The following is a 144,179-nucleotide window of genomic DNA, read 5'->3' as shown; positions in this document are numbered from 1 at the left end:
CCAGACAGAACCCTAGGAACCTCCGTCTTGCAGTTATGCCCGCTGAACGCTGCAAGCTTATATGAGTTCATCAATTTAACAAAGAAATTGATATGCACCAAGCTTGTTATCCCAAGGGGAGTCTCTGACACCCTTCAAATCAAATGAACGGCTTCAGGTAGAATAAACAAACAGATTTATTAACTATGAAAGATAGATTTTAAGTGATTATAAGTCAAAGCACAAGAAGTCAGATTTGGTCAAATGAAATAAAAGCAAAACACATTCTTAGCTGATCTTAACACTTTAAATGCCCTTACAAATTTAGATGCTTCTCACCACAGTCTGGCTGGTTGCTCTTCAGCCAGGCTCTCCCGTTTGATCAGCACTTCAGTCACTTTGAGTGGTGTCTGTAGATGTAAGGTGGAAGAGAGAGAGAGCATGGCAAATGTCTCTCCTTTTATCATGTCCTTTCTTCCTTCTTGGCTTTGCCCCCACCCCTTCAGAGTCAGGTGAGCATTACCTCATCACAGTTCCAAACTGACCAAAGGAAGGGTGGTGACTCCCTCGAGAGTCTAACAGATTCTTTTGTTGCTTCCTAGGCCAGCATCCTTTGTTCCTGTGAGGCTGGGCTGGGTTTGTCCCATACCTGCCTTGATGAGGTAAGAACTGCCTCCCTGTTCTTGGAGAATTTTTGCCTCAGCTTGCTTTAAGCCATGAGGATACATTTTCAGCCTCATAACTATATACATGAAATTATAACCTATAACGTTACTGTAATATTATTGTAAGCGTTACTATAACATCACTATAACAACCATGCTCAGTGCATCATGAGCCTTCCAAAGACACCCAACATGACAAACTTTGCATTGGATACCACACAATCATTTTACAAGGATGAACATGGGGGTTCTGGGGGTTCTCCCGAGGTACAGAGCATCACAAAATGGTTCAGACTTTTCTCAGGACAAAATTAGGGGAAAGTATGCTGTCCTGCCCATGTTTAAAACATCCATATAACTGTTTCATTGAGAAATTCTAGTACCCCCATGCTTTGAAGCAAGTGCTTGAAATTTGACACAAGGAGTGCCCTGGTGTAAGGGATGTACCTTTTGCCATCCCTCTAAAACTCTGCCCAAATTGGTTCAAGTTCTGAGCCTCTCAAAATCTCAGTTTGCACATGTTCAGTTATGACTTTTTACCGTTTGGCAGATAAATTATCTGAAGATTCCATCCATAACTCAGCAAGCCCCACAGGAGTGGAGGGGTTCAGCAATACTTTCCCCTCCACATCAGCCATGGGCTGTTGTCATGCTGGGCACTGGAAATAGGAGCAAGGAGACTGTCTCTCCTGTGCTGTCAATGCTCCTGCTGCTAGTGCCCAGGCAGCATGGAGGAGAATGAAAAAGCAGCCTGGGAGCCCAGTTGGAATGCACAGGGCTAGTGAGAATCTGGGCCTCTGGGATTGATGGGGGAGGGGAATATTGAGACAAGGTGATGTACCTAACTAAAGGGGGTGAGGGGCCTGGGACAAGTGGAGGGGGAACATGGAGTCGAGGAGGGGAGACTGAGAAGAGGAGGAGTAGTGGGGATGGGGGAGTGGATATGAGGAGAAGGCCGGGGAGGACTGGGATGAGGACAAACTGGAAGGTATCAGGCTTGAGGTGCCCTGAGAAGGATCTGTGAACACTAGAGATTGCTCCCCTCGTAACACAGGGTGGAAAATGTTTTCTGTGCCCCCTGAAAGGCCGAGAAAAAAACTCTGATTTGGTGACACACACACAGATATTGATTTGGCACCCAGGACGATTGCCCTGATCACCCACCCTTAAGAGTGGCCCCACCCACTCAGAACCTGGAATAGAAGCCAGAATTCCTCTCACTATTCCTCTGCTGCCAGCCAATAGCCATGAAACTCATTAGCAAAATGTGTGCCTCAGCTCTCTCTAGTGGCTGGCCTGAAACCTGCAAGTGCTATCAGTTATTCTGTTAGCTCAAGTGTCAGAGGTCAGTGCAGGGGATCTAAAAGTTGGAACCCTGCTAATGAACCATGTGGAAGTCAGTATGGCTCCACATGATGGAATTTGTTTTATAAAGTATTGTTTTTTCAAAACCAAAACACAACCTAGGAAGTTACAGAGAAAACTACATTAAAAGAACATTAATAAGGCTACAAAGTCAAGCACTCAGATGTTAAGTATTGCCAAAATTAAGTTTGCCCAGGCAACCTTAATTTGGTCCCTTTGTGCATATGCATTATGATGCAGGATTTAAATATGTGACCAGTGACTGGTTTTCCCCTGTCTCACCCCTGCCTTATTAAGTTTGCTCTTTCCAAACTAATTTTTTAAAAATAAAAATTATTTACTTACAATATTGCCTACATGTGTTGTTCTCATTTCAGTTTGGTCATCATTACCACTTTAGAGCTACATCCATTATGTGACTAAGCCCAGAAAATCGCTGGGGTTGATTACCTGCACTAGACATCTGGAAGTTTGTCCATCATAAATTTCCATATACTCTGCTTAACATGTATTCATGACACTGATTGACCAGACTCTGTTCATCATCCCTCAGAGCACTGTGACTACCCCATCACCCCCACCCAAAAAATTTTAAATGCAGTTCTGAAATCCTAACCAGAGACTACACCATGACTAAGAATTAGATGTACTAACCTAGAATTTTTTTGTAAGAAGGAAAAAGGAAGAAGAAAAATAGTTGTATCTGTGCTGACAGCTTGTACACCGAGTTCCAGCCCAAGGTAATTTAAAATTTTTGAATTATAGCATCCCTAAAAAGCAGGTTGTGCAATACAAACACCATAGACATACAGTACCTCTAACTATATCAGTGCTACTGGGAACTGTGGTAATAACAGCAACAATAATGAAACAAGACCTGTTGTACAGCTGAGTAGCTGCACTAGAATTTTCAGTGTTCAGATGTAATTAGAAAACAGCTGTGAAGGAAAATCAATTGTAACTGGTAGTCAATGGCTGATTTTCCACAATCAGAATAAAGAATGCAATATGACATGTTTGAAATGAGCTAGTAATTGTTTCTCTTTTGTTTATTGTTTAACATTTTTCCATTTTATTTGTGCAAGCTGTCATTTATTTGCTTCAGGACTACTTCTCTCAGTTCTCAGCCTCTTCCAGTGATTTTTAAACCCTGATTTGCGGTAGAAACTAGCTCAGTGTTGCTGTGAAGTTTTTAAAGGTGGTGATTTGTGATTCATGAAGGAAGTGTTGGACAAGCACTTATAAATTACACTGTGCTGCTTTCATAACTGACTTTCTAAACGAAAAAAAGTGGAATCCCATCAGTAAACCTGCACACCTATTAATATTAATAAGGGTTAAACCCATCAGAGGAATAGTCTCCAAACTCATTGTCCTGATCTTCAAAGTGTCTTTGAAGCAATCTGTATTCCAGTACATTCATTTTCCTTTTTTTGACATTCGCATGTAGAGGGTGGGAAGTAGGTGGAGGGGATGGGAGGTGCATGTCTGTCATATTGTATGAGTAACAGATAGTAGGAGGAACCTCTGCAATCCAAATCTAGAAACCAAAATTGCGATGCATTCAAATTCTAGAATAAGTTTTAAGTTGTTATTTGTATTACAGTAGCATTGTTAACACTGGTTTAATCTCATATAGAAGCAGAAATTGAAATATCAGGAATTATAACAATGCTGTGCTGTTTGAGCATTTAAAATGTTTCTATTATATTGTTCCATAAAATCACCCCACCCACATATTTATTTTAATCTGCTCTGTACATTTAATTTTCATCATAATATTTGAATACTACTTTACATGAGATTATATATGGGTGAGCAAAATATACAAGTTGACTTCAATGATATATGTGACCCTTTTAGTCTCTTTACGCAAATAACTAATTTTTGTTTGCAGAATATTCACATAGAGAGATGTATACTCCTGTGACTATGTGTTAGAATGAGTTTTTGTACTGTCATGTTGTTATGTGTTTGTTTTGTGTCTAACAATGAGGCAATGCTCCAGGACTGGGACTACCACAGTAGAAATAGTTTATTAATTAATATTATATGAGTTCAGGTGGCCATTTTAGCAGCTCTTTGGGAAATATTTTTTAAAAAGTCAATACCATGTTCTCCAGCCACTTAGAGTTCTCTACTGGGGTGGCATTGGCTGGTTTCCTCAAAGTAGTGGACTATGGGGTTAACATCCCGTTGAGCTGTGTGGGATACTTCACACATCTTAGGCTACATCTACACTTGGAGTGAGGGATGTGATTCCCAGCATGTGCAGACATAAACACAGTAGCTTTTGTCAAGGAAGCATGCGAAACATACTAGTGTAGAGGTGGTACAATGGGCAGTGGCAGACAGCCTAATGGGCTAGCTGCCCTGAGTGCAAATCTGCGTGGACCCCATAGGTTCCTACTCGGGGCAGCTAGCCCATACTGCTGCTCACCACTTCTCATGCTACCACGGCTACATAACTATTTTTAGTGTGCTAGTTCGATGACAGCTAGTGTGAGTATGTCTACACTAGCTGGGAGTCATACTCCTAGCTCCACCTGGAGATGTAACCTTAGAGCTATTGTTTCAGGCTGCAGCCTCAGGCAGTCATCCTTGCATCATTAATGCAGTGGGGGAGGTCTAGGTTGGATATTAGGAAACACTATTTCACTAGGAGGGTGGTGAAGCACTGGAATGCGTTACCTAGGGAGGTGGTGGAGTCTCCTTCCTTGGAGGTTTTTAAGGCCCGGCTTGACAAAGCCCTGGTTGGGATGATTTAGTTGGGAATTGGTCCTGCTTTGAGCAGGGGATTGGACTAGATGACCTCCTGAGGTCCCTTCCAACCCTGATATTCTATGATTCTATGATTCTATTAACTCTTTGAGTCACATTTTCCAACTTTACTTCATATGGACTAGAAACACTTTGTTTTTTTAAATGAAAGTTAGTCACAGGCCTATAGTTCCTGAGTCTTTATCCAACCCCGCTTTGATTAGTTTGCTTAGCTGTATACAGAGGTGAAAGTAAGCCGGTACGGCATGCCAGCAAGAGCCGGTGTGCCGTACCGGGCGGCCCGGCTTCCCCAGGCGGCAATTTAAAGGGCCAGTGGAGCCCCAGGCCCTTTAAATTGCCACTGGAGCCCTGGGGTAGCGGCAGCGGGGCTCCGGGGGTTATTTGAAGGGCCAGGGCTCCCGCTGCCTCTACGGCCCTGGGCCCTTTAAATAGCCGCTGGAGCCCCGCCGCCGCTACCCCAGGGCTCCGGTGGCTATTTAAAGGGCCGGGGCCGTAGAGGCAGCGGGAGCCCCGGGCCCTTTAAATAGCCCCCGGAGCCCCGCTGCCAGAGCCCTGGGGTAGCAGCGGCAGCCGGAAGCTCTGGCAGTGGTTTAAAGAGCCCGGGGCGGTAGTGGCAGCCGAGCCCCGGGCCCTTTAAACTGCTGCCGGAGCCCCTGGCTGCCACTGCTACCCCGGCAGGGGAGGGAGAGGGGGAGGGCACTTATCAGTACAGGGTGGGCCGGGGCCGGCTCTGACCCCACCATCCCCGCCCCTTCCGGGGGCCAGAGCTGGCCCCAACCCAGCCCCGTACTGGTAAGTCCCTATTTCTACTTTCACCCCTGGCTGTATATGAGATTATGGAAAAACAGAAACCTTCTAACATTTAATAGTAAATACATAAGAGCAAAAAGACCTGTCACAATCATACTAAGGAGAAAAACGAACCTGAAGATCCAACATTCCTATAGGGGAGAAGCAAAGTACAGTCACAGCCATCCAGTGGTCAGCCAGAAACCTTTTGATTCAGAGTTCAATTATTTCCTTTTGGGGAGAGAAAGCAACTGATACAGACAAAAGAAGTCTTTATCATAGTACCAATTATTTAGAGCAGGTATATTCCTCAAAAGTTATTAGGTAGCAAAAGCTATGTGTACATTAGATTCCAAATAAAAAACAAAATGTTTTCAGTATATTACTGGGGATAGATAAACTATCATACATGTGTTTCTCCCTAAAAATGTTAGGAAGCTATGACTTCTTGGCAAGGAAATACAGAATGGCACAAACATAAATAAATCTATGACAAGAGATGTTCATTAATTCCGGATGTTAGAAATAACTCAGGGAGCATATCAAACATTGACAATGGAATTACTTTTAGAGAAAAACTCTAGGAACCTGATACCCCTACTTAAAACAGTTTTGCATCAGTGGGAATTCATTGACTTCATTGAAGTTATTTGAAGTTACTCCTTATTTACACCAGTGTACATGAGATAAGAATTAGGTCCTATGGGATCAAATGGCTTCAGGACGGAGTGCCATTAATTTCTCAGGTTTCAGAGCAGCAGCCGTGTTAATCTGTATCCGCAAAAAGAACAGGAGTACTTGTGGCACCTTACAGACTAACAAATTTATTTGAGCATAAGCTTTCGTGGGCTACAGCCCACTTCATCGGATGCATGCAGTGGAAAATACAGTAGGAATATATATATATATACACAGAGAACATGAAACAAAGGGTATTACCATACACACTATAAGGAGAGTGATCAGTTAAGGTGAGCTATTATCAGCAGGAGAGAAAAAGAACTGTTTGTAGTGGTAATGAAAATGGCACATTTCCAGCCATTGACAAGGAGATGTGAGGAACTGTGTGTGGGGGGCGGAAATAAGCATGGGGAAATAGTTTTACTTTGTGTAATGGCCCATCCACTGCCAGTCTTTATTCAAGACTAATTTAATGGTGTTCAATTTGCAAATTAATTCCAATTCAGCAGTCTCTTGTTGGAGTCTGTTTTTGAAGTTTTTTTGTTGTAATATTGCGACTTTTAGGTCTGTAATCGAGTGGCCAGGGAGGTTGAAGTGTTCTCCAACTGGTTTTTGAATGTTATAATTCTTGACGTCTGATTTGTGTCCATTTATTCTTTTACGTAGAGACTGTCCGGTTTGGCCAATGTACATGGCATAGGGGCATTGCTGGCACATGATGGCATATATCACATTGGTAGATGTGCAGGTGAACAAGCCTCTGATAGTGTGGCTGATGTGATTAGGTATGCAGTATGCCAACATTTTTATGGCTGACTTAGAACAACGCTTCCTCAGCTCTCGTCCCCTAAGGCCCCTACTCTACTTGCGCTACATTGATGACATCTTCATCATCTGGACTCATGGGAAAGAAGCCCTTGAGAAATTCCATCATGATTTCAACAATTTCCACCACACCATCAACCTCAGCCTGGACCAGTCCACACAAGAGATCCACTTCCTGGACACTACAGTACTAATAAATGATGGCCACATAAACACCATTCTATAACGGAAACCTACTGACCGCTATATTTTGTTAGTCTCTAAGGTGCCACAAGTACTCCTGTTCTTTTTATTAATTTCTCAGTGGGTTTCAGATTCAAATTAGGCTGGTGGAGACCAAAAGTCACATCATCCAGTAGTTCAGTGGTCTTTGTTAAATGAATCTTGTGATCTTAGTCCTGTTCCCAGTGGACAAGTGTCCTCAAAAAACACAACCACACACCACCACAACCACAATTGACACTGTTGGTGACAGTCGCTGCAAAAAAATCAGGCAGAGTGGGTAAGGGTTGAACAGGCATGGAGACCAAGCTATTTTTTGTACCTTGTAAATAGTCTCTGAATGTCAGGATCGTTAATAAGGCAGCAGTTGGGGCAGAATACACTGGGGCTGCCAGATTACACCAGTTCTGTACATAGAAAACATCAGACTCTAGGTCTGTCAGCTGGCACCTTTCATGAACAGTGAATCCATACAAACATTTTAAAAAAAAACCTGAAAAGTAGACAGGTGTGATTTTTATAAGCTAACAGGAAGAGGTATATGATATGTGGCTCATGTGTGAGTGCATTGTCAATCATACTGCAGTGGGCTGGGTGACCATGGACTAATATGTAGGAAAAAAAGACAGAATTAGGTGGACAGTAATGGTGGCATTGGAGAATGAATGGATAGTGTAGATGAGCAATGGTGCTTGCTTGCAGAAGATGAGAGACATGTCATTAGGAGAAAATTGGTAATTCAGTTTATGAATTCTGATGAGATTATGATCTCTAGGTATCTTTACCAAGCTGCAAACTCCATTCTGAATGTGCAGCATTTGCCTTCTCTGCGGTCGATTTGCATCCATGTTGGCCTCAGATTTCAAAGGCTGGTGACAAAAGTATAACAAAACAGAGTCATTGCCTTAAAATCCTTGACCATTGAAATGTAATGCTCCAGACAATAGACTGGTTTCCTACCTGGAGAACCAGGGATTTATCACAGGACAGATCATTTTGGCAAACAAGTCACCTGGCAGGGTTTTCTGCTCATGTGGGAACGCTGGCAAGGATGTTACCTGACACTGTCAGGCTGACAAAGCGGGGAGGAGCAAGCTGATCTTTCTCAGGGCTTTGGAAATTTTGTGGCTAACTGAAAAGGAGAGAGCAGGGCCAGAGAAGCCATTGAATAAGTTGCAGCCTGCATGAGGCAAGGGACATCATGCCTGCCTGTCTTCCTGGCAACAGATGGCGCCCATGGACTCCCAAAGGAAGGGTGAGCTAGTGAAGAAAATGAGGGAGGGTAAGGTTTATTGTTCTGTGTGTTCTATATTCTTTAGTGCTTTACATGATTAAGTAAAGAACAATTGTATGAGACTCTAGCAAAACATCACTGTATGTTGAATGCTTTACCACTACAACATTGCCCAGTGAGTGGATTAAACTGTAAGCCAGAAGCTTCACATCATTGGGGTGAAGTTCTGGGAGTTGATGTATCTAAGTACAGGGGAGTCTGAAAGGTCACCATTGTGCCCAGATGGGGATGGCAGTGGACAGCAGGTTTTATCTCTCAGAAGGGAGTGTTAGATTGCAGATGAATATGCACCCCCACAAGACTGGGGCAGTGGCTGGGCTCTGTTCAGGCTCTGGAGGCTTAAAACACCTGGAGATCCAGGGACAGAGAGACTTGGGTTCCTCTCACAGCAGTTTTGTCGGTGGCCAACAAGCGGGTGCCCAAATGGATCTGTGACAGAGGACTACAAGAAATTGAAAATGCACACCGAATAGAAGGTGCAACAGAGAGGAGAAGGAGAAGTTTTCCTTAGGGTTTGCAGCAGGTGGCAGAGTGGGTAGCAGCTGAGAAGATGAGCCAGGCAGATGTGAAAAGGGATGAAGAAGGTCTAAGAGGGACAAAAGGAGGAGGGGCCTTGGAGGCACATGGTAAAGAATTTTGGGGAATAGAGAAAGGGCTCCGGAGACAAAGGGTACGTCTACACTTACCTCCGGGTCCGACGGCAGGCAATCGATGTTCTGGGATCGATTTATCGCGACTTGTCTAGACGCGATAAATCGATCCCAGATCGACCCCGGAAGTGCTCGCCGTCGACGCCGGTACTCCAGCTCAGCGAGAGGAGTACGCGGCATCGACGGGGGAGCCTGCCTGCCGCGTCTGGACCCGCGGTAAGTTCGGACTAAGGTACTTCGAATTCAGCTACGTTATTAACGTAGCTGAATTTGCGTACCTTAGTCCGAAGTGGGGGGGTAGTGTGGACCAGGCCTTAGAAATACAGGAGGAGTGAGTCTAAGCTCTCTGGGTGGGTCTCCAGTGGAGAAAAAAAATGGTAAAGAATATTGCTAAGGGATCTAACCGTAAGATTTTTCTTTATGTTTATTTTCCATACAACAGATTTGTACTTACTGATTTAGGTAGACAGATGTACTATTGCTTGTAGTCTAATTACCCTTTGTGGGGGAAAAAGCAGTGGTTTTCAAGAAGTTCTAAACATCTTCATATTTGATTAAACAAACTAGGACAGAAACAGATCCCCAAATGTATCTGAGCTCATCCATTCCTAGCTTGCACCTCCGTTTGTTATGGATTTTTGACCTCTGTCCCTTTTGCAGGTGATGCTATTAAGATTCCAGAATGCACAGGAGGGCATTGTGATTCTCTGCAGGCACTGAATCTCTGTCCATTGATCTATGTGTCATTTCACAATGCACTCAAGCACAGCGATGTTACACACCAGCAGCAGATCATGGAGACCTAAAAATATTCAAATTTAATTAAAAAAGGGAAATGCTATCAACCCTTTATTAAGGGTCAGCGATGTCTCTGTTGCCTAAATAAGTGTTTACTGTATTCAGAATTTTGATTTAAAAACTAGCTTATTCTGTCAGAGGCTGAGCAGACGGTCATCAGTTTATATAAAGAATTAAAGGGTGATGGTGGCGGGGGGGGGAGGGGGAGAAGAAAACATGGCATCTGACTAAACACTGAAAAATGGTATAGATAGAAGAAAGGGGGGGAAAGGCAGACACTTGAGAAATTTTTCAAGCATGATTCTTTGTCTTCTTGAACTCTGATTTAAAGGTTGCCTAGCAACAGTGGCAGTAACAGCTGGGACACCCTTGATCTTGTTGTGTAAACTATTAAAAATAGGTGATGGAAAGTGGCACCATGGAAACAATGACAATTCTGAAGCAGGTGTCTGTAATGCTTCTTTTCAGCTTAATGTCAGAGGTGTAAATTACAAAATGCCTTTCTCACTCTAATCTGGAATTTTAGGAAGGAGAGATCTTTATTTCTCTCAGATTAAATGAAGTTGAAAATAACATGATCCCATTTTGTTGCATTGACTTCTGATTTACTGTTTTATATTGAAGATCTTCATTTAAAGACTCTTAGATCATTTTGAACTGGTGCATTATTACAGCATTGCTGTAGCAAAGGGTCTAATTGATATTTTCATTATTAAACTCATTCGTTATGGGCTCAAACTTTGATTTCAGGTGGATATACCAGCCTAAACCTCCCCAAAATTATCACTAGAATGGTAACATGAAGGTGCTTCCCTTTGTAATAACTATATCTTGGGGTGAGTAAACACAGAAACTGAAGGCTGAGGTACACACACCAAAAAACCTCAGAGAAGGGCCAAAATTTTCTAAAGTGACTAGTGATTTTGGGTGCCACAGATTTGGGGATGAGAATAGGGACAATGAAATGGCTAAGTATTTCCCTTGGAAATCAGGCCCCTTTAAAGTATCTCAAATTGGCTACCTAAAAATGGAGGCATCTAAAATTATTAGTCTCTTGAAAATATTGGTCAAGGAGTTTTACTTGACTAGGATATTATGACTACTGAGTTTAAATGGAAGCACCCTTAAGTTATTATTAGGTTCACATTTTTATTAAGCTTTTAACATTATAAATAAAAAGAAGGAAATGTTACAAAAATGTGGCCCGTGAAACTGCTGAATGCTGTAGAGAAAGTTTTGAATATTGCATCAACTTACTGAAAAATAACCATTATAGAGTCAAATTTTCAAAAGGGCCTCAATCCAACTGAAAGTAAATGGCACGTAGGCTCCTAAGCCATTTAGGCATTTTTGAAGATTCTACTCATTGTTATTACAAGGGATATCTGCATTCTGATTGACTAATAATATCTATCAGCCATTTAGAGTATTGGGATTTGCACACAATAGCATTAAAAATAATATGCAAGACAGATATCTGGGACAAGAGTGTAAGGAATTGCATAACTGGTAAAACAAAATTGAGGCTATATTACTTACCAGTATTCCCGCATTCTGGTTACTGAGACAATTCCATTTCAGTATTATAATAAATCTCAGGAATATAGCTCAACTGTTTAGTATTACAGATCAAGTTAAAATCTACATCCTCCTTTGAGTACTTATTTCTATTACAGCCAGTAGGATGCCACTAAGGCAGCAGCCCAGATCAATCCATCTTTGCACAAATCTTGAAAGGTAGTATCGGAACTTGTAGCCCTTATATGATTGTCAGATAGTACAGTGCACTATGTTCCCATTCCCACAGTATTCAACTTAAATTCTTGGTTCAGTCTTATAGCAATATAGTTCCAGGACCAGTGTAGTGAATGAAGGTAACTTTGGCAAATATTTTATGAGGAAAATACATTTGATCACTCTTGTCCAGCCCTATATAGAAACAGGCAGCTCTAGATATATTGTTTCAATGAAACTAGAATCATGACAGGTGAAATGGCTTTTCAGTATTCCATGCATAAATTATTCAGTGCCTGCCTAGCAACAACTTAGTAACTAATTCACATAGGAGACTACTAAAACAGAAATTTCATTAGGATACTCAGGCAATGGGCTTTATTTCAAGCAATGGTAGAGCTAAGGGTGGGACTGACTAGAGATCAGGCCAACAGGGCCTGATCTCTTGGGGCCTATTGGGTTCTTCATCCAGAGTCAGATTGTGAACCCCTAACTCAATGAATAGCAGCTTAGGTCAAAAATAGTCTCATTGAAGTCAATGGGGCTCCTCATTGAGGTGCCATTCAAAGCAATAGCTCTTATGTCTTGACAAAGTCCTAGAGTTGGGCAGGAAATGGTTTTCCCCATCCCTCAAATACTTTTGAGATTTTGGAAATGTTTCCTGTTCCACTTTGGGACAAAACCAAGACTTTTTGAAGCTTTTGACAAAAAATTACAATGAGAAGGAGAGTGAGTGTCACCACGGATGTGGGAAATCTGGATTCAAAGCCCCTGCTGGACTCGGTTAGGATCAGGGACTTGATCCCAATGTCCCACCTCTGAGGTGAGTGCCTTACCTAACCTCCATGATATTGGATATACTGGGGCTCTTTCTCTGGATTTGACCTGAAGTTCCATTCATACTGGGTCAGACCAAAGGTCCATCTAGACCAGTATCCTGTCTTTTGACAGTGGCCAATGCCAGGTGCTCCAGAGGGAATGAACAGACCAGGTAATTATCAAGTGACCCATTCCCTGTAGTCAATTCACAGCTTCTGGCAAAAAGAGGTTATGGATACCATTCCTGCCCATCCTGGCTAATAGCCATTGATGGACCTGTCCTCCATGAATTTATCTAGTTCTTTTTTGAACCCTGTTATAGTCTTGGCCTTCACAACATCCTCTGGCAAAGAGTTCCACAGATTGACTGTGTGTTGTGTAAAGAAATACTTCCTTTTGTTTGTTTTAAACCTACTACCTATTAATTTCATTTGTTGACCCCTAGTTCTTGTGTTATGAGAAGGAGTAAATAACACTTTCTTATTTACTTTCTCCACACAAGTCATGATTTTATAGACTGCAGACATGTACCCCCTTAGTCGTGTCTTTTCCAAGCTGAAAAGTACCAGTCTTATTAATCTCTACTCATTTGGAAGCCATTCCATACCCCTAATCATTTTTGTTGCTCTTTTCTGAACCTTTTCCAATTCCAATATATCTTTTTTGAGATGGGGCAACCACATCTGCACACAGTATTCAAGATATGGGCGTACCATGGATTTATATAGAGGCAATACAATATTTTCTGTCTTATTATCTATCCCTTTCTTAATGATTCCCAACATTTTGCTTTTTGACTGCCGCTGCACATTGAATGGATGTTTTCAGAGAACTATCCACAATAACTTCAAGATGTCTTTCTTGAGTGGTAACAGCTAATTTAGACCCCATCATTTTTTATGTATAGTTGGGATTTTGTTTTCCAAAGTGCATTACTTTGCATTTATCAATATTGAATTTCATCTGCCATTTTGTTGCCCAGTCACCTAGTTTTAAGAGATCCTTTAGTAGCTCTTCACAGTCTGCCTGGGACGTAACTATCCTGAGTAGTTTTGTATCATCTGCAAATTTTGCCACCCCACTGTTTACCCCTTTTTCCAGATCATTTATGAATATGTTATATAGGACTGGGCCCAGTACAGACCCCTGGGGGACACCACTATTTACCTCTCTCCATTCTGAAAACTGACCATTTATTCCCTTTGTTTCCTATCTTTTAACCAGTTACCAATCCGTGAGAGGACCTTCCCTCTTATCCCATGACAGCTTATTTTGCTTAAGAGCCTTTGGTGAGAGAACTTGTCAAAGGCTTTCTGAAAATCTAAGTACACTATATCCACTGGATCCCCCCTGTCCACATGCTTGTTGACCCCCTCAAAGAATTCTAGTAGATTGGTGAGGCATGGTTTCCCTTTTCAAAAATCATATTGACTCTTCCCCAACAAATTATGTTCATCTATGTGTCTGACAATTTTGTTCTTTACTATAGTTTAAACCATTTTGGCTGGTATTGAAGTCAGGCTTACCGGCCTGTAATTGCCGGGATCATCTCTGGAGCCCTTTTTAAAAATTGGCATCACATTAGCTATCCTCCAGTCATTTGGTACAGAAGCTGATTTAAATGATAGGTTACAGCAGTGGTGGGCAACCTGCGGCCCGCAGGCTGAATATGGCCCGTCAGGGTAATCCGCTGGCGGGCCACCAGACAGTAGTTTACATTTGCACGGCCACCCTCAGCTCCCAGTGGCTGCGGTTCACCATTCTCGGCCAATGGAAGCTGCGGGAAGCAGCGGCCAGCACATCCCTGCAGCCCGCGCCACTTCCCACAGGTCCCATTGGCTGGGAACAGTGAACCGTGGCCACTGGGAGCTGCGAGTGGCCATGCAAATGTAAACAAACTGTCTGATGGCCTGCCAGCAGATTACCCTGATGGGCTGCATGTGGCCCGCAGGCCACAGGTTGCCCACCACTGAGTTACAGACTACACTTAATAGTTCTGCAATTTCACATTTGAGTTCCTTCAGAACTCTTGGGTGAATACCATCCAGTCCTGGTGTCTTATTACTGTTTAGTTTATCAATTTGTTCCAAAACCTCCTCTAATAACACCTCAATCTGGGACAGTTCCTCAGATTTGTCACCTAAAAAGAATGGATCAGGTTTGGGAATCTCCCTCACATCCTCAGCCATGAAGACCGATGCAAAGAATTCATTTAGTTTCTCCACAATGGCCTTATCGTCCATGAGTGCTCCTTTAGCATCTCAATCATCCAGTGGCCCCACTGGTTGTTTAGCAGGCTTCCTGCTTCTGACGTATATACAATTTTTTTTGCTATTACTTTTTGAGTCTTTGGCTAGCTGTTCTTCAAATTCATTTTTTGGCTTTCCTAATTATATTTTTACACTTCATTTGCCAGAGTTTATGTTCCTTTCTATTTTCCTCACTAGGATTTAACTTCCACTTTTTAAAGGATGCCTTTTTGCCTCCCACTGCTTCTTTTACTTTGTTGTTTAGCCATGATGACACTTTTTTGGTTCTCTTACTGTGTTTTTTTCAATTTGGGGTATACATTTAAGTTGAGCCTCTATTATAGTGCCTTTAAAAAGTTTCCATACAGCTTGCAGGGATTTCACTTTTGGCGCTTTACCTTTTTATTTCTGTTTAACTAACCTCCTCATTTTTGTGTAGTTCCCTTTTCTGAAATTAAATGCTACAGTGTACATTCCTACATATATGTATGTGTGTGTACATATATAAAGCCCTACCAAACCAAGACACTCCACTGCACCTGCTTCTCCTCCCGGGGTGGCGATGGGAGAACAACATATGACAGATGTTAGTCACATTGCTTAATGCACTCCTGGGAGGCATGTAGATATGATAAGCATGATATAAGAACCTTTTCACTGGATACCCTAACTGCTAGGGAGCCTCCTGGTGGTTGAATCTGGGAATTAACTCCACTCTGGTCCTATGCCCCTTTTCATACCCAGTGGTGTCTCTTTCGCTTTCTCTGGGACTCAGGGTACTCCTTCTTTGTGACTCAGCCCTCTGGCCAAGTCACTGTACAGTCCTTCCCTTCTGTGGTACCAAATTCCCATTGGACAACTGTCCTAGGAAGTCTTTGGCTCCATTGCCCAGTATATGCTACTTCCCCAGCAGCTGGCAGGGGAATCCAGGCCTGCCCACTATTCCGGGTTCCAGTCCAGGGACCCTACATCCAACAACTATGGTCTGCTTGCACCCAGACCCTGTTTCTGTTTCCCTAGACTCCTTCCTACTTCTCTGCTCTTATCTTCTGGCCTCTCCCATTTCTGGGCTTATCAGCCCAAATGCCAGGGAACAACTGAAGACTACTTCCCCTGCAGCCCTTTTCTGCTTCCTGGATTTATACCAGCCCTGCCTATTCTTCTTAGCTAAACTCTATCTTCCATCAGCCTTTCAATCCCTGGCTCTCCCTCAGTTGCCGCATATCAGATTAATTAACCTGCACTGCCTTGTGTGGGTGGACATCCCATCACCAACATATATAGAATTGAAGGGAGGAGCGGGAAGTCAGAGTGGAGATGTCCCCCAATCCTGGGCTGGCCAGCAGGTTGAAAAAGATGCCAGCTGCTCTAACTTGCACTGGAAAGAATAGGCCCCTGGAGACTTTTGTTCCATCTACAGAGATTGTAAACTCTTCAAGGCAGGGGCTTTTTGTTGTCTGTTAATATATTGCCTGGCACAATGGTGCCATGATCTACGACTGAGGACTCAAAGGAAAAAAATCAATGTATTAGCAGGGAACACTATGCTCTGGCCCTTGCAGTGTCTTTCTTCTTCTCTTGGAACATAGCCCATCCTGCCTCCAGCCACTCTTACCCTTTTCCTGCATTGATTGGTTGGGGGAAGAGGTATAGGACAGGTGATGGTGATTCCTTCACGTCAGGTGAATCTTCATCAGCCCCTTTAGAGATTGTTTCAGGTCTATTTGCACTTGGTACCTCAAAGGGACCTTACAAAAGACCTAGTATCCAGTCCCTTGTCTTTTCCCATACACTTATTTCGCTCCATTACCACAAAAAAGTTCCCTTTCTGCATTTCAGAGTCTCTTCTTATCACCCCCCACTCTCTCCTTCCCAGCTTCACTGCATTTGCTTTAGTCAGCATTTTTAGGATATGTGTCTGATGCTTTTTCTGTATATGCTAGCAAATAAACATATGGAGTAACCCAACAAGCCCATGCTCTTGCTGATTTCACTGCCTGCTGGGCAATATAATGAATCACTGAATAAACAATTTGCCTGCAATATTTGAGCTTTATGCTTAAAAAATGTGGTAATATAAATTTTGAAAACTGGACTAGTTGTATTTCCCAATTATTATAAGGGATGTACATAAAAATATTCCAAATGATAACATTCATAAGTTTTGCAATTTCTTGACAGCTATCTTCCCACCAGGGCTGGGATTTGTGATCTAGAAATCAATTGAATGTGCAAGATGATTTTTTTTGAAAAATGTTCCTTCTGAAGGAGGGTGTTTTGATTGTACGTGTTGGTTTTTTTGTTTGTTTGTTTTTGGAGGGGCCTTTTTTGTGACTCTTGCCTGAATTGGCAGAGGTGTTGTCAGTGTTTTGAGAGTTGTTTTCTCCTTCCCCCACATGAGAAGCCTAACTCTAGCTTTATATTAATTTTCAACCTGTTTTCAGAATCACAGTTCTAGCTCAGCAATTATATGACAATTTATCTAAAAAAAAATTCATATAATCTGATATTTTGGGCTAGTTCTAGTGTTTACTACAGAGAAAAAAATGAAAAGAACAGTTTATGTTGATAAGAGGAAAAATTGCCACTCACTTGTTTCGATGCACATAGTTTTGTTCCCCTCCCGAGGGTCATTAGACATTCATTTAGGTAATAATAGAATCATAGGACTGGAAGGGACCTCGAGAGGTCATCTAGTCCAGTCCCCTGAACTCATGGCAGGACTAATTATTATCTAGACCATTCCTGACAGGTGTTTGTCTAACCTGCTCTTAAAAATCTTCAATGATGGAGATTGCACCACCTCCCTAGGCAATTTATTCCAGTGCTTAACCACCCTGACAGTTTGGAAGTTTTTCCTAATGTCCAACCTAAACCTCCCTTGCTGCAATTTAAGCCCATTGCTTCTTGTCCTATCCTAGCAGGTTAAGAAGAACAATTCTTCTCCCTGATCCTGGTAAAAACCTTTTATGTACCTGAAAATGGTTATCATGTCCCCTCTCAGTCTTCTCTTCTCCAGACTAAACAAACCCACTTATTTCAATCTTCCTCATAGGTCATGTTTTCTAGACCTTTAATAATTTTTGTTGATCTTCTCTGGACTTTCTCCAATTTGCCCTCATATTTCCTGAAATATGGCACCAAGAACTGGACACAATACTCCAGTTGAGGCCTAACCAGCGCGCAGTAGAGTGGAAGAATTACTTCTTTTGTCTTGCTTACAACACTCCTGCTAATACATCGCAGAACGATGTTTGCTTTTTTTGCAACAGTGTTACACTGTTGACTCATATTTAGCTTGTGATCCATTATGGCCCCCAGATCCCTTTCTGCGGTACTCCTTTCTTGGTAGTCATTTCCCATTTTGTATGTGTGTAAACTGATTACTCCCTTAGCCCTGGTCTACACTGGGGGAGGGGGGATCGATCTAAGTTACGCAACTTCAGCTACGTGAATAACGTAGCTGAAGTCGACGTACTTAGATCGACTTACTGTGGTGTCTTCACCACGGTGAGTCGACTGCTGCCGCTTCCCCCATTGACTCTGCTTGCGCCTCTTGCAGCGCTGGAGTACAGGAGTCGATGGGAGAGTGCTCGGGGGTCAATTTATCGCGTCATGACTAGACGCGATAAATCGATCCCCGTTGGATCGATCACTGCCCGCCAATCCAGCGGGTAGTGTAGACATACCCTTAGGAAGGAACATTTTGCATTTGTCCTTATTGAATTTCATCCTATTTACTTCAGACCATTTCTCCAGTTTATCCAGATCATTTTGAATTGTAATCCTATTCTCCAAAACACTTGCAACCCCTCCCAGCTTGGTATCATCTGAAAACTTTATAAGTGTACTCTCTATGCCATTATCTAAATCATTTATGAAGATATTGAACAGAACCAAACTGATCCCTGCAGGACCCCACTCATTATGTCCTTCCAGCATGACTGTGATCCACTGATAACACCTCTCTGGGAACGGTTTTCCAACCAGTTTTGCACCCACCTTATGTAGCTCCACCTAGGTTGCATTTCCTTAGTTTGTTTATGAGAAGGTAATGCAAGACAGTATCAAAAGCTTTACTAAAGTCAAGTTATACCACGTCTACCACTTCCCCCCATCCACAAGTCTTGTTACACTGTCAAAGAAAGCTATCAGTTGGTTTGACATGATATGTTCTTCTAATGATTCATTATGGGTAACTGGGGCAGGTTGCCTCTGCAAATATTACATCTTCTGGTTTGTGATTGTTCTGTGGAGGGTGTCTGCCCAGTGAAATTGAATTTATTGTTCTTTTGTTTTGTGTTAATGTTCACAACAGTTAGCCAGACCACAGTTTATGAGGGATTACTCAAGGCTTGAAGGACCTGGAGAAAAGATTTGATGAAGGGGTTGGGAGGGGCTTTTACAACTGGTTTCTGCCAACTGTGATTGTGAGCAGGGACAACTTTCTGATCAAGACTATAACCCACTTGTGTCCCCACTGCAAAGGAACACTGTGTTGTGTTTGTGCAGCCCCCAGAGCAGATCCCTCACCCAACCCCTTTTCTCCCAGCTTGTATGGCATGGTTCCAAGTGGGCAGACACCCGAGCATGGGAATGCTTGAAAAATTTGTACTGTTACAGAGGACTATAGTGACTTTCTTTGGAAAAGCAAAGGTTTCCCCATCTTTTTTTCCTGTACATAACTGGCCCAGATATTAAACCTACTCCCCACCTTCTGCACAGCTCCTGTTTGTAAGAGGTGGGGATTACTGCAGTGAAAGTTGTGACTTTGAAAGAAGCAGAAAAATAGTTGTAACTTTGAAGAACCATTAATCTTTTACAAATGTCCTTTACCTAAAATGGGCCTTTCCACCCCGGCTCTAGCTGTCAGCCAGTGGCCTGACAAAAGCACAGACCGAAGTGCAATATGATAGTTTTCTGATAATCTGTACTAGAGCTTCTACCAGAAGTTTTATAGTGGTTTGTGGAAATTCAATAAAATGTTGAATTTATAGTTGTGTCTTGGTTGGGGGAGGAGTGGCCTTTCAGTCCTACATGCAGCCCCAGAGAAAAAGAGAGGAGATGTTGGTGGGGAGGGGAGGGTGTTAACTTACCACCCTCAGGTTCCAGTTTCTGCTCAGTCTTGGGATCCTCTGGCTCATCAGGAGGGGCTTGCTGAACCAGCTCCTCCAGGTAGAGGTGAAGGATAACTTGCTCTTCTTCCTCCTCGGCTTCCGGGGCAGCCTCTTCCACAGTACCCATTGCCTCCACACCCTGGCCTTCATTGGCATCCTGTCAGATGATGAGGCCGGTGGGGTTAAGGAGGGGGTTATGAATTACCTCAGGCTCAGTAAATGGAGCACTGGAGAGCACTTGGTCCAACTCCTTAAAGAACAGGCATATTTGGAGGACTCCTCCCAGAGCATTTACTGGAATCTTTTTTGCTTTCCAGTACCGGAGCCTCAGGTGCTTTATCTGTTCCTGGCACTGGGACAGAGTATGGTGAATGCCTGCCTGTGCCAGCCTCTCCAAAACTTCTCGGTACAGGTGTAAATTCCTGGTGGTGAAGGAGAAGTTACGGAGAACAATGAACTACAACCACATATTGATGAACACTTTGTAGCGGGGTGGTCACCCCGCTCTGGCCTGGAAGAGGTTAAAGCAGCCCTGGAGAGGGCTGTGGTGGAGAAATGCTAGGCTGATTGGGGGAAGCAGCCACAGGTGGGGCCACGCCCCAATCAGGCCACAGCTGGCTCTATAAGAGGGCTGAGGGCCAGAGACTGAAAAAGACGGACACTGTCTCCAGCTTCCTTGAGAGAGAAGGACCTGGCTGCCTGGGAAGCTGAGAAGGGTATCTAGGGTGGAGCAGTGCTGGGGAAGGGCAGAGGGAGCTGGGGAGCTCCAGCCTAGCAAAGCCCCAGGCTGCAGGCCGAGTTAAGGGCCCACAAAAGGGTACTGGGGCTGCAGAGGGGCAGCCCAGATATAGGCACAAGCAGCTGGTCCAACCCCCCCTTGCCGATGATGAGTGGTTTATAGACTTCAGTCTGCCCCAGGGAGCAGGGGCTAGATGATGACTGGCAGTAGCCACTGAGGCAAGGTGGGGATAGGGGGGGTTACTGGGGGGGGGGGGAGGACCCTGACATAGAGGGGCACTGGGGTCCGGGAGGGACATGGGGCCAGCGGCAGGTGGGACACTGGCCTGCAGAGGGCGCTCTGGGCTGGGAAAAGCTAATTCCCTAGACGACCAGCAGGAGGCACCGTGCTGGTGAGTTGTCACTTAGCTACACACCTGAATGTGGTTGGTGGACCAGGTGACTGCTCTCGGAGCATGTTGCATGTTCATGAATACTGGTAAAAAGAGGGCAGTGGAGAACTGTTCTGAAATGGTCCACACAGCTTACTACTACCAGTGAGAATGGCGGGACAAGGACCTTTATAGATTTGGGTAAGGATCAGTCAGGAAAGGGTCAGTGCATTGTGGGAATGGAGCTGGAGGACTATTGAACTCAGGACATGGTACATGCCCCTTACCCTCATCCACACTACAAACTGGCACAGACAGAGGGCCATGCCACAGCCCAAGGCATGTTCATACCCACACTCATCTGGTGAGCTAGCGATTTTGCCCCGTACATGCCTTGAAACCTATGCTTCCAGGGTTTAGAGGTGGACAGTAGGGGGTTTGGGCACAACCAGGCACATGGACCCATGTCCAGTTGCTAGTGCAGACGTAAGCTTTACATAATTTCTGGCCACTTCAATTTATTGAATAACTTGTTTTTAATTTTTGCTTGGTTTTGGGGGGTTTGGTTTTGTTTTAAAGAAAAGCTTGCTCCTTTCAAGGCTCACTGTCCCTTCCAGCACTGAAGTCCTATAATGCTGAATTTGTGTGACACCACATTAATTTCCAAAGCAAGGGATTATGATGTTACAGAGATGGGATTAGGACTTCGCTAAAGGATCAAAGCAAAAAAAGAAGCTGGGATTTGAAAAATGACCTTTCTCTAAGCAAACAAATATCTAAAGTAATAGCCAAAGGAAAATAGAAAGTGATTGGCCAAGTGAGCGCTTATGACTTAACCTGAACTCATGATCCTTAGGGATATTGGATGTTACCTGCTACATTTCTTGCCAGTAGACAAGTTTTGAATTTGTTTTCTTTTGCTTTCTACTGCAGCAGTGCTAGTCATACAGACTGCAATACAGTACAAAATCTGAAACAATATCCTGGGGCTAGTGTCATACAATTTTGCATCTTGTATTCATCTGCACTAGACAGCAGCTATGCTTCTCATTCACGTTGCTAAGTTATTACACTACATTTTCTAGTTGATTTTTCCATTGATATTAGAGCAGTGTGAATAATTAGCTGCGAATAATTTATTCCATGAACTCAGCCTCATTTTCTGTTTGTAGAATGTCCACAACTATACAGCAAATTTTAAGATTTTATTCTTCGTTCTCATTTTCTAAAAAAGATGTATCTACATTCTTTTTTTAAGCACTTGGTATTTGTGAGTAGTTTGGTTCAATTATTCAGAAACTGATTTTGGAAACCGAAGGTGTGTTTAACAGCTATGAGTCTTCACATAATTAGTCCCGCATTTTGTCCTTAAATTAGATGAGCATTACTGTTTTAAGGCTTAGGTCCATTGCACATAAGCAATTACTTGTGTGACTAATGACAGAAAACTGCATCCAGACTATTAATTTTAGAGGAGTCTCAGGGTATGTCTACACTATGGGATTAATCCGAATTTATATCATTCGAATTTTGGAAACAGATTGTATAAAGTCGAATGTATGCGGCCACACTAAGCACATTAATTCGGTGGTGTGCGTCCATGTACCGGGGCTAGCGTCGATTTCTGGAGCATTGCACTCTGGGTAGCTATCCCATAGCTATCCCATAGTTCCCGCAGTCTCCTCCGCCCATTGGAATTCTGGGTTGAGATCCCAATGCCTGATGGGGCCAAAAACATTGTCGCGGGTGGTTCTGGGTATATCCTCCCCCCTCTCCAGGGAAGCAACGGCAGACAACCGTTTCGCGCCTTTTTCCTGGGTGAACAGTGCAGACGCCATACCACGGCAAGCATGGAGCCCGCTCAGCTCAAGACTGCAGTCATGAACATTGTAAACACCTCGCGCGTTATCGTGCAGTTTATGCTGAACCAGAACCTGCAAAACCAGGCGGCGAGGAGTAGGCTACGGAAGCGCGGCGGCAAGAGTGATGAGGATATGGACATGGAATTCTATCAAACCGCGGGACCCGGTGCTTTGGAGATCATGCTGTTAATGGGGCAGGTTATAGCCGTGGAACACCGATTCTGGGCACGGGAAACAAGCACAAACTGGTAGGACCGCATAGTGTTGCAGGTGTGGGACGATTCCCAGTGGCTGCGAAACTTTTGCATGCGTAAGGGCACTTTCTTGGAACTTTGTGACTTGCTTTCCCCTGCCCTGAAGCGCCAGAATACCAAGATGAGAGCAGCCCTCACAGTTGAGAAGTGAGTGGCGATAGCCCTGTGGAAGCTTGCAACGCCAGACAGCTACCGGTCAGTCGCGAATCAATTTGGAGTGGGCAAATCTACTGTTGGGGCTGCTGTGATGCAAGTAGCCAAAGCAATCACTGAGCTGCTGCTACGAAAGGTAGTGACTCTGGGAAATGTGCAGGTCATAGTGGATGGCTTTGCTGCAATGGGATTCCCTAACTGTGGTGGGGCGATAGATGGAACCCATATCCCTATCTTGGCACCGGAGCACCAGGGTACCCAGTACATAAACCGCAAGGGGTACTTTTCAATGGTGCTGCAAGCACTTGTGGATCACAAGGGACGTTTCACCAACATCAACCTGGGCTGGCCGGGAAGGGTTCATGATGCTCGCGTCTTCAGGAACACTACTCTGTTTAAACGGCTGCAGCAAGGGACTTACTTCCCGGACCAGAAAATAACCGTTGGGGATGTTGAAATGCCAATAGTTATTCTTGGGGACCCAGCCTACCCCTTAATGCCATGGCTCATGAAGCCATACACAGGCAGCCTGGACAGGAGTCAGGAGCTGTTCAACTACAGTCTGAGCAAGTGCAGAATGGTGGTAGAATGTGAATTTGGCCGTTTAAAAGGTCGCTGGCGATCGTTACTGACTCGCTCAGACCTCAGCCAAACCAATATCCCCATTGTTATTTCTGCTTGCTGTGAGCTCCACAATCTCTGTGAAAGTAAGGGGGAGACCTTTATGGCGGGGTGGGAGGCTGAGGTAAATCGCCTGGCTGCTGATTACGCGCAGCCAGACACCAGGGCGATTAGAAGAGCACACCAGGAAGTGCTGTGCATCAGAGAAGCTTTGAAAACCAGTTTCATGACTGGCCAGGCTACAGTGTGAAATTTCTGTTTGTTTCTCCTTCATGAAAACCCGCCCCCTTTATTGACTCATTCTCTGTAAGGAACCCACCCTCCCCCTTCCCCCAGCTTGCTTTCAAAGGAAATAAAGTCACTATCATTTAAAAATCATGTATTCTTTATTAATTGATTATAAACATAGGGAGAGAACCGACAAGGTAATCTGGGTGAGGTTTGGGAAGAGGATAGGAGGGAAGTAAAAGGCCACTGAAAAAATTCAATATAATGACAGCCTTTTGGTTGGGCTGTCCACTGGGGTGGAGTGGGAGGGTGCACGGAGCCTCCCCCCCCCCCTGCGTTCTTACACGTCTGGGTGAGGAGGATATGGAACATGGTGAGGGGGGAGGGAGGTTATACAGCGGCTGCAGCGGCAGTCTGTTATCCTGCTGCCATTCCTGAAGCTCCACCAGACGCCGGCGCATGTCCGTTTGATCACGCAGCAGCCCCAGCGTTGCAGCCTGCCACCTCGAGCATCCCTCATGACCTCACGTTCACTGGCATCTTTCCTAAATTTAGATACCGTGTCCTTCCACTCATTCAAATGAGCTCTTTCATTGCGGGTGCATTCCATTATTTCCGTGTACATCTCGTCTCGCGTCCTCTTTCTCCTCTGCCTTATCTGAGATAGCCTTCGGGACGGAGGAGGGAGGCTTGAAAAATTTGCAGCTGCTGGAGGGAGGGCTGAAAAAAAGGAGAGAAGTTTTTAAAATGATACATTTTACAGAACAATGCTTATACTCTTTCATGATGAACAACACTATTCATATTACATAGCACATGTGATTTCAGTACAAGGTCGCATTTTCCATCTTAATATTGAGTGCCTGTGGCTTTGGTGTTAGAGATCACAGACGCAGGTCCGGGCAACAGAATTCAGCTTGGATACGGCCATGGTAAGCCATTGTCTTTTGGCTTCTGCGCCCTCCTTTCCCACATACCCAGCAAAGCCCGTTGACTGCTGCGGTTTTCCTGTTAACCTTCAGCAGCAGAAAACAAACTAAACCCCCACATCCAATTCTCTGGGATGATCGCTTTATCCCTCCCCCCACCGCGTGGCTGGTATCAGGGAAGATCACTGCAGAAACCAAACTAACCCCCCTGCCCTCCTCCCTGCCATGAATTATCTGGGATGATCGCTGTATCCCTCCCCCCACCGCGTGGCTGGTAACAGGGAAGATCCCTGCTAGCCAAACGCGAAAATCTCAGGGCCAATTCCACCCCCCCCCCCTGCGCTTGGCTAACTGCAGGGAAGGATTTCTTTTCAGCCACAGGCAAACAGCCCAGTAGGAATGGCCACCTCTGTCCCCTTAATTAAATTCCAGTATTTCAACCAGGTTACCATGAGCGATATCACTCTCCTGAGGATTACACAGCGAGATAAAGAACGGATGTTGCTTGAATGCCAGCAAACACCGGGACCATACGCTGCCAGACTTTGTCATGCAATGATACCAGATTACTTGCTGCAAGCAGGACGTGGTCAAGTGTCCTACCATGGAGGACGGAATAAGGCTGCACTGCCCAGAAACCTTGTGGCAAGGCTTTTGGAGTACCTCCAGGAGAGCTTCATGGAGATGTCCCTGGAGGATTTCCGCTCCATCCCCAGACACGTTAACAGACTTTTCCAGTAGCTGTACTGGCCGCGAATGCATCCCAAGTCCTCAGGGCAAAGTAATCATTAAAAAATGCTTGCTTTTAAACCATGTTTTATATTTTAAAAGGTAAACTCACCTGAGGTCCCTTCCATGGGGTCATGGTCTTGGGTACTGGCTTGGGAGGGTACTTCAGTCAGGCTGAGAAAAAGATCCTGGCTGTTGGGGAGAACGGAGTGCTGGGTGCTCTCCGCAAGCTTGTCCTCCTCCTCCTCCTCTTCCCCGTCCACAGAATCCTCAGGTGTAGCTGATGAGATTATCCCCACCTCGGAATCCACGGTCAGAGGTGGGGTAGTGGTGGTGGCCCCCCCTAGAACTGCATGCAGCTCGGCGTAGAAGCGGCATGTCCGCGGCTCTGACTCGGAGCGACTGTTTGCCTCCTTTGTTTTTTGATAGGCTTGTCTGAGCTCCTTGACTTTCACGCGGCACAGATCTGCGTCCCTATTGTGGCCTCCCTCCATCATGCCCTTGGAGATTTTTTCAAAAGTTTTGGCATTTCGTCTTTTCGAACGAAGTTCTGCTAGCACTGAATCCTCTCCCCATATAGCGATCAGATCCAGTACCTCCCGTACGGTCCATGCTGGTGCTCTTTTTCGATTATCGGCCTGCATGGTTACCTGTGCTGATGAGCTGAGCTAACTGTGGTCTCCTGTGCTCTCCACGCTGGGCAAACAGGAAATGAAATTCAAATGTTCGCGGGGCTTTTCCTGTCTACCTGGCCAGTGCATCCGAGTTCAGATTGCTGTCCAGAACGGTCACAATGGTGCACTGTGGGACAGCTCCCGGAGGCCAATACCATCGAATTGCGGCCACACTAACCCTAATTCAAAATGACAATATCGATTTTGGCGCTACTCCGCTCGTCGGGGAGGAGTACAGAAATCGATTTTAAGAGCCCTTTATTTCGAAATAAATGGCTTCGTTGTGTGGACGGGTGCAGGGTTAATTCGATTTAACGCTGCTAAATCCGAATTAAAGTCATAGTGTAGACCAGGCCTCAGACAAAACGTTGTGTGGTCCAGCAAGGGTAAGGTTTAAAATTTGCCAAAATTCTATAATTTTGTTTATCTGTTACTTCTCAGTGAAGCTACTCCAGTTTCCCCAAGAAATTAGGAGGGCTAAAGAAGCCATTGGGTATCAGTTCTTTCAGAGAGGTAACAGATAAAAAGGGATAGGGAATTTCTGGTTCAAGAGATCCCCTCATTGTCAGCGCTGTGGCAAGAGCTGTAAAAGTTAGTCCTTTTCCTGTACAAAGCAGTGTCCCACTTCACAGAAAATATACCACATCCAATCTGAATGTGTGGATGTTTACATTTAAAATGTATTTTCCATGAGTACTTGCATAGGTAAAATTCAGTTTCTCACATATTCATAGAAAACATAGTTAGAAATTAATTCACTTCAGCTTGCTTGCACTTCTTAATATTTATGGAAACATTTTTGCACTGTGTCCCTGGCTCTCGTTATTACTCTGAACAGTCACTCTTCCCTTCCCCAAGTACTATGAAAGCACTCAGATATTACTGTTATGGCAGCCATGGAATAAATTATCAGAGCTGGGTAGATTTAAGGTCTGATCCAAAACTCATGGAAGTCTTCATTGACTTCAATGGATTTGGGATGAGACCCTTAAAATTTCCATGGTATGTATAGGAAATATCTTCCAAAATGGTAAAAACTTGCATTTTAGGCATTTCAAGTGTAACCGTTTGGTACGTAGGTCGGTAGTACACTAGATAAAGACAAATAGAATTAGCTGGAGCCTCCACTTGCCAAGGTTCAACTGTGGCAAAGAAAACCCTTTAAAAACTCCCCAAATAAAGCTTCAAATTGAAGTTTGCCAATCAGACTCAGAAACCATGAGTAAGTTAAAAGTAAATAGGTTTTGTCAATGCATGAATCACAAAACTACCAGGATATGTATTATGGGATATGCAGCTTGAATATTGTGCTGGGGGATGGGGAAATGGAGATTTCTTCATTGAAATTAATTAAACTCACTTTAGGCTCTATAGCCTGGAGAATTTAAAAGTAAAAAAAAAAAAAGACAGTTTGCTTGCCAGGCATATTTATCCAAGATCACAGCTCAAAATTAATCCATAAGGACAGGGAGCCAGCAGATTAAGGAGCTAAACACAGTTTTCATTTCTTACTGTATTTTGTTTTTACACTGTGAAGTTGTTCGAAGGAATATGTTCAAACAACACAGCCTGTTAAGCAAAAGCATTGTTCACACAATAAATATCCCCTGCACATGAACATGAACATGCACACAATCACACAACAGAAGCCAGCCTCTCACAGAAGCTGCTGATAGATTTATCATGTTTTGCAATATCAGCAACACGGGCAGTAAGACCATATTTGCATGAAGGTGTGGTAGCCTGGCAATTCATAATAATAATGTGACCAAAGTAAATTCCTCATCCAAATTCAAGAAAATTCATCTACACTTATGGGCCTGATTCACAGCTGGTGTAAATTGGCACAAAGCTTCATTATCCAAGGATCTTACAGCTGAGGATCTGATCCACAATAAAATCCTTCTACAAAACAAGTATTCTGTCTCTAAAGATTCCTATAATATGCCCTTCACAATGTTAAAGGCAGATATTGTAAAAGAAACCCTCATAAATATTTATTAATATTTTTAAATAAATTAAATCCCTTTCCTGTGGTCTTACCCCTTTGTGTTGCCTTTCTCTAATTATTCTCATGAAACACAAGCCCAGTACTCTTAAAGTAAATATTGCAGAATGTTAATGGAAAGAAAATGTCAAATTCATAATCATGAATATTTGCCCTGAAAACCTAAAATCTAAGAGTTAAGTTCATCCAATCTGGCAACAGAAATGTACTATATGTCCTACATATCTAGTTAAAACCACATAGTTTGTCTATAGAAAATTCAATGGTCTACTCACAAACAAGCTACAGATCAATTATTTGGTGAATAAATTCTGAATAATGCATAAAGTTAGGCTAATGTGTTTACAGATAATTTGTGGACACAGAAAAAGTCAAAATGTGTCAAATTATTTGTTACGAGCTATTTGCCCAGTTCTAACAAGTATACAAGTTGTAGTGATGGGACTGTGCAGAAGTTCATTATTTCAGTTATTTTTCTGCCATTGTGATCATGCTACCTGTTGCATATCTAAAGGTATTTGGTGTGTCTGAAGCTGTCTTAACTGGAACCAATTGAAAAAAAATATATTGTGTTGATGGCATCTCATGTGCCGTGGCAATAAAGAGGTAAAAACAGACCTTGTATGGACACACTTAAGAAAACTCATGGAAGAGAAGAGTTATCTGACTAATGCGGTCATATGGTCACCAGAGAAGAAAAGATTTCTAGAAAATGATGAAATTGATAAGGCAGAAAAGTGAAACAAACATTGGATCCAGCTGTGGATGAAGAACAAGATAGAGAAGAGCAAGAGAAAAATGGAGAATTTACTGACCTAAGGACTTTAGATTAGGGTAAAGACTACAGACTAGTTATACTGGTGCAAACCTCCAGTGCAGACACTTCAAAATGGAGCTTGCACCTATGTGAATAAGTCTGTGCCCCATTGTTCAAAGCTAGCTACTCTAGTCCTAGGCCTCATGAAGCTGTTTGTATTTAATTAATATTTAATATTTAATATTTAATAATTGATCTGATATATATATATATATATATATTCCTGGAAATTCCTGGATTTTTTTCTGAAAAATACCCACAAGTTTGCTTAATGGTATTCAATACCATTTTAAAATTTGTTTCCCTCCCCCTGCCCCCCAAAGAACCTTAATATAGGTGACATTTATTCACAAGAACTCCATGGATACAAAAAATGTTAACAAATACACAGATAAGGTGACTGCCCATAGTGTGAAGCAGTGGAAAACTAGGCCCCAGAGGCCAGATTCACAAAGGTGCACTGTTCCCTGAAGAGGCAGTTAGTGCTTAAGCCCAACATTTAGATGGCAAATCTACTGTTCAACCAACTGCTGCCTAACCCTGTAGACACCTTAAGTCCCATGGTGAAGTTTCTACCATCAGGCATGCACAAAGCTGCCTAAGTTCTGATGCTGCCCCACAGCTAGTGAGTCCTCACTTCTGCCATCTCCAGCTGGATTTTCAAAGCAGGCATTCCCCTGCCAATTTTGCCTGTGGGCCTGATCTACTATCCGTGCTCTGAATGCACCTAACACACACAAGACAGTTTGGGGAGAGCAGGTCAGAAATTGTGGGGCCTGGTCCAAAAATGTATGTGTGTGTGTCCCAGAACACCCAAGTGACTGGGACATGGGAGGCCCAAGTTCAAATGCCTGATTTGGAGCAGGGAGGTGAACCCAGGTATCCCACACCTAAGTGAGTGTCCTAATAACCAGGCTGTAGGGCAGTCACTTGGAAGACCTAGAGACTGCCCTAGGTACCTTCAAGTACCTTCTCCAAATCCAGCAAAACAGGGATTTGATGGTCCTCCACATTACAAAATTGTAATGCTGCAAGGGATGTTGAGATGTCATCTAGTCTAGCCCCTTGCACTGAGGCAGGATCAAATATACCTAAACTATCCTTGATAGATGTTTGGTTTGTCTAACCTGTTCTTAAAAGCCTTCAATGATGGGGATTCCACAACCTCCCTTGGTAACCTATTTCAGTACTTAACAATCCGCTATAGTTAGAAAGATTTCCCTAGGGTTTGTCTACATGATGCAGTAATGCACACTAGTGGGGAAGGAATTTTAATGTGCATACTCATCACACAGTGGCCCGCTATCGTGCACTAACACTTCCCTAGGGTATATTAGGTTAATGCCAGCAAGGTCTACATGGACTAGTCAGCATGCAACACACTGGTGCACATTAAAATTCACACCTCACTGATGTGCATTACCACACTGCACAGACAAGCACCTAATATCTAACCTAAGTCTCCCTTACTGCAGATTAAGCCCATTGCTTCTTGTCCTACTTTCAGTGGACATGGAGAACACTTGCTCATAATCTGTAATAGCCCCTAACATATTTGAAGGTTGCTTTTATCTTTATTGAATTTTGTCTTTTGAAATCAGACCAATTCTCCAATTGGTGAAGGTAGTTTTGAATTCCAATCCTGTTCTCCAAAGTGCTTGCAACCCCTACCTACTTGGATTCATTTACAAATGTTATAAGCATGCTCTCAACTCCATTGTCCAAATCATTAATAGAAATATTGAATAGTACCAGACCCAGGACAGACCCCTGTGGGACCTAACAAGATAAATCAGCCTGGTTTGACAGCAAACCATTGAAAAGGACTGACTTTCAACCAGTTTGCATCCACTTTATAATCTCATCTAGACCACATTTCTTTAGTTTACTTATGATAATGTCATGGGATTTCAAAACCTTACTAAAAATCAAGATACATCATGTCTACTGAGCCAGTAAGCCTGTCAAAGAGGAAAGTAGGTTGGTCTGGCAAGATCTGTTCTTGACAAATCCATGTTTTCTATTACTTATCCCCCTGTTATCCTCTAGGTGCTTACACACTGTTTGTTTAATAATTTGTTCCAGTATCTTTCTGTGTAGTGAAGTTAGGCTGATTTTTGTTCTCTTTTTTGAAGAGAGGTATTATACTTTCTCTTCTCCAGACCTCATCTGTCCTTCAAAAGTTCGTAAAGATAGTTGCTCAGGGTTATGAGATTGTTTCATCTAGTTCCTTAAGTAATAAATGAATTTCATCATGTCCTGCTGACTTGAATACATCCAACTTAACTAAATATTCTTTAACCTGTTCTTTCCTTATTCTGGTTTGTGTTTCTTCTTCCTTGTTGTTAATATTAAATGTGTGAAGCATTTGGTCACCATTAAACTTTAAGGACAACTGAAGCAAAATAGGCATTAAACCCCTCAGCCTACTCGATGTCGTCAGTTATTAGCTTTCCTTCACTGCTAAGTACTGGATCTACACTTTTCTTCATCTTTCTCTTGCTCCTAATGTATTTATAGAACCAATTCTCATTGGTTTTCATATCCCTTGCTAGGTGCTCCTACATGCTTGTGCTATTCTTTCCTATTTATCCTTAGCAATTTGTCTCTGTTTCCACTATTTGTAGAATTTCTTTTTGATAAATCTGGTCACTAACAAACTTCTGATGCAGCTATGTTGGCCTCTTACTATTCTTCCTCTCTTTCCTTTGGATCAGGATAGGTTGCTGTTGTGCTTTTAACATTATCTGTTTGAGAAACTGCTGACGATCCTGAACTGCTTTTTCCCTTAGATTTTCTTCTCATTTGACCCTACTTACTAGTTTTGTGAATTCAGGCACTCTGTGATGGGGCACCTGTCCTACACTGGGCTCCAAGGGATTAATAGATTCCTAGTGAGGCTGCACAGGAAGCAGCCAATCAGAGAAGGGCTAAAGGGAGCAGCCAATCAGGGCCAAACAGCCCATATAAAAAGGGAACTGCAGGGCAGAGGGAGTCCAGGGAGGAAGGACTGTGTCTCTGGAGGGCTGAGAGAACTGCTAGCACCCTGGACAGAGCAGTGCTGCTAGTAGGCACCAGAGGAGTGAGAGACAGCTCCTGGCTGGCTGCTGGGGTTTGCAGGCTGAGGCAAGAGCAAAAACGATTCTGTGGCTACAAGGAAGTGGCCAGACAATTCGCTGCAGTAGCCACTAAGGGAAGTGGCTGAACAGTGGACTGCAGGTCCTTTGGAAGAGGGGAGCACAGTGTATGGCAGGGCCAGAGGGCTGTGTCGCAGAAGAGGATGCTGCAGTCCTTGGAGAAATGTGGGTCCTAGAGCAGGAGTGACGGTGGCGAAGCACCACCAAAACAGGGCACACTAACATGCAGAGCTAATCCCCAAGATGGCGAGCAGGAGGTATCAGAGTGGTGAGCGAACTCACATCTCAGGTGAGTGCTCTAATCACTTGACTATAATGGAGTGGTTCTCTCTCATTTGTTTGGGGGGGGGGGAAGGTGACAAGAAAGGACTGACCTGGCTTAGGTGCCTAACTCCAGGAGAGGGTTCACAGCTGAGAATCTTGGGTGAAGAGAGGTGCCTCCCTCCAGGCTGTCAGTCAGGCACCTAAGGTCCAGATCAATGGAAATTAGGCTCCTAAGCACCTTTGTGAATATAGGCTGTAAGCCCCTCCCCTTTCCTCTGCATTTCACTCCTGACTAGCTTTGGTGGGTCTGCATTCAGCTTGCTGGCTTCTGAGATCCTTTCTTAACTCTCCCTGTGCAGTGTATGGGGAGCCTGGGCACCTAACTTGGGGCTGTGAATTCCACTGGGTAGCAGAGTGCTTAGGCCTTGACGGGCTTAATTCCTAAGTCTTTCTGTGAATCTAGCCCTATGGCATGTAAGTGACCAAACAGGCCAAATAATTAACAGCAAATAGTCAGAGACAGAGTCAACACAAGTAGCTAGAGAAAGGTAATGGTATAAAAACTATTTAAAACAATGTTGGATAAATGCAACCATCTGCTTTTTCTCCATGTGCAACCTCCATCACCAAGTGTGATCAGACTTTTATTTCCAGTGGTCACGTGTCAAGCAACAAGGCAAAACCTTTGGGGGGGAAAATATTGCCTCTATATAAGTTGGAATGAAACCAGCAGCAAACATCTGAAATTATTTCTTTTCCTAGTCCTGCAAGTCTTCATATCCAATTTGCTGGAGATATCCGCCAAATGACATAGAGATGTGCTTAGATTCATTGGTTTCAGTCTTGACAACAGTGACAGTTCTTCTCAGCAGGGCCGGCTCCAGGCACCAGCTTAACAAGCAGGTGCTTGGGACGGCCGAGGGAGGGGGCGGCATGTGCGGCAATTCGGGGGCGGCAGGTCCCTCGCTCCCTCTAGGAGCAAAGGACCTGCCGCCGAACTGCCGCCGCTGATCGCGGCTTTTTTTTTTTTTTTCTTTTTTCCCCAATTGCCGCCGCCGGTCGCGATTGCGATCGCAGCTTTTTTTTTTTTTTTTTGCTTGGGGCGGCAGAAATGCTGTAGCTGGCCCTGCTTCTCAGTCATTGGAAGTACATTGTCAGAGAATACATCCTAAATATGGCTGATGAATGCAAGGCAAGCAGTCAAACAGTCCATCTAGACCCTTATGAGCATTTTAGTATCTAAAGTAAAAATAGGAGCATACAATTGTTTCATAGGTTCATGTGAACTAAGTATCTCACTAAATTACCAGCACTTTAATGTCACCAATATCTCGTCTTCAAACCATGTATACATATAAAGGGCCCTCACAAACACAAAAGATGGGTATTTTTGGATTCTGAATGTCTCTAGCAGTACAGCTGACTTTTGTAGCACCGCTCATTTCATCTTCTTTACAACTTCTGGATCTCATGCAATGTTTCTTAATAACTGTAATAAAGTGGCTCCACACAGGAAAGTGACAAATTGCATTCTGCTAGCAAACAAAAGGCAACTTTTGCCTGTTACCTTGAATGTACTCTGTGTAGTGAAGAACTGATCATTTTCCTCACCATGTGCTTTATAGTCTGCTGACAAATCTGGCTTTTCATGTCAGACCACAGCGAAGTGTCCATTATTATGGCATATAGCCAGTGCTCAAAATACTATAGTAAGAAAATGGATGAGGGACAAAGGAGAAAGAAAATTGATCAAGTGCTGCAGTGTAGGTAGAGGCTGGCTGAGTGAGTTAAAATAAGATAGAAAATTGGTTTTGTGGTGATAAAACCTGTCTGAACTAACATGTGTAGTTCTCATCTGCTCAACATCTAAAATATTAGGTATTTTTCTCTTTTAATATGTATGCCCACAGCTATTCCTTCGATCTTTACCTTACTTTTCCTAATCCTGTGGTACAGGGTTTTTTTGTTTTTAAATTAAAGATGTATGCTGGAATTTAGTTCTAGGGTTGTGCAGGTTTTCTATGTAACTGGTGAACCATAAATAATGTGCCTGGTTTGCTTACAGAAGGCCTGAACATATTAAGGAGATTGGAAGGATGAGGAAGAGGTCTCACTCTCATGGGTCCTACTATGTTTTCTAGAAGCAACCAGATAGGTGATAAACATGCTTCAAAAGGTTACCATAGCTTTGGTTTAGTTAAGATATGAATGCTGCTCTGCATCCTTTCATGCCTCCCTTTGTCAAACTTGCATTACCCTTACTGTTTACTCCTCTGAGCCCCAGAAAGCCCCTGAAACTAAACATCTAATGCAAGTAGAGTAGTCTGCATTTTGCTTGAAGAAATTTTTTTTTAAAGAAAGTAATATTTAGCTCAGTTCTGTCCTTGGTCATGCATACCTAACTCCCATTGACTTCAGCAGTGAACTGCTGAAAGCAAAACTGGAAAAATCCAGCAACTTCAATGTGACTTGCTTAAAGTCACACAATTGTGTAAGTGCTTTGCTGGGGTTGGAACCATATAGTGTGTTGAAAGAGCATGCAAGCAAGAGAGAAGAATACTGGAAATCTTTACAAAGGAATCTTCAAGCTGAAAAAAGCGCTATCAACCAAAGCATTTCCACAGAGCTAATCAGCATCTGAGAAAAATGTTTAAATATTTAAATAGCAATATTGAAAAGATGACGTGTATGAGGGCATATAGATGCCATCAGTATGTTAGAGCCGTTCACTGTCTTCTTTACAACACTTTCAATTTGCTTTCTACATTATTCTTAGTAGGCTCAGATAATTCTTAGTCTTCCCATGCCAAACCTGTCAACCCACAGTACTTTCTTTTCAGAAGAGACTATCAAGTTTGCTCAGCCCTTCAATAATTAGTTTGTGACATAACAATTTAGTCACAGGAAAGGAAAATATCTTGATTAAAATATTTTAGCAAGATCCTAGATTTTCCTGTGTAAGGCCACTGTGTCATAAGTGATTAGCTATTATTACTACTAAAGAATTTTGCCATTGACTGATTACCTAAGGATTTAGCAAGATATACTTTAGTCAGTAAGTCCCACATCTTCCTTTAGAGAGAGCTCAAAGCATGAAAGTAACAGGACCACCTGTTACCTTTGGAGTTTGGGGTAGCAGCCCCTTTAAGTTGGGTCCCAAAAAGGAGGGGAAAACTTCCAGGTTCCACCAGAGGAAAATAATCAGTCACAGGACAGCTCTTTTGGCTACAGGTTCAAGTAAAAGTGGACAGAAGGATCCTCACATCAGTGCTGAGGAAATATGGAGTGTCTGAGGATTTAATAACTACAGTGAATGCCCTATATAGAGCACCTAAAACTGTGATCTGAACGTGTTTGGGGATGGTGAGTCCCTTTGAAGTGGAAGTCAGACTGCATCAGGGGTCGACCCTCAGTCCGCTGCTGGTTTATCATATTGATGGACTATGTCAGCAGGAAGATCCCAATGGGAAAAGGGTGAGGCACTGTGATATGCAGAAGACATATCAATAAAGGTGTTATCAAAAAATACCTAGGGGGAAATGGTAACCAGTGGTATGATCAGCTAAGCAGACGTGAGATAAAAATGAACCTGACTAAAACTGAGATCTAGTGGGTCAGTAGAGGTGCCACAGGGAATTTGACATAGAGATTAATCGAGTATGACTAAACCAGACAGACCAGTTCAAGTGCCTTGGCAGCTGGATTACAGAAGATAGTGAGTTTGAATATGAGATACAGTTCAGACAGGGAGTGCTGGAAAAGTGTGGAACAACTTGGGTGTTGTGTGTGCAAGCATGTGCCACTCAGACTGAGAGCCCAGCTGTACGGAACAATGGTGCAGCCTCCAATGCTGTCTGCTCTACAGCAGAAGCCTGGGTGGAAAAGAGACAGATTCAATGCCTACAGGAGTTCAAGATGAGAGGTCTTTGTGCTACAAAAAGAGTTACACAAAGAGCTTTCAAAGTGAAAGCATTGGGATGCAAGTAAAAGTCTGATGTAGCTGGCAAAATCTAGGAAGCATTTGTTCAGATATGTACAGAGGACGAATGAAGAGGACCTTGTGAAGATTGAATGGCAGAAGAGGTTGGTAGGAAAGAGATCCCAAAGAAAGGAAGCGATAGATGGATTGCATCAGAGATGGTGGTAAGCAGGTGATCTTAACATGCCTTGCACAGATGCAGATGCTTGTATGACGACCTAACCCCAGATGATGGGATAAAGGAAAGAAGAAGTAGTAATAGTTCAAGTAAAACAAAGCAAATGTAGGGCAGCTAGTTTCCATCCAGTTAAAGTGACCACAAATAGCACAAGGCTGCTTCATTCAACCAAGGATCCACTCGGGGGGGGGGGATAATAATGAAAGCAATTCTTATAGTCTCTTAGCATCAGTATAGTCCTGCTCACTATAGACTAGGCAAATAATTGCCCCATCTCTCCTTTCCTCTAGCCAGGGTGTGGTTCAGAAATCTCCCAGGTTAAGAAACAGACAAAACCAGCATCAACACCAGCACCTCCTTTCTGGAAACATGCTTCCTTTTTATAGTTTCCCTCACTTTGGAGGCACAGCTCTCAGTTCCACCTCCAAGGAACCTAACAATCCATAGCCACCAGCTTTCTCTCCAGGTTTACCTGCTCAGATGGGCTCTAAGAACTTGTTTCCACCTTTCTGCCTATTGAAAGGGGTTTAAAATCTTCCAGCCTCAGCCAAGAGTTAAAAGAAATATCCTGAGGGTCAGTGATATGTATTACTTTTTCTATCCAGCACCCCAGAAAAGCCATGGTTTAGTTATTGTCAGAAGCCGGGTTTGGTGAGCAGTGAGAAACTGTACTCACAACTAGAGCTAGTTGGGAAATTTTCAACTAAATGTTTTTTAAACAACAAAAATATTTTAAAAAGAGAAAAGGTCAAAATCAGAATGAAACGTGATACTAGCAAGACAAAATGTTTTAGATGACTGGTTTCAGGAGGCAGATTTTTTTAAAAAAGGAAATATTTCTTCACACAACACACAGTCAACCTGTGGAACTTGTTGCCATGGGATGTTGTCAAGGCCAAAAGTATAACTGGGTTAAAAAAAGACTTAAGTTCATGGAGGGTAAGTCCATCAATGGCGATTAGCCAAGATGATCATGCTCTGGGGGTCCTAAGCCTCTAGCTGCCAGACACTGGAGTGGACAAGAAGGATGATTCATGCAATAGTTGCCTGGTTCTGTTAATTCCCTCTGAAGCACCTGGGATTGGCCACTTTCAGAAGACAGGATATTGGGCTAGATGGCCCATTGGTCTGACACAGTATGGCAGTTCTTAAGTTCTTGATGGATTTGGGCAGGGAAGGTTGTCTCTTCATGAAAATTTGAACATTTCATATGTTGATCCTGATTTGGGACAGAAAAAGTTTTCAAAAATCTTAAACCATTTCCCACAAAGCCCTATTAACAAATGTTCAATATATCTGATTTTTTCCAGTTTGAGCTCTAACAAGCAAAAAGATGATAAAATTGAAAATGTCACATTTTTCTGCCTTTTCTCCCCCCTCCATAAAAATTCAAAAATCTGAAAACTTTCTACTTACAACTCAGTCTAACCAAGTTCAAACCTTATTACATTTACTTCTCACAGTCAGTGTAGACCTTTTTCTTCACACGTGGCTTTGGGAAGAATCTTTCATTTGTGTGAATAGACCTAGCTTTTAGCATTTTCATCAGCAGCTGTGAGACAATTTTTCACTGCCCCAATGAATACAAGCTCATTCATGCCGACCATGATCTTTGCACAAGGTTAGCCTACAGGTTTGGAGGAGGCGATTTTTTTGGGATACACTCAAATATAACTTACTCATTCAATATGTGTGGCGGTAGTAGCAGGGAGAATCTTTAGGGTCCCATAGCTTCTTGGAGGAGAAGAGGATCCCACTTGTTCCTTTCAAACTTAGTGATTAGTTTACATATTCTTCCTCTAAAAAGGGATAGAGACTTGGGTCCAGATTCTCTTATGCAGCTGAGCTATGTTTGGCACAACTCCAGAGCTGGTGGCATAGATGTCTTTAAGCCACTTTTGATGGCCACAGATCCACTATCTACCAGAACAAGTGAGGCATCTTGAAGGCTGTTCTTATACTGGCTGTGCAAAGAGGGTGGTGCATTGGCCAGGTTTTGTCCCATATTCTGGGACAGGATAAGAGTGGGCCAGAAATGGAAGGGCAGACAAAATAGAGTAACAAATGGAATGTAACAAGCACAACACCAGTTAGGAGTTTTAGGAAAGTGAAATAAGCTTGGATATGTATTCCACTTAGGAATATGGTTCTTGCAGAAGATACAGCACAGAATTGGGAAGTAGTGTATGTGAAATTCTTTCATTGGGGAAACATTTGAAAGCGAGACAGCAGTCATAAAAAATGAACAATATTTTCCCATGGTAGTTGCTTGTAAATGTGACAACATTATACAGATTGCAAAACACTGCTGCAGACTCTCTCAAAGCTCAATGTATTTTCATTGAAGCTAAACTTCAGAAGTGCAAACCGTTTCAAGCAACAGTATCAAACAGTTATCTTATTCTCATTTTAAAGAAGTGTGATTAGTGTCCAATAATCATATAAATCTTTATATTATAACAAGAATATCACATACCCTTTAAATATAGGAAAGATATGTTTTTCTAGGGACTTTATAGCTTCCATAAGGCTACTATCAAGGAAATTTTGTGAGAGCCCTCTGTGCACAAATGCTCTAAAAGTAAAGAGATATGAGTGTTCTTGAGGGAAAAGAAAAGTAATTTAAAGAAGATCAGAACAAGATCTTAGAAAACACACATTTCAAAGTAAATTTCAAATAATTCTGGCATTGCAGTAACCTCAGAACTGTTTTTAAATGCATTCTTTCAATAAGGCTACTATTTTTGTGAAATAAAACACTTTCAGTTAAGTAATGATTGGCAGGAATAATAACCCAACATCAAAGGAAGTTTTTGAAGAACTACTAAATACCCTCCCCCCCACAAAAAGATATATGACAAACACAAAGTTCCAACACCAGCATGCTTGCTACACAATTAAATCAAACACCCAATATGTCTTCCACTTTCTTACAGAGAAGATAGGAATAATGCTTTAGAGTAACATATAAATGAGAATGAGTAATTCTTTATCTTACTGGGCCTACTGAGAAACAGCTGATTAATTTCAGGCTTATTACAATATATAGGCAAGTTAACTAAAAATAGGTGCCACTTAGTTCATAGAATCATAGGACTGGAAGAGACCTTGAAATGTCATCTAGTCCAGTCTCCTGTACTCATATCAGGACTAAAGACCATCCCTGACAGGTATTTGTCTAACCTGCTCTTAAAAATCTCCAATGATGGAGATTCCACAACCTCCCTAGCCAATTTATTCCAGTGCTTAACTACCCTGACAGGATGTTTTTCCTAATGTCCAACCTACACCTTCCTTGCTGCAATTTAAGCCCATTGCTTCTCATCCTATCCTCAGAGGTTAAGGAGAATATTTTTTCTCTATCCTCCATGTAACAACCTTTTATGTACTTGAAAACTGTTATCATGTTCCCTCTCAGTCTTCTTCTCCAGACTAAAGAAACCAAATGTTTTCAATCTTTCCTCATAGGTCATGTTTTCTAGACCTTTAGTCATTTTTGTGGCTCTTCTCTGGACTTTCCCCAATTTGTCCATATGGGGGACCAATTTCCACTGGCCTTACTCCTCCTGAACTCCCTATGCAGATGGCATGCCTGCTAAGATAAGCAGGAATATTGCTTGTATATGGACAGCTTGATAGGTCCTTCATCTTTATTCAGTACGGAGTCAATCCTTCAAGGTGCTGTGGGTCTGAGAAGCCTTAATCCCCACTGACCTCATTCAAAGTGAAAGGTGCTCAGCTGCTTGCAGGATCAAGTCCTAAATGTCTGCCTAAAGAGTGTAATGTTTGGTTTAGGGTAATTAACATTTGTGTTCATAACCAGAGTACAATGTACACAAGTATGTTGTATGTGCTTGCTTAACTCTAGGGGAGGGCCACAGTTAACCAGCTTAATTTCCTTTATTTAATAGTAGATACTAAAAAAGAATCTAAACCACAGTATGTTGCAATATCAACTTGCACCCATCTGAATAGCGGATGCATATTTATTAATTCCCCATGCTGTGTATGGCAACTTTTTTGCGTTTTCAATATAAATTCCAGTGCCTATAATAAAATATATTAAATGTGACAGTTAAGGGAACTTGTTTTTTAAATTGTGCAAACAAAAGTGAAGAAAAGTATCTGAGTCAATTACAAGCATCTTATCTACAAACTATAAGAGAACAATCCTAAATAATCAGCTCCTTATACAGTAGACATTTGAACATTTTTAACCATAATACCATTGTATGAAATGGGACTGACTGTACTTTGCCATCCACCCACAGTGCCAGCACAGTATAGTAATTTCAAAAGAAATAATGTATTTAAGTACCTTGCTGTTACATAAACTATTTAGACATTCCTCATCCTACCCTAATATTGTAGAGCAGGGATCGGCAACCTTTCAGAAGTGGTGTGCTGAGTCTTCATTTATTCACTCTAATTTAAGGTTTCATGTGCCAGTAATACATTTTAATGTTTTTAGAAGGTCTCTTTCTATAAGTCTATAATATATAACTAAACTATTATTGTATATAAAGTAAATAAGGTTTTTAAATTGTTTAAGAAGCTTCATTTAAAATTAAATTAAAATACAGAGTCCCCTGGACCAGTGGCCAGGACCCGGGCAGTGTGAATGCCACTGAAAATCAGCTCGTGTGCTGCCTTTGGCACGCATGCCATAGGTTGCCTACCCCTGTTGTAGAGAAATAAATATGCAAACCATTGACACTAGAACCTTTTATAAAGTTTGAACTAAAACTCATAAAATACTCACACAATGGATCGAAGCTAGAAATGTGACAAATACTGATTGATCTGTATAGAACTCTATTTAATTGCATGTGGAATTACTAGGATAAAAGATATATGGATCTCTGAGATTCACCCATCACCTAGTCCTATTGATTTCTGTGTGTGTTGATTGGTCAGTCAACCTTAAAAGGGCAAGGCTGGCTGATTTTGAAGTGTAAGGCCTCCATTTTGAAACACTGTAGAGAAAGAGAAAGGCCTTGTCAGGGAGTGATAGGAACCTGGTGAAAGCTGAGTGTATGCTCTGTAAAGCAGAAATCTCTTCAAGGAATGCTGTTTCTGGCTACTGAAAGTAGCCATTGGAAAGCTTGTAAGTATGTTGAAACCAAGTATCCACCCCTTACAGAAGTACATTGAAAGAGGAAGGGGGACCAAGTAGCCAGTCTTTGATCTATCTGCAAACACCAAGAGCCATACAGAACACTCAGGAATTTCAAGAGGCCATAGACAGACTAGTGATTGGTAAAATCAACATTGCCCCAGGGGAAATTACTACAATTGATATACAGCCAATTTCTGTTAGAGTTGAGCCTGAATTGAAACCCTATATTCGAACTACTGTGAAATTTAGACATGGGGAGGGAGATCCAGAAATCAAATTGCACAGCCCTCCATCACTATACTGCTCTAAGCCAAATCCATGAGTCCAGTGCCTATAATGAGTCCAAACATTCACAGACTTTGAGGTATAAGAGTTCTTGTTCTAAATTTTGTGGCTGATGCCTTTAATTTATGTTGTGGAACAAATTTTGCAGGTGCAAATTAAGGCCACAAACAAAGACCAGGCCTCAGACCATTTCAAAACATTATCCATTAAAGTTGGATCCTGCACCCAGTGAAGGCAGTGGCAAAGCTCTCACTGAATTCAGTGGTGCAGGCTCAGGTCCTATGCACTGAGAAAGCTGGTGAATAATTCATTCTGGCTTTTCTCCAGTCTTCACTTTAGGTAAATTTGTATATTGCTGTAACGGGTATCAAAAATACATTTAAAAGCCCTCATTTTAAAAACATCTGCAGAACAAATGGCCTCTGACACTCTTCTGTTCAGAGGCAAAAGTTTAGGTAGGAGGTTAGTGTAACGCCGAAAGACCCCAGTCGTCGGCGGGCAGGATCAAACCAGGGACCTCTTCAGTTTAGTGCACGAGCCTCTTCTGCATGAGCTAAAAGCCAACTGGCTGTTAGCTAAGGCTGTAGAGCAGACTCATTTTATCTCTCTCTTTAAGTGGTTTCGGTGCTACTAGATGGGACAGAACACCACACCCAGAAGGTGTGTGGGTTACACTAGCACAGTGGAGTCTAGCAGGCTCAATTTTTGAAAGATTCTGAGGCACTGAGCTACTACAGTAAGAGGAGGGGCAAAGGAGAGAGTGGGGCCTGGTGGATAGGCCCCTGGGAGGGACTCAGAATACCTGGTTTCTGTTCGTGGCTCTGCCACTGGCCTATGGGTAACCTTGAACCAGTCACTTAACTTCTCTGTGCCTCAATTTCCTGATTTATAAAAATGGGGCTAATTATATTGACCTTCTTTGTGAAGCGCTTTGAGATCTACTGATGAAAAGCACTATATAAGAGCTGAGTATTATTGCATACCTTGGATAAATAGTATTTCTTCCATAGAGAGAGCTCACCCAAACTTCGATGTACCAAATCAAGAAAACTGAGCCATATAAATAGAAAATTTCAACTGCTATTCACTATATGATTGTTTCAGCAGGATTGGATTACAGTATGTCCCATAATTTGAAGATGTGAAATGGTTCTTTTTGAATTGAGTTTAAATTAAAAAATTGGATGGAAGTTCAGGGGGAAAGAATGGTTATGTTATCGAACATGATTTACGAACCCCTAACGTGGGGGTTGCAATATATAGATTTTCCTTCTTTGGGCCAGTGCTTTAGTCACACTCTCTCACCTCCAAATTAGATTTAATTACATTAAATGGGATGAGGTGTTACTGACAGCATTTCCTGATTTAATTTTATAATGTTGGACAGCACCACAGCAAGGCACAATGCATCTCACTTGGACTACTGCACATTGGGAGATATGACAGTTTCCAACTGGATATTGTGGTATCATAGACAGGTGCCAGACACAATAGAGTGAAATTAATTATTAACAGTACTGCTATCTTTCTAACTTGACTTTGCTCTCAGTGAAGATTCTCATTTCTCTGCTGTTCTGGATAAAACAAATTGCTTGTGCTTCTCAATCTTCAGCCTTCTGTCTAAAACAAATTTATAACCACATATCCGTCCATTCCTTGAATAGGCGGGTCCTGTGGTTTGTGATTTAAACTGTAAACATCTCTGATGTGGTTGTGATGTACACAGAATCAGGCTAGGATTCTTACAGTTTGATCTGGCAGATATACTTGAAACTGATCACATTAAAGGAGATTGGCTGTCGAGGGGCTATAAATTCATATATCCCAAGTTAATCAACATACATTCTGTTCTGTAATTAAAGATGAGAAATACAAATGTTTTTATTGCTGTTTTCCAGGTGACAGCTGTTATCCCTTCAAGACCCAGGTAATGACTTTCAAAATCTCCAAATATCTTTAGAAATATAATGAAACTCAAGGACATACCTAATCAATCAAAGATTTTGACATCTTAAATTTCCAATATCTTCATAATTCTGGTGCTGCATTTTTTTCTTCATGATCAGCATTGTGTCTGTTTTGTAGCTCATATAGTCACATAAAAAATCCATTTAGAATAAAAAATATTCCTGGCACGTTGTATACTACACAGTTGCTCTCAAATCCTGTCTATTTTAGCTATAACAGGCTGAGGCAACTAAAAAGTTACGTGAGAAAATAAAGTATGAGGAAAGAGATTGCAAGAGGACCATAAAATGAATACACATGTATTTGCTGACATGACCAAGGTAAGACAGTGATAAAGTTATTTGGTTTGTTATTATTTATATACTGCCAAAGCTGAGAATGGCACTTTACAGGCATATAAAAAGATAAGGGTTTAAAAATATAAAATAAAGTGATCAAGTTACTGAGGAACCTAAGTCCCATTGACTTTCCAGTCCTGAGGTGTTTACAATCTAAGAATCTGTTCATCCAAACACTCATGTACATGTAGAATTGGGTGGGAAATGTTTTTCCCATACTGGAAAAGTATTTGAGATTTCAAAAAAAAAACCAACTCCCAGCCCAAATCAGGATGAAAATTCAGTATCTCAGAAAGTTTGCAAATCAATAAACAGATTTTATTTTTTGTTTGGGTCAATCAAAATGTTTTATTTTAATAATATGGAAATGTTTCATTTAAATTTGACCAATTTAAAACAAAATACTATAATTAGCTCAAATTTTGAAATAAAATCACATTTAAAATGGAAAGAACTTTTTTGTTTAAAGTGTCAAAATGGGGCATTTTGACATTCTTGAAACTTTTTTGAATTCTTTTTTTCAAGTCAAGAAATTAATTGAAACTGATCCTTTCCTGCCAACAGGTTCAGTTTTGATTAATCAGAAATTTTGGTGGGAAAATGGCTCACTGAAAATTCCTGAGCAGCTCAAAGCATGTACCTAATGTTATTCATTTGAGTGGTATTGTTACTCGTTTAAGTAGTATTGTGAATGGGAATACTGATAATTTAAAGTTTTGGATGGGGAAAATACCCTTTGTGGCACAATTTCTTGCAGAACACATGAAGTGAAAATCCAATATGGAAACAACTTTTAACTATTACTGATTGCCTACAGTTAGGATTCTAAATCCATAATGAGGATCCTAAATAAGTGGCTTGGTTTTCAAAACTGCTGAGTAGCATCCTTTGAAGTCAGTGAGAGCTAGTGAGTGCTTCAGCAAAATAAGTGAGTTTATCCATTTTTGCCAAAAACCTGACATTTCAACATTCACTGAAATTTCAAAATTTTTCAGCCACTTCTTTTGCTCAGCAATCTTAATCTATTGGACCTTTTTATATTACTAGTAGTACCTAACTTTAAGCACTTACAAACACCTTGGTTATTTTATATATATACAAATGGATGATTATTAATTGTACACTTTACAAAGGAAATGAGCTTTAAGGAGGGAATTGGAATGTACTGTATTGTCTTAAGAATTGGTGACAGTGCATTATAGGGCCTCATATAGTTAGAAGTTGCTGTGGCATAAGGTTTTTGTTCTTTTCAAAGTTTGACAGGAAATAAGAAAAGAAAAGAATATAATAATAAAAACACTAATAATAAAGGTATTGCTTTCTTGTCAAATTATTGCACTTTCACTCAAACTAAAATTTGACATCTTGAAATACTGCCTTTTGCGTAAGTCTATATTTCATAAAATCAGAGGGAGAAGAGAGAAAAATATAATTTTAACACTTTAATAACTCTTCAAAACTTCCTAAGACTGAATTTATTTTAAATGTTATGTAGTCAAGAACACAATTTATGCTTAGTCAAATAATGCAAACAAGCATTTAAGCTAAAAATACATGTAGCTGGGACAGACTTGCTGCATATATTCAGAAAAGCAGTCTGTTGGGGGGATTTCTATAAGTAATATTTGAAATCTCTTAGACTAGAGAGAGGATGCAGATTCCTTCTATTTTTCTGAAAAGTCAGCTCCTAGGTTGTCAGAATCCTAGACTTAGCAACAAGCAACTAGGCTGGCCCTAAACAGAAGTGGAAGGAGGAGGTACCTAGAAGGATGATCCTTTCTGGCTTTGATGCAGAAATATAAGCAGTTCCTATTTCATGAATAGTTTCACAAAAAACTAATTAAACTCCAGAACATTTAACTTGGAGGAAAGCTTTAGAAGCAGATTCCAAATGTGCAAGTGCTTATAAGTGCTGATGCAACTGATGGCATTTAGACACCTCTATATTTGATTGTATCCTTAGCTTGCGACCTTGCTTTATTCCTTGGCTTTGCTGAATATTTCCTGTGGGGTCTTGGGCAAGTCACATGGCCACATGCTGCTCTTCCTGAAGAGGACAGCAACCCTCCTCGAGACTTGAGGGGGTAAGAGAATAGAGATAGTGAGCCAGTCCTGTGGCATGCTCATCCTTTCTCTCATCTCAGTCCAGTCCTTGGCTGTGACATAGGATCAGGTTCTGTGGATGGTGAATGAAAGCTGCTTTCCATGACCTCCTCCTTCCCTGAAGGGATTTCTAGGCTAACTTAATGCAGTTCGGTGGTTTGTGGAACAGATACTTCATAGGAGTATGGCTCATTGAGGAGGTGGAGCTAGGAGGCTGTAGAGTGGCACAATGTCCTGATCTACATAGCTCTTAGGAGATCTATGGTTTCAGGGGTTAGACTTGCTATCACTTCCACAAGGAGGCACAAGCTCAATGCCTCCCCACCAACAGAAATTCTGCCAGACAGCCCTTATGAATTTTTCAGTCCCTTATCTGGGAAAAATAAATACAGGGGGGATAAATTGACCCAAAAACTTTCTGTCCCTCAGTTTGCCCATCTGCAAAATAGAATAATAGAATCATAGAATATCAGGGTTGGAAGGGACCTCAGGAGGTCATCTAGTCCAACCCCCTACTCAAAGCAGGACCAATTCCCAACTAAATCATCCCAGCCAGGGCTTTGTCAAGCCGGGCCTTAAAAACCTCCAAGGAAGGAGATTCCACCACCTCCCTCGGTAACGCATTCCAGTGCTTCACCACCCTCCTAATGAAATAGTGTTTCCTAATATCCAACCTAGACCTCCCCCACTGCAACTTGAGACCATTGCTCCTTGTTCTGTCATCTGTCACCACTGACAACAGCCGAGCTCCATCCTCTTTGGAACCCCCCTTCAGGTAGTTGAAAGCAGCTATCAAATCCCCCCTCATTCTTCTCTTCTGAAGACTAAACAATCCCTCATAAGTCATGTGCTCCAGACCCCTAATCATTTTTGTTGCCCTCCGCTGGACTCTTTCCAATTTTCCCACATCCTTCTTGTAGTGTGGGGCCCAAAACTGGACACAGTACTCCAGATGAGGCCTCACCAATGTCGAATAAAGGGGAACGATCACGTTTCTCGATCTGCTGGCAATGCCCCTACTTATACAGCCCAAAATGCCGTTAGCCTTCTTGGCAACAAGAGCACACTGTTGACTCATATCCAGCTTCTCGTTCACTGTGACCCCTAGGTCCTTTTCTGCAGCGCTGCTACCTAGCCATTCGGTCCCTAGTCTGTAGCAGTGCATAGGATTCTTCCTTCCTAAGTGCAGGACTCTGCACTTGTCCTTGTTGAACCTCATCAGGTTTTTTTTGGCCCAATCCTCTAATTTGTCTAGGTCCCTCTGTATCCGATCCCTACCCTCCAGTGTATCTACCATGCCTCCCCGTTTAGTCATCTGCAAACTTGCTGAGAGTGCAGTCCACACCATCCTCCAGATCATTAATAAAGATATTAAACAAAACCGGCCCCAGGACCGACCCTTGGGGCACTCCGCTTGAAACCAGCTGCCAACTAGACATGGAGCCATTGATCACTACCCGTTGAGCCCGACGATCTAGCCAGCTTTCTATCCACCTTACAGTCCATTCATCCAGCCCATACTTCTTTAACTTGGCGGCAAGAATACTGTGGGAGACCGTATCAAAAGCTTTGCTAAAGTCAAGGAATAACACATCCACTGCTTTTCCCTCATCCACAGAGCCAGTTATCTCCTCATAGAAGGCAATTAGGTTAGTCAGGCACGACTTCCCCTTGGTGAATCCATGCTGACTGTTCCTGATCACTTTCCTCTCCTCTAAGTGTTTCATAATTGATTCCTTGAGGACCTGCTCCATGATTTTTCCAGGGACTGAGGTGAGGCTGACTGGCCTGTAGTTCCCCAGATCCTCCTCCTTCCCTTTTTTTTTTAAAGATGGGCACTACATTAGCCTTTTTCCAGTCATCCGGGAACTCCACCGATCGCCATGAGTTTTCAAAGATGATGGCCAATGGCTCCGCAATCACATCCGCCAACTCCTTTAGCACCCTCGGATGCAGCGCATCCGGCCCCATGGATTTGTGCTCATCCAGTTTTTCTAAATAGTCCCGAACCACTTCTTTCTCCACGGAGGGCTGGTCACCTCCTCCCCATACTGTGCTGCCCAGTCCAGCAGTCTGGGAGCTGACCTTGTTCGTGAAGACAGAGTCGAAAAAAGCATTGAGTACATTAGCTTTTTCCACATCCTCTGTCACTAGGTTGCCTCCCTCATTCAGTAAGGGGTCCACACTTTCCTTGACTTTCTTCTTGTTGCTAACATACCTGAAGAAACCCTTCTTGTTACTCTTAACATCTCTTGCTAGCTGCAACTCCAAGTGCGATTTGGCCTTCCTGATTTCACTCTTGCATGCCTGAGCAATATTTTTATACTCCTCCCTGGTCATTTGTCCAATCTTCCACTTCTTGTAAGCTTCTTTTTTCTGTTTAAGGTCAGCAAGGATTTCACTGTTAAGCCAAGCTGGTCGCCTGCCATATTTACTATTCTTTCTACACATCGGGATGGTTTGTTCCTGCAACCGCAATAAGGATTCTTTAAAATACAGACAGCTCTCCTGGACCCCTTTGCCCTTCATGTTATTCTCCCAGGGGATCCTGCCCATCTGTTCCCTGAGGGAGTCAAAGTCTGCTTTTCTGAAGTCCAGGGTCCCTATTCTGCTGCTCTCCTTTCTTCCTTGTGTCAGGATCCTGAACTCGACCATCTCATGGTCACTGCCTCCCAGGTTCCCATCCACTTTTGCTTCCCCTACTAATTCTTCCCTGTTTGTGAAGAACAGGGAAGAATAGGCATAGCACTTATCTATGGTACCTCACAGGAGTGTTGTGAGGTTAAGCTGGAAGTTTTTAAAAGCACATTGAAATCCTTGGATGGAAGATGCTATACAAAGGATTGATCAAATGCTCACTGAAACCAACATGTATCTTTCCATTGACTTCAATGGATGTTGGACAGGCCTTACGTACAAAGAAGTGTTGCACATTTTTGCATTTCAGTTACTTGTGTGTTTACTTCTTTTCACAGAAGATTCTCCATTAAGCAAGAGAATATGGCAATACAGAAGAAGGCAAAATATATGAGCAATGCTAACATCGGTATGAGAAATGGATATTTTAATTATTCACTGTGTTAAATAACATCCCTTTAATGTCTAACATTTATTTTGAATGGTTGAATCTAATTACTATATAACAAAAGAGCCTAGCAATGCTATATCTTGCAGCACAGGGAATTTATTAAGACAGTTTCCATCCATTATTAGCACATTTCCGATTTGTTTTGTATGAAAGCATAATTAGGGAGAAATATAGCAGAATGGAAAACAGCTTCCTTTTGTCAGAACTGTGTACAAACACTGCATGATACAGAGAGGACAATGCAGACAAGGTATCAGAAAAGGAAGAAGTAAAGCGTTTAGCCAACCAAATAACCTGTTGTACAAGAGAATTCAATTGAAAAAGGAGAGAGAGGATTGAGTAACTTGGTTATATATGACCCTGTTAAAGATGATCATAGTGAACCCCTGAAATAAATGTCAATATGATCCAAAATACTCCCAAGGGATACCAGAGCTAAGACAAGTGACAATCTAGTATATGTCTTTGTCTGACAGAACTGATGTTTCTCTAGCAATAGCGAGAGATAATATCACGCAGGACACAGAAGACATTTTCAGAGAAACCTGTAAAAGTGCATTTAGATAGACAGGCTAGTATAATCACTTCTTTTAAAGCTTTAAAAATGGAAAATAATAAAAAAGAGACAAAGCTATTCTCTACTTATAAGAAAGAGAGAAGGGCAAACTGATAAAGAAGATTATGAGAGATAGTGACTACAGAAGATTATACCCTACTCTGTAACAAACTGCAGAAAGAAGACAAGAGCTGCAAACAGCACAGATCCAAGTATAGAGAAACCTGGATAAATGAAATAAAATCATTATAACTTTTATAATCATAGTTTTGGTCAAGACACTTAAGGCATTAAGAGACCTATCTTTTCTGCTGTATCTACATGCCAAGTGATAAAACAATTGAGACATTAGAACTGGACATTATTGGCTCAGTGACAGTTTATTGGGATGAACACTATTTTAAAAACATTCAAAAAATACCATATTTATGATATGGGGGGGGGGTGACCAAACTTACTGGCCCTCTGAGCCACATATGACAATCTTCAGAAGTTTGAGAGCCGGGGCACACCGGCTGGGGGCTGGGGCTCAGGGCTTCAGCCCCTCAGGAGGTGCCTGACGGGATTTGGGGCTTCAGCCCTGCTCCTGTTGAAGCCCCCAGCCCCAGCAGGTGCACCCCATGGGCGGAAGGCCCTCCCTGCTGGGCAGAAGCCACTACCTCACCACCCCACTGCAAAGCAGAGGTCCCAAGCTTCCCCTCCCCCCAGTCTGGTAGGTGGAGAATGGGGCAGGGGGGACTTTAACAGTAAAAGAGCTGCATGTGGCTCGTGAGCCACAGTTTGGCCACCCCTGATAGAAGGTGTCGTGGTAGGCCTTGAAGACACATAAGGGGAAAAAGTCTTAATTTTACTGTTTATAAAGCCCAGATTCCCTGTCATATTTGATGCTTATCATGGCAATATCTAGCATTAGAATTTTACTTTTTGTGCTTTTTTTACTCAGTTTAAAATCATTTACAGAATATTTGATTCTGACATGTAAATGGTCCTATGGCTACCTTAATCAGATGTCCATATCCTACTTTTGATCTAGCAAAAAGGCATGTGGGACAAGAGCCTAAAAGAATATTTGGATATCTAAACACCCTGCACCCAAGTTAGAAACTTTGTCCCCTGGAATATTTTACTTCTCTAGTAAAAGTGTGAGATGATATGTCCTATATTTTGCCCCTATATTTCCCCATAAATAGTATACATTTTGAATTTTTAAAAAACATATATGTTACTAGAGTGACTGATACAGTGTGTCTGTAAAAAGAGTAAGGCGTGTAAAGTCTATATGCATAAAGTATATATGGCTTACATTTTCTAACATAACTAGTGATTTTGGATGTCTCAGTACTTGATGAAATGTCAAGCCTGTTCTAGGATGTACAAACTCCACAATGGAAAGGATGAGGTTAAAGACCTGCTCTGGGCCTAGGTGGCCCTCCTGCCTCACCAACATGCATGGGCTGGAGGAGGAGCTTAAAAGGGGAGCAGAGTAGAGCAGCTCAGTAGAAAACAGACAGTGGAAGAGAAGGGATCTGTGTTCCTGGAGTTCTTGCTACCTGAGGCCTGGTTATAGTGAGTTGGTCAAGCCCATGAATCATAGAATATCAGGGTTAGAAGGGACCTCAGGAGGTCATTTAGTCCAACCCCCTGCTCAAAGCAGGACCAATCCCCAGACAGATTTTTGCCCCAGATCCCTAAATGGCTCCCTCAAGGATTGAACTCACAACCCTGGGTTTAGCAAGCCAATGCTCAAACCACTGAGCTATCCCTCCCCCAAGGAGGATGAAGGACAGACTTGACACTCTCTGAAGGTTTGTGACTGAGTTCAGTTATGTGATAACTTCACTTTATCTGTTGGGAAGAGAGGGGGCTGGTAGGAAGTGATCCAGGGAAGCAGCAGTATGACACTTTGGGATGCAGGACTTAGCTGCTTACCACTGGGCCCTAGATTGCAACTTGGTGGAGAGGGGGGACTGGGATTCCCCTACCAATCCCTTGGGGGTGCCAAAAATCTCCCCTTGGTGTGGGGAATCCAATTGAGAGGAGTCCCTGAAGACAGAAGGGTCTGGACCATGAGACCCTGATCCAAGGAGAAGCCCAGAGCCCCTTGTGTAACCCAGAGGACTACCCTCTGGACTCTTTATATACCCCTAAATGGAAAGAGACAAATGAGCAACCTGGCTGGAGGGCTGAGTTGTGGAAGGAGCAGGCCACTGCGGGATTGGAGTGGCTGTCAGCAGGGGTTGCCCAGAAAGGAGATGCCCCTGTCTGATTACTAGGTGGCTCCAGCAGTGAGTGAACTCCTTCACAAAGCCCCTCTAACATGTCTCAAGTTGGTCACCCAGAAATCAGTATTATCTTAGATATATCCAGAACCTTCATCGCTGCGTATATAAGTGCTATGTGTAGGCTTTTGAACTACAAAACTATCTTAAAGCAAGATATTATTCAGTTAACTGAAATCAATTGTTCGTACTTGATGCCATCCAAGTAAGTTCAGCTGGATGGAACCTAGAGAATTTCTATTGTGGATGAGCATAGAATGAGATGATCCGTATGCCCTTGTGTGTGTGATTGAGTTTTTCCTTAGACAATTCCTCTCTGCTGATGTTTTCTGATATCAGTGTAGTTAAAAACAAACTACAATACTTAATGGCCAGCCAAGAATGGTGCTCCATTGTGCCAGGCATTGTACACCACCTGATATGGAAGTTTCTCCTATTTTAAATCTTATGCCAATATTTAGATTTAAGGGTTGGGGGATGTGGGGAAAATATTTCAACATCTTGATAAGTTAAAGGGTTTGGGGTTTGGTTTTGGTTTTGGTTTTGCCTTGAATCAGGGTGATGGCCAGGATAAGCTTCACTGTTACTAGTAGGGCTGGGCAGAGTGGTTTTGGATAAAACAAGAACCAAACCAAACCCCTCTTGGGATTTAAAAATATTTGGATTACTTTTTAACTCACTGTTTCATGTGGCTCTGAATTTCCTTGTTCTGAACAGGATGGAAAGCGAATGGAAGGCTGAAATAATGCAGACTATAAAGATAAATGTTTAAGATGGAACATTGTGTTAAAAATGCTCTGATGGATCATGGTTAAATGGCAACAATATATTGCTACTGTGCTAGTAAACCAGATGTATTATAAATCAGAAGGCTCCCAAAACTTCACCTATCCTTTGAGCTAAATCACATCTAAATTTTTAGTGAGATTTGAGAGCTTGACTAATGAACCCCATATGAATGATTCTTCCATGTTTTCCTTTCTTAGCTTTATAGTTACCCTTAAGTAACTTAATGAGTAATAATACTTGAGTGGTGCTTTTCAGTGGTCATCTGTGTATTTAAGTATGCTATCCCTGTGAAGTGTTGTCTGTACTAACGTGGTTCATATGGAAACTCAGCAGGCCACAGAAATGGCATAACTGTCCCTGACACTGCACTGATTTTTGGAAAACATTACATGCTGATGAGTTTCAGTTCTGCCACTTAACCTTAGTTTATCTTGATCTAGGCTAATCCCTCTCTGACTAAATAAAGAGCCATTAGACACTATTGTAATAACTAAACACAAGTTCTCAAAATATAAATCCAAGACTAGTAACTAAATGATTCTACATTATAGCTTGTCATTCTCTCTTCTCTGTCTGACTTCAGTACCTGGTTCTCCTGTTTCATCTCATCTAAAATATTCATTTTCATCCTGGGGGACTACAACATCCCCTTTGGGATTTAGAATTAAGATTGCTATATGTTCATGACCTTACAAGAACTATTTTAAAGTTTTATATACTACCTACTATTATTTTGATAATCTACTGTCTTGATACTGGCAGACTATTGCTAGATACCTTTTTCCAATTCTCAACTTAAGTGTTCAGTGAATGAAGTATGGGTCTATTGACCCCTACAATATTCAGTGCAAGCTTCATAAACTGTGCATTCCACCCTCCACACTTTGGACAATGGACTCTGGTATCTTTGGCCTAATGCATGTTTACAAGAGATGTATGAAAAATAAGACAATGCTTGTGCAGATCCCTGCACATGTGCAGACTGATTTTTTGAAGGCTCACAACTCAGCCAAGTGAAAAAGCAGTATTCATGGGAATGCTCAATAGCAATTCACCTCAGTAAGGCCTTCCCCCATCTTTCCTTGCAAAATTTCAGCTTTTAGTCGGCCATTTTAAGAGATAGCACTATTTAAAAGATAAGTCATAAGAATATTCTTAATAAAGAACAGGTATTTCTTACACTTGAAACTCAGAACTGTTTTCCCCTCAAACTTTTCAAAACAATTTACCTGTTGACACAGATGAGGCCTGGACATTTTAGTCCAGTGAGGGAAGCTTTACTCTGTGAGGAACTTAGAAAGGAAATGATTGGGCAATTTTAATAGCATTCAGGCTATAATTATTTTTATTAGTACTCCATACACAGCTTATATGCAGTCATTGTATATAAATACTTGGAGGCAGCTAACATGAATGAGAGGAATATGATCAGTTTGCTATACACCATTTGATATTTAGAGTCACTACTTTGGGAAGTCAAGATAATATCTGTGTAAAGCCAACAGAATCTGTAATTCACTTTAGAGCACATACTGCTATTGATGGTTTGCCACAGGTGCTACGTAATAAAACATAGAGATATTAAGTAGCTTGGCAAAGAGTGGGTATTTCTGAAATAGCAGACTCACACTGCTTCATAAAGACTCAATTTATTTCCAGATGTCTTATTTAAAGAAAAAATGCCTTAAATGCAACGTGATTGAAGTAACTGAACTTTTAGCATCATAGCAAGGGCATGTTAGACTGGGAAACTCAGTTTTCAGAAATCCATGCATACCAAAAGGCTTTAGAAAGAGTTTCTGTTTTGTCTGTTTTCTTTTTGCATAGATAAAAATTTGCCAGTCAACAGAATTTTAAACATCGATTTCAAGGGTAAAGATTTCTTGAATACTTGGTGTTGCCTACATTGCAATGGGTAGAAGTAAGATGTCTCGAGTCTAGAAAAATCATTATAGTTCAGCTTCCTGAAGTATCAGGATGACACAGAATGATGAGAATTGTATTTGATTCAATAAGTATTTACCCTAAGGGAAACTACTTCTGAAAAGAGGGAATCTCAGACTGGGAGACAGTGCTAATCTTAATCTTTCTTTAGCGAAAAAGAGAATACTATATTATACTTAAACCTGTGGGGGAAATAGATACTAAAAAAGTCACTTTGTAGAAAGGTTAGAAGCAGCTGCAAGAGCTTGCTCAGAAAATTGTGCAAGAAAATCCTCATTGCTGATTTTAAAAAAAGGTGTACAGATGATAACTCAGGGATTTTTGTAAAATGTAAGGCAGTTCTCAGGCAGAAAACTGTCCCTAACCACAAAAAGATGTTTTCATTTTGAAAATGATAAACTGGGTTGTCAACTCATGACTTATTGCTGGCCTGATGATATTTGGTATTTTTTTCTTAAAGCCTCAGATTCCATGAGAATCTCAGTTTTCATTTTTAAAAAATACACTTCTAACTCACAGTTGCAGATAAAAGCTTGAAGACATGAAGAGTGCTCAGAAGACAAAGCAAAATCAGATTTTTTTTAAAAAAAATATGATTTGGGGGTGCCTGACTCATGTTTTTTCAGTGCTTGGAGCTGGCAGTACTATGAATTTCTATCTGGGATAAATTCATATGTGCTCAGAGGAGAAACTTAATAATTTTCCCTTTGAAATACTGATTTGCTACAGGAGATGGTGTAATTTCATCCTGGATCAGAAACTTCCCGTAAGGGGAGCTGATAGTTCACTCTTACCGTATATCCCCAGATGCAGCGTATGGCTCCAGTAGCCCCTTGACCACTAACTCCCAAACAATGAGAGAGAGAGAGAGAGAGAGAGAGAGAGATCAGCCATTGAGGTCAATGACAAAACTCTGAAGTGACTTCAGTAGTGTCAGGATCTCACCCACAGTCAACACAAGTCAAGTACACATTGAGACCCAGAAGAAGGAAATATCTTAGAACATTTGAGGTGGGGGTGGGAACAGCAAGTACGGACTGCAGACTGTCCTTAGTTAGTGTCTTAGATTAATCACAATCAGGTTTCAGATCAGGAAACAGCACAGAAACAGCCTCAGTGGCACTGATGGACAAGCGGCGTTTGGCTTTGGAGAACAAACAAACCTGCCTGTTGACACTCATCTTTCTGCAGCCTTTGACATGACTGATTGTCCAGTGCTGATACGCTGGTAATACTCAACTGTACACTTCCACCAATACATCCTTTGTCCCAACTACTAGAAGGAATCACCAGATGTAAAAAGACCCATTGGCTCAATTCCAATGCAGCAAAGACTTAAGTGATGCTTGTAGGCAAATGGAAATACTTTGAGGAACTTGGCAATACGCTCTCAACATGGATCAAGGGCATCAAACCCCAGGTTGTTGTGAAGCGTTGGTGTTTTGCTAGATGCCTCACTACTCCTGGCCATAAAGAAACAGCTTTGTAAACTTAAAGCTCTAGCTTAAATTAAATAAAATAAGACTCTTTTAGCACTCATTTGAATCATTGTACAACAGGTTTTCTATATAATGTTTAACGGGTACACAGTCTAATAAATGCTGAGTAAACAATCATGAGAACCAAACACATTCGCTCTGTTTTATTTGTTCTATAGCATAATGATGACAATAGGATTGCAGCTTTATCCTGATCTGCCTCTCTTTCACAGCATACTTTTAAGGGAAATGTTATAGTAGTATTCAGTTGTTTCAAAGATCAGAGAAGCTAGAATCAAATACCTGTGATCGTTCAACAAAAATAGCTTCTTATGTCGACTCTAACAATGTGAGACAGTTTAAGTGGTTGAATACTTAGGGATGAGTCATCCTATTAGTATTAAAATCATCCAGTCCCATTCAATAAATAGATTAAAGAAATCTCTCATCACCTTCCTCTAACTAATAAATGAAGTGAGGTTTTGCTCACATAATTTTCTCATTAATTCAAATTAAGGCCATATAACAACTGCAAGCTTGATCAGGTTTTAATCTTAACAGGTGGGATTTTCAGTCAGTCATTGTCCCATAAGAAACTTCATTTAGGTGAATCCCCTAGTCATTCACCCCCTCAAACTAATCTAAGAAAATGGGTGGGGGAATACAGGAAGAAATAGCATGTTTCATGCAGGGTGTGTGTGAGAATGCACAGGGGACCTTTTTAGAGTGTACCAGAGTGGCACATGGGAGGCAAGAGAAAAAGGTACTTTCTCCTCAGACAAGTAATCCCTTCCCTTCTATCCTCCAAGTTTGACTCTATATGCGGGTTATGGCTGGTGCAAGGGAGAGGGAGTTATCACTAGATGGTCTAGGGAAGGAAGGAAGGTGTCAACAGGTGATAGATTGCTAAAGTGAGGTCCTTGAGATACAAATACACTCAGCCAGCCTTCTGTCAGTTTCACCTGCTCAGTTGGCTGGAAGCTCTTTCAAGTGGCCAGTCTTCAGGAAGTTTCAAAAAGTGGGCCAAGATACTGTGCGATTATAAAATCAAGAGGGACACTGCTATGTGGCAGAGCAAGGAATTAAACCTCGGTCTCCCCTATTCCAGGCTAGCACCCCAGTCATTATTTATACCATCTTTCCTCTGTAGGATGACCTTTAAAACCCTGAATGCCATGGAATATAGTTAGATGAGAAATCCCAACCACTCTCTTCTTTGCTTTGAGCCCATCTGTGCAGGGAGTCTGAGTACCAGCATTTGTGGGTGGCTTATTTAATGGACCTGGCTCTAAATTTGCCTATATTTAAGGCAAAGGCAGAAGGCGTTATACAAGTCAGTAAGTTGTTCCTTGTTCCATTAGTACATACATAACAGCGCTAAATGGGGACTTTGGCCTCACCTTGTCTTACATTTGGCCAAATTATTTCCTTGGGTGCACCCATGAACTACTTACTGATTGCAATTCAAAAACCATTGTGATGGGTTCTCCCCGGGGTGCCATCTGGAACTGGGTCAGAGGGCTCAGTGGTACCCCACCAGCCTGGGCTCCCTCTGACACTGTACTGCTGTGACAAGCTGCAAAGCTCTCCAAACTTGCACTTTCACCAGCATTCACACAGGTAGGGACACACCCAGCTGCAGTTGCACACAGGCTCTCTAACCACCAGCCTCCTAGCCTAGGACCCCAGAGCAGTACCATCCTGCCCTGGTCAAATCTGGCCAGTATATGGGTTTAACACCCAGTCTGCCTCTTCCTTAATGTGAAAAGGACCGTGCACACTTGTGGTAACCAAGCTGAGATTTCCCCCAGACACCTTAGTCAAACACACACTGGTTTGGATTAAAACATTAAATAAGTTTATTAACTACAAAAGGATAGTGTAGCGGGGTGGTTACCCCACTCCTGCCTGGAGGCATTAAAAGCAGTCCTGGAGGGGGCTGTGGCTGGGTAAAAGGGATTAAGAACAGCTGGGGAAGCTGAGTGAGTAGCTGACCACAGCTTTGGCCAGCTCAATTAGGGCCCAGCTGGCCCTTATAAGAGGGCTGTGGGCCAGAGGCTAAAAAAGACACACTCTCTCTAGCTACCTGAGAGAGAAGGACCTGGCTGCCTGGGAGTTGAGAAGGGTATCTGAGGTGGAGCAGTGCTGGGGAAGGGCAGAGGGAGCTAGGGAGCTCCAGCCAGGAAAAGCCCCAGGTAGGCTGTAGGCCAAGCTAAGGGCCCACAGAAGGGTACTAGAGCTGCAGAGGGGCAGCCCAGGAATAGGCAGAGGCAGCAGGTCCTAACCCCCTTACTGATGATGAGTGGTTTACAGATTGCAGTCTGCCCCAGTGAGTGGGGACTAGATGATGACTGGCAGTAGCCACTGAGGCAAGGTGGGGATAGAGGGTTGGGGGTTCCCCTGGGAGGGGAGACCCAGAGATGGTGGGTTGCTGCTGGGGGCACAACCCTGAAAGAGAGGGGCACCGGGGTCCGGGAGGGACACGGGGGACCAGTGGCAGACAAGACATCAGCCAGCAGAGGGTACTCCGGAACTGGAAAAGAGCTACTTCCCTCGACAACCAGCAGGAGGTGCCACACCAGTGAGTCATTGCCTCACCACATATTGATTTTAAGTGATTATAAGTGATTACCTAGTAAATAAACAAAACCGCAAACTGAGGTTAACATATGAGATAGGTAGGATATGAATTAACAAATTCTCACCCTGAGTGATAAACAGGCTGGAAGATTCTTAAGGCACAAGCTGCCTTGGCTTTTCATCTTGGGTTTCCCAGGTTTTCATACACAGGCTAGAAATCCCTTTTAGCCTGGGACCTTCACTTCCCCCCTGTTCAGTCTTTATTCCTCAAGTGTTTCCAGGTGTGTTGTTGTAGGGAGAATGAGGTACCCACATGATGTCATTTTCCCTCTTTTATATTTTCTCCCCACTTGCTGGAAAGCTCTTTTGCTGTGACCTGGGTCAAACAGTTCCCATTGTGTAGTGCTATCGCTGAAAGGCTTCTATTGTACACAGTTCCCGGGTAATCCTTGTGCTTGTGTACATTTCCTCAATGAGACATTAACATTGTTTGGCCTTTTTACTGTTGTACTTGAAAGGCTGCTTGTGGGTGTTTTCAACCTCACAACATGTTTTAGTAACACATACATAGCCTAACTTCACATACGACGATAAGTAGGGCATTGACGGGAGGAGCTAACTGGTAGTATGGCCTAGTGGTTAGGTACCTGGCTCACAACTGTCCCCAGTGTCTAGCCCTATCAGTGGTCATGCCATCTGTGTCTTCTTTTCCGGTGGAGGGTGACTTGGCCTTTTGGCCAGGTTACCAATTGATTCTCCCCCTATTCTGGGGCTGGGGGGAGAGGTGTCTGGGGGTAATAGAGTCCAACAAAATATATACAAGCCTAATGTCCCCCACAAAGGAAAGAGTCTTCAGCCCAGGTCCAAGCCTTTGTGGGTTGTGTGCCTTTGCGGGTTGTGTGCCTTTGCCTCAGGTCTTACAATGTCTCTATCCCCCTAGCTTCAGTGGTGATGGTGTTTGTGCCCTCTTCATGGGAAGGGTGTTGGAGGGAAGTCCAGGCTCCAGCCCAGAGCCTTACAAGAGGCAGCAATATCCAATACCCAGGTGTGTTTCCTAGCTGCCTCCCTAGGCCACTTCCTAATCCAGGGCACAGTCAGAAAGCATCACAATTGATCCCCAGACAATGGAGTGAAGGGTTTCCCAGACTTTAGTAAAGTCCAGTCCCTTTTCTAAGGGAGCTGCTGCTTGCAGCCCTCTCCCCTGCAGCTAGGACTCCAGCAGGCTCCTTACTGAGGAGCTCCCAATATAGGTCAGTCCTCTCACCCAGTCTGCCCCTTTCTGAGCTGTCTGACTCTCTTTTAAGCTCCTCCAGCTGAAGCAGGCTCTGCAGGTGCAGCATTGCATAGCCACCTGGGCCCAGAACTACTCCTTAACCCCTTGTGTCCCAGTGTGGGGTTTATAAATTCCATCACAGGCATATTCATGAAAAAAGAGTGACCCTCAAGACTATATAAAGGGAACAGGAAGTATGGGGTTAGTGGTGAATGGTGAACATATATATTGCTATTATTAGGATGCTACTCAAAATGTAATCAGCTATTTATTTAACATTTGCAAGAAATTCTTACTCTCTCTGCATAAAGATTTTCGGTATTTTTTCTTTTTCTCCCTCTATGGATAGAGACAAAAGAATAGATAGAAATGGGGGGAGGAGGAAAGACACCAAAGCAATATCAGGGAAACCAGTTCTCTCTCCCAGGAACCCAGACAGTCACTGTGGTGCTTCCTGACAGAGTCAAGCAGCAGGAGCCAGCTAATGAGGCAAGTCATCCGTTATCATTGCAGTGCTTAGCCTGATTTAGTTATCTGAATCAAAATGACAGATTCAGGAGGAAGACTCCTGGGAACTTGACTGAAAATGTTATGTTGATGTAACCATGCATTGATCAGTCTAATGGAGTGCCTCTTGGTTTCCATGCCAACAATGAAAAGAAACCAAAAAAAACAGGGGTTAAGGGGCATGCTTTAGGAAAACTGATATTGGGCAAGATATTTTCTTTATAAACAGGTTTAGTTAAACATTGAAACAAGCTTCGTGCCCTGAACAACTCAGGGCTCTTCAACATACAGGAGGTTTTATAATGGAATTTCAGCTTGTCAGGAACAATTTTCCTCTTTCCCTTTAGGATTACTTATAACTTTAGCTTCTGCAGCTACAGCCTGTCACTGGTTGCTTATTAACTTTATTCCAATGTGAAAAGGAGGAAACAGTTTAACTGTTTCAGTGCCACTTACCAGTTCAAAAAGTCAGGAATAGTTTAGATTTTACAGTCAATTCAACATCGTACACATGATGTTCAAATACTTGATTAAAAAGAAAAATGTACACTACTGGGAGGGAATGCAAGCAACTGACAAGTAGCTTTGTCTGGGAGCTCCATGGTAGAGCTAGGTTGTTTTAGTGTAGTGTGTGTATAAAAAAAAAAAAGTGTAGACAAGGTTTTTTGCTACATGTAGTAGATTTCGGTAAGGAAAGCTTAAAAACAAAACCATACATAGAGAATATAACAACTCACTGTATAAACATTGTTCATTGTTTGATGTAAGAGCAAGGAAATGGACTATGAGTTGATTTGAACATACATATGATTCTAACATCTACCAGTATTCACTTCAAGTCATAAAGGATAAACACCTCAGTACTGTCAGTGAATATCTATTCAAATATGGCTGATATCCATACTCACTTAGGGCTGGTCTACACTGGGGGGGGGGGGGGGGAGAAATCAATCCAAGATACGCAACTTCAGCTACGCTATCTTGATCGAATTACCTGGGGTCCACACAGCGCGGGATCGACGGCTACGGCTCCATCGACTGCGCTACCACCGCTCGCTCTGGTGGAGTTCTGGAGTCGACGGTGAGCGTGTTCGGGGACTGATATATCGCATCTTAACATATTGATCCCGGTAGTGAAGACGTACCCTTAGTATAGGGTACAAGATTGACAAATCTTCCCTCTGAACCACTTTTACTGGTCTGTGGAATTGAAATATACCAGTTTTCTAGAAAATGCAGTTTAATGCATATGGTTGTTTTTGCCCTTTCACACAACTTATGCTATATCTTCACCTTTAAGTGATCAGAACAAGAGCTCTGGGATGAAGTGAAAATCTTTACATTCAGTGTATACTGAGGAAGACACTTATGCCCATTCTGCATTCTCCTTGAAGCTCTGAGACGCACCAAAGTTGAGCCCTGTACCTCCATGCTTTAAAAAGGCCAATTCTACAAAGCTGAAAACAATTGAGCCAAATCAACTGTGAAGAAGAACTAAATCAGTGAGAATAATAATTAGAAATTGCTTAACACTTTAGTCAATGCCCCAAAAGCCACAATCAAGGAATTGTTTTGGTTTTTTTAAAAATGAACGCTATAAAATAATAAATGGAAGAAAGGAATTTGATAGCTTTGATTTGTATTCATTACTAGGAAGTATAGCAAATTGATAAGGCAAGCAAAGGGACACAAGGTGAAATCTATGGCCAGCAGAGTTAAGGACAATAACAAGAACTTAAAAAAAAAAAAAAAAAAAAACACACACTAGGAACAAAAAGAATTCTGACAATGGTATTGGTCTCTTACTAGATGGAAATGGTAGAATTATCAGTAATAATGTAGAAAAGGTAGACATGTTCAATAAATATTTTGGTTGTAGATTTGGGAAAAATACATAGTCATATAATGTGATGATGATCTTTCCATCCCATTAGTATCTCAGGAGGATTTTAAACAGCAGCTACTAAAGTTGAACATTTTAAAATTTGCAGGTCCAGATAACTTGCTTCCAAGAGTTTTAAGAGAGCTGGCGGAGGAGCTTGCTGGACTACTAATATTGTAAATTTTAGTGCACTGGGGAAATTCCAGAAGTCTGGAAAAAAGCTATTATGATGCCAATATTTAAAAAGGGTAAACGGGATGACCTGGGTAACTCTAGGGCTGTCAGTTGGACATTGATCCTGGGCAAAGATAATAGAGTGGCTGACATGGGATGCAATTAATAAAGAATTAAAGGAGGGTAATAAAATTAATGCCAATCATTATGGCTTTATGGAAAATAGATCATGTCAATCTAATTTGTAATCTCACCAAAAAAGATAAAGATTTTTTGATAAATATAGTAGTATTGATGGAATATACTTAGACTTCTGTAAGTGTTTGATTTGTTACTGCATGCCTTTTTGCTTAAACATGTTAAATGGATTAAAAGCTGGCTAACTGATAGGTCTTAAAATGTAACTGTAAACAGGGAATCATCATCAAATGGTTGTATTGCTAGTAAGGACCTACAGGGATCAGTTCTTGGCCTTGTGCTATTTAACATTTTATCAATGATCTGGAAGAAAAAATAAAGTTTTCAGATGACATAAAAATTGGAGTAGTGAATAATGAAGAGGACAGATCACTGATACAGAGCAATCTGGATCACTTGGAAAGCTGGGCACAAAGATTATGTGCTCTATACATTTATATTTAGCCATATTAAATCTAGGAACAAAGAATGTAGGTCATACTTACAGTGGAGGACACTATCCTGAGAAGCAGTGACTCTGAAAAAGATTTGGGCATGGTGGTAGATAATCAGCTGACCATGAGCTCTCAATGCAATGCTGTGGCCAAACAGGCTGATGCAATCCTTGGATGCATAAACAGGGGAATCTAGAGTAGCAGCAGGGAGGCTAGTTTACCTCGGTATCTGGCTGGTGAGACCACAGCTGGAATATTGTGTCCCCAGTTCAAGAAGGATGTTGATAAATTGGAGAGGTTTTAGAGGAGAGCCACAAGACTGATTAAAGGATTGGAAAACATGCCCTATGGTGATAGACATAAAGAGCTTCATATATTCAGCTTAACAAAGAGAAGGTTAAGCGGTGATTTGATCACAGTTTATAAGAACCTATATGGGGAACATATTTTTGATAATGGGCTCTTCCATCCTGCTGGGAAAGGTATAACATGATCCAATAGTTGGAAGTTGAAACTAGACAAATTCAGACTGGATATAAGGTGTAAATTTTTAACTGTCAGGGTAATTAACCATTGAAACAACTTACCAAGGGTTGTGGTAGATTCTCCATGGCAATTTTAAAAGCAAGATAGGAAAACATCCAATTATATATACTCTTGGGGAAGTTCTACAGGAGGTCAGACTAGATGGTCAAAATAATCCTTTCTGGCCTTTGAATCGATGAATCCTGTCCCTGTCCACCTATCCCTGCCTCTTTCTCAGCTCCTCCCCACCTGAGAGAGAACAATTTTGATTAGACCAGCTGCTCACTATTCTGCTCTGTTCACAGTAAACCTCCCCATAAAATAAAGCATATTATAACAGAGACAGCTTGTAGCAAGCAACATGTTAGTAAACCTTTATTACACATGTGTAAAAAGGTTTGGACAAGAAATGTCAGTGGCAGGGTATTCATCATGGGCAATTGAATAGGTACATTTCCTTGAACTATCCAGGCAAGCGTAAAGTGGTGTGACACTTCCCGGGGTACCCAGGGTTGTAAGGTATCTTGTTATCCCGAGCCCTTCATGTGAGGAAGCCTTGTGCCTCTTGTGAGTCAGCTCACTGACTCCACCTACATCTGCCAATCAAAGCACTACTTCCAGGCCTCCACAGCCCTAATTCTCTCCACAGGTTAGTGATAGGTACGCACCAAACGCTGAGTCCTCTACATGTCCCTCCGGAGTTCCCAGCCCCTGTTCCACTGAACACTCCCAGAACTCTTCCATTCGCTTCTCCTAACAAGAATAAGACTATTGGGAAAAAATGGTTACATATAAAACAAAATCATAACCCATTTTCTAGAGCCTATACTTAATTATAAGACATTATCCAGTCTCCTACAGGATAGCATACCTCAAGTCCTTTTCCCAGTTTTATTCAAGCAGGAGGGCTGACACCTTTCTTTCATAAGATCAGGCCTGCTGCCAGCTTGTCTTCCCAGACTGAAGGATGAAAATTTGTCCCTCTCCACTTTGTTTATGCTGCTACATAATATGGTCCTTCACCCTCTGGAGATCCCCTTCAGAGGCTTATCTTGGAATTCCCTTGTTTTTGTAAGTCCTCAGGGCCTGTACCTGGCCCTGACAGCAAACATAGCGTGTCGTCAAATATGTCCCATGTTTTTTATGCTGGTTGGGTTGGCCTGGAGACATACATACACAGTGGTCTGCCAGACAGCTAAGTGTTTACTACCCCCTTCCTCCCTAAAATCTGTTCATCACCTTCTTGTGACTGGTCTTAACTTATATACATTAAGAATGTAATTTTCAGGTTACATACATAACTCCTTTCACATTATCTGCCCATACATCTCTCAGTCGTGATGACCAGTGTGACATAGGCTTTCAGTAAAGCCCTTACATGACACCTTTTGATAAACCCAGGAGATCCCTGTAACCCATTTGGCACCAACAGGTTTCTGGGTCATACCTTCTCCCCCTTTTTCTTGGCACATGTGCACAGTAATCCTTCCAGACTGCATATCTATGCAAGTGAAGAAGTGAACGTGCTCTGAAATACCATTCACAATTAGGCCCCACAAAGTCTTGAATAAAAATTGACCAGTTGAAGTGATATTGACCTGCATCACAGCAATAGTTTGATCTCTAGCTCTGCAGAAAAAACAAAACAAAAAACACCTAGAAACTTTTTTGAAAAATGGCTATTTTTTCAGGTATTTTTTCATGTACATCTGGGATACATAAATATCAGTGGGTAGAGTACCTATTCACTTGTAAGAGTTTTAGAGTTAAAAGCCACACAAAGTTAGAGAAGCAGGAGCACCTGCCTTTACTCCCCTGTGGTGGGCAACCTGCGGCCCATCCGGGTACTCTAATTGCAGGCCGTGAGACATTTTGCTGACGTTGACCATCCGCAGGCATGGCCCCCCACAGCTCCCAGTGGCCATAGTTCATCGTTCCCGGCCAATGGGAGCTGCAGGAAGCGGCGGGCCGCAGGAACATGCTGGCTGCTGCTTCCCACAGCTCCCATTGGCCGGGAATGGTGAACTGCGGCCACTGGCAGCTGCAGGGGGCCATGCCTGCGGACGGTCAATGTCATCAAAATGTCTCGGGGCCCGCAATCAGGATTACCCTGATGGGCTGCATGTGGCCCACGGGCTGCAGGTTGTCCACCACTACTCTATCCCCACCCCCTCCCAGGAGCCTCAGACCTCAAGGGAGACCCCACCCCACCCTCCACTGAAGGGACCATGCCTCCTCTCACCCTGCTCATCTCCCCTCCCTGCTGACTTGAGACTTCCTTGGGGGATGCTTTAGCCAGAATATGGGTAATGGCTACTCCTATGAGTCATCAAAGCATGCAAGGGCATGTGACTGGCTCATGTGACCCTGAACTCCATCTTGTGCCTATAATTTTCCATAAACTAAGACTGAGAGCATCCCCTCCACATGGGTGAAAGTATAAAGGACCCTGGAAGCATCTCCATTTTGCCTCTTTCCTGGTCTGATCTCTGGACTATAGACTTACACTAAAAGGAGCATTAGAACCAATGGACTGAGGACCTTCCAATGTTTTGGAAGTTACCATAGCATTTACAAGCCAGCAGTCTATAACATCAGTGCTAGAAAACTGATTCAAGAACTTTGCAATCATTGGATGTATATAATTTCTTTGACCATTTTAACTCTTTCCTTCTTTTCTCTTATAAATAAACCTTTAGATATTAGATACTAAAGGATTGGCAACAGAATGATTATTGGGTAAATTCTGAGTTATATATTGACCTGGCTATGTGGCTGATCATTTAGGATTAGAAGGACCCTTTGGTTGATGAAATTAGTTTAAATAACCACTCATCGTAAAGTCTAGTGTCTGGATGGTGAAATAAGTGCTGGAGTGCCTAAGGAGACTGTTAGTGTAGTGAGACAGAAGTTTACTTTTTTTTTTTTACTGGATTGGTATATCTAATAATAGAATAACCACTAGTTTGGGGTGAATCTGCCCTATTTCTCAGTAGTTTGTCCTGAATCTGGTATTCTCAGCTATGGCAATCACATAGATAGTTTGATCTCCAGCTCTGTGGGAAAAAATCCACACCTAGAAACTTTTGAAAAATGGCTATTTTGGGGGTGGGGCTTATATCTCTGCAATTCCCGTCAAATGACCCCAAATTGGGATCACTAACCCTACCCTGCACTCTCCTGAGATGCACCAAATTTCAAAAGAATCCAAATAAGCATGGAAGTCAAGTTTTAACAGAACTCGTAATGCAATCTTAACTGTAGTGGGGCTGCCATATCAGTGTAATACAAACCATTACAACTGTCCATCCATGAGCTGGAACTAAGGAAATGTAAAGAAATCTAAGCTAGTGTAATTTTACATGCTGAGGACCTGGAAGAAGATGCAAGAAGGTAAAAGTTACAAGTGTGGTAAACTTTGTCACAGACATTCTTATTGTTCTCCTGTTGCTTTTCCTGCTATATGCCTCTTTCTAAGCTATCCCCACTTAGAATCCCTTATATGGTTAAGGGAAAATTCTGATCTCAGTAGCACCAGTGCAATGACTCCACTGAAATCAATAGATTTAGACTAGTGTGCTTTAAGTCAGAATTTACACCTTAAAATCAGCTCTGATTTTGGCCCAAATTATTCTTACCTCCCTGTGGGAGGGCACAATGGAGATCTCTTTACTGTATTTTAGTTAGGAATAATATATCTGTGCTATGCCGCTTGTGGTTTATACCATAGAAACAGAATTGGAATAAGCAGAGTTAGTGAGCTATCAAATGTTAGAATTTCTGCTCCCAACCAACCCCTGAAGGAAGATGAGAGCCTAGACTGCATCATATCGTTAATCAATATCCTCTTTTATGTATCTTGGAAGTACATAGCCATCTATTCTCATCACCTCAGTGCGAAAAAAGTCATTGCACTGCCTATATTCCTTCCTTTTCTAAAGATATTTCAGCTTCTGTATTAAATTGCTCTCTTATTGTACATTACTTATCTCTCTTGCTGACTCAGCAGTTTATTCAACATTCTAACCACCTGTAGTTTAAAAAAAGTCTTACCTATATTGCTTAGTACATTCTAGTCAAATTCAATACAGGAACTCTTCTTTCTTATTAAGCACCGCTGTATATCAAAAAATGGCTTGAAATCACTCTGTTCTTTTCCTTCCGGGAATTTCCAGGTAATATAGATTCATTATAAATATTTATATAAAAAGTACACTAGCTTAATGACAGATGAAAAGTATGAGCATTCCTTCTTGTCCCTCAGTGCTGGAAATTGCAAAGACAATGTATTGTGTGTGTTGCATAGTCTCCTGGATTCTCTGCAGGAATTCAGAGGCTACAAAATTCCTCTCTGAAGGCCCTACAGAGAAAATATACTTTCTCCTCTGTATTAAGACTACATTATGGCACAAGTAAAGTTAAAGAATATCTGGTGCAACAATATATAAAGTAGTTTTTCAAAATCCTATTTACAGCATAGAAGAAGTTAGCAGAACTGAGGCTCAGATTGGAAGTAGAAGTGAAAGATCTGTTGATATGGATGTGATGGGTTAGATCACAGAACCCCCCTTGGGAGCTGCCACCGGATGTGCCAAGACTACTTCTGCCCCTGCTTTCCCTGCCAGCTCGGGACTTCAGCACCCTGTCTTGCTGAGCCAGACACGCCCGTCTGCTCCAACAAAGACCCAGGGTCTGAATTACTTGCCCCAAAGCTGCAGACTTAACTGAAAGCATCTAACAGAAGTGTTCTTGTCTTTAACACTCAGATGCCCAACTCCCAATGGGGTCTAAACCCAAATAAATCCGTTTTACCCTGTATAAAGCTTATGCAGGGTAAACTCATGAATTATTCACCCTCTATAACACTGATAGAGAGATATGCACAGCTGTTTGCCCACCCAGGTATTAACACATACTCTGAGTTAATTAATAAGTAAAAAGTGATGTTATTAAATACAGAAAGTAGGATTTAAGTGGTTCCAAGTAGTAACAGACAGAACAAAGTGAATTACCAAGTAAAATAAAATAAAACACGCAAATCTAAACCTAATACAGTAATACAACTGAATACAGGTAAAAGCTCACCCTTATTGAAACATCTCTACGATTTCTTTTCTCAGACTGGACACCTTCCTAGTTTGGGCACAATCCTTTCCCCTGGTACAGCTCTTGTTCCAGCTCAGGTGATAGCTAGGGGATTCCTCATGATGGCTCCCTCCCTTTGTTCTGTTCCACCCATTTATATATCTTTTGCACAAGGCGGGAATCCTTTGTCCCTCTCTGGGTTCCAACCCCCTCCTTCTCAATGGAAAGACAGCAGGTTAAAGATGGATTCCAGTTCAGGTGACATGATCACATGTCACTGCAAGACTTCATTACTCACTTGCCAGCACACACATATACAGGAAGACTCACAAGTAAAACAGAGCCATCTATAGACAATTGTCCTGGTTAATGGGAGTCATCAAGATTCCAAACCACCATTAATGGCCCACACTTTGCATAATTACAATAGGCCCTCAGAGTTATATTTCATATTTCTAGTTTCAGATACAAGAGTGGTACACCTCTACCCCGATATAACGCGACCCGATAGAACACTAATTTGGATATAACACAGTAAAGCTGCGCTCCGGGGCGGACAGGACTGCGCACTCCGGTGGATCAAAGCAAGTTTGATATAACGCGGTTTCACCTACCACGCGGTAAGATTTTTTGGCTCCTGAGGACAACATTATATCGGGGTAGAGGTGTACATTTATACAAATAGGATGATCACACTCAATAGATTATAAGCTTTGTAATGATACCTTACAAGGGACCTTTTGCATGAAGCATATTCCAGTTACATTAGCATATTTTCATAAAATCATATTAAGTGCAATGTCACAATGGAGAAATGAAGAAAAGGATGGTGCATTAAGAATGGTGTTTGGGTAGAAAAGGGAATGAGAAGCCCTCACAACATTTGGATTAGACCACATCATTTTGGGGGATTTTCTAAACGGTTTCAAAACATTCCAGGTTCCATCATCTCTACTACTCCAATCCCAAGTGAGCTATCAGCTTTTCTCTCTCAAAGGCTTTCCTCATCTATTACTACTATAGTTTTTACTGTGGATATAATTGATCAGAGCCAAGGATTTGCCAGTTTAGAGTAGTAGAACCTGCCTACTATAAATCTATTTGTTTTCACTGAAGCGGTAAAGCATTTTGACATTTTACTTTCCTGGTCACAAGAAAGTATCAAAGACAATTGCTGGGCTATTATCCTTTTGCTTCCATTGTGAATATTGAGATGAAAAATTAACAGTTATGAGCTTATGAGTCCATAACATTTCACTTGTCCCTTGAGAGTCTCTGGGTTAAGCTAAAAGGGGTAAAAAACAAGGGTGATGTCATGCTAGGAGTCTACTACAGGCCACCTAACCAGGTGAAAGAGGTGGATGAGGCTTTTTTTAAACAATTAACAAAAACATCCAAAGCCCAAGATTTGGTGGTGATGGGGGACTTCAACTATCCAGATATATGTTGGGAAAATAACACAGCAGGGCACAGACTATCCAACAAATTCTTGGACTGCATTGCAGACAACTTTTTATTTCAGAAGGTTGAAAAAGCTACTGGGGGGAAGCTGTTCTAGATTTGATTTTAAAAATAGGGAGGAACTCGTTGAGAATTTGAAAGTGGAAGGCAGCTTGGGTGAAAGTGATCATGAAATCATAGAGTTCACAATACTAAGGAAGGGTAGAAGGGAGTACAGCAAAATAGAGACAATGGATTTCAGGAAGGCAGATTTTGGTAAGCTCAGAGAGGTGATAGGTAAGGTATCATGGGAATCAAGATTGAGGGGAAAAACAACTGAGGAGAGTTGGCAGTTTTTCAAAGGGACATTATTAAGGGCCCAAAAGCAAGCTATTCCGCTGGGTAGGAAAGATAGAAAATGTGGCAAAAGACCACCTTGGCTTAACCAGGAGATCTTACATGATCTAAAAAATAAAAAGGAGTCATATAAAACATGGAAAGTAGGACAAATTATAAGGGATGAATACAGTCAACAACACAGGAATGCAGGGGCAAGATTAGAAAGGCAAAGGCACAAAATGAGCTCAAACTAGCTACAGGAATAAAGGGAAACAAGATGATTTTTTATCAATACATTAGAAGCAAGAGGAAGACCAAGAACAGGGTAGGCCCACTGCTCAGTGAGGAGGGAGAAACAGTAACAGGAAACTTGGAAATGGCAGAGATGCTTAATGACCTTTGTTTTGGTCTTCACCGAGAAGTCTGAACAAATGCCTAACATAGTGAATGCTAATGGGAAGGGGGTAGGTTTAGAAGAGAAAATAAAAAAAGAACAAGTTAAAAATCACTTAGAAAAGTTAGATGCCTGCAAGTCACCAGGGCCTGATGAAATGCATCCTAGAATACTCAAGGAGCTAATAGAGGAGGTATCTGAGCCTCTAGCTATTGTCTTTGGAAAATCACGGGAGACAGGAGAGATTCCAGAAGACTGGAAAAGGGCAAATATAGTGCCCATCTACAAAAAGGGAAATAAAAAGAACCCAGGAAACTACAGACCAGTTAGTTTAACTTCTGTGCCAGGGAAGATAATGGAACAAGTAATTAAGGAAATTATCTGCAAACACTTGGAAGGTGGTATGGTGATAGGCAATAGCCAGCATGGATTTGTAAAGAACAAATCATGTCAAACAAATCTGATAGCTTTCTTTGATAGGATAAAGAGTCTTGTGGATAAGGGAGAAGCGGTGGATGTGTTATACCTAGACTTCAGTAAGGCATTTGATATGGTCTCGCATGATATTCTTATCAATAAACTAGGCAAATACAACTTAGATGGGGCTACTATAAAGTGGGTGCATAACTGGCTGGATAACCATACTCAGAGAATAGTTATTAATGGTTCCCAATCCTGCTGGAAAGGTATAACAAGTGGGGCTCCGCAGGGGTCTGTTTTGGGACCGGCTCTGTTCAATATCTTCATCAACGACTTAGATATTGGCATAGAAAGTACGCTTATTAAGTTTGCAGATGATACCAAACTGGGAGGGATTGCAACTGCTTTGGAAGATAGGGTCATAATTCAAAATGATCTGGACAAATTGGAGAAATGGTCTGAGGTAAACAGGATGAAGTTTAATAAAGACAAATGCAAAGTGCTCCACTTAGGAAGGAACAGTCAGTTTCACACATGCAGAATGGGAAGAGACTGTCTGGGAAGGAGTACAGCAGAAAGGGATCTAGGGGTTATAGTGGATCACAAGCTAAATATGAGTCAATAGTGTGATGCTGTTGCAAAAAAAGCAAACGTGATTCTGGGATGCATTAACAGGTGTGTTGTGAGCAAGACACGAGAAGTCATTCTTCCGCTCTACTCTGTGCTGATTAGGCCTCAACTGGAGTATTGTGTCCATTTCTGGGCACCGCATTTCAAGGAAGATGTGGATAAATTGGAGAGGGTCCAGAGAAGAGCAACAAGAATGATTAAAGGTCTTGAGAACATGACCTATGAAGGAAGGCTGAAAGAATTGGGTTTGTTTAGTTTGGAAAAGAGAAGACGGAGAGGGGACATGATAGCATTTTCAGGTATCTAAAAGGATGTCATAAGGAGGAGGGAGAAAACTTGTTCATCTTAGCCTCTAAGGATAGAACAAGAAGCAATGGGCTTAAACTGTAGCAAGGGAGGTTTAGGTTGGACATTAGGAAAAAGTTCCTAACTGTCAGGGTGGTTAAACACTGGAATAAATTGCCTAGGGAGGTTGTGGAATCTCCATCTCTGGAGATATTTAAGAGTAGGTTAGATAACTGTCTATCAGGGATGGTCTAGACAGTATTTGGTCCTGCCATGAGGGCAGGGGACTGGACTCGATGACCTCTTGAGGTCCCTTCCAGTCCTAGAATCTATGAATCTAGGTAGACTGATCGCCTTTTTGCTGTTCAGTCAGATTCGTCTTATATTTCAAGATAGACCTTATTTATCTTTGTTTTCCTTGGCATTTTTACATTTAATTTACAATATTCACGTATAGTCGTCATCTTCTAGCTTTTGTCCCCTCTATATGGGGTTGGCTTTTCAAATCATTTTTTCCCATTACAGTCTATCTTCAAACAGTTCCTTGGAAACTCCACAGCTAATCAAATCATCTTGTATGACAACCATCCATCTAGTGTTGGGTCTTCCAACCCTTCTCTCACCCTCCACTATAGTACAGTTTTAATCTTAAAAGTGACTATTACACATGGAATCCTAAAATGCTGTTTTATCTGTCACAAATTGAAAACTCCTCTTAGGTTCTGAAAGTCAAGCTTGGTTCATTCCTTCTCATGAATCAATACAATAATAAAGATACAAGTCAAAAACTCACTCCACTTACACCAGTGCAACATCATTCTTTTCAAATTAAGCAGTCACATTGACACGTGTGGCAAGTGAAAGAGGGAATTAATTCTGCAGAATGTAGTGTAGAGGCGTGACAAGGAAAGAACTTACCTGCAATGCCTGGTGGCTGAGGCAGGGTAGGTGGCAGTCCATAGCAGTAGTCAAGAATGCACAGATGGTCAGATAGCAGAGGCAGTCCAGGGTGATGGTTGGAGTTCTTGCAGGGCTCAGTAGCTGGAAGATCCAAGCCAAGGGGCTGGATCAGTGGGTTGGAGAGATGAGGTCAGGTGAGGTGGTAAGGCAGAGCCAGGTGAGTCAGCAGCGCAATGATGCAGGGCCAAGCCAGGCATCAAAAGGCAGGAAATAGTCTGTTGCTCAGACTGCTTCCTCTTCCTTTTGGGGTCTTTATGTAGTCCAGGTACTTAATGAGAGTACTGCCCATCCCTCCAATCAGGGACCCAGGGTGTGGCTGCTGTGGGTCTTTAGGCCTTTAGCACTAAGGTGATTGGTCAGGGGTGGTGGTTCAGTGCATCACCATGTCACAGCGGCTGAAGATGCCTCCTAAGGACATAGCAGGCTTGGGTTTGATATAGAGCTTCTGACATCACCCCTCCTCCCTCGGGGCACCGAAGGACTGAGCTTGTCCAGCTGGGCTCTGTGGAAGTCTCTTGGCTTTTTGGGAGTGTGCACGTAAGGGGCTGGTTCTTGCAGCCCATATCCTTCCCAGTTGACAAGGTCCCTCTCTGTATATGGAAGTCTAGAATCTTGTGGACAAGGTAATTTTCTTGGTATTGGTCTTGGTCTTGGACTGGCAGAGGGGAAGGTTGTTTACATTTGAGAAAGGGATTAAGGACAGAGACATGGAATACAGGGTGCACCTTAAGGTAGCAGAGAAGTTGAAGTTCGAAGGTTTAGGGGTTGATTTGCCTGTAGATCTAGTAAGGTTTTAGGTACTGGTAGTCCAGTTTACATACAGGTCTGCCTGTCGTGAGGTGCTTGGCCATACCTTTTGTCCTACTGGAAATGTAGGGCCCTCCTGTCAGTAATGGCCAGCATTATGTTTGTCTGTCATCTTGGCTGCAAATAGGTTTTGTTTCACCTCTTCCTATGTTTGATGGATTTGATGAACCAGGTCTGAGGCTGCAGGAACTGTGGGTTCTGTGGGCACTGTGGGATGAAAAAAGGGGTAGAAGCCATCATTTTGTAAAAAAAAAACTGGCTCATCTTGGTTGAGGCATGGCCTGTGGTGTTATATTCTGAGTATGGAATCAGGGAAACGTAGTCATTTGGGTGGTATTTTGTGTAGCACAGCAGGTGCTGTCCCAGTAATTGGTTCACTCTTTCTCATTGGCTGTTGATTTCAATGGGCACAGGGTCAAGCTCCTAGAGGAAGAGAATACATGATGGTGGGCAGTTGATACATTGAGATGCATATCTAGGAGGTGGAAAACCTGTTTCCAAAACCAAGACACAAACTGGGAACCCTGGTCTAAGGTGAGATGGTCTGGGATGCCATGGAGATGGAAAATGTGTGAAGAGGAGGTGAGTGGTATCCTCGGTTGTGGGAAGAAGTGCACAGGGAACAAAGTGCCATCTCTGTCAGTTGATCACCAATTGTCAGTGTGGTGTGGCATCTCTCAGATTCTGAGAATTCAACAATGAAGTCCATTGTAATGATAGCCCTAGGTCCCTATGGGATCTCAGTGGGTATTAACATCCCAAGGGATTTAGTTCAGTGAACTTTGGTATGGCGTCAGGTGCCTCAAGACTTGACATGGAACATCGGACTTCAGTGTTGTCCACTAGAATGACTGATGTGCTATGGGAGTTGCCGTTATTTGGCCAAAGTGTCCAACCCAAGGGACATCATAGCAAATGTGTAGGGTCTCCAAATGGTAGAGTCCCTCAGGGATGTAAATGTGCCCATGAATGAGAAAGAGTCCATCCTTTTGTGTGAACTTACCCTAGAGTTCCATGTTGGAAGTTTGGAGTGTCTGGGTGAAGGGGTCATTTGGTAGCACAGAACGTATGGTCATGAACAAATCTGATAGCGATGCTCCTCTGAGAAAGTGATGTGGTTTCAGGATGCAGAAATGACTTTCTTAAGGTCCTTTAGGATTGTTGGAATATTCCTCTTTGTGGGACAGAGGTCTACCTTGCCATTGCGGGAGCCAGGGTGGTAGGTGATAGTAAAAATCAAACCTAGCAAAAAGGAGAGCCCAGCATAGCTGTCGTTGGGTTAGGGCTTTCACAGAGTGCACGTATGCTAGATTTTGTGATCAGTGAACACCTTCTAGATAATGACTCTAGGTGTCAAAAGTCATTTGATGGCAAGTAGCTCCTTGTCTGAAATTTCATAATTGTGCTCAGCAGGAGTGAGTTTGCAGGAATAGCACGCAGAGGGATGAAATTCTTGTTGGAGGCCCTGTTTCTGGGACAGAACCAACCCAATAGTGACTTTGGAAGCACTGGTTTCCAGGACAAATGGCTGGCTTGGGTCGGTATGTATGAGGATGGGTGTGGAGGTGATCGCAGTCTTCAGATGATCAAAGGCTTCTTGGGCTTCTGATGTCCAAGTAAACTTGGTAGGTTTTCACAGCAGAGAGGATATGTAGATCAGGATTCGGAAGTAGTCCCATATAAAGCATCTATAGAAATTTGCAAATTCAGTGAAGTGCTGAATTTCTCAAATGTTTCTTGGTGTTGCCCAACAGCAAACCACTTCCACCTCCTGGGAGCCCATGTAGACTCCCTCAGTGGACAGAATGTAGCCTAAGAATTCCACAATGGGCTGATCAAAGACACATTTCTTCAGCATAACATAGAGGCCGCGTTGGCAGAATTTTTCTAGGATCTTACACACATATTGGTTGTGCATAGGCTGGTCCTCAGAGTAAATTAGAATGTCATCTAAGAAGGTGACCACATAGTGGTCCAGCATATCTCGTAAGACATCATTAATTAGATGCTGAAAAGTCTCGGGCGTGTTAGTAAGTCCAAAAGACATTGCCAGATATTCAAAGAGACCATACCGAGCTTAGTTTGACACAGTCACCAGGTTCTAGACCTAACTGTGTAACATCTGTTGTAAAAGTGTTCATAAGCTCGTTTAGCCTTTTTATCCAATTTCGTAACTGTCTATGTCTGGCCATTTTGGAAATAGGTTCTTTTCCAAAGTTGGAACAGTAGTTCTAAGTTGTTATGCCATCAGGAGCTGTTCTGGACTATATACAGTAGTCACTATCGGTGTTGATCTGTAACTCAGAAGTGCAAGGAATGGGTCTTCCTGCTGTAGGACTTTCTTTGCTGTCTGTACAGCTCTCAGCCTCTCCATTTGCTTGTGGGTATTGTGGGCTCCTAGTAGTATGATCAAAATTATATTTCATTCAGAATGACAAATTCTGCTGCAGTGAATTGTGGTCCGTTGTCCATTATTAGTTGTTCTGGAATACTGAAGTGAGCAAAAGCGCATTTCAGTTTCTCAGTAACACTGTGACATGTTATATCTTTCAAGTACATTATTTCTATTTACCTGGAGAAATCAACCATCACACTCAGGTAGTGATGTCATCTGAATTTGCATAAATATCCAACTAGTTTCTTCCAAGTTCTCCCTTGTAGAGGTGTTTGTACACTGCATGATCCAGCATTTTCTCTTTAGTAGATTTGTACTGGGTTTCCTTTGAAAAGTCCAATATCCCCAAATAGTCCATTAAGTTCTTCTATCTTTATCACTAGGCCCGTCATGGCTGCAGCAGAGAAGGCTATTTGGTCTGTCATCCTTTGATCACATACACTCTAAATGCATAGCTTTTGTCTTTGTACATTGTTTCTATGGTGAACTGGTCCATGCACTTCAGAATACCTGCAGGGCTAGTCAGAGCTGTGGAGGGTGATTTCAGCTCTGGGAAGGGTTGAAGGTGATTGTGAGTCTTTTCTGTGATGACTGTGTTGTCAGCTCCTGAATCTATTTTGAAGTCAGTAGTCTTGCCATGAAGTTCAATTTCACTCTCCAGGTAAGTTCTATGTCATCACAAGTAATAGATTGCAGAAACTGTGGCTGTTGATTGTCTGTATTATGAATCAAATCCCTGACTGCTTTGGTGTGGCAAACAGCTGCAAAATGTCCATATTTCATTTATTTATTACACTGTGTGCCTTTGGCTGGACATGCATCATCTCTTGGGATATGACTTTTTTCCACACCTTGTGCATGTAGGCTGGAATTTGTCACTTTTAGTCTGGGAGTTCTGAGGCAAGGAGACAGGGGTTTTATGATAATGACTTTTAACACTCAAATGTCTGCTTACTCAAGTTTCTAAGCTTGTTTCAGGGTTTTCAAGTTTGTCAAGTTGCTCTAGCTTTTGCTGTCTCACCAGCTCAGACTGCTTTGCTCTTTGTATAGATGTGGCTAGAGTTAAATCTGTCTTCCAATGTAGCTGCTGAGAAAGGTTTTTATCTGTTAACACAATATCCAGCTAGTTTCTGATATTTTCATGTTTTGCATTCCCATAATCACAGTTTTCAGCCAACGTATTCAGCGCTCTTGTAAAACATTTAACATTTCCCCCTCGTTCTTGAATTCTCAGGTGGAAACATGCTCTTTCATAAACCACATTTCTCTGAGGTATAAAGTACGCATCAAACATAGACAGAATCCTTGCATAGTCATCTTTGTGACTGTCTTCAGTAAAGTCAAAGGATTTATAGATATGCTCTGCTTGCTTCCCCATAGTATACATTTAAGAAGATACCTGTATATCTCCAGTTTGTTTGCAATTCAAAATCTTGCAAAAAAAACTGCTTCCAGGCTGTCCACTGTGAAGGTTTGTCAAAGCTGAAGTTCTTTGGGGCGTTTTAAAATGGCAGGTTGATGAGATCCTGAAATCTTTGTTGCATTGTTCCTTCTGTCTGCAGCCTTTGTTGCTGTTTTCCTTCCATTCCTGTTCTTAGTTTACTTCTGACATCATGTCCCTGTACACATATGCCCTGGCTACAGAACTTGCTTATACACACCAGATGTGTTAATCAGAAGATCCTTTAATGCTCTGCCAGGTATGGCTGAGCTTTGTTTAAATAAGGTATTTTACACACAGCACTATCTAGTGGCTGAACAGTATAATATAGTTTAGCGCAGGGGGTCGGCAACCTTTCAGAAGTGGTGTGCCGAGTCTTCATTTATTCACTCTGATTTAAGGTTTCGCGTGCCAGTAATACATTTTAACGTTTTTAGAAGGTTTCTTTCTATAAGTCTATAATATATAACTAAACTATTGTTGTATGTAAAGTAAATAAGGTTTTTAAAATGTTTAAGAAGTTTCATTTAAAATTAAATTAAAATGCAGAGCTCCCCCACCTGGACCGGTGGCCAGGACCCGGGCAGTGTGAGTGCCACTGAAAATCAGCTCGCGTGCTGCCTTTGGCACGCGTGCCTTAGGTTGCCTACCCCTGGGTTAGCCTTCCATTACAATACCCTTTTCTGGAAGGCCGAGTCTAGGAGGAGACTGAAGCAATCTGAGCAAATTTTAATGCCTGGTGGCAGCAATGGGCTAGGGGCAGTCTAGAGCAGTAGTCAAGTGTGCACAGGTGGTCAGGTAGATAGGTGATCAATTAATCTCAGAGGCAGTCCAAGGCAATTGATGGAGTTTTTGCAGGGGCAAGTAGCCAGAAGATCCAATCAAAGGGTCCAGGTCAGTAGGTTGGGGCTATGAGATCAGGTGAAGTGGCAAGGTAGGGTCAGGCAAGGCAGAAGGGCAATAATATAGGATTAGGCAGAGCAGTAAGGTAAGGTGGTCTGGGCAGCAACCAGCAGACAATGATCTGTTGCTCAGACAGCTTCCTCTTCCTGGTGTCTTTATGTAGTCCAGGTACCCAATGAGAGTTCTGCCTCTCCCTCCAGTCAGGGGTCTGAGGTATGGCTGCTGTCGATCTGTAGGCCTTTAGCACTAAGGCTGTTGGTCAAGGGCTATGATTCAGTGCATCACTATGGACCAGCACCTAAGGTTCTGGTGGGCCAGGGTTAAATATCAGGGTCCTGACACTACCTTGACTCTCAGAGTCTAGTCTGCATTTACATGAGTGGTGGTTAGAAGAAAACATTATTTGATTTATAAACTGAGGAATGTCATTTGAAATCACTGAGAGATGAAAAATATAGAACCTTATGCTACAATTTTTCTCTATAGAACCACACTTTTCTTCCCCCTTCTATGCCCCTTTCTCCCCCTCCTTTTTTCCATGTTGCCAATGAAAATGGGGGAGGGCAGCAGGGAAATTAATAATATATATTTTTGTGCAAAAATTTCATTTTTGAAAACAATCCATTTTAATAGGTGAAAAATTAGTCAAGACATTTCAATTAGGTCCACTAATTATGTGTAATTCTACACCATCATTTGGTGTTTCACATATTCTTGAAAGAGTCAGGGTTTTAAGGAACATACTGGCATAGAAACCCTTCTTTGAAAAGAAAAAAAAAGTACACTTCTGGGTTATCACATAAAACAAATTATCCATAAACACTAACGCTCAGTATATGATCTCTTTCTGTCAGTGCCTTACAAACAAACCAAGCTGAAGAGCAATCCTGTATAGGATCAATAAATGTTCTTTCCTCCTGTCTCATTATCTCTGTTTAATGTGCTAACATCTGCAAATCAAAGTCCAATAATTCTTTGGTTACGGCCAGAGACTTTCTAAATGGTTATTTCTAATACTGAAGACCAGACTGAAGTTTATGAAAGTGACCACACATGGATAAAACCCATATTCCTTCCGGAGGTTTTGGGAATGCAGTCCAGCCACTTCAGTAGAAAGTACCTGATACAGTTTTTTCCCCAAAGCATTGCTTTACCCAACAATGCTAATACTCCAAGTAATTCTTGATATTCTTCCTCTCAGTGACACATAATATTACAGGCAGTGACAACTAACATGATCCGCTACAAAAATAACTCTTACTACATGAATCAATAAGGTGTGCATTATCCAAATGATTTGAATAAACCTCCTGTCTTTTTCCAATGTAGACGAGAAGTATCATGCAAGCAGCCAGCACAAAAAGCAGATTGCTGTTGGAGGGAGGAGATGAATTCTGATTCAAGAAGATGCTTATTTGGGGTGATAAGATGTAAATATGGACAGAGGCACCATTATTGTGTGAGTGGACTTTCCAAAGAAGGTTTGTAGTTGATAAAAGGTTGCTTATTCAAAACAATGAATCCAATAGAGAAGGGACCTGAGATACAGGCAATGAACATATCATGAGAGACATACGAAAACACCAGTTATGGTGGGAGATGTTTCTCCTATGCCAATAGCTTAGACACATCCAAGAAACTGGACAAGAATAGCACCACTGTGAGCTAGTGTGACGTTATTGATATAATCTGGGACCATATAGATCATTGTTGCAACCAAGGTCCTGTAGTGGCACCCAGATCTTGTATAAAGGGGGTCAAATGGGGTGTCTAAGACAAGGTTATGGTTTACTGGTTATAATTATGCTGTCTATATGTGTGTATCAATTTTGTAGTTGAAGTTATGAATATTGGCTCTATACTGTCTGTATTTCAAACTTATGCTATGCTGCTGGGTGACATCCCAGACAAATTGGTGTTAGCTCTGCCTAGCCTGCTTGATGGCCCATTAAGGACCATCAGCTATACAATGGACCCATTGAGAGAAGGCAGATACGCCTTGTAACTCAGCAAAGTATGCAGGGACTGGCCCATGTGACTCCAGACTCCATTTTGCTGTAATTTTCCACAGTAAGAACAAAGGTGTTCTTACACCTGGAAAAGACTATATAAGGCTGATGCCTCATCTCCATCTTGTCTTCAATCCTGCTTCATACCTCTGGAGGAACTTTGCTACAAGCTGAAGCTTTGAACAAAGGACTGAGGACCCATCCCAGTGGGGGATGTATTCCAGAGACTTGATTTGAACCTGCAGTTTATTGTATCGCTGCTGCAAGCCTGAACCAAGAACTTTGCCATTACTGTATGTAATAGATTCCATTTAACCAATTCTAACTCTCATCTCTATCTTTTTCCTTTTATGAATAAACCTTTAGATTTTAGATTCTAAAGGATTGGCAACAGTGTGATTTGTGGGTAAGATCTGAGTTGTATATTGACCTGGGTCTGGGGCTTGGTCCTTTGGGATCAGGAGAACCTTTTTCTTTTACTGGGGTCTTGGTTTTCATAACCATTTGTCCCCATAACGAGTGGCACTGGTGGTAATACTGGGAAACTGGAGTGTCTAAGGAGATTGCTTGTGAGACTTGCGGTTAGCCAGTGGGGTGAGACCGAAGTCCTCCTAGTCTGGCTGGTTTGGTTTGCCTTAGAGGTGGAAAAAACCCCAGCCTTGGGCTGTAACTGCCCTATTTGAGCAATTCGTCCTGAGTTGGCACTCTCAGTTGGGTTCCGCCAGAACCGCATTGTCACAGCTAGGTAAGGAGAAAGAAGGATGATGCAAGATAAATGACACCAAGGGTTGTCTCTCTTTGATAAGCTGACTGTTGAACAAGTCAGGGATAGAACTAGTTAGAAACTGGAATTTCCATTCTGGAGGAAATCCTGACATTTAGAAATCTGGTTTTTGTTCCAACTCCTTAAAAAAAAAAAAAAAAAAAAAGCCAATGTTTCTTTTTCAATATTTTCCACAAAATGAACATTTTAAAACAGTTTGATTCAGAACCATCAAAATTTTGTTTTGATAATGTCAAAACCTTAATAAAATATAAATGATTAATTATGTATAACATGCATCAAATATTAAACTTAATAAACTAGTAAAAATGAAATGAATCTAAACAATTCATTTTGACTTTTTCCATTTTATCTCACTTTTGCAGGAACATGTCAATTCTATCATTTTTAATGAAACTGCATCTACAGGTGGCAAACTGTTCCTCCAACATTTTTTCTACCAGCTCTATAAATAAAAAAAGATATCCTATCTCCTAGAACGGACCTTGAAATGTCATTGAGTCCAGCCCCCTGCCTTCACAGGCAGGACCAAGTACTGATTTTGCCCCAGATCCCTAAGTGGCCCCCTCAAGGATTGAAATCACAACCCTGGGTTTAGCAGGCCAATGCTCAAACCACTGAGCTATCCCTCCCCCCAGAAGTCACAAGGGAGAAAAAAAGAGGTCCTTTATAATAGAGGAACTGGTTGCAACTCCATAATTCAGTTTCAAACTATTCGTTATGTATCAAGAATACAACATATCATCCTCAAACTTACAGCCCTTACTCTTTGAGGACAAAATAATTTTTCTTTGAATTTACAATGAATTTGTCTATGAATTAAAATGAATTAAAAAGTGGGCTGTTTAAGAAATGTAGCTCTCGTGTCATTCTTTTCTTTGTCCTAATTTTTTGCAAACTTAATTTGTCCTCCTTGTGTATATGTATTATTATACAGTCTTTAATTACCTGATCACATTCTATTTTTTCCACAGAAAATATGCCTCATTCTCTGCATCCTGTGATGAATCAGGGTTATGTAATAAAGGAAGCTGTTGAATGTGGGACCCCTTGCTCATTTCTTGCAGAAGTTGGAAGATGTGTACTGAATGAGTCAGGAGATTGCCAGAAGAGAGAGGATGGTCTAGTTGAATGCTGCCCTGAATAATCTGATTCTATACATGCCTAGGCCAGAGTTCCTATGTAATGCTAGGCAAATAACTTAAACCAAACTTTTCAACTGTGGTCTCTGAGTGTTCCTCATCTTCTGGGTTCCTGACTTGAGACCTTGGGGTTTGATTTGCAGAAGTTCACAACTGCTACTGAAGTCAATGAGAGCTGTGCTTTGCACATATAAATTGATATTATAATGCTAAGAACTCTGAAAAATTACGTACTTATCTCAAATTGAGCATCCAAAATTAGTGGGCATTTTTTTGTTTTACTCTCTCTGTGCCTCTGCTCCCCATCTGCAAAATAGGAATAATACCACCTCACAAGCAAGTTGTGAAAATAATTAATGTTTGTGAAACCCACAGACTCTCTAGTGATGAACACCATAGAAAAGCTTGTGCAGAAATTAATAATTCTGTATTCAAAGCAGGTTTGAATAGTGCTACATAAGGTGTGCTACACAAGTCCTAAAGCTACACACTGAACAATGAGGATAAAACAAAATATTGAATAGTGAAACAGACACATTACCAGTGGGTCTCACAGCTATTTGCTGATAGCAGAGGAATGGTGAGACTCAGATTCATGAATTTTATTTCAGGCTCTGGAGGGGAGTGTGCTTTAGTGGTCACAGACTTTTCTGCCTGTTTCCCACCAATGTGAACCCTTTCTGCCCTGTCCCTTCTAACATGTTCTCATCCCAGCCATGTCTCTCCTCTAACCCTGGGTCTTTGTCCCAGTCCCACTCTCCTTGCCTACCCAGTTCCAATTGCTCAGGCTTTTCATCCCAGTTCCAGCTGCCTTGTATAGCCAGTCCCCTCCTGGATTCTTGTTGGATCTGTCTCTTCTTCCCTTCCCACCAGTCCCTAGTCAACTTCCCCCATTGGCTCCTAGTGCTAGTCAGCTTCCCCAGGCTCCTCATCCAGTCTCAGTCTCCCCTTTCCCCATCCTTGTCCAAGTCTCAATCTCCTTACTTCTCCTGATCTCAGTAATCCCTTCACCCCTGGCCAACTGGGTCCTAGTCTCCATCCTCCATTTCCTGCACTAGCTCCCACTCCCAATAGCAAGGCTGTCCCCATTTCCATCCTGCCCCAGCTCCCGGTCCCTAACTCCTTGCCCAACCACTCCTAGTCTCCAACACTGCAGCTCCCAGTCACCAACCCCCTTCAAATCCCAATCACAGTTTCTCTCTCCCCCTCCTAGTATCAGTATCACCAGACTCCTTGTCCCTACCCAATCTTTTCCCTCACCTGTGGTCTGGCTCTTTTCCCATCTGCATTCATGTTTATGTTGCCTGGGCACCAGCAGGGCATTCATTCAGAGCACAGGGGGGACAGGGTCCCTGCTCTCAGTTCTGCTGCCCAGCCCCTCTGGCCTGGGATAGCTGTGAACAGCTATAGAACTCCTAGTGATCCCTATAGCTCTGGACTAGAGCATGCTCAGTCACTCTGGGAGTATGGTGCATGTGCAGTTTGGTCAGCACTGGGAGCTGTGAGGGAATGGAGGATGCACAGTGAAAATGGCAACATCAGAGAATTTAGCTGCTAAACTTTAAAAAGTCTCTACTAAACATGTGCAAGCTTGGCCAAATTTGGGTAATTTTCACAGGGATGGCAAAAGGCACTGTGACAAAGTTCCTCCTCTATCTTGGTGGGTCCTGTGCTTATTGGCGGATTTTCTTGCCTCAGAGATTCACCATGTGGGTTGGGGAACAGCCCAGAGACCTTCCCCTCTGGAAGAACCCACAGTCCAGGTCAATTGGGAGGTTTGGGGGGAACCCAGGCCCGCCCTCTACTCCGGGTTCCAGCCCAGGGCCCTGTGGACTGCAGCTGTCTATAGTGTCTCCTGTAACAGCTGCATGACAGCTACAACTCCCTGGGCTACTTCCCCATGGCCTCCACCAAACACCTTCCTTATTCTCACCACAGGACCTTCCTCCTGGTGTCTGATAACACTTGTGCTCCTCAGTCCTCCAGCAGCACACCCTCTCAGCTCCTTGCACCTCTTGCTCCCAGCTCCTCACACTCACACCACAAACTGAAGTGAGCTCCTTTTTTAAAACCCAGGTGCCCTGATTAGCCTGCCTTAATTGATTCTAGCAGCTTCTTCTTAATTGTCTCCAGGTGTCCTAATTAGCCTGCCTGTCTTAACTGGTTCTAGCAGGTTCCTGATTACTCTAGTAGAGCCCCTGCTCTGGTCACTCAGGGAACAGAAACCCTGTCTGACCTGGGACTAATAGATCACTCTCCTGTAGACCTTTGGCCTGGAGGAAGGGAGGGAGGGGGCTGCTCCTCCTCCTCCTCCTCCTCCTCTTTCTCTGCTACCTGCTTGCTGGCTGACTGCTAGACCCACCCACACCCTTGGTTGCTGCTGCTCCAGCTACAGCCCCTTGGGGGGGGGCCTACTGGCCCACTCCCCAGAGGAGGGGAGGGAGAGACCCCAGCCATTGCTCCTGCTGCTGGGGATGCCACCACCACCTCCACCTGAGAAGGGTCCTTCCTGCTGGCCACCAGACTGCCGCCTGGAGCTGCTGCGTTTGCTGCTGGGGAGCTGCTGGAGCCCTGAGGAGAAGAAGAGGACCATCTGCCAGTGGGGGAGCGTGTAGGAATTCTACAGACCACCGTGGAGGGGGCCCTTCCGGACTGAGTAACTTTTGAACTGTGCTCTTGTGGTGGGGATCTAGACTGTGTTTGTGGGGACACAGGGGGTGTGGCGTGGAGCCTGCCCCCTGGTCCATCTGTGTCCCCCCCCCAATCCCCACCACCACCATCATCGTTGCCCCCTCCACCACCCCCACTGGCTACTTAACATCTACCTTGAGCTCCTGCCTCTGGGATTTCAGCTGCTCACCTAGGCTTGCCACGCCCTGTTGCCACCATTGGGCCTGAAACAGCAGCCAGCCTAAACTGCCTTTCCTTTTTGCTACAAGCGCACGTGGGTGCACGTTCCCCCCCCCCTTTTGGACTGACCCTCTCCCCCCTGTAGCAAGCCCCCAGCTTTACCCCTGATACCTACCCATTTGCCCCTTGCAGCCTTTTGCCCCTCCCCCTTGCCCCAGCCCCTCACTAGCTCCAGTTTGTTTGCCTGCCCCACCCTTTCCTTCTACAGCCTTTCTTTGTTTGACCCGCCCCAGCCTCTGAAGCTAGCCCCGTGGTTCCCCTGCCCCATTCCCAGCCTGGTTGTTCCCTTCTCCCTGCGTCCCCTTGCCCTGATTAGCCCCTCCCCTCGTGTGCCCATGTTCCCTCCCATGCGCTTGTACCCCTCCCCGTTTTAGTTTGATTCTGTCTCACTGCACCCCCCAATGCTGTTATATCCTCCCTTCCTTGGTGCAACAAGAGGAGCCGGAAACCTTCCCTGAGTCGGTGACTGACCCCTAGCCCTTGATAGCCCCCCCCATCCACCCCCTGCTTTTTTTTTTTTGGCGCCCTCCTCCCCTGCCTACAGCCTAGCGGGGAGAAGTGGTTGACCTGCTTCCCCTCTCCCTACCCCCCCTCCAGTGTTTGTTCTGCCCCCGTCCTCATTATGGCAGGGGACGAGGCAAGTGGGACCTCTCGGGCAGACCCTGCTGCCCCTCCTCCACCCGCCCCACCATCGTCCCTCCTAGCCTCTACCTCAACCGCCGCTGCCGTACCACCTGCAAACGCCCCTGCTGGAGCGCCGGCAGTGGCAGATACCGAGGTGACCTCCGCTGCTGCCACGTCCCTCGCTCCCTCCGACTCTGGGGGAGCCCCCCCAGCCGGCAGGAAGGGCCAGGGCACAAAGAAAGGTAAAGGCCCCGCCAAGAAGGCCAGGTCCTCCATGGCGGGGGCTGCCCCCACTGCCACGGCCCCGCCATCGGCCGCGGCATCCCTCCCCGCTGTTCCCTCCACCAGCTCTGTAGGTGTCCCTCCCCCGGCCCCCAGGGCATATGCCCAGGTAGCGGCGGCCCCCCTGCCTGCCGCTGCATCATCATCTCAATCAACCACTGCCTCTGCTACCATCTATAGTGGCCGGGGCCCCTTCCCCACCTTGACTAGGAAGCACGGCGTCCGTTGCCTCCTGGTACCCGCCTCGCCCCATGTAGAAACCTACGTGCGGGCGTTGGCGAGGGTGGTGGGGCCCACGGCCATTGTGGTGGCCTCCAAGATGTACGGAAAGGTCATCTTCTTCCTAGCATCGGAGGCCGCCGCCCAGGAGGCGGTGGAGAAGGGCCTGAGGGTGGGGGGCATGTTCGTCCCCCTGGAGCCGCTAGAAGACCTGGGCGCCCGACTGGTCCTGACTTCTGTCCCTCCCTTCCTTCCTAATGCCGCCCTGTTACCTGCCCTCTCTACCCTGGGGAGGCCGATCTCCGTGGTCAGCCCTCTCCCGTTGGGCTGCAAAGACCCCGCCCTCCGTCATGTCCTCTTGTTCTGCCGGCAGGTACAGTTACAACTGTCGCCGGCGGCACGTGACGGTGAGGCGCTCGAAGGGTCCTTCTTGGTCCCCTACCAGGGGGCCCGCTACCGGGTGCATTATTCAACGGGGGAGGCCCGGTGCTACCTCTGCCGGGTGATGGGGCACGTCCAGAGGGACTGCCCCTTGGCCCGGCACGAAGGGGCATCCGGGACCCCCGAGCCCCGGCCGGGCGCCGGCCCTGTCATCGCCGGCGCCCCTGGCTGCCCAGCGCCCGAAGCCGCCCCTCCTCCTTTCCGGCACAACAACGCTCCCGCTTGGGCCCAAGGGGTATCTCCCCTAGTGAGCCCAGACGAGCGGGAGGGCCCCGCCTCTGCTGCCTGCGATCTGGCGGGGCCTGTGGAGGAGGGTGAGGTAGGGATACCGCCGGGCATAGAAAAAGGCATGCCCCAGGGTGGCTCCTCCCTCCTACATTCTGCCCCACCATTGCCTCCCCGAGTCCCTGAGCCTTCGTCCTTGCTCCCTGACCCAACCCCTGTTAGCCAACCCCCGGATGATGCCATGGAGGGCTGGTCCTTAGTACAGGGGAAGCGGGGCAAGCGGAAGGCTCGAGCTCCGCTCCTCCCACCTGATGCGGTAGCCCCCCGGAAGACCAGGAAGGGGGGCACCGATGCCGAGCCTTCCGCTTTGCCCCCTGCCGATTCCAATTCAATGGTGCCGGCTGGGGATGCCGTGGCAGCATTGGAAGGTAATATCGCCCATCCTCCGGAGTCCCTTCCTATGGAAGCCCCTGCTGAGGCCCCTCTCACCCCCTTACAATCTGAAGCCCCTGCAAGCACCAAGGCGAGCGTCGCTTTGGGTGCTGGCGGGGAGAACCCTGGGGTGGTGGAAGGTGATCTCCCCTCCATTTATGAGGAGATTGAGGCCCTGGGTCTGACCCCGGTTACCCAGGGGGAGGACGACCCTCTGCCAGTGGGCCTCGATTTGAACGACCTCGCCTCGGCCCCCCTTTCCCCGTGTTCCGTCCCCTTATCCACTGCCTCCGTTCCCGCCTCCGAGGAGCCCCTGGACTCTTCCACCAACCAGGCCGCAGATGGCACCCCGCTAGCAGCCGCCGAGCCTCTTGAGGCGATGGCCAGTGCCACGCAACCAGGACCCGAGTCGCCAGGGGACTCCCTCGTGGCTGAGGGGCAGCCAACCTCCTTCCCGGGTAGGGGCCCCATCGTTGATTTTCCACCTACAGATGCCGTGGCCTTACCATCTGCCTTGGAGCACGAGCCTGGCATCGCCAAGGGCCCACCTCCCTCCCCGCAAATTCCTGAGCCCATTTGTGGGGTGTTACCCCCCACACCCAGTGGCCTGGCTGCTGGGACCCCCGATCCCAATATTGCCCCTTCCCCTGTCCCTATTCCTGATTCCAGCCCTACCCCTGACACTGACCCCGTCCCTGTCCCCTCCACTTCCCGTGATGCTTTTGCCGCCCCTGGGGCTGTCTCCTTCTATATCCCAGAGGATGACCCCCAAGGAGCGGCCTTTGTTTTTCCCTGTCCCGACCCACCAGGGGCTGCTATTTTCCCTCCCCCGCCCCCCATTGAGCCAGGATCTGAGGCGGGCCACGTGGCGTCGGCCCATCGGACGCCACGTCGAGGGTCTGCCTCCTGCTTGCCCGTCTCAGTGGGCCACGGGGCTGTGACAGGGGCCCCACTGGGGGAAAGCCATAGATCAGTGACCCCACCCCCCGATATGCTGAGAGAGGAGCTACGGGAGTTCCTTGAGGACGTCCGTGGCTCCTGCAACAAGGTACAGCTTGCACTCCAGCGATGGGGGGATTTTCATCAGATCCTCCGGGCCGCGAGGGCCCTCATGGGGGAGGGTAAGAGGACCGGGAGGCAGGCCGCTGCGGCCTACCAACGGGTCCGCCTCTTCCATGACTCCTTAATCGCCCACGGGGTAGGTCACGGATTGTTGCACGGCCCGACGGAGGCCGTGAGCGTCTCTGCCAGCGAGGATCCCCCCCAGCCCTCCTTATGGCACCGATCATCTTTGCAACATTAAACACCCGAGGCTGTAGGATGGGTCTCCGCAGGAGCCAGGTGCTCTCCTTCCTTCGGGACGGGGGGTACTCTGTAATTTTCCTGCAGGAGACCCATACGGATCCGGCCGCTGAAGCTAGCTGGCGGCTGGAGTGGGGGGACAGGGTCTATTTTAGCCACCTCACAGTTCGTACGGCTGGAGTGGCGACCCTGTTCTCCCCCGACCTATGGCCCGAGGTGCTGGGGGTCGCCGAGGCTGTGCCAGGCCGCCTGCTACACCTCCGGGTCCGCATGGAGGGGCTTGTGGTTAATCTCGTCAACGTTTACGCCCCGACATTGGGCCCGGAGAGGTTGTGTTTTTATCAGCAGGCGTCCGCCTTCCTCGGCACCTTGGATCCTCGCGAGTGCCTGGTCCTGGGCGGGGACTTTAACGCCACCCTTGAGGAACGGGACCGCTCGGGGACCGAGCAGCACCCGGCCGCCGCGGATGTCCTCCGGGAGATCGTCGAGCATCACTCCCTGGTGGACGTCTGGCGCGACCACCACCCGGATGATGTTTCGACATTCACTTTTGTCCGGGTGGAGGTCCATCGGTCGTACCACTCCCGGTTGGACCGCATCAATATGTCACGCTTCCATCTTTCCCGGGCCCACTCCTCCAGCGTCCGGCCGGCCCCTTTTTCAGATCACCATCTAGCCACCATGACAGCCTCTCTCTGCGCGGAGAGGCCGGGGCTGGCCTATTGGCACTTTAATAATAGCTTGTTGGAGGATGTGGGCTTCGTGGCGTCCTTCTGGGAGTTCTGGCTGGCCTGGCGAGGGCAGCGGCGTGCCTTTCCCTCGGCGCGGCGGTGGTGGGACCTGGGGAAGGTGCGCGCCCGGCTCTTCTGTCGTGACTACACCCGGGGCGCCAGCCGATGGAGGGATGCGGCGATAGGGCAGTTGGAACGGGAGGTCTTAGAGCTGGAGAGGCGTCTGGCCGCCAGCCCCGGTGATCCATCCCTCTGCGGAGCGTGCCGGGAGAAGCGGGAAGAGCTCCGGACCCTCGAGGACCATCGGGCCCGAGGTGCCTTTGTTCGATCCCGCATCCGCCTCCTTCGGGAGATGGATCACAGCTCCCGCTTCTTCTACGCCCTGGAGAAAAAGAGGGGGGCCAAGAAGCACGTCACCTGCCTTCTAGCAGAGGACGGCACCCCCCTCACGGATCCGGCGGAAATGTGCGGGAGGGCCAGGGCCTTCTACGCAGGCCTTTTCTCCCCGGATCCGACCGATCCTAACGCTTGCAGAATGCTCTGGGATGAACTCCCGACGGTCAGCGCGGGCGACCGAGACCGGCTGGAGCTACCTCTCACTCTGGCCGAGTTCTCGGAAGCCCTCCGCCGCATGCCCACCAATAAATCTCCAGGCATGGACGGGCTGACCGTGGAGTTCTACTGCGTGTTTTGGGACGTCCTCGGCCTGGACCTTGTCACCGTCTGGGCCGAGTCCTTGCAGGGCGGGGTCCTCCCTCTTTCGTGCAGGCGAGCCGTGCTCGCCTTATTGCCGAAGAAGGGGGACCTCCGCGATTTACGGAATTGGCGTCCCATCTCGCTCCTCAGCACGGACTATAAAATCATAGCGAAGGCCATCTCGCTGCGGCTAGGGTCCGTGCTGGCGGACGTGATCCACCCAGACCAGACCTACACCGTCCCGGGCCGCACCATCTTCGACAACTTGTATCTGGTCCGGGACCTCTTGGAACTCGGGTGTAGGGATGGTCTGTCGTTCGCCCTCCTGTCCCTGGATCAGGAGAAGGCGTTCGACAGGGTGGACCACGGGTATCTCCTGGGCACTCTGCGAGCGTTTGGCTTCGGGCTCCAGTTTGTGGGTTTTCTCCAGGTGCTGTACGCCTCCGCAGAGTGTTTGGTCAGGCTTAACTGGACCCTGACCGAACCAATCAGCTTCGGGCGAGGAGTACGTCAAGGGTGCCCCCTCTCGGGCCAGCTGTATGCTCTGGCGATCGAGCCCTTCCTCTGTCTCCTCCGTAGGAGGTTGGCAGGGTTGGTGCTGCAGGAGCCGGAGCTGCGGCTGGTCCTGTCGGCGTACGCCGACGACGTGCTCCTCGTGGTCCAGGACCCGGGCGACTTGGTGCGGGTGGAGGCTTGCCAGACCATCTATTCGGCGGCCTCCTCCGCCCGGGTCAATTGGGTCAAGAGCTCTGGCCTGGTGGTAGGGGACGGGTGGCAGGCGAGCTCCCTCCCACCCGCGCTTCAGGCCATCCGGTGGAGCGCGGGTCCGCTGCTCTATCTCGGCGTTTACCTTTCTGCCACGCATCCACCTCCGCCGGAGAACTGGCTAGGTTTAGAGCGCAGGGTGTCCGAGCGGATCCGGAAATGGACAGGACTGCTCCGGTGTCTCTCCCTTCGAGGGAGAGCACTGGTGCTCAATCAACTAGTCCTGTCCATGCTCTGGTACCGGCTCAACACCCTGGTCTCGGCCCCGGGCTTCCTGACCACCCTCCGGACGTTGATTCTGGAGTTCTTTTGGTCAGGACTGCACTGGGTCTCTGCGGGGGTTCTCTATCTACCCCTGGAGGAGGGAGGGCAGGGCCTGAAGTGTCTGCACGCTCAGGTCCACGTCTTCCGCCTCCAGGCCCTGCAGAGGCTCCTTTATGGTGCAGGTAGTCCGGCATGGAGCGTATTGGCACACGCCTTCCTGCGCCGCTTCCGAGGGCTCCGATATGACCGGCAGCTCCTTTGTCTCCATCCGAGAGGTCTTCCGCGAGGCCTCTCCGAGCTGCCGGTCTTCTACCAGGACCTCCTCCGGACCTGGAAACTGTTTTCAGTGACCAGGTCCGTGGCGGCCACCGTGGGGGCAGATCTCCTTGCGGAGCCCCTGCTACACAAGCCCCAGCTTCGTGTGCAGGTGGCGGAGTCCCCCATGGTGTGCCAGAGGTTGGTCCTGGCAGAAGTCACCAAAGTCGGAGACCTCCTGGACTACGACCGGGGAGACTGGCTGGATCCCCTGACGCTCGCTCAGCGCATGGGGCTCTCCAGACCTCGTACTCCCCGGCGCGTACTTCAGGAGGTGAGGGCCGCTTTGCCGCCCGCTGCTCGGGACTATCTCGACCGGGTCCTGCGAGAGGGCACCCCCGCCCACCCTCCACTCCGAGCCCTCCAGACTTTTTCATCGGGCCCCTGCCCCGTGGACCCAACCAGCCCCCTCCCCGTCCATTCGCCATGAGCCGGCTGCACCATCTGCAGCCGGTTCTGTTCCGGACCGCGCCAAGGAAACATCTATACACGCTCGTGCTCCATGTTCTTCATGTCCTCACCCTCGCGTCCCGCCCCGATACGAAGTGGCGGGACCTTCTGCCACCTCTGGAGGGTGAGGATCCCCGGTGGGCCAGCCTTTATTCTGCTCTGATCCCGAAGCCCACCGGGGACATCAGTTGGCGGCTCCTTCACGGAGCCGTGAGCACGGGCGTGTACTTGGCGCGGTTTACCCCTATCCCAGACACCTGCCCCTTTTGCGGCGTGAGGGAGATCCTGGTGCATGTTTACCTGGAGTGCGCCAGGCTGCAGCCCCTATTCCGGCTCCTCACGGATATTTTGTTAAGATTTTGGTTGCACTTTTCTCCTCACCTTTTTATTTATGCACTCCCTATCCGTCGCCCCACAAAGTCGCGGGACCTCCTGGTCAACCTCCTTCTGGCCCTAGCGAAACTGGCCATCTATAAAACCAGAGTGAGGAGGTTGGCCGATGGAGTTTCCTGTGACTGTGGGGCGTATTTCAGGTCCTCCGTTCTTTCATGTATCCGGGCAGAGTTCCTCTGGGCGGCGTCCACTGGCTCCCTTGACGCCTTCGAGGAGCAGTGGGCGCTGTCCGGGGTTCTCTGCTCGGTGTCCCCATATGGTTCGCTTCGTTTGACCCTTTGACCTCACTCCTGTCCCTGTTCTTTTATTAGTTGTCCCCCGTAATTTTTTGGTCTCCAGGTCCTGTGGACCCCCCCTTAGGCTGGGGGGGGGGATCCTTTAGCAGTGGGCGGGCTTCGCCCGCCCACTTCCTGGATCCCAATAGGTCTGGTCACTCAGGGAACAGAAAACTACTCATCCAGTGACCAGTATATTTGCCCTCTACCAGACTCCTGTACCCCACTGGTCTGGGTCTGTCACAGCACATACTTGACACAAAGGCACAAAGACACATACCTTCCAAATTTCAAGTCCCTGTTACAAAGCATGGGGGCACTAGAGTTTTTCCAAGAAAAGATCACCAACCTCAGGTTTTGGAAACAGTTGGACTGTTTCAGAAAAATTCACCCTGAGATGGACACTAGGCATGAAAAATGTCAGCTTAAATGGTTAATGTTTATCAAAGGTATAGGCAACTGAAAACAGGGTCTTCTAATGGGAAGGGGCAGGCAACCTTAATTATAGGCAGTGCTACCATCCTTGCCTATAATTAAATTGTAGATATTTGATTGTATATCTCTCTTCCCATCTTTTATGTGCCATTTGCCTTTATATGCTCTGGTTCTGCAATTAACTCCAGATGAACAGGAATTGTGACTTTGTATGTGATCAAGCACAATGAATTCTGATCCTGATTACAGCCTTTGAGTGTTCCTGTAAAACAAATATTAAATAAGAGTAATACTGGCAGCAGCATACTGGCTCATCTTTCAATATTTGAATCACCTGAGAGATACAAACAGCTTAGTTTTAACTTCAATCTCACCAACTTTTTTGGCACATGAGAATTTTAAAAAGAGAACCAAGAATACTGTTGTGTATTTGCAATTTCTTATTTTCCATTAATTCAATGTTAGTTTAATAAATTCAGTTTTTACCAGATGTCTTAAAGACCAATTTGTAGTTTTTTCTTTTAAAATTTACATAATTTGTTTACAAATATATAACGCACTAAACAGCTCAGACACCATCTGCCTGCATTGTTTCTCTCTACAATTTGTGCACAATTTCTTTCCTCACCATTTTGTTGAAAAACAATCCTGCAGCCCAAAATGCACCATTAAATATCACACAATGTCTTGCTAGGCCTGGTTGATGACTCTCATTGCTACCACTGAGAAAAAGGAAGGTGCCACATGCTAAGATAGATCGGCCCAAATCCTCAGATGGCAGGAGTCATTGTAGTTTCATGGAATTCATTGCAGCAATGCTGATTTACACCAGCTGAGGCTCTGACTTGGAAACTGTACAAAGAGTTTACAGAGGGCATGTTCTATGCTTCTCAAGGAAACAGCTATCTTATGATTGCAATTGCAATCTGCTAACCTTCATCACAATAAACTGCAAGTTTCAGGAACCTGACAAAGTATAAATTAATAAGGAAAGACAACAGAAAGGCAAGAAAAAATGGTTGTGCTGGCTTAGGGTAGTGTTTTAATGGCAAGGAACCCCAAATAAACATCCCGGTGTAACTGTTGCCATACTCCTCATCTGTCTGCCCATCTCTCTGGCCTTTCCTGGTGAACTAAGCAGCACAATACAGTGGCCAGTAAAGCCAATTATATGCTGCACAGTGAAATTTACAAAAGGTCTACAACTGCCCATTTCTCTCTCTGTCCTGCACAGTAATCGAGAGAAATATTTGACTGACTAAGGATGCTAAGAGGATTCTTCCTGCCAATCCTTATATTGTGTGTGCTTAGCTACCATTTTCTTTTAAAGCTCTTTTTTGTAGATGACTATTGAAATGTCTGTCACTTAATCCTGATCAGGCTGGTAGGGCTCTGTAAAAGTAACTATTATATTGAGAATCCACTTACATTAAGGTTCGATTAAAATCCCACATCTTTTCAGTCACATTTAAAGCCAGAAGGACTATATTGTAACTGCTGCATTTTTTTCTAATGCAGTGCAAATGTTACCATTCAAAAGTGACAAATTCAGCCTCTGTTACTTCAGTGGTGGTTGCGTAGGTGTAGCTAAGAACAGAATTTGGGCCCCAATATATGACTGTAACTTTACAAAGTGTCAAATGATTGAGTCTGCCATCTGAGCTGGATGTTTTATGAGAATAAACTATCTTGTGAAATGGTACTTCCTGCTTTCATATGTGCTGAAAATACCTTGAACAAAATCTATCATGCACTTCCACTTTTGAGCTCAGCCAGAACGTGTGCTGGGGTCTCTGCAAATGAAAATTAATAAGGAAAAAATAGACATTATTAACATCAGGAAAAAAATGTCATTTGGGATTTAGTTCAAGTTTTGAACAAACTTTCAAGCAGGATTTTTTTAACCTAAACCAGTTCAGCATCCGGGGAGGCAGGTGTCAAATTAAGAAGGATGAGAAAGGGTGGGCATGTAAGACACTGACTTGGTATTTACGAGATATGGGTTCACTTTTTGGCTCTGCCACAAACTTCCTGTGATCTTGGGCAAATCACGATCTTAGACTGTAAGCTCTTTGAGGCATGCACTGCTCTACAGCCAAAATGCTTCTGAAATAAATGTAGTCAAACTTTACTAATTCTGGGTCACTGAGAACGAAAATGATGCTTAAAATTGTTATTGGCTCTAGTTTTCAAGATATGCTATTGGGTCAGTATATACGACCCTTGACTTGGGAATGGCGGAGGATAAGTGAGTTATAAAGGGAAGGGATCTCAATTTAAACCAGAAATGACTAAAATACATCTTTGACTGGATCTATGAATAAATCTATGACTGGGTTTGGACAGTACTTGCTTTTTAGGCAAAACAATGAATGATGCAATCTGAAGCTGGTATTGCGTCATACATGATATGAATTGCATCATGTTATTCCTAGAAGTCATGGATGATGCAATCATAACGAAGCTTACATCACTCTGCTGAACAAATTGCCCTATTTCAGCTCTAGAAATCATACAGTGTCGTGCTCTCTTATTTGTCAGTGTTTGATTTTGCAAAGGGACACATTTCTGTTTAGCCAAAGTGAGCAGAGATGCCTCGTACTTGTGTGAACAGTGCAGATAACTTCTGCTATGTTTGTGGTGAAGTGACTTTTGCATCACAAAAGCGCAGTATAACCACTATGGTTAAGAAAGCCTATCACCTTTATTTTGGCTGCAAAATTGGAGATCAGGACAAGAGGTGGGCCCCACACATATGCTGCAACACTTGTGCAACAAATCTTCAGCAGTGGTTGAACAGGAAAAGGAAATCTATGCCTTTTGCAGTGCCAATGATTTGGAGAGAGCCAACAGATCATACCAGCAATTGTTACTTCTGCATGGTGCCTCCAGTTGGGAAAGGTGTGTCAAAGAAGAAAAAGTGGACTGTGCATTATCCAAACATTCCATCAGCTATACGCCCAGTACCCCACGGAGAAGGACTGCCGGTTCCTGATGCACCAGAATCATTCTCACTTGAGTCAGACGAGGAAGAGGAAGAGGATGAAACTTCTGGTCCTGAACCATCAATGTCACAGGACCCACATTTTCTCCCATCCTCCTCCTCTGAACCACACCTCATAACACAAGGTGAACTGAATGACCTTGTCAGGGATTTGGAACTACCCAAGAGTAAGGCAGAGCTGTTGGGCTCCAGACTACAGCAGTGGAATGTCCTGGCAGATGATGTTAGGGTTTCCATGTTCCGTGACCGTCAAAAGGATCTTGTCCCATTCTTCTTCATGGAAGGTGATCTTGTAGCCTGCAACAACATCAATGGTGTGATGGCAGCCCTCAACATCGTTCACGATCCAGATGAGTGGAGACTGTTCATTGATTCATCGAAGACGAGTCTTAAAGCTGTTTTACTGCATAATGGCAATGTTTTGCCATCAATTCCAGTTGGTCATGCAGTCCATATGAAGGAAACCTATGACAACATGAAACAACTTTTGAGGTGCATAAACTATGACCAACATCAGTGGCAGCTTTGTGGCGATTTGAAGGTTGTTGCTCTCTTGCTCGGTCTGCAGACTGGATACACAAAGTACTGCTGTTTTCTCTGCGAATGGGATAGTCGTGCAAGAGATTCCCACTACATCAAGAAAGATTGGCCACTCCGACAGTCATTGGAGCCTGGGAGGAAAAGAGTTCAGCATCCACCACTTGTTGAATCAAGGAAGATTTTGTTACCACCCTTACACATCAAGCTGGGTCTGATGAAGAACTTTGTCAAGGCCATTGACAAAACATAAGTAGCTTTCAAGTACCTCCGTGGAAAATTTCCAAGGTTAAGTGAAGCTAAGATAAAGGAAGGTGTCTTTGTTGGTCCTCAGATTCGTGAACTTCTTCGAGATGATGCATTTGACCATGCACTGCGTGGCAAGGAAAAGACGGCCTGGAAAGCCTTCCAGTTAGTGGCAATAAATTTTCTCGGAAACAACAAGGCAGACAACTACAGGTTGTTGGTGGAAAACCTCCTCAAGGCATACAAAAGCCTTGGTTGCAACATGTCACTAAAGATACATTTTTTGCACTCTCATCTAGATTTTTTTCCACCGAACTGCGGAGCAGTGAGCGACGAGCACGGCGAGCGATTTCACCGGGACATTGCAACAATGGAGAAACGCTATCAGGGCAAATGGAGCCCATCAATGCTTGCAGACTATTGCTGGACAGTGACAAGAGATGCTCCATTTAATGAATACAAGAGACAAGCCAAGAAGCGCCGAGTAGACACTGAATAGGACTAAACTATGTACATAATAGCTTTTTGCCTTTTGTTTCATAATAAATTTTATTTATATAACCCTTTTGCTGATTTTTAAAGTGTTACCTAAACAGGACAGGTGAAATAGTATCATGTAAAGCAACCATAAACACATGAAAAGACCTAGGTTTACAATTTATGATTAAAACTCTACTATCTACACAATATACATAGACATAAAATGTAAAAACTTAAATATCTTAGAAACAGTAGCCAATCAGTTGTTTTAATTGTCATATTTGAATTCAGCACATCAAAATACATAATAAATAGCACATTTTATCTCTGAAGCAGACGACTTCTCAAAAATTGTAGACCAGTGTTATCGTTGTTATATGTTTATACACAGCCTAGCACAGTGGGCCCTGGATTCTAGGCACTACTGTATATAAATAATACATTATAATAGTTACCTGCTCTTCATCTATAAAACTAGGACAATAATGCTTCCTTTCTCCCACCCTTTGTCTGTCTTATGTATTTAGATTGTAAATTCTTTGGAGCAGGGACTGTGTGTTTGTACAATGGGGTCCCAATCTTGGTTGAGGTATCTAGATGCTACTTAACACAAATAAATAATAATAATTTTAAAGCAAAGAGAAAATGCAAAGCATATTGTAAAGATGTAGTCATTTGAACAGAAGTTATGCAAATCATGGATAAGCATTTACCAAGGTCATATAGCAGCCGGAGTTGAAATCAGCTGTCCTTACCTTTCTTTATTTTTTTGAAAAATGTTTGATGTGGGCAAATTTTCTTTCTACAGAGAGTTGTCATTACTCTTCTGGTCTATAAACAGACTGCCACTGCAAACACTGCACATTTGTCTAACATTCTGGAGGATAACTTTGTGACGAAGTACATCACTTTGCTCAGCAGCCTTGAATCACACAGTACTTCAGTTGATCCAAAATCCTTTATTCTGTGGCTCTGTGAACATATCCTAAATGCATCTGCACAGAAGAAATACTTCTCTGTGTTTTTTTAAGGGATTTTTTTTTATCCTGTGTAATAGTCAAGGATGTTATAGCTACACTTAGACATGGTTAATTTCCAATGTCCTGAAAAGAAGAGTAATGACAAAAGAGCAACAGTAATGCCAATGATTCACTTTTTTTCCTTCAGGATCTCTGAGCTGCAGAATGAAACATAGATTAAAAAACAAAGCAGCCTTCCAGTAAATGGTACTTCTTTTGCTTTCTGGAGTATGCACTATGGCAAGTTAGAACATCAATATGTCTTCAAAATCACGTAAGTGCTTGTCATCAAACCAAGGATTAATTGCTTCACAAAAAACGTGCACACAATGTATAGACTCCAATTCTTTGAAAAATATGATGATTGTAGTGCTTTTGTTAGGTGCCAGCCTGACATCCCTGGAAACTGAAGTGCCGTATTTAGCCAAAAGACATATATAGCTTGGAGAGAGATGGGGTAAGCATGACTCATACTACCCCATCAAAGTGTCTCAACTCTTAACTGGAAGATCCACTTCAAAGGTTGAGAGAGTTTCCCTACCCATTCATTCTTTGCCTCTGTGTGTGTGTTCTGGTAGTGATTTTGTGATGTTGGACATTAAACACCTAAGAGATTGGGATAACAGAGCCATTTTACATTTAACCCTCCCTCCCCCCCCCCCCCACACACACAAAACAACCTACTTTGTCAAAACAGAAATCTATTTCTTTTAAATGCCTATCAGTTCTATTTCTAAACTGGACAGTCATAATACCAATCTGCCCCACCGTCTCCTCACCCTCAAAATAAGTTCTACATAAGGCCCTGCCATCTAATATTATGAATGAATATTCATATAAAAGAAATATTATAAAAACCTATGGAATCAAAACCAGAATCTTGGGGCTTGTCGACATGGAGGCTTAGTGCATGGCAAGCCATGGTGTGAATATACAGCATTCTAGCCTGCTGTGATCGAAGTCTCTGGATCCTGTGACCATGCAGCTCTGAACTTGGCCCCTCTTCATCCTCTTCCCTTGTGTTTTCCATTTCTTTTCACATTGCTCTCTGGATTCGTTAGAAATGCAGAGTGTTGAAATTTAAAAAATCATTCTATAAAATTATATAAGCTAATAAAATGCATTTGCTAGTTTATACTGCAATCTGTTTGCATGGAAAACTTCATGAAAACCAGCTTTAATGTAATGTTTGTTTGGTCAACAACAAAAATGCAAAGAAAGTGAACTGGACATTTTTTTCTGTTTTGGTTATACAATTTCTTTATAAATGTATCTAAAAGAGGATTTTTTTTAATTATATAAGTTTCTACAAATACATAAAAGGAATCGCACTTCAGTGCTTGGTATTATCAGACAATACTTCAGATTCCTTCATCATGTTTGGTCCTGTACAATTGGTAACTGTAATGCTTTTTTTCTGACTTGTCTAGACTCACCATCATGGGGCTTGAAATATGCATATGTGCATCCCGTGGTCTAGCAATCTCTTTTGGATGAAAAAACTCATTTTAGTGCAGTATATTAGTTACTGCAAAACTGGGAAGAATGAGCAGCTGTGAGAACACCAGCATTTGAAGATTAGAACTATGTTCACTCAGAATGCCCAACCACCTCATCACTGCACTGAGTCACTGAGCTGTGAGTGTCTGCAGCTGATGAAGTATTTCAATCTGGTTTAGGATTAACCTGTTCCCCTTATGGCACAGCACCTACAGTACACTGCCTGGAAAAGGCGATTAACTAATTTTCAATTTGTTTGTAGACAGACCCCCCATTTATAAAACAAACAGGCAAATCACTTCAAACAGAGAGAACACTCAAAGCTAAGTGGTATATTTCTTCAACTGATACTCAGTGACCTTTCAAGATGAAAGGATAATAGTCTACACAGAGAAGGAAGAAAAAAGCTTTGTGTGCTGTTTGCAAGGTTTAGAGGTCATTTGGCTACAGAGAGAAAAAGATACAATGGAGGCTGCAGAGAACAGTGGAGAGGCAAACATAGCTGTTAGGCTTGATTTTTTTCTTTTAAGCCTAACCATTCACCACTGGCGTTCATATTTAACAAGCCCCTCTGTTCCCCAAACTAAGGATGTGTTCTGTTTATTGTGCGACTGTGGCTCTACTTATGTGTCAGCTGTCTATCTGCACTCTTCTTTAGTGTGCAAGTAATTGGTCAGTCCCAAAAGCCAAATGGCATGCCTATCCCATTCAGCATTCTGGTGATCATATGACAAGGCTGAGAGAACATGTTGGAGGGCTCATAAAACAAAGTCGGATATTATTCCCACTGGCTCCACGCACCTCTCTTTGCAAGTACAGTTAGAGCCTTTGTTTTGCTCTGAATCCTGACAGTCAGGAATTGCTTCTTCCACTGAGAAAACTCAAAGTGATTTCCCACACTTTTACCAAGGCATCCTTAGCCATACAGATTGCGCTGTCTCCAGAGCGCAAAACAATGTTTAGACAAAAATAGAAAAAAGAAATCTATTTCCATTTTACTGCCATTCAAAAGTTATATTCCTAATTATTGGCACTTATTAGCAGAATTCAATTTCAGTGGCAAAACCTGCTGCTTGATTACATATAATCTGCTTCCAGGAAAGATTTTCCTCCCCAACATGCTCATTTGTTTAAAATCTTCCATGCTGCTCACCATTAAAAAAAAAAAAAAGAAATCAATCTTTGGCAATAGTAGTGTATGAGATACCAGTGCCCTTCCCCACTCCCCTCATTCCTAGACTAGGAGAGAAACCTGGTAACTGTTAAGAAATGTTGACTTTTTAATGGTAACTGCTATACATGTAAATGCTAAACTGATCATTTTAATTATTTAAAAGGGAGAGCTCAGCATTCCAGTCTCCTTGAACATCAACATCAGAAACTATCCTATTCCCCTGAGCTATCTGCCCTGCATATTTGGGAAAAAAAAAAAGACTGAAAGAAGCAAAGTTGGTGTTATATGTGGTGCTGGAGTTTCCCCAGTATGTTGGGGAGGTACCATTCTCTTCATATAGTTAAGACGGTGGCTTTCTGTCCATCTGAAATTTGACATGTTGTAAAGTATTTCTGAAAAGTCTGTGGTAAATTAGACGATACTTTGGGAAATTAGAGATTAAAAATTTTTCCTGCCCTTTTATTTCTTCCCTTGTTTTGGTTTGCCATGCCTGAAATAACTCAGGATGGGATTTTCAGAAGGCAGCTAAGGGTGTGGAAATTCAATGGGAGTTAGATGCCTAACTCCTGTAATTTCCTCCTTTGAATATCCCAAGCTTGACCTAGCAACTTCAAATTTGTTTTACTCTATGGCCTTAATGAGGACTGGTGCCTTTGATAGAGCTAGCACTAGTAGGCATCCTTCAGTCTCGAGCGACCATGGATATGTGCCACTGAGATTTAAAGAATTTTCTCAGTTGATTTTATGGCAGCTGTGGCTGTCGCTGAAAAGACTCACTTGAGAGAGACAATCCCTGTCATAGCTGTCACATTTAAAGGTGACGTTTTGACCCTTGGGGCTCCACCTTCCGTGAGCTCTTTTCTCCTCTGCTAAACTGGACTGCTTGCTCTCGTAACTCTGGAGACCTGTACTGAGCTCTTGTTTCCAAAGGGCCTGAGCGAGATCTTTCCAGTTGTCCACATCCATGTCCATTTCTTTGAGGTCTCGCTTGCACACAATGACATGCAATTTTGGGCATCCTTTGGGACTTTTTCCAGGTGCCAATTCACCATAGAAGCTGTCCTTTGGGATGCACCCATCATTCATTCAGCAGACATGCCCAAGCCAGCAGAGGCATCTCTATTTGAGGAGTGTTTGCATGCAGGGAATACTGGCCTGCTTGAGCACCTCAGTGTTCATCACTCTGTCCTTCCAGGAGATTCCAAAGATTAGACAAAGGCAACACATATGAAAGCTGTTGAGCCTCCTTTACTAATGAGAGTATAAGGTCCAAGTCTTGCTCCTATACAACAGTGTGCTGATAACACATGCACATACACACAGATCTTCATGTGATAGAGCTAGCATAGGACATCAATATTCAAAATAACTTTAGCTTCCAGTCAATCTTCTGTATTTGGCATCCTTATGGGATCCAGATATTTACTAAAAATAATAGATAAAAATGAATAGTATCATTGTATTAATATAATTTTTCATAGTTTACACTGGATCTGTGGAATTGCACAGTCTTATATCTAATTGCTGTCAAAGCCATGTTACACAATTTGTCTATCTATGCATTGGAAGTGTTTGTGGGAAAGAAAGTGAAGTAATTAACAAGCATGGTACAGCATAAAATAATTTGCCACTAAAGAGTGCCATTTTAATATAGTTGCTAAGAGCAATATTTAATAAATGGGATTTGAATGTAATTGTTAATGAAATAGTATTGGATACTAGTCCATGTTGTCTGAAGCTACTATATAAACAGCAACTAGTTCTCAAAGAGAAAGAACTATCTTTATTGGCATGAAGGCATATGCCTGTTTCTAATGCTAAACAGATAAATGCTGTCACAGAGAGGAAACATTAAACAGTTGTAGTTGTAAGGTTACATGCACCTGAGCACTATCTACCTGAGTGATAAATTGAAGATGTATGCAAAAGCCACTGAAATTTGGCAGCTCTATCAAACATCAAAAATTAATAAGAACACCATGGTCCTAGTCTGTTGTAATTTTGCGAGAAACACAAAGACAAATCAAGGAAATACAGTATGTTCAGCCCCGCCAGGAAGTCATTACAGGATGCAAACCTTCTATTTTCTTCTGAGTTATGAGTTATATTAATACAATGAAATCTGCACTAAGAACAAAAATCTAATATGCAACACTCTTCAAACACTTTTTCATCATCCCTGAGGTTTCCAGTATCCTTTTGTTCAACCTTTAGTTAAAGACCATCTCTACTAGGCAGTCACTTTTTGCTGGTCTCTTGGGTAAGAGCGTACAAAAGATTTCATTGCATTTGCCACAAAAGAGAGGGCCATTTATGTGAGGAGTATGTAGACGCTGCCATGTTCAGTACTAAATAAATAACAAAACAGTTTGAAAATGAGTGAATGAGTAGCTAAAACCATAGCTCAATGAGAAAATGAATAGCTCAAACCATATTGGAAATTACCAAAGCAGACAAAGAACTTTCCAACCTCTTTCTGCTCTTGGTGATCTATAGAACAAACCCTAATAGTTTAATGATGTTGTTGTGCAAAGAATGAAAACTAAGTTGTGAATATTTTTGTGACTATGCCATGTTTTTGTGGAATCATATGAATGTTCACATCTCCTCTAGGTACTCCTGAAAAAATATTCACAAATCCACAAACTTTCAAAAATTTTAGCTCAAATGGTTACAGTGCTGAGAATTTTCCCAGAGGTGCATGACTGATTATTCAGTGTTCTTTAGTCTCTTGTTTAGAATACTTCACTCATCCAAAAAGAAAATAGATATAATACCATGTGACATTAGAGACCTGTAATACCATGCATGCTATTTCCATGTTATATGTATTGTCAAAGCAAACAGTTTGTGAATTACCCCTTCAGCAGTTTGAAATGTATTCAAAGTAAATAAAGGTCAGTTTGATCAATTCACTATCTTACGTTCACAGAGTGTATGAATAGCAACTCCACTGAAAGAGAGTTCTAATATCACCAAAGATGAAATGTGTACAACAGCCCCAGAACCACTCGTACCAATGCTTCTGATATCTTGGAGATGGATTCTGCAATCATATCTGAATATGCAGACTCCTCCACTTGTGTGGCTACTGATGCACAATCTGGTTCTTGGGCACTGAATAGGATTAGAGCACTTTTTGGAATACTGCATGAGTACTTTCCTCTCTGCAAGCAAACAAACAAATAATGGGTGACAAGTTTAAACAGGAAAATGTGCATGATAGTTGGGATCTGCTTAAAAACACTTTAATAGATGCTGAAAAAGCCATAATCTGGCAATTGAGAAAGAAGGCTTCACTGGTTTTAAAAAACAACAACCTTGCTTAAAGGGGAAGTAAAGACAGGTATAAAAATTTTAAAGAAAAATATAAATAAATAGAAGAAAGGGGAAGTTGATTGTAAGGAATATAAACCAGAAGTGTAGAAAATTGATTAGGGAAGCACAAGGACCCATGGAGAAACCTATGGCCAGCAGAGTTAAGGACAATAACAGGGACAGTGTCTAACACAATGGAGGCCTCGTAAATACTACTGTAATACAAATAATGAGTTTTTAAAAGTATATTAGGAACAAAAAGAATCCTAACAATGGTATTGGTCTATTACTAGCTAGAAATGGTAGAATTTTATATGATAATACAGAAAAGGCAGAAGTGTTCGATACATATTTATGTTCTATATTTCTGTATTAAATAGATTAAAAACTAGCTGAAGGACAGGTCTCAAAATGTAATTGTAAATTGGGAATGTGTGTGTGTTTCAAGTGGATGTATTTCTAGTGAGGTCCAGCAAAAATCAGTGCTTGGCCCTATGCTATTTAACATTTCTATCAATGACCTAGAAGAAAATATAAAATCATCACAGATAAAGTTTGCAAACACAAAGATTGGGTGAATGGTAAATAATGAAGGGGACAGTGATCTGGTTACAGTGTGATCTGGATTGCTCAGTAAAATAGGCACAATCAAACAACATACATTTTAATACAGTCAAATGTAAAGTTTTGCATTTAGGAACAAAGAATGTAGGCCATCCTTACAGGATGAGGGACTCTATCCTGGGAAGCAATGATGCTGTAAAAGAGTTGGGGGTCATGATGGATAATCAGCTGAACATAAACTGCCAGATATGACACTATGGCCAAAAGAGCTGATGTGATCCTTGGATGCATAGTGAGGGGAATATTGAGTAGGAATAGGGAAGCTATACTACCTCTGTATTTGGGACTGGTGTAACGGCTATTGGAATACTGTGTCCAGTTCTGATGTCCTCAGTTCAAGAAGGATGTTGATAAATTGGAGAGGGTTCAGAGAAGAGCCACAAGAATGATTAAAGGATTAGAAAATGTGCATTATAGAGATAAACTAAATTTAAGAGATTGAGATCCTGGAGTCTAACAAAGAGAAGGTTAAGGGGTGACTTGATTAGAGTCTATAAGTAACTGCATGGGGAACAAAAATTTAATAATGGGCTCTTCAATCTAGCAGACAAAGTTACAACAAGATCCAATGGCTAATAGTTGAAGCTAGACAAATTCAGACTGGAAATAAGGCATACATTTGTAACACAAAGATATGCAGCAGGTCAGTGAGCTATCCAGCTGGCCTTCTGGTCAGGCAGTGGCTCCACAGTTTTCTCCAGCTGGTCATTCCAGAGGGGACCCTGGCTGGGTCATATGTGGCAGCCTCAATCCCTCCTGAGTGTTCCTTCCACTCCCTTTAGGGTTTGGTAACAGCAGAGGTGAGGGATATGGGGATCTGAACCCAACTCCCTTTTGATTGGCTGAGGGCAACAGAGGCCATCACCCATCCCTTCAGAACGGCGCTCGCCTATCTCTTAGGACCGACTGACCCATGTTCAACTGCTGTTCACATGGAACCCTTCTCCACTTCGGCCTTCAAAGTTCTCATTTGAATCTTTGCTACTACCACCAAGATCTGCACCTGCGGCGGCTCCACCCGTGCCCGTGCCCTAGGCTTCAAGGCGCACCACAGTGGCCCTCCTACTCATTGCGGCGTAGCCCCCCACAACTCTCATTGCCAGCGATGGCCAGATATGGGCCCAACTCTCCAGCGGCATCCATTTTCAGGGCTAGTTGATTCGGCAGGTGAGTTGTTACACACTCTTTAGCGGATTCCAACTTCCATGGCCATTGTCCTGCTGTCTATATCAACCAAAACCTTTTCTGGGGTCTGATGAGCATCGGAATCAGGCGCCTTAACCCGGTGTTCGGTTCATCCCGCAGTGCCAGTTCTGCTTACCAAAAGTGGTCCACTAGGCACTCGCATTCATGCCGGGCTCCACACCAGCGAGCCGGGCTTCTTACCCATTTAAAGTTTGAGAATATATATCAACCCAGGGCCCCTAGAAGGATGTTAAAATGTCCGGGCCACTCATTGGTCCACCCCAAGTTATACTCCTCCCTGGGTCCCTTCCTTCCAGGATGTGGCTCCTCCATATGGGGCATGGCCACAGATTTAGGAGTATCTACTTAGTCTTCCAGTGGCACAATATCCCATTTGTCAGTCTCTTGTGAGTTTCCAACTCCCCAAATGGGGGCGGAGGTGGGGACCGGGACTACCACTTCCAGATTAGCCTTGACAATGCTATAGCCACTCCTTTCACAGCTCCAGGCATCAGCTTTACTTCCTGGTGCAGTCTATATCTACTTCCGTCCATCCACTGGGCTACCAGTGCCCTTTTAAATTATTTTTCCACCAGCAGCATGGTGGGTTCTCCATCACTGGCAACTTTTACAATCAAGATTGGATTTTTTTTCTAAACAAGGTGCTCTACTTCAAACAGGAATTAATCAGGGAAGTACTATGGTCTGTGTTACACAGGAGGTCAGAGTAGATGATCACAATAGTCTCTTATGACTTTATAATCCAGGAATCTATTAAAATCCTGACCCCATTGATATTTTGATATCAATGGCAAAGCTCCCATTGACTTCAGAGAGGCCAGGATTTTACCCATGAAGTGTAAATTTTGAATAAATGTAGCAAATTATACATTTAACATGTTCAAACTGATGGGATTCTAAATTGGAATGTTATTAATGTTTATCTAATGCTAATTATTTTTCTGGAGGCACTTTTTAGAAAGGTGGCCATAGGGTATAATTGAAAACTCGATAGCAGTCAAGCTGATAAATGCATTAAGCTGGCTGGCTTTCATTTACCCAAAGAGTTATGGGGGATTCCCATGAACATTTTTACATAAAATTTGGCAAGATTTAGATGTTTACATGTAGGGTATGTCTAAACTGCAATATAAGCCCAGGATTACTGGAACTTGAATTAGTTGATCCTGGGTTGGAGAACCAAGGGCTTGACTATCTACGTTGATTGTTAACCCTACATTAAGAATTTTGTAACCCAGGATCAAACCTGGTGGTGGGGGGAGCCAGCGGGGTCTCAGGGCGCAGTGCAAGCAGAGCAGGCCGGGGCCCCTTCTGAGCATGGGCCTGGCTCCATGGAGCCACTGGTGCCATTGTAAACCTGATACTGTTCATTGTAGCTAAATTAGCCCCCATCATATTGTATAGTTGGGGTTATTTTTTCCAATGTGCATTACTTTACATTTATCCACATTAAATTTCATTTGCCATTTTGTTGCCCAATCACTTAGTTTTGTGAGATCTTTTTGAAGTTCTTCACAGGCTGCTTTGGTCTTAACTATCTTGAGCAGTTTAGTATCATCTGCAAACTTTGCCACCTCACTTTTTACCCCTTTCTCCAGATCTTTTATGAATAAGTTGAATAGGATTGGTCCTAGGACTGACCCTTGGGGGACACCACTTGTTACCCCTCTCTATTCTGAGAATTTACCATTTATTCCTACCCTTTGTTCCCTGTCTTTTAACCAGTTCTCAGTCCATGAAAGGACCTTCCCTCTTATCCCATGACAACTTAATTTACGTAAGAGCCTTTGGTGAGGGACCTTGTCAAAGGCTTTCTGGAAATCTAAGTACACTATATCGACTGTATATATCCCCCTTGTCCACATGTTTGCTGATCCCTTCAAAGAACTCTAATAGTTAGTAAGACACGATTTCCCTTTACAAACTTTGACTTTTGCCCAACAATTTATGTTCTTCTATGTGTCTGACAATTTTATTCTTTACTGTTGTTTCAACTAATTTGCCCGGTACTGACATTAGACTTACCGGTCTGTAATTGCCAAGATCACCTCTAGAGCCTTTTTTAAATATTGGTGTTACATTAGCTATCTTCCAGTCACTGGGTACAGAAGCCGATTTAAAGGACAGGTTACAAACCATAGTTAATAGTTCCGCAACTTCATATTTGAGTTCTTTCAGAACTCTTGGGTGAATGCCATCTGGTCCCGGTGACTTATTACTGTTAAGTTTATCAATTAATTCCAAAATCTCCTCTAGCGACACCTCAATCTGTGACAATTCCTCTGATTTATCCCCTAGAAAAGCCGGCTCAGGTTTCGGAATCTCCCTAACATCCTCAGTCGTGAACTGCACCACCAACGCAGAATTTTGCAGAAAATCATGTTGTGTGCGCAGAATTTCCTTCCCCCCCCCTACAGAAATGGGCTGCAGAGCTGCTGCCCCCCACTTGGCACTGCTGGACCCAGCAGAGCTCAGCTTGCAAATAAAAGACAATGCCCGGGGTGGGGGAGGGGAAGAGCTGGAGGGTTCCCGGCAGCTGCAGTTTCCAGCAAGCCCTGAAGGAAGGAGATGGCGGCGTGCAGGAAACTGTGCAAGCCTGGGACCCAGCATCAGGATGTTTCTCTCTCTGGATCCCTGGGCTCTAGAAGGGTAGGGGGTGTGAGTGTCTGGACCGGGGGGCGCAGCAGCTGGCCTCTGGGGCATAGGGGATGTGAGTATCTGGGCTGGGGGTGGCAGCAGCTGGGCTCTGGCGGGGAGGGGTGTGAGTGGATGGGATCTGGGGCGGGTCCACAACTGGGCTTTGAGGGCGAGGGGGCAGAGAAACAGGAACTGGGTTGTTGTAGGGGTTTCTTTAACTCTCTAGTCCTCTGGGAATTTTTGTGTGTGTCTGTATTGTTACTGACATACTCGCTGACAGGTATTTTGAAATAAATTACCAAAATAATTGAAACTGGTGTGATTATATTGTGTTATTTTGGCAAATAACATTTGCAGAATTTTGCAGAATTTTCAAATATTGCCCCCTAACCCCCTGCCTTGAGCCCCCTGCTGCACCCCTCCTACACCCCAACCCCCTTCCCTGAGCCCCCTCCCGCACTCTGCACCCCCCTCCTGCACCCCAACCCCCTGCCCTGAGCCCCCTGCCACACTCCATACTCCTGTACCCCAACCCCCTGCCCTGAGCTCCCTAACCCCCTGCCTTGAGCCCCCTGCTGTACCCCTCCTGCACTCCAACCCCCTGCCCTTAGCCCCCTGCTGCACCCCATACTCCTGCACCCCAACCACCTGCCCTGAGCCCCCATCCCCCTGCCCTGAGCCGCCTGCCACACCCCTCCCACACCACAACCCCCTGCCCCAGTCCTACATTCATGGCCCCGCATATAATTTCCCCACCCAGATATGCCCTCGGGCCAAAATGTTTGCCCACCCCTGAGCTAGACCATCCCAGACAGGTGTTAATTGTTGTTGATTGAGCGTTGAATAGTGTTGATTGAGTTTAAGCTGGAACTACTGGTGGCCGAACCCCTTAATGATGTAGGCTACATTCAAGACTTCTTCCTCAAGCCCTGTCCGGATAATTATCAATATGTGTTCGCACACCAGATGCCTTCTAGGAATCTCACCTTTTGCTTTAGACTGGCAAGCAATCAGGGCTTTTCTCTGATGGAATTTGCTCCCCTGAGACACCCATCAACCTCCCTTTTTAAAAATGCATTAAAACTCTCTTTTTAAACATCCAGATACATTTTTAAAGATGACCCCTATTAGGGTAATCTTTTTTACCTTTCCCTCATACCTGTTTACTCCTTTGCCTTTAATGGTCTCCCTCCACGTATTTAACACATTTATTCCTTTTGAATTTTAAGAAATTGTTGTATAGTTTTAGTGTCATTTTTATATTTCAGTATTGTTTCCAATATGAAACAGAGTTCAAAACAATTTGTTAGGAGAGGGATCCCTCTAAAAATTAATCTGTTCCTGTTGGATAGACAGCTGGGTGAACACAGCACGAAAGTATTTGTGAACATACTTGCAAATAAAACCCAACAGGTCCCCTTGTGCTGCTATTCACAGCCTTCCTTTTACCTGAAACATTTGGTTGAGCAAGTTTTTATTCACTTGGCTATTTGTGGAAAGCAAAGATATATCGAATGCTAGAGCATTGCCAAAGTCCTCACAACAAAATGCTCTCATGACCATTTAAAAATTTGTAATTATTCACACCATAGAAGTGAACTATTACTAATGTTTACAAACAAAGCAAGAGATACCTCCTATTTATAAAGTTTAGCTCATCCAATCAGGGAACAGAAGCAATCCTATGTGATTTAGGTGACTGAGCAATCATGTTGCATAAATAATGAAGAGTGAATACACATTACAACCTATTGGTAAGCAAACCATCAGTTAAAATTTGTTCACACAAACTATTTGACAAATGATGGCTTAGAAAGAGCACACTTGTAAACTTAGGACCTCTTCATAAACAATTTGTAAACAGAAAAAGGAGTCTAGATGTATTGGATAAATTATTTGCAGTAAATAACTTTACCAGGTCTAATTATATAATATTATGGCTGGAAGCTAGCTGACCACTCAGTGATGGGAAAAATACTGAGCTAGTTTTTCAATACCAACAGACTGTCCCTCTGGCAATAACCACAGGGCCATGCTGGGTCTTGCAGAACCACAAAAGACTAGGCTTTATCTGTAACCAACAGGCAGTGAACCAAGGCTACATGTTTTGAGCTTTGCCTTCCATCCACTGAGTCAAGTATCAGTACTGTTTTCTGGAGATTGTTTATTGACGTAATGCAAAGGCTCCCCTGTCTGATGTTAAACGTTTATCCAGAAAAGAAATAGAAATACTGTCTCTTTACCACCATTGAGAGGAGAAAAAACAAAAGATTAAGTCTCTAAATCCACATTATATAGAAGCCCACCTCTTCTATCCCTGAAGCTGTCTCTTTCATCTTTGAAGAATGATCATTTGCAAATGGTTCAGATTCAGTATTTATGCTTGTTTCACTGCAGATTACCTACTTTTCATAATATGCTAAGTAAGTTCAAGCAATATTAGACTAGTGTCACTGGTTTAAAGAATAGTTTGTAGCAGACATGTTTTTGGGAGTTTTTTGTAACTGAAATACAGTTTGATACCAGTCAAAAATTACAACAAAAGATGCCATTACCAAGTTCTGACATTTTGGAATAAGAATGTAATAAAAACTTTCTAGTATATATATTTACCACTGGTTACTATTAGCTAGAAACAGAACCGATTAACTATTTATTAGAGACTGCTTGTTCTTTTTAAAAAAATATTCAGAGCTTCTTAGGCCTGGTCTACACTGTGGGGGGGGTGGTCGATCTAAGATAAGCAACTTCAGCTACGAGAATAGTGTAGCTGAAGTCGACGTATTAATTAAAATTACTTACTTCGTGTCCTTGCGACGCAGGATAGATGGCCACGGCTCCCCCGTCGACTTTGCTTCCGCCTCTCGCACTGCTGGAGTTCAGCAGTCGACAGGAGAGCGATCGGGGATCGATTTATCGCGTCTACACTACACGCGATAAATCGATCCCCGAGAGATCGATCGCTACCCGCCGATCCGGCGGGTAGTGTAGACATACCCTTAGAGACTCGTTTTGGTGAAACAATTTGGATTGCATAGCACACATCATACTGAGCATCTTATCTGCATTTTGAACTTAAGACAATTATGTGTTTTGGGAATTCTTAGTTGTCCAAATATACTGGAATTTATTCATATTTATTTTTTATATAGTGTGTTTTTTTTAGGGATCCATTTTCCCTTCAACACATACATGCAACTTCCATTACTGCCCATGGGAGTTATGGGCAGCTACTGGGTGGATCACTTCACTTTAACAGCAGTGAATATACATTGTAAATTCCCTGTAACTTGTTGGAGTTTAGGTCTAGTAGAATCAAACTGATGAAAAATCTGATTTCAATTAACTTTAGTGGGAATCTTTTTCCTGAACAAGGAATGAGAGACTGGATAATTCATTTTGAAATACCATTGATCTTACAAGAATTGAGAATGATTTTGTTTCTTGTATGAGTTCCTATATTGAAAACAGCAGACTTTCCAAAGGCCTGTTACAGTCTGTGGAGTGAGGCTCATTTATTTTACTTGTTATTACACTTACAAGCTGCCAGCTCATTTCTCAAATAAGAAGACTTAATAGTTGTCAGTGTGGGGGAATTTAAAATGCATTGTAAAATCTACGGCTCTCACTTGCAGGGTGAAGGATGGTCCCAAAAGGACAGAAAATGACAGAAAAAACAACCATTGAGGAAGAAAGCAAAATTTGACAGAGAGCAAACCTTAGTCTCTTCATAACACTGATACCAACAGAGAAATCAGCCATGCCTATGCTGTTCATATCTATTAGGTATATTTCTATCTCACTTGGATTAATCATTTGAATGAACTGTTCAATTCACACGCTGTCAATTTTTTAGTCTTAATTGCACTATAAAAAATAATTGTCCTACCCCTCTTGATTTGGTTAAATACTGTACATATTCTATTTTTTGTTTCAGGGCATTATTATTCTGTATAAAGCATAAGAACATTATTTTTAAAATAGGAAGAATCAGACTTCTTTGTACACAAGGCTTGCATTTAGGGTTTTTGGGGGGAGGGGAAGGGACTTGATTATAATTTACTCTGACGTAATTAAATCAATAAAATGATTCATTTATAAACCACTGAAGGAAATGTGAAAATGTTCACTCCCTCAAGATAAGGAGAATTTTCTTCATCTGACTGGCTTTCAAAATGACTGATGCTGGCTGCTAAAGTCCATGTCAGTGCTAGGTTTGATACAAATAATTCATAAGGAAAGAGAAGATGGAGCCATCAGTTCTGACTGCATTCAAATAATGTGTATTCTGTGTAGTTGGTTGCAACTTTAATTTAAAAAACACAATTGTAACACACTATGAAGACTAATGTTTTTTAATGGGATATTTGCATATAGTATGCATGAGATAAATTAAATAGTGTGTTTCATAATATATGAGCCTTTATTTACCAGATTACTTTTGATTTCATGAAATATTTGAGTACTTATGTACTTGAGGGAAATAAACACTAGAGCTAGTCATAAAATGGACTTTCCACCCAGCCAAAAATGTTGGTATTTACAAAAAAAAAAATCATCCTGAATTGAGATGAAAAGACAAAATTTCAAATTCTTTGTGTAAAACAAAATTCTGGAAAAAAAATAATTTCAGATCAATCAAATGATTCATTTTGATAAATTCAAAACATTTCATTTTGATTATCATTATTTTTTTCATTTCTATATTATATATACAATAAATTAAATTTCAAAACAAAAAGTCATTTCAAAACAAAAAATTGAAACTATCCATTCTGAAAGTGTCAGAACAGAATATTAGCATATTCAAAATGATTTTTCTAAAGCTTTTAGCCATATCTTTTTCTAAATTGACATGTTTTCACCCCAAAAAATTTTTTTCACTGAATAGTATTTTCCCATTGAAAAACCTTTTGACAAAAAGTGTTTTGTTTTTGTTTTTTTAACTAATAAACATACCTGTCAAGGACTTTGAGTAAATTTCTTAGGAACTACAGTGGAATGTGAATCCATGGTAGATGGGGAACGATTAAATTGCATATGCTTCTGGCTGATCCTGCATTACTTTACTAAAAACTTTTGAAATACAGGGAAAGGGAGAAACACATGCAGAAATATAGACCTGCCTCCAAGGGCCTGCATGGACCATATGAAAACCTGGTGGGTGTGGGAGTGTATGAAAGCTGATGAACAGATCCTGTTCTGGAAACTCACATGAGTAAAAAAGATGGAAGAAAGTTTCTGAGATCAGAGGCTTTTTTCCACAGACTTTTGCTCTGAACAAGGCATTTTCTACCAAATTCTTTATCCCAGGAATATGCTGTGCTCTCAAATTTCTTGCTCTGACAGAACTTCCAAATGTTTATACCATATTTTAGGTCATCTACTCTGAACTCATTCCCCTCAAGTCATGTAATTATTGTCCTTTATTCCCTGACTGATATAAAGGTACAACTCTATATCTCCCTTAATACAAGACAGACAATTTATAATATTTTAAAACAGACTACAGTGAAGATACAGTCACTGTTTTTCATAATTCTTAAAACACATTCATAGTGGCATAGCTACATTTTGTGCACCATGGATCAAATTCTGCCTTTATTTATGAGCACACAAACCCAACTATATTAGATGGGAGTCCTGCTTGAGAACTTGTCCCTGTGGATTGATGCAATGCTAAACAAAGGTTTATACAATAGACAACAGCTGCTGCAATTAGTCAAGTAGATAACATGAATATTTAAAGTATACTATATAATGACATGTTAACTAATTACAGCAATTCCAGTATATTGTATATAAAGAAACTACAGTAGTAAATATACCTTTCTACAAAGTGCACTGCAGTTGTATGGTTGAATGTCTACACAGGTCCTTGGTGATTTATGTAGTTACTTTTCAGGGACCACAGACTGTACTCAGTGGAAATTAGAAATGTTGCAAAAGAGTTTTCTAGGAATACGATTAAAAGGATAGATACTCTAAGGACACAAGTTCCTTTTATACTGCACATTACTAAAGGCCCAATACATCAAACTCCCCAACTCAACTTTTTCAAACAAACAGTAGCATGACTCACCCAGTACCCATGGCATCAGGAAGCTGGTGCTCAGAATGGTGACCAATACCAGATTTCAGCATGGAGCACAGCTTATAGCCATCTTGCTACCCCTTACAAGGCTTTGCCTTTGAGTTTGGTCAATATTTATTCCCTAGTAATATTGGAGAGCTATACCTTATTCCTGGCTTACCTCCAGCACCTGTGATGCTCTCAGTTCCGTTTTGTCTAAAAACAAGTAAAAGTTAAAAGGTACCTGTGAAAAGTTTGTAGACGGGCTGAGGAAAGAACAAGGAGAACTGAGGGAAGGGATTATTATAGACTTGGGCTAATATTCAGCTAAAGACTAGGGAACCTGATTCTCATTTACACTAAGGCCCTTTTGACCACCCTGGTAATGTAAAGAAGTCTTAAAATGGGTATAAGTTATATTACATTTCCAGAGCAGTGTACAGTGACTTTAACGTAACTAAGAATCAGATCAGAGCATTTTAAAATTATTTTTAAATAGAGTAAAACATTTCGTACTATCCCACATATGCACTTTCCATTGTTTACTCACCATAATTACCCAGTACATGTCACACTTAATGGGTTTCATAGAGGGATTTAAACATGGGTATGTAACCACCAAAAATTCCCTAATGGTCAATCAGAAAATGGTCAGACAGGACAAAGATGTCAAAACAGAACACTAGTACATTATCATACATTATTTCTTAATGAGAATCGTGCAATGTACTGTTTGTTGTCATTGTTAAGAGGGTGGAAAATATTAATGTTAATAGATCCAAATTTGGATATTTTACTTTTGCCAGAAGCAAAACATTATGAGATAGCCTGCTTCTGAGAGTTTTCCAATCCAGTGTTCCAAACTCAATACGTTCAGTAATTGTAGTTTAGATAAATATATCCAAACCATTTGCTGATACAAATGTCTGGAATTTTCTAAAGGTTTTCCAACAATAAACTCTGTACTCAGTAACTAAAAGAAAAAGTAACAGGAGTACTTGTGGCACCTTAGAGACTAACAAATTTATTAGAGCATAAGCTTTCGTGGGCTACAACCCACTTCTTCGGATGCATATAGAGTGAAACATATATTGAGGAGATATATATACACACATACAGAGAGCATGAACAGGTGGGAGTTGTCTTACCAAGTCTGAGAGGCCAATTAAGTAAGAGAAAAAAAACTTTTGAAGTGATAATCAAGATAGCCCAGTAAAGACAGTTTGATAAGAAGCAAGTGTGAGAATGCTTACAAGGGGAGATAGATTCAATGTTTGTAATGGCTCAGCCATTCCCAATCCCTATTTAGCCCTGAGTTGACTGTGTCTAGTTTGCATATCAATTCCAGCTCAGCAGTCTCTCTTTGGAGTCTGTTTGCTACCCAAGATCCATAAACCTGGAAATCCTGGACGCCCCATCATCTCAGGCATTGGCACCCTAACATCAGGCTTGTCTGGTTATGTGGACTCTCTCCTCAGACCCTACGCTACCAGCACTCCTAGCTATCTTCGAGATACTACTGACTTCCTGAGGAAACTAGAATCCATCGGTGATCTTCCAGAAAACACCATCCTGGCCACTATGGACGTAGAAGCCCTCTACACCAATATTCCACACACAGATGGACTACAAGCTATCAGGAACAGTATCCCCGATAATGTCACAGCTAACCTGGTGGCTGAACTCTGTGACTTTGTCCTCACCCACAACTATTTCACATTTGGGGACAATATATACCTTCAAGTCAGCGGCACTGCTATGGGTACCCGCATGGCCCCACAGTATGCCAACATTTTTATGGCTGACTTAGAACAACGCTTCCTTAGCTCTCGTCCCCTAACGCCCCTACTCTACTTGCGCTACATTGATGACATCTTCATCATCTGGACCCATGGAAAAGAAGCCCTTGAGGAATTCCACCATGATTTCAATAATTTCCATCCCACCATCAACCTCAGCCTAGATCAATCCACACAAGCGGTCCATTTCCTGGACACAACTGTGCTAATAAGCGATGGTCACATAAATACCACCCTGTACCGGAAACCTACTGACCGCTACACTTACCTACATGCCTCCAGCTTCCATCCAGGACACACCACACGATCCATTGTCTACAGCCAAGCTCTAAGATATAACCGCATTTGCTCCAATCCCTCAGATAGAGACAAGCACCTACAAGATCTCTATCAAGCATTCTTAAAACTACAATACCCACCTGCTGAAGTGAAAAAACAGATTGACAGAGCCAGACGAGTACCCAGAAGTCACCTCCTACAAGACAGGGCCAACAAAGAAAATAACAGAACACCACTAGCTGTCACCTTCAGCCCCCAACTAAAACCTCTCCAGCGCATCATCAGAGATCTACAACCTATCCTGAAAGATGATCCTTTACTCTCACAGATCTTGGGAGACAGACCTGTCCTCGCTTACAGACAACCCCCCAACCTAAAGCAAATACTCACCAGCAACCACACATCACTGAACAAAAACACTGACCCAGGAACCTATCCTTGTAACAAAGCCCGATGTCAACTCTGTCCACATATCTATTCAAGTGACACCATCATAGGGCCTAATCACATTAGCCATACCATCAGGGGCTCGTTCACCTGCACATCTACCAATGTGATATATGCCATCATGTGCCAGCAATGCCCCTCTGCCATGTACATTGGCCAAACCGGACAGTCTCTACGCAAAAGAATTAATGGACACAAATCTGACATCAGGAATCATAATACTCAAAAACCAGTGGGAGAACACTTTAACCTGTCTGGCCATTCTTTGACAGACCTGCGGGTGGCTATCTTAAAACAGAAAAACTTCAAAAACAGACTCCAAAGAGAGACTGCTGAGCTGGAATTGATATGCAAACTAGACACAATCAACTCAGGGCTAAATAGGGATTGGGAATGGCTGAGCCATTACAAACATTGAATCTATCTCCCCTTGTAAGCATTCTCACACTTGCTTCTTATCAAACTGTCTTTACTGGGCTATCTTGATTATCACTTCAAAAGTTTTTTTTCTCTTACTTAATTGGCCTCTCAGACTTGGTAAGACAACTCCCACCTGTTCATGCTCTCTGTATGTGTGTATATATATCTCCTCAATATATGTTTCACTCTATATGCATCCGAAGAAGTGGGTTGTAGCCCACGAAAGCTTATGCTCTAATAAATTTGTTAGTCTCTAAGGTGCCACAAGTACTCCTGTTATTTTTGCGGATACAGACTAACACGGCTGCTACTCTGAAACCTAAAAGAAAAAGCTATGCCAAATGCCCATACATATTCGAATAATGTATAGTATTTGCAAACAATATAAATACAGAAAGACCAAGGTTTCTAGCAGACTTAATTAATAAGGCTATTGCAACAGAGTCAATTTACCCCTTCAACCATATCATAATACTGCCAAGTCTCTTAATCAGAGCCATAAAAAGCTTATGGAGAAGATCAGACAATTGTAATGATCTTCTTCATTACCTCTGAAAAGCTGATCTAAGTAAGATAGATATTCAGATAGATAGATCAAATACTACCACCGGTTTCCAAATTTACAATGATGTTGTTACTGCGAGCCCCAGAAATAGATATTTCCATTACATATTATAAATACAAATTGGATTTTAAAGCATAACTTAAATTGCGATTTCAAGTTCTACATTAAAATACAGTTCTTCCCTGAAATGTGACTATATAAAAATGGCTCATAGCTGGCTCAGTAGATTTGTTCTGTGTGCATTCAGAATCATCAGAACAGCTTACTTTAGTGACAAATTATTTTCTTGCTTTTTACTGTTGTTCATACTTCTGCACCAATGCACCTGAGAGGGCAAATGTGATGGAGTCTGTTCTATTTTTTCTTGTGCATTATCTAGAGAATTGACCCAACCTTTTCAAAAGTGACTAGTCATTCTGTATTCCTCCATTTTTGGGTGACAAACTTGATTTTCCTCAAAGAGCCCTCAGCGCTTTCCAAAAATCAGGTCCCATTGAGATAGCTCATGTGAGGCAGCCAAATAGTGAGGCACCCCAAATTACTAGTCACTTTTGAAAATCTTGGCCTTGATTACTATATTCTAATTGGTTCCAGCTGTACAAGCTCATTTGAGGCAATGAGATTGCAAAAGTGACACTGAAGCCATAATTTGAAAATAGTTCTCCCAAAAGATGTTAGGATAGCAGGAACTCAAGCTGGTGCGGGCAGAGAGGGGCTGGAAAAAGAATTAATTTAGTAATAAATAGCCTCCCAAGCTGGTTCCAGCCCCAGAAGACAGTCAGAGGAACGTTGGTCATGAGTTGCCTCCCTTCAGGTATGCGTACTGGGTTGGCCTGTAAGTGCCCCAAGATTGCAGGAATTCAGGACCCAAAGTTGCATTTGCGTTAGGCTGATCCTAGTCCCCACCAAATGCTATAAGCCAGAGAAGGCTATGTACATTTTATGCTTTTCTAAGACCATTGTGCTATATTATTTGTGGATCCAATACAAGGCAGTCACTTTTGCCATCAGTGAGACTGCTGCATACGCACATACCTTCAGGAAGTGAGAGGACATATTTATCATTTTGTTGATGATATTGGGCATGTCAGTGCAATATATTATTCAGCAACATTCCTAAACATTGCAGCAGCATCTAGATGCTATGTTGATCGACCCTATAAATGCCTTAGATAGATTAGCTATTCTGTCCAACTTGTTAAGTTAATTTCCAATCTATGGTGCGGTAAGTTTGCTTTGGTTATTGTGATCTGTATTTTAAAATAAGGACTGTAAAGCTAATGTTATTTCTCAGCATTTTAACATTTAATTTCATTTTACTGTTTAGTCCCTGTTTAAACCTTGATTTCAGTCACTAATGAATGCATGTGGTGCTTTTGAGAGTATCCTTTCTTGACTACTGCAGAGAATTAAAATATACTCCTGTTGGAGCAGAACAAATATAAATTAAAACATTAGGAAACAAAGAGCTCTTTTCATCTCACATCTCAAAAGCAAAATACTTTATTAGAAGCCTCATTTACTTTAATAAAAGGCATTTTGTGGAATTTAGGGCTTCAAATGTCAGAAATCACAAGGATCTGGGGAAAAGGTCAGTACTATAATACTGTATATAGTGGTTACACACTAAATCTCAGATTTGGGAAGCTAATTCATGAAGCATAAACAAATATAGACAAATATTCAAGATTGTCCCACTGAGACTGTGGGAGCAAATTTTCAAAGGGACTTCAAGCTTGTGTCTAAAAAACATTATGCCCACAATTTCTTACATGCAGTTTTGGCTTGCACAAAAATTGTACAAACCAATCTGAAAGGACAAATGTAGGGCCACATTTTCAAAAGTAACTTCTATGTATGTGAACCCTCTAGTAGAGGATATAATTGCACTCTTATACATTTCCTGTTTGATAAATAGGGCCCCAATCCTGCTTCCCATTGAAATCAATGGCAAAACTCCCATTGACTTCAATGGAACCAGGATTTCATCCCCAGTATAGAATGTTGGTCAATCTGGGGCAGAAATGTTCTGTATACAAGCCATAAATACTGTGGTGCCAGCATCTGATGTGGTATGTTGTAAGTTATAATTGGGAATGAGGAAACATTATATCACCCTGGATTTGTGCAGTTGTTTTTTTTGTTTTTACTGAAACTGGCGACAAACTGGTTGTAATCCCTGTATTGTGAGAAGAAATAATAGGAAGTATACAAAAATGTGATTATTACTTCTTTATCATACACTGATTTTTGCATCCTGGTATTTGAGGCCTATCCCTTTGGGGAGAGATGAACTTCGATGGTTTGCTCTTAGAGGCTGAAAGAACCCCCCACTTTTTTCAGAAAGAATGTACTGTTTTGCCCCCAGACCTCTCTGTCAATAAGCCAATTAGAACTAGGGCCAGATCCTCAATGGAGCAACATCAATTTAGACCAGATGAAGATCTGGCCCAAGATCTTTTCTTTGTTGCCATCAATTGGGTGGTCCCTAAATATTCTCTTCTTTGGCTTTGATACCATTACTTAACAGAACCCTACAAGTGACAGGACAAATGTTTCAGTTATTCCCTCTCAAGACCAAGCACCAAGCTTTTATCCTCACTTCCTCTTTCTATAGAGGGAGGAGTCTCTTACGTCATTCCCCTTCTAGCAAGTGTCTTTCCATTATCTCTATATATTAGCTTATAACATTCTTCCCTGTCAAATGTCTGTCTGCTCCTGTAGAAACCTTGAGAGGTTCAGAAATTAATGAGAAATATCAGAAAACCTAAAATGGAATGCAAACTCCTCCCCTGACTCTTCTCCTACAGACCAAATCCAGACATCTTTTTTTTTTTTTAATTGAAGGATGGAGAGATGGGAAGGTAAAAAATGAGTAGCTGCTGCAAGGAAAGAGTTATGAGAATCAGGTAAGTAGAAGAAGTGCTTGGTAGTGGTAACTGGGCAGTGAGTAATAGAATCTGAAGGATAGGAACAGTAGCAGGGGAAAAGATTGATACACATGGGGGAAGAACAAGGAAAACTGAGAATAAGGCAAGTGTGCCACAGAAACAGGAAAGACTCTAAGTCCAGAAGGCACCCTTGTGATCATCTAGTCTGACATCCTGAGTAACACTGGCCATAGAACTTCCCCAAATAATTCCTAGATCAGAACTTTTAAAGAAACATCCAATCTTGCCAGTGATGGAGAATCAACCACTATTGTGGATAGTTCTCTGAAAACATCAGCTTAATGTGCAGCAGAAGTCAAAAAAGCTAACAGAATGTAAGGAACCATTAGAAAGAGATAGATAAGACAGAAAATATCATAATGCCACTAATGGTAATGGACACAACACCATGCTCTGGGTGTCTCTAAACCTCTAACTGCCAGAACCTGGGACTGGGTGACAGGGGATGGATCATTCAATAATTTCCCTTTTCTGTTCATTCCCTCTAAAGTATCTGGCACTGGCCACTGTCAGAAGACATACTGGGCTAGATGGACCATTGATCTGACCCAATATGGCCATTATGTTCTTATGACCGTTGGTAAATTGTTCCAATATTTACCTACTCTCATTGTTAAGAAAAAATACACCTTATTTCCAGTCTGAATTTGTCTAGCTTCTTCTGCTAAATTGAAGAGCCCATTATTAAATTTGTTTCCTATGTAGATACTTATAGACTATAATTAAGTCACTCCTTAGCTTCTCTTTGTTAAGCTAAAAGAGATTGAGATCCTTGAGTCTATCTCTGTGAGGCATGTTTTCTAATCCTTTATTCATTCTTGTGTCTCTTCTCTATTCCCATTCCAATTTATCAACATCCTTCTTGAAGGATGAATATATACAGATAGGGGATGTGGGTGGGGGTAGGGAATGGGGGGTGATGGGGAAGTAGAGGAGGGACAGGAATAGAAGAGGCAGCTTTGAATGAGAGGTGGGCCAAACCATCTGAGAGCCCATATCTTGGTCTAGAAGAAGCTCTCTCTCTAAATAACCCAGGGGTGAACTCTGAGATTTTCAAAGGTGTCTAAGGGAGTTAGGTGCCAAACAGGCACTGACATTCAATATCATTTAGGTACCTAATTCCCTTAGATCCCTTTGAAAAATCTCTGGCAAAGTGGCTAAACTGCTCATAAAAATACAGCATATCTCATTAAAATCTGCTATTCTGCTAGCAGACTGGAGGGTCGCCAGTATTGAAACTATCCTTAAAAGACATGCTAGTGGTGAACCTGGTAATTATAGACCAGTGAGCATTATTTTAGTATTAGGTAAATTAGCTGAAAAGATAATTAAAGAGATTTATAAAACTCACAAATGAGCATTGTACAATAGGAACCAGCATAGCTTCCGTAGAGGGAAATTACACTGTTTAGGGTTTTGGGGATTATTCAAGAGTACCAAAACAATGGTTCATACAGGAGAGCTGATAGATGTAATTCATTTGGACTTCCAAAAAAGTCCCATGACAGTCCCGCAGAGGATGCTAGTGACAAAACCAAATAGGCATGGTACAAAAATGTTATGTTCATTCATAGATTAAAAACTTGTCATGAAGATAAAATATCCACAGTGGGAACAAATGGTCAATTTTCAACATGGAAGGTGAATATTGCCTTGCCTCAATGATGTGAACTAGGATTGGTATAGTTTAATAAGTTAATGTTCCAGAAGGTAACATAAATACTAAGGTAGAAAACTGTTCATAACTTGTTTGGGTTAGTTAAGAATGTAGAGGAGCATTAGGATATAAAAGCCAGATGACTGGACAATAAAATGGCAGATAAAAATACATGTAATGTACATTGGAAGGAACAAAATTAACCATATGCATAATGATTGGTTATAGTTAATTCAGGAGCTCTTTGGGAAAAGACCTAGGTGCCATTGTAGCTCAAGGAAAACATCCACCTGATGCACAAATCAACAAATCAAACAAGACTTTAGACTGCATTAAGAAAAGGACAGAAAATAATACTGAAAGCAATATAATGCCATTATCTAAACCGATAAGGCCCCACCTTGAACACTGTGTTCCATTTTGGTCACCCCATCTCAAAAAGGTTATAGCAAAGACAGAAATGGATCAGAGAAAGGCAACAAAAGTGACTGCAGACACAGAAAGACTTCCATATGAAGAGAGATTAAAATGATTAGACTTCTTTAGTTTAGAGAGGAGACAAACAAGAGGGGATATGATAATGGTATGTAAAATAATGAGTGATACTGAGAAGGGCATTAGGATACTCCTATTTACTATTTTTATAATAAAATAATAAGATTTAATTTAAATGCAACAAATTAAGTGACAAAAGGAAATACATGAACAACAAAAAGGCAATAACCTGTGTTTCAGGCCCTCTTCCCAGATGGCTGCATGTTCAAATCACATTGCGGTCACCAGTGTTATCAGATGTTCATCTGCCTGTGCGTGTGTTCTCTCTGTGTGCTGTCCCCACTCTGCACAGATAGTTGGCTCAGCAAACCTTGATCAAACTGCCCAATAATCACAGACCCGTTCATAGCGAAGGAACTCGGTCAGGTTTATTGTCAGTGAAGCATGGTTCTTATGCCCTGGCTCAATGGTTACAGGTACACTAACACATGTGTATGCCCATTGCAATGGGCTAGCTCAGTTAGTAGCTCAGTTAGTTTGTCTATGATCATTCACACTAGTGTGAAGTGGGTTTAAAATGCTACCAAATCAGAATGGCAGTGTTTGTCACCTGCTTTGTACTCTCCTTACACTGGTGTAAATAAACCTAAAAGATGAAGAGCAATGGCCTCAGATATTTATATAAATTGTAAAAAATACCATCCAAAGTGACACTAGCTAGAATATAAATATAGAGCTATCAACCTTCAAATTTCAGAAAGGGAGCCAACCATTAACTATGTGAGGTTAGAAAGAAACTTCCACCATAGACATGTCATAACTTAATGCATATTCACCTGCTATGAGGGCTTCACATATCCTCCAAACTGTACCCAACTAATACAATTGCAGCCAGCTACTCCTCCTCCCATTTAAGATGGGATTTTCAAAAAGTGCCTCGGTAGCCCATTAAGTCCCATTAAAACTCAAGGGTTTCAAGAGCTTCTGTATTAGAGATGGGCCCAAATTAAAATCACAGTGCAGAACATGCCTCAACTTCACTCCCCTGCAGAGAACCAGCACAATCTCTGCACCACTGAAATCCTACTTAAGCATGGTTCTGAGGGCTTAAGAGGAGCCTTTTAATTAAAAGATGGAGAGATGGGCTGATCTTATGCTGGTCCTCTCGCAGCTCTGAATTGCACTCCATGTTCATGAGAGAGTTGCTGAACTCAAAGTGATTATACAAACAAAACTGTAAATTTTGTCCCACAATTACAATCAACAAATTTTCTCAATAAACTGAACAAACCCACACAAATGTTATAGAAGGCTTTTGTGAATCGGACCTTCCATTTTCAAAGCAAAACACTTTTCCATTTACAAATTCCCCCTAAATGTATTGCCAGGAAAAATACATACACACTGTTACATAATTTAGCATCTTCATTTGCTTCTGTGAATTATTTAAAAAACTATTTAAACATTATTCAAATTCAGTTTCTTCATTTGGCTTCACCCCCAAGTAAACTGTAGACATCATTTAAACACTTCATCCTAGAGTGCTAAACAGAGTTTTCTTTTGTCAGTGAAAAACACATCACCACATTAAGTGCCAAAATCTTTCAAAGATAGTCTTCCTTTGCACAGCATAGCTTTTAATTAATTCAGATATAATGATACAACACCTTACAGATGTAAAATATCCCATCTGTCAGCTTATCTTATATTTTCCTCCTTTAATATTAAATCTTGTGAGGCCAAAACCTCACAGCACTGATCAATCAGTCACTTAGGTTTCAGCAGCACAATCTTTCTGAAGATGTTACACCACAACTCAAGTTCAAACCTCACCTTCCTACTTATTAGACAGTCACTACTGACTGTACTTCTTTAGGGACTGGCTCTATCCTCAGGTCCACCTGCACAGTTCATCTTGAAATTAGGCCAAAAGGAAATCAGGACAGTTTATTTTTAAACTATATGTGATATTTCAGAGTCAGATTCCTACAGGCTCTTTGTTCTTAATTAGTATTCAGTACAGAATACTTCTGTTTGCTTGTGTGATAAAAGTTTCAGCTCCTAGCAGGACTCTAAAGCTGCTGAGAAAGTAGTCATTTTATTTGTAATGTGCCAACCACACAAGGTGAACACTGTATCATTGCTGACCAGTTAAGGCAACATTTGCACGTTGACTAATTGACTACCCATCATAAAACCCAAATATACCCACACACCTTAACAGCAAACTCTTTCCCTTCTAACATGCACACCCAAATATACAACCTTAACTGACCTCTGTAATATGTATACATACACACACATGTGTTACTAATATACATGTTTTTATTTGAAAAGTCTACTATTACCACTGAAAGCAATCTGAGTTCAGAGTGAAGGTTGTGTGTTTAAGTGTGATTTTGAGACTTGCATGTGTTAACTGTGATGGTTTTGTGTTGGATATTAAAAGAATGTGTTGTGGAGGCCAGGCATTTAGGAATGTGTTTGAGTAGCATGATGCTTGAGTGGTAAGGGCTGTGAAATGAGACTGGTTTCCATGTTATTATTGCCCTAAGTAGGGATTGCCTTATTTTTTAGTGGAAGAGAAATATACTTGTATAATCTTAACTCTAAGTTAGCCAAGTTTGTGTGGAAACATCTTTGGTTTTTAAAAAAAATAAGATTAATTTGGGGGGTGATAGTGTTGAGTATCAAGATTTATGTCTGTAAAAACACGACATTGGGTATTCTTGCTCCAAATCATAGCATTTAGACATGAAAAAAGACCTTTTAGATCACCTAGCCCATATGCTTGCTAGTCTAATATTGTTCCAGACAGTACATTTTTAGTGCTTTTTCCAGTCTAATTTTTAAAATCTCCAGCAATAGGACTTCCAACATTTTCCTTGAGAAACCATTCCAGTTTTTCCTTATACTAAGCTTATTTTTTCCCCTTTCCTTAATTGCATCCTATTACTCAGAGTTGTATCACAAACAAATTATTTCACTTCCTTGGAATCAGGAAATATTTTATAATAAAAGACCATAAATGAAGTTATTGTAGGTTATGGCACCAATTCCTGTAAACAAACAAAATAAATGCATAGTAGTATCTTTTGTGGTCACACCAGCTCACTTCTCACAGACCAAAACGGAATAAGTACGTGGATGGAAGACCTCTATAGAAAGTGACGCAGGTGGCAGTGGTGGTGGTTCTTCCCACTGATTATGACTGAATCATGGCCCCAGCATTGGGAAGGGGGGGGAGGGAGGGCACTGTATTGATAAAAAATTAGGTCCTAACCACTTGTCATTAATGATTCTATTGCAGTTTTCACAAGAGAAGGCCTGTTAGTCCCAGTGTCCTTGTGCTTGTATAATTCCCCCTGCAGTTTACATTTATCTCCATTAAATGTGATGTTAAGGAAGGTACTTCCTTTCCTGGTAACTGTGATGGGTTGGACCTCCCCACCTTCCATCCGGGAACTACCACCTGATGTGCTGGGTTCTCACTGAGTCCACCCATTCCATGATCCTGGGCTTGCTCACCCTGTTTATGCTGTGCCAGGCCCTCAAGCCTTCTCTAGCACACACACACACACAGGTAAGGTCACACCTAGCTGCAGACACAGACTGAAGTCAGCTCTGTGTGAGGATTCAGCTTGGAAATTTCCCAGCACTCAAGTGCAGCTCCCCTCTGGAAAATACACCCAAGATAATATTGCCTTGCGCTGTAGAGAAATTTATACAATGTAAGCTCATAAATTCACCCCCTCCCTCAATGTGATATGCACAAATTCTTCCCCACCACCACCCCAGTTATAAATTGCAGAAACTGAGTTTTATAATAAACAAAAAAAAAGTTTATTAACTACAAAAGGCAGACTTTGGTGATAATAAGGGATAGCAAACAGAACAAAGCAGATTACTAAGCAAATTAAAAAAACACACATACTAACCTTAAGATCTTAAAGAGACTGATTTCAAGAAGTAATTTCTCACCCTAAATATTGCTTTTGGGCAGGATGCAGAAATTCTTGAAGGTTAGCTACCCTGCTTGAAGCTTAAATCATCAGACACCATATTCACAGACCAGATCCCTTTCCAGCCTGGGGTCAACTCTTCCCGCCCATTTGTCTTTGTTTCTCAGATCTTTCCAGCTGTCATCCTGGGTGGGGATTCAGTGAAGAGTGAACCACGATCAATTTGCTCCCCAGCCTTAAACAGAATTTACATAAGGTGAGAACCTTTTGTTTCCCAATCTTGACCTCCCCCTCTTTTTAGTGGAAAATCACTAGAAGTCCAAGATGTTGTTTAGTACCAGGTGACATGACCACCTAACCTTGTAGTGTCAAAGCAACATCCCAGGATGCTTCTCAGGAAGGAAAGAGATTAGTATCTTCAAAGTCTTATTGTTTCTTCCTAATGGCCCATCAAGGCTGATGGCCTGCTGGCTGGTGGGTGTTTCCCAAGTACACACACAGCTGTAATTGTTACATAGTCAACATTCCTAACTGTAGATACAGAAATGATATATGCATACAAATTGGATAATCACATTCAATAAATCATAATCTTTCCAATGATACCTCACATGATTAATCTTGCATAAAACATATCTTAGTTATGCCATATTCATATCATAACAATATTTCTATGAAGAATATGGAGTGTAACGTCACAGTAACCAACTTACCAAGGATCATGTTGGATTGTCCCTCACGGACAATTTTTAAATCGTTTAATTTTTTTTTTCTAAAAAATATGTGCTAGAAATTATTTTGGGGAAGCTCTATGGCCTATATTATACAGGAGGTCACACTATGATCACAGTGGTCTTTTCTGGCCTTGTAATGTATGGACTCAAGGGCATATTTTGGCAAAAACTTCAAAAAGTCTGCTTAGCTTTTGACACAGGCCAAAATCTATGTGCTCTGAATGCAAAAGAGTTAAATTATTCTGGTCCATAGTGCCAAATAATTGGAAGCAAAATATGCTTGGAACCTTCTGTTTGTATTTTGTCTGACATTTTAGGAATTAAATGCATCCCTAAAGCATCATCAAAATGGATCTGCACTAGCCTAATGATTGCTAAAAGGATGATACTGAGGCACTGTAAGAATATATAAGATTTATCTGTGTAAGAGTTTTTGCCAGACCTTGTAAGAGCAGTTTCATATGAAAAGGTTACACTCAGGCTAGAAGATAAACTGGATGATTTTAAAGCAATATGGGACCAATTTCTAGCTTTCATAGGAAAGAGTATATGGATGTTGGAGAAAACATAGTTGTTTTAAAGGCACAAGCATAAAAGCAATAAAAATAAAACTACAATGTTAACATGCATTAGCATTTGAATTAACATGCCAAGGGATGGAGGAATGGTTATTTATATTCCTCCACATGTATAACTGTAACAGCAGCTACGGTTCTGCTATTGCTCAAGGAGAGAAGACACATAGGTTAGTTACTTAAAAAAGAAAGGACATGTTTGCACTGAGCTGAGGCTGTGAGCTTAATCTCATGTAGGAATTGGCGTCTGCGGCACATGTGAAAAGGATTGTTGAGCTACAGCATAGAAAACAGTGTCCAGTTAGATTGCTAAAATGTTTAACTGGGAGACAAAGCCCATATTATGTGAAAAATGCAACATGTGGAGTTTCCTAGATAGCAACATAATGGCTAGGGGAATGCATCTGCGTGAAATGTAAACTTACTCAATATAACTGTAGAACTGAAAATTCTTGAACATAATCAGTTCAAGTTTATTGCAACCATATGGCTTCCTTGTGATACATTGCTACAATACATAAGTAAATAATACATAAAATAAATCATACAAATTAAAACACAGAAATCATAAACAAATACTTTCAAAACTAATCTATTATTGGCAGATCAATGGTTAAGAATATTAAATTTCCAAATTAGTTTAGGATTTGTACACAAGTCATTCTGACAGTTTGTCATTTATGATATGTTTTTAGTATGGTTTAGCATGTAGTTGTCTTCCAGCACACCCATCTCCATTTCTTTTTAGCCAAACAGGTATATAATGGTCACTTCTTTCAGGACTATCTCAAGCGTATTAGCAAACATATATTCTAGATTTTAATTTAGGCTAGGATTTTCAAAGAAGCCTAAGAGAGTTAGGTGCTCATTGAAATTTTATTGGGTCCTTTGAAAAATCCCACCATTAATGACCCACAGTCTCTGTTTCAAAGTGGTTGTATTCCCCACCCCCCAATTCATATTACCAATTGAATCCACATATATCTGTTTGCTGGTCAGTGCATAGGGGATAAAAGCAGCACAAAGACTAGGAGACATGACTGACTCACTTGTAATGACAATGGGGAAGATGATTGGAACCTAATTAGCCTAACCTGACTCTTTGAGCACACAGATGCCCCAGACTCATATTGAGACTCTGTGGATTTTCTGATGGGGGACACCCCGCCAGAGAGGGGCTGAACTAGGGTAGTCACTTTATTTGGCATCATTGCCCAATCATCCTACAGAATTTCCTACTGAAATGTTTCTCTTCACAATGTTAGCTCCCATGAATGACATAGGAAGGCACAGGTATCCACAGTCATCATAACTCTACAAGGCACAAGGGTATAGGAAGAGAGGCCGTAAAGGAGGACACTCCCTTTACATAGATGCCCCAACATCCAACAATTTTCAGTTGCTGATAACTTTGTCAAACTTTAACAACTCAGGATGAAATCTTCCATGCTGGGTCTTTGCCTCAGGCTGATTATTTTTTTTTATATTTTAATTTTATTTTATTCTAAAGTTTCAACAAAAACAGTCCAATGGCTTTTGAGCCTGAGATTAGGGGAAAATACATTTTGCTAATGTAGAACAATTCTTAAAGTCATTTCACTGGGGAAAAATCTAGTGCCCCCAGGCTTTGCAACAGGAATTTGAAATTTGGCAGGTGAGTTGCCTTGGAGTAAGAGAAGCTCTTTTTGCTGTCCCTCTGAATATCCATTCAGATTTCATAGAGTCATAGCGTTTAAGTCCTGAAGGTCTGACCTCCTGTATAACACAGGCCACCAACACCACTCAGCACCTGCACATGAAACGCAACAATGGAAATAAGAATAAAATAAATGAGACTCACAGGACACCAGATTATTATGGGGCACATGCAGAAAATAGAGGGACAGAGGTGCACCAATGCTCGAGGCACCTGCAAGGGCAGAGAAATGGTTACATCAGAGATACTGGATAATCGTGACAAGTGGCCTGCAGCTACATGATTCAGAAGAAGGTGAAAAATTGGGCAATTTTCCAGTATACCATTTTGCTTTTAAATTGAGATATTATTAAATTATAAAATACAAAACAAGACAAAAATGAAAGAACATTAAAAGAACATTAATGTTGTAAAGTCAAACCCTGAACAGTTAGGAAAACTTGACAACAGTTAGGCAGTTGGTGTGCTAAGGCTACTGCTTGTCATGCTGACCAATAGTGTCTCACTGTTTCCTTGTTCTCCCTCCTGTTCTGTATCTATTTGTTGTCTCTTGTCTTATACATAAACTGCAAGCTCTTTGGGGAAGCTCTTTTGTTATGTATATGTACAGCGCTTAGCACAATGAGGTCCTGGTCCATGAATGGGGCTCCTCGGCATGACAATAATACACATAAATAAAATAATAAGGACATGACAGAAATAAGGTTGTCTGTGCAAGCTTAATTCACCTCCTTGTGTGTATGCACTAGAATATAGTATTTTAATTACATGATCACATACCATTTTTTCCCACAGGATTCCTGCCTCATTCACTGCATAGGAGGGACAGCACTATTCATGTTTTTTTTTTATCTGCTTCATTCAATGATGTTTGGTCCATAATTCATGTATAGTACACTATAGTTGGCTGGAAAATGGAATTTCCATTCCATATTTGAAAAAATGTTAACACAGTAAACATATTAAATTTACTTTAAATAAATGTAAATATATATATATTATTAAATAGATTATATAATAACCATGTTACTATTACAATAAAATATTTAAATATAACGGTTTAAACAAAATGAAACAGGAGTCAAAACAAAGCAATGAAATCTGAATGAAAAGAGAAACCCAAAACAATTCATTTTGATGCTTTTCCAGCAAAAATTTTGCTGAACATTCCTACAAACAGGGCCGGCTCCAGCACCAGCCCAGCAAGCAGGTGCTTGGGGCGGCCAATGGAGAGGGGCGGCACATCGGGCTCTCCAGCAGCAATTCGGCGGCGGTTCCTTCACTCCCTCTCGGAGCGAAGGACCACCTGCCGAATTGCTGCTGAAGACTGAAGCGGCAGCGGTAGAACTGATCGCGATCTCAGCTTTTTTTTTTTTTTTTTCTGCTTGGGGCGACAAAAACCCTGGAGCCGGCCCTGCCTACAAAACATTGTGATTTTGACAAAACTTCATTTTCTGACAGAAAATTGTTGCATTGAACATTTTTCTACCAGCTCTGCTGTACATCACCCAAACTCTACACTTAATACAGAATTATTAATGTCTTCATAGGCTTTCGTATGGCCTCCCAAATGTAACTGTTGTTGTGTGTGTTTATGCATAGTTATGCATATACTATTTATTTTAACTCATTTTAAATGCTCATTCATTACTGTGGCCACTTAAAAAGGGATTGTATTATAACAATCTGTCTCTCCTGCCACTGAATTTTTTTTTTTGCAACATAATAAGGAGATATGTTATGCTACATTTCCTAGCAAAAGCTCCTTTTAATTTGTATAAAAAAATTGGCTAAAAATGGGAGAGACATGAAATCATGGGGTAAAAAATCAACAACATGAATCACTATCTTATGACACAGCTTAAAAGTGCTAGCAACAATAAATTTTAATACCAGCTGAGGACTGCAATAATTACAAGTCAGTGCTTGAAGTACAGCTTGCTTTGGTAGCCATTCAAAGATTCCAATACGGAGCACAGATCATTATGTTTGGTATAAACAATTAAGTATATTTGAAAATTAATTATTTTAATTAACATTGGTATCTCTGAGCTACTGGTACAGTATTGGTGACCATCTTGATGAAAAGTTGTATCATTTGTGTCAATTCAAATTAGAAATAAGGCATTCTTTACTCAAAGACAAGTTATTGGGTTCAATACAGGGGTAACTGGGTGACCTGCGTTATACAAGAGGTCAGGAGGTCAGATTAAATTCTCTAACTTACTTCTTCTGGCCTTAACATTTATGCATTTGTGAAAAAAGTATGGGAGCAGAATGTTGTATTTTCTACCTTGTTTTTAATAGTGATTTAAAATCAGAAGTTTTTTTTATGTAAAGCTGTATCATTTATTTAATTATTAAACAGTAACATTGTCAACACCATTGTTAATTCTGTATTAAAATATGATGGCAGGCTCCTCCATTGCATATTCATGTAATTGGTGCTACATATGTTAATTTCCAGCAAAATATGCTTCTCCAGCATGAGTATGGTCAGTGGAGAAATTTAATTTAAGACTGTTTTCATATACATTTTATTCTCATGGAGGAAGAATAAAGTGCCAGAGTATGGGAATAAATGTAAAAAATCCAAACCCAGCACATTTTCTTTGTTTCAGAGTAGCAGCTGTGTTAGTCTGTATCCGCAAAAAGAACAGGAGTACTTGTGGCACCTTAGAGACTAATGCTCAAATAAATTTGTTAGTCTCTAAGGTGCCACAAGTACTCCTGTTCTTTTTACATTTTCTTTGGACATTTTCTCATATTGGGTATTTTGAGAACTGGGTTTATTCAAATAAACAAATATATTGAACCTTGCTACTTTCCAATGCTGTTCAAACTTTCAGCCATTCATTAGCTGAGGTTTGGGTTAAAACTGGGTATTATCATAGACCTGGTCTACACTTGAAAAAGTTTTTTTTTTTTTTTTTTTTTGGCATAACTATGTCAGTTAGGGATCTGACTTTTTACTGACATAGTTTATGATTAAAAACCCTAGTGTAGCTGTAGTTGTGCTGTAATAGGGGTGCCTGTATACCAGTATAGCTGATTTTACTTTGCTGAACTAGAATAAGCGATACTGCTATAAGCACTTTCATATCAGTAATAATACCAGTAATTGTATCTACACTGGAGTTTTCTGTCACTTTACGTATACTGGCACAGTTAAAGTGGCAAAACTTAACAGCAGACCAGGCCTTAGTCTCTTGAGTGGGAGCTGTTTGATCAAGTATGGTGGCAAGTGGGAGGTATTCTCCCCACACAACTTGCCATGTTGATAAGTAATAATTAACGCTAAGATTTAGCCATGGGTATTTTTAGTAAAAGTCATGGACAGGTCACAGGCCATAAACAAAAATTCACAGTCCATGACCTGTCCATGACTTTTACTATATAAATACCCCTGACTAAAACTTAGCAGCTCCTGGGGCCCTGGGACACTGCTGCTCTGGGGGGCCCCAGGACACTGCTGCTTTGCTGGCCCTAGGGACCGCCTGAACAGCTGGCCCCAGAGGCCGCTCCAGCAGCTGCCGGTGTGGCTGATCGCGGGGTGCCCTTGCAGCTGGCCTCGGGGTCAGATGCTCTGGCAGCCCTGAGGTCAACCGCACCAGCCACTGCAGCTATGAAAGTCACAGAGGTCGCGGGAAGTCACAGAATCCATGACTTTCCACAACCTCTGTGACAGAATCACAGCTTTAGTGATAATGAAAACTTAACTCATGCCTATATGCTATGACATCCAATGATTGTCACAGAAACAACTGTGAGGTTAAAAAAAATTAGTACCATTCTCCAAGACCAGGTGAGATGTGACAGATGGATGGGGAAGGAAACAACCCTTATTAAAACATCTGTGTTCAAAAGCAGTTCTGAAAACTAATAAACCACAATAGATTTAACTAACAGTGGGATATATTTTAAAATATCCTTCAGCAAAAAAGACTCCATTTATGATTTGCTTCTCATCTTCCAAATATATCTCTTTGAGTTGGACTTCTTCAGCATTCTCAGAAGATAATGAGATAATAATAAATTAGTAGTTTGATGTCTGTTTGGCTAACAGCCAGTAGCAGCATTGAGGATCAAGAGAATGACAGAAGTCCTTTACGATATCAGTAACTGGACGGAGGAACAGAGATTGAAGGGTCCATAACTCCTCTGAAGAAGAGGAAATAAGGGAGGATACCACAAAGTTTGAACTAGATTATGCAAAATACCTCTTTTAGATGAGAACCCCAGGCATCTCATTGATATCTGAGGTTGGTCTGTTAAATTTAGCTGTAGAGTATACAATCAAATTGATGGGCAGCTAGACTGGACTGAAATAAAATAAGCAATCTACATTGTAGAACTGTGGATAGAGGGGACCAGTCAGTTTTATAGACTTACAAACAATTTAGCTATCAACAGTGTCGCTATGTGTTTCATACATCCTCCTCTCTTGCCTCATTTTTTTCTGGGTAATCCCGTCTTCCAATTGGCATTTATTAAACCAGAAGCAGCTGTTTTCTCTCTCAACAGTGTGTTTTACTACCAACAGCCTGTGTGTCCACTGTCTGTCCTCCTTCTTTAAACAGACAACTTTATGTCACTCAGCATAAGTGACTTGGAATGTATTAGGGGATTAGGAGGGGAAATCTGCCAGTCAGGGCTGATGTGGACTGTGTTGTTGTTTTGCCTGATGTCATTACAGGATGTTTAGGGATAGAGGCATTGCCTGAAGAAATTACCCTGGCATTTCCTGAATGTTTCACACTTTCAATATAGGACATCTCCCATCGTCACAGCCGGGACGTGGGCAGTCATGCCTACTGATCAGAACAGAAGTCAGACGCCAGGAGGCAAGCCAGGCCAGGATACCAAGAGATCAGAGTCCGAGACAGTGCCAAAGGGCAGCCCAAAAATCCAGGTGCCAAGAACTGAGCTTTGAGTTCAGGTGACTGTTAACAGGTGACTGTTAACAGGTTACTGGGTGGTCGGTTGGACTGGGCCATACTTGTGCCTAAGAGGCCTGTGGGTGAGGGTTTGAGACTCACATCTACTTTGTGATGCTGTGTGTTGTCACCCTACTGGAATCCTCTTCTACAGATCTGACTATACTTAATCCCTTCCTTCCATTGCAAGAATTAAGGCTAATCTTTCCCTCTAGTCATTTTTTCCCATAAACCTTTGTTTTCTCACTCATCACTATTTAAATCTGTATCTGATTATGTACTGACTCCTCTACAGGTCAATCTGAGCTCCACTGGATGACCTCTGACTACATGCAGACCTACAAGTTTTCCAAATCAGATATAAACAGGAATGATGGAGAATTTGAAAGGAGAAATCAAGTTCTAGAAAGCATTTCTGTGGCAATTCAGGTCAGTCAGTTTATAATTTGCTCTAACAGTTCTACTAGCTATATTATTTTATATCTACAGCCAAGTGGCACTCAAAAACTTGATAAAACCTTTCCTATATTTGAAAACACTTCCAGATTTATCCTTATAGGTCAGAGTCTGAGGCCATGTCTACACTAGCACTTATGTCGGCAAAACCTTTGTCGCTCAGGGATGTGAAAAAAACACACACCCTGAGCGACATAAGTTTTGCCGGCATAAGCGCTCGTGTGCACAGCACTATGTTGGCAGGAGATGGTCTCCTGCTGACATAGATACCACCACTCATTGAGCTGATTTTATTATGTCAACCAGAGAGCTCTCTCCCATCAGCATTATGTGGCTACACAAGCACCCTGCCATGTAAGCTTGTAAGTGTAGACATGGCTTTACACTAACTGTGGCACAAACCCACTAGCACACATGGAAACTAGGTGTAGGAAAGTATGATTTAAGCTACAGCATATGACCAGATGAACTCAGGGCTAGATTCTGCCACCCTTACTTATGCTGAGTAGAACTTCACTCTGCGAGTATTCCAACCAAAAAAAAAAAAAAGAGGCACTGAAAATCAGTGAATTCTTTAGAAAATTCTGACATATAAATGTTTGACTCTTCCCGAGCAAAGGTTCAGACTGCCCCTGGAATTTTTAGAGGGAATATTTCCACTGATACTGCCATTGCCAGTTTTTCATGTCACTGCGTGCAGTGCCAGGGAGGTGTGTCTCCTTCTGTCATGAGGGTGCTGTAAAACCACAATCACAGCAACCTAAACAAATCAGTTTAAAGACCAGATGAAAGTCACATCCCTTCACATTTCCCTTTTTGTCTCTTGCTAGAATAGACCAAAATTTGAAGCAATGAAGAATTAATTAGTTGAAGTATTTTATTGACATGGGACAGCTGAATGTAGCTACTATTCAGTTCTACTAAACAACCTGTTAGAGGGACATAATCTACTTATTTTACCTGATTGACAGAGCTATTTACTAAGTACTGCTCAACATGACTAACGTTGGTAGAATCTGCATCTCATGTTGGTCACTCAAAAACTGAAGCACTGAAAAATCAAAGGCCAATTTTGAACATTTTGGCTTGAAATTTTACAAACAAATATGGGCTCAAGCATTTTATTCACAATAGAGTTAATATTGCAATGTCAACATCATTCATTATATCTGTATTTAACTTTTAATATACTTTTATGGTAAATGTTTTTATTAAAGAGATTAAATAATTTAATGGCCAAATTTTCAAATGGACCTTGATGTAAGTGCAGATTTTTCTGCATTGAGCACAAATGAGCAGAAAATTACGTACAAAAAATGTTTGCACTCAGGTGGAGTGTGCAAATGGGGAGGTCGTGGGAGAAAATTCTATCATTTGTGGGAAAAAGCAAAACTTCATCCACGCAAATGGAGTCTGTGTTTAGGAAATGTAGACCTATAAGAGAATTATGTTGTATGCACTGAACACAACACTGATGATCTGTATAAAGAGAGGTTGAAATTATGATTGTATTATAGGGACCCAGCTGATTATAAGAATAAGTAAAGAATGACATCTCTTGCTAGAATAGGTGAGGGCATAAAACAGCTCTTATCCTACTAAAATATTTGATATCACTCTAAGCGTCATCCACAAATCACATTGTTTAGCTACATTTTTCAGACTATAGTATGAATGCTTGTAGGAATGTGATGTGAATCAAAAGGTGGAGAATGGAGGTGTGTGAAGGCCAGAATACTAAATGTAGTGAGTGACTGAAGTATCTGGAGTTTGTTAATAGTGTATCTGAGAGTGTACATATATACTAGACAGCATATGAGAAATGTCATTTATTATTTTTCCTTTTTAGATTATGAATTAAATACATCCAGAACATCCTACTCCAGGAAAAGATTTTTCTTTCAGAGTATTTTCCCCCCCCCCCAATATAAAGTCTAATTTAACGATATTTGCAACACATATAAGGTAAAAACTGCAATGCTAAATCACATATAATATCTTTATGAATAGCATCCCAGATTTCCAGCACTGGGGAAAGCTTCATGGGAAACTTGAGTCACCATGATTATGATCTTTCTGTGATCATTTGAGTAACCAAACTTCAAATTCACTTTCTGCAAGTATTAGCACTAGGAAAAATGTTCTGAATTAATGCTCAAGGAAAGCATGCAGTAAGGGCTTCTGCTACTTTCCATGTAGACATCTTTAACGAAAGGTGGGATTTAAAATTGATGTAGACTGGTGCAAAAGGCTGTATAGCTCCTCTTAAAATGACAAGAGCCTGGCTTATATCAATGTAACTTAAGTCCATTTAAGTCAAATAAGTGTAACTTAAATATAAAAAAGTGACTAAAACTGAAATTTGAGTGTCTGCACCTTTTAGACTAAATCAGTTTAAAACCTGATTTGAGATGAACAGGTGAAATTTGAATGTGACCTCTTTGGGGCACTGACCATCTTGTTGTTATGTCTTTGTACAGCACAACAGGGTCCTAGTCCATGACTGGGGCTCACAGGTACTACTGCAGTGCTAATACATTATACTAGACATGAGGATAACATCAGTGAATTCATTTACAAAATTGAAAAAATGCTTTTGATTTTTTTTTTAATTATTGGCAAAGCTCCAGATATATATGATGGCAGATTTGGGGCTGATGAATGTGGAGGATCTTAAAAGACGCCATATTGCAGGTGCAAAACTTCCACCAAAAATGTACTTGTGTGGCTCCACAAGGGACTATGAAGACTTAAAAGTATTGGAAATAGATGGACAAGACAACCTATACCAGTAAGTTATTTCCATCTCCAGTGTCTATGATTTCATAAGCCTATTTCAGGAACTCTTGCTCCTTTGAAATTGGTCTGATTTCCCAGGGACAACCAATACAGTTATGCAATCCTCTCCCTCCCTGAGCAACTCCTCCAGTTTCCCAGATGTGTTACACTGTTACTAGACTGAAATGTCATGCCTTTTGGTACTGCATATCCCATGAACTGAGGCATGTGATATTTTAAATTTAGACTGAATGATAGAAACTCTTCCTCTCAGTGCATTCTATTAACATAAAGAGAAGTGATAGAAGCCCTATTGTTCATCACATGTAAAAGATAACTGGACAAAATTCTAGATAAATGTAAATTGTACATTAAAGGACATAACCTTTCATTAACAGGGAAATGACTGGATAGCTTCATAGGCCTTTCCATCTCTTTATTCTATAAGCTCTAGTCTAGAACGTTTCTGTAACAATTTTAGGAATATCCTGGAAAGTGTTTTTTAGTAACCATTATTATCAGGGCAGAGGCCATGATGACATAAATTAGTATTGAGGAAATGGTTGGCAAGGATGGCAGAAGGCTCAGGTGCTTTTATTTATTTAATTACATATTTTTTTAAAAAAATCTGAACCATTTTACGATGAAGCTTCAAAATTTAGATCAGGACCTGAACTTTCCCAGAGTTTAGGAGGAAAGCTTTGGAATTTAGTTTGGGCCTCTCCATTTATTGGAGCAATTTTCTTTGTACTCTACTATTGCCCAACCATCATTGTCCATGTAAAAGAAATTAATGAAAATTACTGTGGAAAGTGAGTAAAGCTGATTAGAAACTGGCTTTTGATGAGCCAGTCATTCTGAACTGAGTTGTTTTCTACTGGGCTCATGAAGTCCTTAATGAAAGTTTTTCTATTAAAAATGCTTATCCTGTATGAATGAGTAGCTTTTCATTCACTGTTTTTATGTTAGGTCTTTGCTCATGGCAGAGGTGACCAATATACCAACACTGCACCTAGTATTTGTAACTTTGCACACGCTTTTTTTCTCTGGAAGTAAAGCTGACACTTTGGAACTCATTTTATTTGACACCAGACTTAAGTTTTAAGTCAGGAGTCCAGACATGATACTCTACGCTATATCAACCAATCTCCTTACTTTAATTATTTGGCTCTCCAGTTAGTTTCTCCTCTCTTTTACTATGGAGTAAAAAAAATGTTACTCCACCACAAAATATCCCACAACATACACATTTACAAACAAAGTAAAACAGAACTTTGGAAGAATGTGTTACTATGTAGGAAAATTCCATTTTAAAAATGTCAAAGGCAGTTTCATTTCTATTTCATATAAACTGTCGAGACTCACAGCTATATTATTGCTTTCCTTGAACACAGATTCATTCTTCAGCACTTCTGCTTCCTGTCATCAACATTCCAGGAAGGAAGCCTCCAGCTCATAGCTTCATGCATCCACACACACACACTGGTACATAGAAATTGATAGATAGCCTTAAGTGTCTGAATAAAGGCTTATTACAGAGCCAACATGTGAGGGTCTCTTAAGTGTCACTCCCCTCAAGCAAGTAAGGCGGGAAACTTTTCATGATGCTGGAAAGTAATTAAATTTGAAAGGAAAAAGAAATCCTATTTATTTAAAACAAGATTTGATCTGGTTAAATACAGGACTAAAGAACTGAAAAAAAACTTCACTTAAAAAAAGATAAGGCAGTTGTGAGGGCTTGGACAAAGCAGATGTAAATAAAAGGTGTGTAAATGCATGTTATGCAAACAATGTTTTAAGTTAAGTATAACAGAAAACCCCACTCCCATAAAATAAGAACATGAAGAAACTATGCAATGACAGAAATACATTATGATATGTATCTGATGATGGTGAAAGACCAATACCTCACTTACAACAGTGAAATCTGATAACTTATTAATAAATAATAAGTGCTATTAAAATACTTTCATTGGTTATTTTATCAGACAGAAGAAAAAGATAGCATGCTCTGCATATTGCACTTTCACATTGTATACACTTCAGCTTAGGGCCAGAATTTCCCTACAAATTTATATATTGCTCTTATAAACACTGGTGATATTTCTGCTGCTGCAAAGTAATGTATAAAGAATACTGTATGCTAATCTATCAAACTGAGTATTTTTTATGAAAGGCTTGATCCAAATCCCATTGGCCATTATGGATCTAGATTTACATAACAAAAATGGCATAGTAATTTAATATATGTTGGGTGAAATCCTGGCTCCATTGAAGTTAATGTCAAAACTCCCACTGATTTGAACAGGGCACGGATTTCGTCTTTATAATGGGTCATCTCATATTTTGAGAGCCCCACTAAGATGTGCATAAAAGGGATTTTAAAATACATGTTTTCAACTCCTGGGGGCATCACAGTGTTTTAGAAGCCATTCAAAGATGAAATCAGGAAATGTATGTTGGTAACCGTGGTTACTGGGAGGACATACAGGTCCCAATGCAATGCTTAGACCATGGCCACCAGACAGCAACTCACCTGAATGACTGGAGAAGGAAACCAGTGGAACTCTAGTTCACAAAGGGCCCTGCCCATGAAGCTTCTGATTGGTAGGGTGACCAGATAACAAGTGTGAAAAATCAGGACAGGGGTGGGGGTGGGGTAATAGGTGCTTATATAGGACAAAGCCCTAAATATCGGGACTTTCCCTGTAAAATTGGGACATCTGGTCACCCTACTGATTGGGGGAGACATCAAGCCCCACTGATTGGCTGGGAAGCTCTGCTTAAACCAGTAAGAGGCACGGGAAGTTGTGTGAGCAACTAAAGGAATCTCTGGCTGGCTGCCACTGTGGATCCTGGCTAACTGTTGGGTCCTGGCTGGCAGTCTGTTCCTGTCCTCCTTACCCCAGACCTCCATCTGTTCCCAGTTCCTGTGTTCCTGCCTTGATCCCTCCTACTCTCTAGCCCTGACCCTATCTCTGACTCTGATCCTTGGCTTTGCTCCTTTCTCTGACCCTGGCTCCAGTTTCAGGCTCCGGACTCTAACCTTTAAGCCTAGCTTACAGTTATGGGATAATACAGTAGCCAACCACAGGACAAATGTAAGGACATAAGTTTGCAAAATTGTGTCAGATCATTGGTTCACTAAGGCTGCTACCCTGACTATAACAGGGCAATACCTGCAGTGGCCAATACCCGATATGTCAGAGAAAGACAAAACAAATAAAAAACAAATCCCAATGATGCATTTAGCCAAATAAGCAATGCTATAAGATGGGGTAGGGATATATTCCTTCTTTACCCCTGTAGTGATAATCTTACACTATAACTCATCCCGCTCCAATATAATATAATAAAATATGGTTCAAGACAATATGATAGAAATCATGATTGATTCTGAGTGCACCAATTTCAGACAGTTTAGCAGATTGTGAGGTAATGCCTATAGCAGAAGGCTGAGGGAATATTTCTTAACACAAGTAACTTTTCTTTCAAAGAAGCAATGTTTTTACAGCTACTGTCTGAAACAGCTGTGATCCTTAAATAAAATTTAATTTACAAAAAACCTAAATCAGAACTAGAGGAAAAGTGAGTGCATAACATTTTCCACAATATTCACTTGAATATTTAAACAATTTATTTTCAGCAGGCTTTCTATGAGTATTCATTTTACTGGGTTTTACTAGTACTAATGCTTACAGAAAATGAATTTCAAGATTACTTCTTGAAATACTCAAAGTTAATTTTCAATTTGCTTTCTGAGAGCATTCATACCAGCAACCTAATAAAACTAATGCACATCAAATCAGGGAAAAGAAACATCAATTTGCCTTACATAGTCAATCACAAAACAACTCAAATTTCAAATTGTGAATAGAAAGACAGAGGTGTTTTTTAATGATTGTAATTGTGTGCATAGTTTAGAACAATAAATACATTTAAGAAAGTCATGAGATGTTTATGGACATTTCACAAACAGAAAAGAAGTGAAATTTGTTTCATAATTATGTATTACACAATATTTATTCAGGTCTATTATGGACCAACCATAGGTGGTACTTTTTCCAATTCTTTGTCTAAAAATCATGATTAGAAAGACCAGGACTAGAAACTACTCTCATTTCCTAAGAAGAAATAAATGTGAAATATTGTCTGATGACATCATTTTTTCCTAGTAGATAGACAGATGTTTATCAATCAGAACTGAGACAATAGCTATATTAATTTAAAATTCAATAGAAAATACAGTAAGACTAGATTATACAAAGAACTCAGAAGTAGTGCAAGCAATGGCATAGAATATACCAAACATGAAATTAAGTATCTGTTAGTCTCAAAGGTGCCACAGGACCCTCTGTTGCTTTAAACATGAAATTTTAATTTAGTT

The sequence above is a fragment of the Emys orbicularis genome, chromosome 3 (genome assembly GCF_028017835.1).
Source record: "Emys orbicularis isolate rEmyOrb1 chromosome 3, rEmyOrb1.hap1, whole genome shotgun sequence".
NCBI lineage: Eukaryota > Metazoa > Chordata > Testudines > Emydidae > Emys > Emys orbicularis.
The sequence above is the reverse complement of the archived record's forward strand: the minus strand, read 5'-3'. Positions refer to the sequence as shown.